General features: G+C 43.3%; 3 protein-coding genes across 8 annotated transcripts; 1 reads left to right on the top strand and 2 right to left on the bottom strand.

Moving 5' to 3' along the window:
* Positions 1–3,825: 3,825 nt before the first annotated feature.
* On the bottom strand, positions 3,826–50,129 carry C5H8orf88 (chromosome 5 C8orf88 homolog). Of its 6 annotated transcripts, none has more exons than XM_056522351.1 (7): positions 50,042–50,109; positions 37,532–37,624; positions 35,832–35,902; positions 32,930–33,017; positions 27,906–28,012; positions 6,765–6,901; positions 3,826–3,931 (listed from the first exon to the last, which is right to left on the bottom strand). In XM_056522351.1, exons 1-6 carry the CDS (start codon positions 50,097–50,099, stop codon positions 6,776–6,778), a joined length of 543 nt encoding a protein of 180 aa, XP_056378326.1. In that variant the 5' UTR covers positions 50,100–50,109; the 3' UTR covers positions 3,826–3,931; positions 6,765–6,775. The 6 variants fall into 6 exon arrangements, 5 of the variants coding, with proteins under 5 accessions (XP_056378326.1, XP_056378325.1, XP_056378329.1 ...); XR_008844303.1 differs by lacking the exon at positions 3,826–3,931 and adding an exon at positions 22,825–23,043 and having other exon boundaries at positions 6,676–6,901; positions 50,042–50,129; XM_056522350.1 differs by lacking the exon at positions 3,826–3,931 and having other exon boundaries at positions 6,676–6,901; positions 50,042–50,105.
* Positions 50,130–56,342: 6,213 nt separating this feature from the next.
* On the bottom strand, positions 56,343–111,530 carry PIP4P2 (phosphatidylinositol-4,5-bisphosphate 4-phosphatase 2). The gene is made up of 7 exons (XM_056522349.1): positions 111,386–111,530; positions 79,424–79,572; positions 76,494–76,600; positions 76,249–76,372; positions 63,626–63,678; positions 59,717–59,807; positions 56,343–58,757 (listed from the first exon to the last, which is right to left on the bottom strand). Exons 1-7 carry the CDS (start codon positions 111,486–111,488, stop codon positions 58,614–58,616), a joined length of 771 nt encoding a protein of 256 aa, XP_056378324.1. The 5' UTR covers positions 111,489–111,530; the 3' UTR covers positions 56,343–58,613.
* Positions 111,531–121,139: 9,609 nt separating this feature from the next.
* OTUD6B (OTU deubiquitinase 6B) lies at positions 121,140–138,206 on the top strand. Its single transcript, XM_056522348.1, has 7 exons — positions 121,140–121,298; positions 123,444–123,598; positions 128,441–128,533; positions 129,347–129,659; positions 132,771–132,832; positions 135,551–135,657; positions 137,772–138,206. Exons 1-7 carry the CDS (start codon positions 121,223–121,225, stop codon positions 137,845–137,847), a joined length of 882 nt encoding a protein of 293 aa, XP_056378323.1. The 5' UTR covers positions 121,140–121,222; the 3' UTR covers positions 137,848–138,206.
* The last annotated feature ends 5,973 nt before the right edge of the window (positions 138,207–144,179 follow it).

Raw genomic sequence — 144,179 nt, 5'->3', positions numbered from 1 at the left:
CAGGAGTTGCTTTAAATGGTAGCCATCATGACCTCTGTTGGCAGGATATGATTAAAGTGTTTGCGTCATCTTGTCACCCGAGACAGACAGGAACAGATGGCGCTTTTCTTGCAGTTTCATGCAAAGCCTACGAGAATTCCGAAAATTAAACCACTCATTACGTCCCTGAGCAAGTCTTGGGCTGCAAGATTGCATGGGAGCTTTAAACATATCCTGCCACAGGAGATCATGAGAGGTACCATTTACGCTTATGCAGGTTTATTGTAGTTTAAAAGGGGTACTCCAGCGCAAAACATCTTATCCCCTAACAAAAGGATAGGGCATAAGAAGTTAGATCGTGGGGATCCCGCCGCTGGGAACTCCGCTCCGTGCCAGATGGCTGGCGACTACAGCTGCCATGCCCCCGCCATTCAGGTCTATAGGAGGAGCCATCACGTCCTCTCCCATAGACACAAATGGAGGGGGCATGGCGTGACGTCAGGAATACTGGAGCTCCACGCTGCTGCAGGCCCGGAGAACGCGGGGGTCCCCAGCAGCGGGACCCCACAAACTAACATCTTATCCCCTATCCCTTTGATAGGGGATAAGATGTTTTGCGCCGGAGTAACTCTTTAAGAAATTTTTTTTAAATATAGTCAATTATGTAAAAACTGGATTTAAATTCAAACATGTAGAAAAACTTGAACATTATCGACTATTTAGAAAAAAAACTAAAACCAGATTTGTTAATAAAATTTCTCATCACTTTCAATAAGCATCAAAATAACAAGTGACCTGGAGATAGAAGGACACGGAAGTAAATATCTTTACTAAGAAAGTCTCTGAAGTCCAATTGTTTTCAATCAAAGCAAAATGTTTTCCAGGTATTGTGTTCAGTTTTCTGATGAAAGCGTGCCAGTGCAGTGAAACCGAAGAATGGAAACAGAGTCTATTAAGGCACAGGCGTTTTACTTCCTTCAGTTTGCTGGACTGATGGAACAAAGACGAATGGTCACAGGCCAAACATAGCAGCCAGATTGCTTTTCCCTCTTAAAAACAAAAGGAAGCGATCGGATTGGTTGCTTTGGGCAACTGGCCAACTTATCCTCTTCACAGGTCTTACTTAAACCCCCTCGGTCCTCTGCTGACCTGTGAGTCTCATATACCTAGAGAGGTGTATGTCATTTGGGTGGCACACAAGGAACGCCAGGTAGTCAGTACTATGGTGAAAAAGCACAACGCCATGACAAACGTGGATTAAGTTCTCTCTGTACATAATGTTTTACCATGAGGACTTTTCTAAAAAAAATGCATTTTTCTGGTAAATTTAGAATCCTTTGGGGGGCTGATCACATAACTTTTTATGGTTTGTCAATCTGCTCCCCCATTCCAAATGTATGGGGTGTTTTAGAATATCCAGTGGTGAAAAACTTATCTCCTATCCTAAGGATAGGGGATAAGTTTCAGATTGCGGGGGGTCCGACCGCTGGGGCCCCCCGCGATCTCCTGTACGGGGCCCCAACAGCCAGCGGGAAGGGGGCCTGTTGACCACCGCACGAAGCAGCGGCTGACACGCCCCCTGATTACAACTCTATGGCAGAACCGGAGCGCTGCCTTCGGCAATCTCAGACTCTGCCATTGAGTTATATTGAGGGGGCGTGTGTCGGCCGCCGCTTCGTGCGGTGGTCAATACGTGCTATCTGGCCAGCGAGCCGGTCGGACCCTCCGCGATTTGAAACTTATCCCCTGTGCTTAGGATAGGGGATAAGTTTTTCACCACTGGACTACCCCTTTAATTGTTAGATGGGCATGTATCTAATAATGCCATGGGACTAGACGGTATCTGAATATCATACAGGCCTGTAAAACGCGCTCCCATCACTTCCTTCTAACGTAGTCATCAGGATCACTGCAAGAGACTAACCTCGCGAGGAACTGACGGGAGCGCATACTAGAGAGCTGTAAGTTATTCACGCTCCTGGCCCAGATAAGCCCACCCATACCTCATAAATCAGATAGATATACACCCATATGACAGATTCAGGAATCCCTCAGGTGAACTAAAACACCCCATAATTCCGATGTAATGAAGAAAACTGTTCCCCTGTAGCGGAATGTGACCCTCTGTACAGGGACACAGTTTTCTGCTTTACAGCCGCTCACTCACACTCCATTCCGACAGAGACAAAGTTTCTCCGCACATCTCCCAGCCTTTCTGCCACTCGCCTGTGCCGAGACTACAACCCCCAGCATGTTCTCACTGTAAGGCAGTGTTTTCCAAACAGGGTGCCCCCAGTTGTTGCAAAACTACAACTCCCAGCATGCCCGGACAGCCAAAGGCTGTCCGGGCATGCTGGGAGTTGTAGTTTTGCAACAGCTGGAGGCCCCCTGGTTGGGAAACACTGCTGTAAGGGTATACTGTGGGAGTTGCAGTCTTGCAACAGGTAGCGGGAGATGGTAGATGTGCGCTGCGGACAGGTGAAGGATATGCAGGCGAGTGACAGAAAGGCTGTGGAACTCTCTGGCTGAGCTCCGCAGGGTGTCTAACTGTGTCCCCTTCCACCTGAGAGAGGGGAGTGGGGATGGAATGGGACGGAAAGGGATGAAAAGCAGAAAACTGTTTCCCTGTGCGAAGGGTCACATTCTGCTACAGAGACACAGTTTTCTTTATTACACCGGAATCAGCGGGAAGGGGGTGGGGCGTATGGAAAAACCATAGAAAGGTACGTGATCAGCCCCTAAGCTATCTATACATACCCGAAAAATGCTTTTGTAGAAATGACCACGGGTCCTTATTAGTCCCCCTATGAGAAAACCAGATCAATTATTGCAATATTAAATCCTACTGACAACTATCCGGGTGTTCAGAACCATTTATTTTCTGCTGTAGTGAGAGAAAGTGATAATTTTCACACAACATAACAGTTACTTTCAATAAGGTATAACTTTACTATACAGAGAGAAAAAAAAAAAAAGTGCTAACACCCAATAGCCATGATGTGGAGGAACATGCTGGATACAATATATCAGGAAAGTAAAATGGACATCTCATGAGCCAGCACTCCATAGACTTGTACCTAATGGTGTGTTTCCCAACCAAGGTGCCTCCAGCCATTGCAAAACTACAACTCTCAGCAGGCCCGGACAGCCTACGGCTGTCCGGGCATGCTGGGAGTTGTAGTTTTGCAACAGCTGGAGGCACCCTGGTTAAGAAACACTGACCTAATGCATCAGAGATTATTCCTCACTAATACAAGCCCATGAGAGACCAGGTCACCACCTTCTGCAAAATCAGCACACGCTGCTGCTGAAATCCTCTGTACTGCTGTTAAAGGGGTTATCCAGGAAAAAACTTTTTTTTATATATCAACTGGTTCCAGAAAGTTAAACAGATTTGTAAATTACTTCTATTAAAAAATCTTAATCCTTTCAGTACTTATGAGCTTCTGAAATTAAGGTTATTCTTTTCTGTCTAAGTGCTCTCTGATGACACCTGTCTCGGGAAACGCCCAGTTTAGAAGCAAATCCCCATAGTAAACCTCTTCTAAACTGGGCGGATTCCCGAGACACGTGTCATAAAGTTTATTCCTGGATAACCCCTTTAAATTATTTAGGGACAGATCACTGCCGTTCAAAACTATATGGACCCTCCTCGCACCAGAATACATTTATACAATGCATTCAGAAATTTTCAGACCCTTCTACTTTATGTTGCGGCCTTGCTCCAAAATTTTATAATATATATATATATATATATATATATATATATATATATATATATATATATATATATATATATATATAATTTTGGGAAATGTATTAAAAAGAAAAAGAAAACTTACATTTTTGCTAGATACAAGTATTCAGACCCTTTGCTCTGACATTTAGCTCCTCCCATTTCTCTTCATCTCTGAGATGTTTCTACACGTTGAGTCGTCTGTGGTAAATTCAGCTGATTGGACATGATTTGAAAAAAAAGTGCATAATTAGAGCAAACCAAGCCATGAGGTAGAAAGAACTGCCTGTAGAGCTCAGAGACAGGATTATGTGAAGGCACAGATCTGGAGAAGGGTACAAAAAAAATATCTGCTGCACTGAAAGTTCCCAAAAGCAGAAGGGTCTCCAAAGTTCTTAAGTGGAAGAAGAGTGAAACAACCAGGGGTCTCCCGAGAGCTGGAGTCCGTACCCAAGTAAAGGGGAGAGAAGGTGCTAGTGAAGTAGTGAAGGGAGATGGCCATGAACCCAGTGGTCATGCTGGCTGAGCTCTGAAGATCCTTTCTGCAGATGTGCACCTAGATTTTCTCCGGTCCATTGAAACCAAGGTTGAATATTTTATTTATTTATCTTTATTTTAAAATTCTAAGCATTATGTCTGGAGAAAACCAGGCACTGCTCATCACCTGCCCAATAACATCCCTACAGTGAAGCATGGTGGGGGCAGCATCATGCTGTGGGGGTGTTTTCAGTGGCTGGAACAGTGAGACTGGTTAGGGTTAAATGGGTACTTTTTTAAATCAACTGGTGCCAGAAAGTTAAAAAGATTTGTAAATTACTTCTATTAAAAATTCTTAATCTTTACAGTACTTAGTGGCTGTATACTACAGAGGAAGTTCTTTTTTTTTTTGGGGGGGGGGGGGGGGATTTCTTTTCTGTCTGTCCACAGTGCTCTCTGCTGACACCCCTGTCCATGTCAGGAACTGTCCAGAGCAGGAGAGGTTTGCTATGGGGATTTGCTATGGGGATTTTCTTCTTCTATGGACAGTTCCTGACATTGACAGAGGTGTCAGCAGAGAGCACTGTGGTCGTGACAGAAAAGATACCAAAAGAAAAGGATTTCCTCTGTAGCATACAGCCGCTAATAAGTATTGGGAGGATTAAGAATTTTTAATAGAAGTAATTTACTAAATTTGTTTAACTTTCTGTTTTTCACCGGAGTACCCCTTTAAAGGAAAGCTGAAGATTCACCTTCCAACAATACAATGACCCTAAGCACACAGCCTAGACAACACAAGACCAGCTTATGCACAAATCTGAATGCCCTAGAGTTGCTCAGCCAGAGCCCTGACCTTAACCCATTCATACGTCTCTGGAGAGACCTGAAAATGGATTCCACAGACAGTCCCCATCCAACCTGACAGGGCTTAAAGGGGTACTCCGCCCCTAGACATCTTATCCCCTATCCAAAGGATAGGGGATAAGATGTCAGATCGCCGGGGTCCCGCTGCTGGGGACCCTGGGGATCGCTGCTGCGGCACCCTGCTATCATTACTGCGCAGAGCGAGATCGCTCTGCACGTAATGACGGGCAATACAGGGGCCGGAGCATCATTACGCCACAACTCCGCCCCTCATGACGTCACGGCCCGCCCCCATCAATACAAGTCTATCGGAGGGGGCGTGGTGGTCGTCACGCCCCCTGCCATAGACTTGCATTAAGGGGATGGCCCGTGATGTCATGAGGGGCGGAGCCATGACGTCACGCTGCTCCCGCCCCTGTATCGCCCGTCATTACGCAGAGCGAACTCGCTCTGTGCTGTAATGATAGCGGGGTGCCGCAGCGGCGATCCTTGGGGTCCCCAGCAGCGGGACCACGGCGATCTAACATCTTATCCCCTATCCTTAGGGGATAAGATGTCTAGGGGCGGAGTACCCCTTTAAGAGGAGCTGCTGAGAAGAATGGCAGAAAATCCCCAAATCCAGATGTGCAAACCTTGTGGCCTCATCCACAAAAAGACTGGAGGCGCTTCAACTGAGTAATGAGTAAAGGGTCTGAATACTTCCGCCAATGCAAAATATTAGTTTTTCCTCTTTAATACATTTCCAAAAATGTCTAAAATGTTTTTACATTCCTATTATGGGGTATGAAGTGCAGGATGATGGGGGACAATTTGATTCGTTTTGGTTTTTTTTCTTCTAATTTTAGCACAAGGCCGCAAAAAAAACTAAACCTGAAAAAGGTGAAAGGATCTGAAGACTTTCCAAATTCATTGTATGTTATGGGGCAATAAAAGATGCTGACCTGTCTCTTCAGTTACAGAAGGGGTCTCTTGTATTCAGGGGTCTCTCCAACCACTGAACACAGTTACAGAGTCACTTACTTATTACTTAGGTTGGGTTCACACTACGTTTTGGCTAGACCAATGTTTCCCAACCGAGGCGCCTCCAGCTGTGGCCAAACTACAACGCCCAGCATGCCCGGACAGCCTTTGGCTGTCCGGGCATGCTGGGAGTTGTAGTTTGGCCACAGCTGGAGGCACCCCGGTTGGGAAACACTGGGCTAGACGGTCCCCAGTAGAGCCAAAACGTAGTGTGAACCCAGCCTTACAGAGGATTCCTAGCATGCCATAAAAGTTGTGGTGATTTTTTTTTTCTGCAATATGAGAACAGGTTATTGTACTGTGTAGAAAAAGCACAACAAATCTGTCCCATCTCAATCCCTATAGCGGTTTACTTAAAAAGAGACTTCAAAGCAGCAAAGTGAGAAAACTAACGGAAAATGTTCACAATATAAAATATCTACATAACTAGTTAAATCGCAAGTGCAAGACTGTATAACACAAAAGTAGACATACAAAAGAACGCATTCAGTATATTCAGCAAACATAGATAAAAGAGAACTGCAACAAAGGGACAAACTATCATACAGACATGCATCTTAAATATTAACTGAAAGACTATACAAAGAAACAACATTACGTCTTAAATGCACAGAGCTAGAAACGTTTCTCCAGCGCTGCAATAGTAGCAGAATATCTTTTTTTTATTAGGAGAATAATACACAATAACCTTGCTGCTTATTAGCCAAAAATGAGTGCGTCATCCTGTGACAGATGGTAGGTGCGATGATCTAGTCTTGCAGAGAGATGTGTGTTCTGCATGTCCGCTGGTGAAAAGGGGTCAATGGCACAGTACAGGTTGGAGATCTAGAAAATAATTAAGAAAAAAAAAAAAAAAAGACATTATAGAGTAAGGAACCACCTATAACACACCAATGACTACACAAACTGCAAGATATTTTTATTTTACAGTAAAAAAATAAAATAAAAAAATGCAGCCTTTAAAGGGGTACTCCGGCCCTAAGACATCTTATCCCCTATCCAAAGGATAGGGGATAAGATGTCTGATCGAGGTAATCCCACGGCTGGGAGTCGACCCCCGCAATCTCTCATGCGGGACCACCGCGATCAGACATCTTATCCCCTATCCTTTGGATAGGGGATAAGATGTCTTAGGGCCGGAGTACCCCTTTAACTTTAGGCACAAACAAATACAAAATAAATCCTGTTTGTCCAGCGCTAAGTTCACATAATCTTCCCTCTCTGCACAGGTGGCTTACTACCAGCCACCCAACAAAACAGTCACCAAAATGTGTCTCCAGCTCTCAAACTCTTATTAAAGCAGTTTTTTCTCAAGCGCGGTCCTCAAGTACCCCCCAAACAGATCATGTCTTCTGGATTTCCTTAGTCTTTGACAGGTGATATAATTATGGTCAGTGAATCAGGCATCACCACAGTCATATTTACCTGTGAAAGACTAAGGAAATCCTGATAACATGACCTGTTGGGGGGTTCTTGAGGACCGCGCTTGAGAAACACTGTATTAAAGGGCCCTCACAGCCTCTTCATACAGACTTGGGTACACCTTTTGTAAGCCCAGTATTAATCTGTCACAGCAACTTGAAAATCAGGACTAACCCAAGAATGGGTCTGAAAGGCCCAACTACATACCTTCCATTTAACCAATAAAAATTCCAGCCTGACAACAGGAATTGGCAAAGTCCTTAGCAAGTTAAGTCTCTCATAGGATTGTAACAATTTTATGGATTTCCTACATCCTACGCAGACCGGCAAACATTTTCTCATACTCATCCGTATCATTAGTTTGAACTGTGCAATTGAGTAAAATGACTGAGATGTGAGGGACTATGGTACAAGACTTTTTTTTTTTTTACTTACCAAATACTGGCACAATCCCTTATAATCCCTTGGGGAGGACATACCGTATTTTTCGCCGTATAAGACGCACTTTTTCTTCCCCAAAACTGGGGGGGGAGTTGGTGCGTCTTATAAGGCGAATGCACACCTATCGCGGCGGTCCCTGCGGCCATCAACGGCCGGGACCTGCGGCTAATACAGGACATCACCGATCGCGGTGATGCCCTGTATTAACCCTTCAGACGCAGCGATCAAAGCTGACCGCCGCGTCTGCAGCGAAAACAACACTAACCCGGCTGTTCAGTCGGGCTGTTCGGGATCCCCGCGGTGAAATCGCGGCGTCCCGAACAGCTTACAGGACACCGGAAGGGACCTTACCTGCCTCCTCGGTGTCTGCTCCGTGCCGGGATCCCCTGCATGGCCGGCGCTCTCCTTCGTCGTCGCGCACGCCGCCCCCTTCATCCAATAGGAGCGGCGTGCATTGCAATGTCATGGTGGCGACAGAGAGCGAGGATACTGGGCAGCACAGACGTTCCGGAGCGACGGTGACACCCCGGGGATGCCGCAACAGCGATGGAGGGAGACATCCAGGGCAGCGGTGACGAGCGGTGAGCGGTCCGGAGCGGCGGGGACACGTGAGTACTACCTCCTATACCAGTGGTCTTAAACCTGCGGACCTCCAAATGTTGCAAAACTACAACTCCCAGCATGATCGGACAGCCAACGGCAGTCCGGGCATGCTGGGAGTTGAAGTTTTGCAACATCTGAAGGTCCGCAGGTTGAAGATCACTGTCCTATACTTTACATTGTATTTGGTTCAGAATCTTTATTTTCTAGATTTTAATCCTATAAAATTAGGTGCGTCTTATATGCCGGAGCGTCTTATGACGAAAAATACGGTAGATAAGATTAATGTGTAAATAATTCTCGGGTCCAGGAAGTGCATTCATTACATGCATTCATTTCTTTTAATTCACGGTATAGGATTAACTCCTCTAGCATTAAAGCAAACTAAACTTTACTTCATGGGAACATAAATAAAGAAAACAACAAACGGATTCCAATGGCTGCTTCCCGGTTACCATTGAGCAAGTAGCTCCCCCATACCTCCAGCTAGCAGGAATGTCTCAGACATGTGCCTACTATGTATTACCTGCATCTAGGAAATAAAGGGAGCAACTGGACAGACACCCAAAGAGCTTAAGAGGGAAAATGACAGCAGCGTCATCCACACTAACCTGCAAGTACAGGCCAATAGCTGGCCACCCAGCTGGTCCCTGGATGCCCAAAAGGACATAGCCCCTTAATGATCTGAGATTACGCAGTTATACTGCGGCCTAGCCGTGCTGGAGATCTCAGTGTGTGGGATCTCACAGCATGTAGGGGCCACGTTGCTTATGGGCAGAGTGAAAGTATAGAGGGTGTTATCCAGGGACCAACCAGGCAGCCCTAACATTGGGGCTAGCAATCTTAATTATTCCCATGCCCAAGTGCATTCAGCGTGGCAGTATATTCCTTAGACAACTATTTATAACCTCACTAATAGCATACAAAGACGTGGGTGTGTATTTTTGTGCGTGGTTCTCATATTTCATAATTTGTATATCATTTACATGGCCATCGATCCTGTGACTGCCATTGCAATTTGTCCTGCAAAAATAAAAAATTTGAGACTTTTTTTTGGGTGGATGGATTTAAAAAAAAAAAAAAAAAAAAAAACACCTTTAGAATGCAGCATTCCAAAATGGGATACTACACTGCTCAAAAAAAAATAAGGGGAACACTAAGATAACACATCCTAGATCTGAATGAACTAATCGTATGAAATACTTTCGTCTTTACATAGTTGAATGTGATGAAAACAAAATCACACAAAAATTATCAATGGAAATCAAATGTATCAACCCATGGAGGTCTGGATATGGAGTCACACTCAAAATCAAAGTGGAAAACCACACTACAGGCTGATCCAACCTTGATGTAATGTCCTTAAACAAGTCAAAATGAGGCTCAGTAGTGTGTGTGGCCTCCACGTGCCCGTATGACCTCCCTACAACGCCTGGGTATGCTCCTGATGAGGTGGCGGATGGTCTCCTGTGGGATGTCCTCCCAGACCTGGACTAAAGCATCCGCCAACTCCTGGACAGTCTGTGTTGCAATGTGGAGTTGGTGGATGGAGCGAGACATGATGTCCCAGATGTGCTCAATCGGATTCAGGTCTGGGGAACGGACGGGCCAGTCCATAGCATCAATGCCTCCCTCTTGCAGGAACTGCTGACACTCCAGCCACATGAGGTTTAGCGTTGTCTTGCATTAGGAGGAACCCGGGGCCAACTGCACCAGCATATGGTCTCACAAGGGGTCTGAGGATCTCATCTCGGTACCTAATGGCAGTCAGGCTATTTCTGGCAAGCATATGGAGGGCTGTGCGGCCCCCCAAAGAAATGCAACCCCACACCATTACTGACCCACCGCCAAACCAGTCATGCTGGAGGATGTTGCAGGCAGCAGAACGTTCTCCACAGCGTCTCCAGACTGTGCTGAGTGTGAACCTGCTTTCATCTGTGAAAAGCACAGGGCGTCCGTGGCGAATCTGCCAATCTTTGTGTTCTCTGGCCAAAAGTCCTGCATGGTGTTGGGCTGTAAGCACAACCCCCACGGGCCCTCATACCATCCTCATGCAGTCTGTTTCTGACCGTTTGAGTGGACACACACCTGCTGGAGGTCATTTTGCAGGGATCTGGTAGTGCTCCTCTTTGCACAAAGGCAGAGGTAGTGGTCCTGCTGCTGGGTTGTTCCCCTCCTACGGCCTCCTCCATGTCTCCTGATGTACTGGCCTGTCTCCTGGTAGCGCCTCCATGCTCTGGACACTATGCTGACAGACGCAGCAAACCTTCTTGCCACAGCTCGCATTGATGTGCCATCCTGGTTGAGCTGCACTACCTGAGCCACTTGTGTGGATTGTAGTCTCATGCTACCACTAGAGTGAAAGCACCACCAGCATTCAAAAGTGATCAAAACATCAGCCAGGAAGCATAGGAACTGAGAAGTGGTCTGTGCTCTCCACCTGCAAAACCACTCCTTTATTAGGGGTATCTTGCTAATTGCCTATAATTTCCACCTGTTGTCTGTTCCATTTGCACAACAGCATGTGAAATTGATTGTCAATTAGTGTTGCTTCCTGAGTGGACAGTGTGATATCACAGAAGTGTCATTGACTTGGAGTTACATTGTGTTGTTTAAGTGTTCCCTTTATTTTTTTGAGCAGCATATTTTTTTGGTCGCAAAGACCAAATATACCCCCAGGTCATGAAGGGGTTAACTACATTCATGCAGTAAAATAAAGAAAAAAAAAATTATATATATTACGGTATATACCAAACTGCCCCAATTAAAAAATGTACAAAAAACATTAAAGTTTTGGCTGATCAACACAGAGGCAAAAGTGGAGAAATTTAGCTGGTCATTAAGGCCCTTATAGGGCTGGTCACAAGGGGTTACATAAAGTGAACCACAGAAGAAGCAGCGCAAAATACTATCAAGGGGCTTCATAATAATGAAGCCCCAGGACTGATGGCTACATTGGTAAATCCTATAGGAAAATTGTTTCAACTTTCGCCCTCTTTACTAAAATACGTAAATGGGCACTGTCCGATACAAAAACTTTTGATATGTTGTAAAGCATGTATAACCAATAGGTTTTGCAATTGCTTTAATTAGAAAATTTTCATTAATTCATACTGAAAAAGCCAGACAAACAACTGCCCCCCCCCCCTCGCCCCGGCCTGCTTGGACACGTACGAGTCCTGCTGTGTCCATGCCTCATGGACACACTTCCTTGATCGACAGCTCTGAGCGCAGGGCTCAGAGCTAGAGGAAAGATCCTCCCACTGTCAGCTTGTGTCCCGCTACTGTCAGTGAGGACAAGCTGGGAGTTGTAGTTTTACGAATGCTAAAGGAGATGTGAGCAGACAGCATACTGAGGGAGGGGGCGGGGACCTGCACAGTGAGGCCACGCCCCCTCCCTTTGAGAGGAATTCAGACTAGGGAGCTAAAATAAAAATTTTATAATAAAATAAATAAAGGTGCTAGACACATAAAAATTTGATGTACATGGTCAGGATTAGGTACTGAGTGATATATATAAAAAAAAATTTTGTTTGTTGGATCTGACCGTACGCTTTAAGATTCTAGGTGGGGAGGGTATGCCCCCTAGGCTAACATGGCTTACATCATATTACTGTCATAAACTGGTAGTAAAGATCCTTCACCCCCTAGTTCACATAGACCCATATCACATACTAATATAGATATTAAAGGGGTACTCCGCTGCTCAGCGTTTGGAACAAACTGTTCTGAACGCTGTAGCCGTCAGCTCGTAATGTCATAGCCCCACCCCCTCATGACATCACTCCCCCTCCCATAGACTTGGAATGGGGGGGGGGGGGCGTGACGTCATGAGGGGGCAGGGCTATCATGTCAATAGCTCCCAGCACTGGCTCCTGCATTTGGAACAGTTTGTTCCAAATGCTGAGCAGCGGAGTACCCCTTTAAAATCCTGTCCAAGCTGATGGCTGGATCCTATTTCCCCTGCATGTCATGTTTTATCCCAGGCTGCTCAGGGGTACACAATAGAGATGAGCGAACAGTAAATTCGATTAGTCACGAACTTCTCGGCTCGGCAGTTGATGACTTATCCTGCATAAATTAGTTCATCTTTCAGGTGCTCCGGTGGGCTGGAAAAGGTGGATACAGTCCTAGGAAAGAGTCTCCTAGGACTGTATCCACCTTTTCCAACCCACGGGAGCACCTGGAAGCTGAACTAATTTATGCAGGATAAGTCATCAACTGCCGAGCCGAGAAGTTCGTGACGAATCGAAGTTCGCTCATCTCTAGTACACATCATAAAAGTTCTGATGGTTCTGGACATGGTGGAAAGTCTGCGTTGTCAACCATAGACCCCAAAAAAGGCATCCAATAATGTATGGTAGGGGAGTTTGGTTATACAAGGTATTAGATGTTATGTTTTACACCATTTATGCACAAAAGGCAGAGAAGGGGCTCATATCTCACCTGATATATACCTCAAACATCTAAACCCTAAAAGACACATATGGCCCAGATTTATCATTCTGCCTGAAACCAAAACTGTCTGATTTTGACTTATATTTTTGGGCAGACTAATAAATCTGGACCTATAACACTGTTACTAAAATACCTGATCTCTCACATAACTTTACATTGTATTTAAAAGGGCACTCATTAAAACAAATTTTTGCTATTGCACTCCTTATAGTAAATAAAAAAATCTTTATAATATACTTGGTTTAAAAAAATAAATAAAATAAAAAAATAAATTAAGTTTTCTGTGTGTTATTTGTGTTTTAAAAAAGCTGCCACTAGGTGTCTCCCTACTTGTTCAGAGCACATCCCCCCCCCCCAATCTTTTGCACAGACGTTGGACTCCTGCTGGCCTGGCAGAAGTCCAAAATCGGGAAATGCTGAGGGGGGTGCAGCATTATCCAATCATAGCTCATCTCACACTAAACTGCACACTGGCAGTTGGTTGCAGAGTGAGGGAGGAAGTTCTCCCCTGTATGGCTTCAGATGATGTCGCGCCTGCTGGGGAACGCCCCTTCCCAGTCTGTGAATCTGACTGAGACTGAGCAGAAAATAAAGAGAAATATCAAGGTAGAAAACTAAAAAATAATAAAAATAAAGGCAGGGGGTGTGTTATCATGATGGGGGCAGTGAACTGGGAGGATTATAACATTTATCAAGTTAATGAGGGGTACTCATTCTTTACAGTTATTACATTAAGTCCAAGAATTCACATTTTGAAGGGTTTCTCTTAAAGAGTACCCCTCATTAACTTGATAAATGTTATAATCCTCTCAGTTCACTGCCCCCATCATGATAAACCACCCCCTGCCTTTATTTTTATTATTTTTTTTTAGTTTTCTACCTTGATATTGCCCTGTATTTTCTGCTCAGTCAGATTCACAGACTGGGAAGGGGCGTTCCCCAGCAGGCGTGACATCATCTGAAGCCATACAGGGGAGTACTCTATAACCAACTGCCAGTGTGCAGTTTAGTGTGAGATGAGCTATGATTGGAGGGCCGCAGTTTGGACACCACTGCCTTAGGTAGATCTACTCACCTATGACATAACATACCTGGGAATGATCGGAGTGGCCCTTCAGCTCTAAACTGCCTACCTCAGTTATAAAGTTATACAAGAATAGCAGCGTTGGCACAACACCCCTTAAAGGAAAACTGTCAGCTTGCTCCCCCCGCACTAACCAGCCGTACTGGCTGGTAGTGCGTGGGACGCTGATCAGTTTGATGCTTACCGGGCCCGGATCCGTCGTTCAGCCGTAATCTTCTATTTTCGGTATATGCTAATTAGCTGCTAACTTGCATCGGCCAGGCTAACTGGCACTCTGATATTAGTGCCGCTGGCCGCAGCGCCACCCAGCTCATCAATATTCCTCTCCTGCACTACCAGCCAATACTGCTGGTTAGTGCGGGGGGAGATGTCCGTAAAAATGATGAGTAAACTAATGCAGACAGAAGAAACCATGTATGGAAAGTTAATGGAACTTTATAACTGTGCATATTCACATGCAGAAGGATGAATGTTGTTCCTAGGACAATAATGTTTTAGGAACAACATTCATCCTTCTGCACAGTAAAAATAAACTACCTGTACATATAAAAGGGGTAATCCTGCCTTTAAATTTTATAATATATATATGTGTGTGTATGTATATATATATATATATATATATATATATATATATATATATATATATATATATATGAATTTAGGTGCACTACTGTGGTAGATATATACAATGACATTGGCTATCCCTCAACACTGATGTTAAAATTGAGACATTCGCCAGTGTATCCTTATATGAAGGACACACCAGAGCCCGCACACCAACGCCAAGGTTCGACCCGCACCAATTACGGCAGCATTCGGTTGACACAACTTCCTCCCAGGTATCTGGGAGGAAGTTGTGAGTCAACCGAATGCTGCCGTAATTGCCCACTGGCCCCTGTTTTGCTTATCAAGCACAGGTAGGATTAGCGTTAGGTCTCGCACCAATTTGAGAAACCTTGGCGTTGGTGTGCGGGCTCTGGTGTGTCCTTCATATAAGGATACACTGGCGAATGTCTCAATTTTAACATCAGTGTTGAGGGATAGCCAATGTCATTGTATACATCTACCACAGTAGTGCACCCATATTCCTGTATTGTATTCTAATTGTTACACATCCACACCGTTTATCTGGTGTAGGATTCTATTGTGGCACTTGTAGTCCGCTGCAGGCATCCTCCATTATATGCATTTTTATGCTGGGGATCGCCCTTAGCAACGGACTACAAGGGCAGGATCTGCTCCCCCAGTATAAATGCAAAACTGCATTTGGGGTTGAGCACCTCCAGCCATTTGAGACCACGTTTTTTGTTGTTTGTATATATATATATATATATATATATATATACATATATATATATATATATATATATATATACATATACACACACATACACGTCTGAACAGAGGTATAGGATGGCACCACTAGTAACAGGTAAATCGAGGGTTAAACCAGGAACAGGATTGCAGTGCAGCAATGAAGACCATAAAATGCTGAGTCTGCGGAAGTGCTAGGATATAAGCCAAAGGACAGGTATGTCAGACATATAGCAAAAAAGAACCAAAGAAAAATCCACACTCACCGCTAGGTTAGCGACTCGAAGCTCCTACATGGAGAGTCAAGTGGACAGAGGTTGCAGGGTAGTGTGGGCGCTCAGAGGCAATTACCATGCTAACCTGCAACCTCGGTCCACCAGTGTCTCCATGTAGGAGCTTCGAGTCGCTAAACTGGCGGTGAGTGCAGATATTTCTTTGGTTCTTTTTTGATATATAATATATATGTGTATGTATATGCTGGGGCGGGGGGGGGGGGGTGGGGGGGTGAATAACAGAAAAAATATACTTGCCATCTCAGTCAATCACTGAGTGGGATGGGACACAGCAGCAAGTTTGTTTCTTCCCCCATCCTCCAATTAAAGTTCTATTGAAATTTTTTGCACAAAATGTAATATAAACGTGTTCAGCCAGTCCTGCCCTATGATTATGAGGTCTAAGCTGCAGGCATAATGTTAATGTGACATTTTCTTTAAAACATCGGTCTTCAGTTTGGAAGTCTAGTCTTATTTCTGCATCATGTATATTCTTAGGAGAAGCCATCACATAATGATCGGCAGATCCCAGGGACCCCCATAAAGTCTGAGAATGAATTCTGATTCTGCCGTGCGGCCCCTTTAAAGTCATTCATAGCAGAGTGAAGTAACAGACAACCCTTATGTGCAGTCATTGCAGTTCCCTTCCCAGACAGACATGTTGCAGTCCTATATACAGAAGGTGCATGGGGCCCTGAAATGCTAAACACCCAGAGGTTCGACCCGCACCAACTATAAAATGACGACATGTCCTTGTAATATACCATTATTTTATGAGATGGGAATACCCTTTTAAGGCTGAACACACACTTTTTGTATTAATAAAAAAAAAAAAAAAAGAAGTTGAAAAGAACGCTGCAGCCAGAAGTGATGTGGACATCAATAGGGAAATATGAAGACCTATATCCACATGGCTTTTAGAGGCAGCTTTTCAAAAATCACAGTATGTTCTGGGTATGGAGTTGGGGCCTTGTAGAGAAGCATTTTCTCCCAATGACTTGCATAGGTGGAAAAACAACATCTGTGCATATATGTTACTGCAGCAGTGTATACCAGACTGGAAACAAATAAAATAAAATGCTGAAGAGAGAAGGATACTGAAGGTCTAGGCCAGGACTCGGAGCAGATCCATAACTCTGGAAAGGTTTTCATTTTATTTCTCTGTGTAGTTCTCACTCCTGGTTTTGGCCACTTATGGTCAGTATTTTGCATTAGGAAATGCTCGCTCAGGCAACCACAGGCAGAGCCGGGTCACCACAACAGATGAGGACTGGCAGAGCGGGCACATCCTGCACGTCAAAACAAAAGCAGGAATCTCTGCTTGTCTGGATGGCAGTACTGGGGTAATTTGGGAAGGGAAGTGTACTTTTTTTTTTCTTTTCTTTTTTTTTAAAGTGAGCCTAAGACCATAACTAAAACTTTGTGTGGGTCCAGTTTAACCCTTTAACCCCTTAAGGACCTGAAGTTTTTCAGTTTTTGCACTTTTTTCCCTCCTTACCTTTAAAAAAATCATAATTCTTTAAATTTTGCACCTAAAAATAGATATGATGGCTTATTTTTTGCGCCACCAATTCTACTTTGTAATGACATCAGTCATTTTACCCAAAAATCTACGGCGAAATGAATAAATAAAAAATAATTGTGCGACAAAATTGAAGAAAAAATTCCATTTTTTTATTTTGGGGGCTTCTGTTTCTACGCAGACGCCATGAATAAGTTTACGCACCAAACTTATTCATGGCGTCTTGGGAGGAAGATACCATCGTTCCCTGTCTCGGTGCAAACCTGGTGCTCTGGAAAAAGTAGATTGATATTATTTTGATTTGGGAAGGGAATTTGATTGATTTGGAACACTTTATAAATGAGTTAAATACTAATAATCACAATAATCACTTCACATCCACTATCAGTAAAGATATTATCAATTTTCTGGAAATTGAGATTAGAGCAGATTGGGATAAATTAATTATAAAATACATACCAAAAACCAATGGCAAAAAATAGCTATATACGTTTTGATAGCTGCCATTTGCCCCGATGGCTCATTAATGTGCCAAGGGGCCAATATCGCAGACTCAAAAGAAACTGCACTTCAAATGATACATTTTTGGAGGAAGCAGCACAATTAACCAATCAGTTTAGAGACAAAAATTATCCAGACCTGCTCTTACAACAATCTCTAGATCATATCAAACAGGTTGATAGGGCCACCTTTTTTGTTCGGAAAGAAAAATATATCACTACTAATGTATGTAACTTAAATGGGCACTGTCAGATACAAAAACTTTTGGTATGTTGTAAAGCATGTTTAACTAACAGGTTTAGCAATTGCTTTCATTAGAAAATTTTCAGTATTTCATACTGAAAAAGCCAAACAACTGCCCCCCCCCTGCTTGGACACATACTAGTCCTTCTGTGTCCATGCGTCATCACCCACATCATGGACACACTTCCTTGATTGACAGCTGTGAGCGCAGGGCTCAGAACTGGAGGAAAAATCCTCCCACTGTCATCCTCCCACATGCTGGGAGTTGTAGTTTTGCTAATTCTAGGGGAGATGTGAGCAGACAGCATACTGAGGGAGGGGGCGGAGACCTGCACAGTGAGGACACGCCCCCTTCCTTTGAGAGGAATTCAGACTAGTGAGCTAAATTAAAAGTGTAATATAAAAATAAATAAAGGTGCTAGACACATAAGAATTAGATGTACATGGTCAGGATTAGGTACTGAGCGATATATTAAAAAAAATTTGGTTGGATCTGACGGGTACGCTTTAACAGTAAAATAGTCTTACCCTACAACAATGAACATAGGAAGGTAGAAAAGTTAAGGCATTAGCACGACAAGACCGAGATAGAGAGTGGATGTTGCCAGTCCATCCACCGATAGTATATACTAGAGACCCCAATTTAGGGATCACCGTAGCTCTATTAATCAAACCCCCATTATCTTTTAGACAACACAATTCTTGGTTAAACACGAAGGGATTTATCAGATGCGCCACATGTTCAAACTGTGCCAAAACTAAGGGCCCTAGAAAAGTCACGGAAGTATCTTCACAAGCCAATTCTTTTAAGTGGAATATAGAAGACCAGATAACCTGCAACACTAAGGGAGCAGTATATTGAATGTGGGTGCAGAAAACAATACATTGGACACACAAAGAGACCTTTAAAAATCCACATTGCTAAACACATAAATAACATAAAAAATGGAAATCTAAAACATCCCTTTCTGCTCACTTTGTAACAACACATAATCGTGATCCGAGTACGTTTTCATTTTTGGCCTTCAACATATTAGGCAAGATTGGAGAGGAGGTAGATATATGATAAAAAATGTCCCAAGCTGAAAGAAAAAATAATCTATGAATTTGCCACATTGTAACTGGGAGGACTATATTCCAATTTTGAACTGTTTGGATTTTTGTAGGAGATGGATTTGGCTCTAACAGGTGTCCTTTTATTCAATAGGACACACGCTACAGCCGACTCCATCCCTTATCAAGGACATCTTTATTAAGGACATCTTCACTTTTGCTGTACTGTATGTTGCATCATTATTGTGTTATTTATGTCATTTTTTTATTATTATTTTCTTTTTTTTTTTATTATATTTATTTTTATTATTTTTATTTTCATTTCATTTTTATTCTCATTATTTTTATCTTTATTATATTATTTAATTTATATATTTTTAGCATCATTTTTGCCTTCATTCTATATTATATTTTTTTTTTACACTTTTCATATTCATTTCACTACAATATTTCTTCATTCTTATTTTACTATTTTTTTTTTATATCATATATATATATATATATATATATATATATATATATATATATATATACACACACATATATATATATTTGTATTTCCTCATTATTACTATCTTATTACTATCTAATCCATGTTGTATTATATGTCTCTCATTTTCAAAATTATTATATCTCACTGTCCTTGAGGTGTGGGTTCTTCTCTTTATTTCATGTGAAGTTATTTCCAATCTGACCACAGTGCTCTCTGCTGACACCTCTGTACATGTCAGGAACTGTCCAGAGCAGGATAGGTTTGCTATGGGGATTTGCTCCTGCTCTGGACAGTTCCTGACATGGACAGAGGTGTCAGCAGAGAGCACTATGTCCAGACTGAAAAGAAATTCAAAAAGAAAAGAACTACTTCTGGAGCATAGAGCAGCTGATAAGTACTGGAAGGATTAAGATTTTTAAATAGAAGTAATTTACAAATCTGATTAACTTTCTGGTACCAGTTGGTTTAACCCCTTAACGACGCGGTGACCCCACGTCATATCGGGTCGGTCCTGGCGGCTAACGATAGCCGGGACCTGTGGTTAATACTGGACATCACCAATCGCGGTGATACCCGGTATTAACCCTTCAGACGCGGCGATCAAAGTTGATCAGCGCGTCTAAAACGAAAGTAAACTGTTCCCGGCAGCTCAGTCGGGCTGATTGGGACCACAGTGGTGTCCCGTTCAGTTGTTAGGACACGAGGAGTGTCCCTACCTGCCTGCTCATTGTCCGATTGTCGATTCACTGCTCTGTGCCTGAGATCCAGGCCGGAGCAGTGGAGCGCCGATAACACAGATCAATGCTATGCTATGGCATAGCATAGGATCAGTATCTGCAATCAATGTATTGCATGTTATAGTCCCCTATGGGAGCTATAACATTGCAAAAAATATATTAAAAAGTGTAAAAAAAATTGTTAATAAATGTGATTTAACCCCTTCCTTAAGTAAAAAAAAAAAAACTATGTAAATAAAAATAAACAAACATATGTGGTATCGCCGAGTGTGTAAATGTCCGAACTATAAAAATATATAATTCATTAAACCACAAGGTCAATGGCGTATGCGCAAAAAAATTCCAAAGTCCAAATACCATATTTTTGGTCACTTTTTATACCATAAAAGGTCAGATCAAAACAAAAATTGTACCGATAAAAACTTGAGATCACGGTGCTAAACATGAGTCCTCAAACATCCCTGTACGCTGAAAAATAAAAAGTTATAGGGGTCAGAAGAGAACATTTTTAAACGTATCAATTTTCGTGCATGTAGTTATGATTTTTTTTGCCAAAAGTAAAACAAAATCGAACCTATATAAGTAGGGTGTCATTTTAATCATACTGACCTACAGAATAACGATAAGGTGTCATTTTTCTCGAAATATGCACTGCGTAGAAACAGAAGACCCCAAAATTGACAAAATGGCTTTTTTTCTTCAATTTTGTCCCACAAATATTTTTTTTTCGGTTTCGCCATAGAAGTTTGGGTAAAATGACTGATGTCATTATAAAGTAGAATTGGTGGCGCAAATGGTTCACCATATAGGTCTGTAGGTGCAAAATTGAAAAGGTTGATTTTTGAAAGGTAAAAGGAGGAAAAACAAAAGTGCAAAACCGGTCCTTAACCCCTTAAGGACGCAGGACGTAAATGTACGTCCTGGTGCGGTGGTACTTAACGCACCAGGACGTACATTTACGTCCTAAGCATAACCGCGGGCATCGGAGCGATGCCCGTGTCATGCGCGGCTGATCCCGGCTGCTGATCGCAGCCAGGGACCCGCCGGTAATGGCCGACGCCCGCGATCTCGCGGGCGTCCGCCATTAACCCCTCAGGTGCCGGGATCAATACAGATCCCGGCATCTGCGGCAGTGCGCGATTTTAATGAATGATCGGATCGCCCGCAGCGCTGCTGCGGGGATCCGATCATTCATAACGCCGCACGGAGGTCCCCTCTCCTTCCTCCGTGCGGCTCCCGGCGTCTCCTGCTCTGGTCTGTGATCGAGCAGACCAGAGCAGGAGATGACCGATAATACTGATCTGTTCTATGTCCTATACATAGAACAGATCAGTATTAGCAATCATGGTATTGCTATGAATAGTCCCCTATGGGGACTATTCAAGTGTAAAAAAATTTTTTAAAAAATGTAAAATTAAAAGTAAAAAAAAAGTGAAAAATCCCCTCCCCCAATAAAAAAGTAAAACGTCCGTTTTTTCCAATTTTACCCCCAAAAAGCGTAAATTTTTTTTTTATACACATATTTGGTATCGCCGCGTGCGTAAATGTCAGAACTATTAAAATAAAATGTTAATGATCCCGTACGGTTAACGGCGTGAACGAAAAAAAAAAAAAAGTCCAAAATTCCTACTTTTTTTATACATTTTATTTTTAAAAAAAATTATAAAAAATGTATTAAAAGTTTTTTATATGCAAATGTGGTATCAAAAAAAAGTACAGATCATGGCGCAAAAAATGAGCCCCCATACCGCCACTTATACGGAAAAATAAAAAAGTTAGAGGTCATCAAAATAAAGGGATTATAAACGTACTAATTTGGTTAAAAAGTTTGTGATTTTTTTTAAGCGCAACAATAATATAAAAGTACGTAATAATGGGTATCCTTTTAATCGTATTGACCCTCAGAATAAAGAACACACGTCATTTTTACCATAAATTGTACGGCGTGAAAACGAAACCTTCCAAAATTAGCAAAATTGCGTTTTTAGTTTTAATTTCCCCACAAAAATAGTGTTTTTTGGTTGCGCCATACATTTTATGATATAATGAGTGATGTCATTACAAAGGACAACTGGTCGCGCAAAAAACAAGCCCTCATACTAGTCTGTGGATGAAAATATAAAAGAGTTATGATTTTTAGAAGGCGAGGAGGAAAAAATGAAAACGTAAACCAAACCAAAATGGGCTGAGTCCTTAAGGGGTTAAAAAAAAATTTTCCACCGGGTTACCCCTTTAAGCCGTATTCACATGAAGCTGTCAAACTGGAAATTTGTCAACATCTGTGCAAAGGAAAAATTGCCCAGTTGCCCATAGCAACCAATCAGATTGTTTCTTTCATTTTGCAGTGGTCTTGTTAAAAATGAAAGAAGCGATCTGATTGGTTTCTATGGGCAACTAGGCAACTTTTCCTCTGGACAGGTTTTGATAAGACTTCCCCCCCCCCCTTGTTTTTGTGGCAGGTTTTGCAAATTGCAATATGACTGCAAAGCACAAAACAGCACTACTGGGAAATAAGTCATTGAGTGTTCAATAAGAGGATACGGATTAGGGCTATGGAGCAGAATACTATAATGTAATGCAATAATTAGATGAATAAATAGTTATTTACTGAAGAGGAGGAAACATCTTTTTCAATGTACAGAAACAAGAACATAGTCAATCCTATTGATGGGACTGGAGGCAAGTAATGGGAACACAAATGATTACAAGCGCCATCTTGTGGACAGCTGCCTCACTTCCAGTCTATGTCAGATTCTAGTTTCCATTTATGGCACTTTAGCACCATCTGCTGTCTATCTTGGTGAACTTCATACACATGCCAGAATTCCTGTTGCATGTAAACAAAAAAAAAAAAAAGTAATTAAGCTTTGTACTATACTATTTGTATCAATACATCAGCTTTACAAGAGCTTTGCTTGCTGTCAAAGAATAAAAATATTTGTAATTTATGAACGAAGCAGGTCAGCCATACAATTAAAGGGAACCTGTCATGACATTTTACCCCCTGGAACCATTGGTAACAGATCCTAGAGCGGTGTTTCCCAACCAGGGTGCCTCTAGCTAATGCAAAACTACAACTCCCAGCATGCCCAGACAGCCTTCGGCTGTCCAGGCATGCTGGGAGTTGTAGTTTTGCAACAGCTGGAGGCACCCTGGTTGGGAAACCCTGTCCTAGAGCAATGCATTAGCACTCTTACTAGGTTTCTTTGCCCATTAATGATGCCAGCAATCTTCATAAAACTGTTTTAAAAACGTCCCGTGCTGTATGCTAATTCCTTCAAGTAATCCCCTGGGCGTTGCGGAGTTTAGAAGCAGTAAGTGAACCCATGGCTGTAATCACGACTGTCCTACCCTAGTCACGCTACATAGGAATGACTGAATTCACTTGTGCAATACTCACTATACCCCCTGATGAATACCTTATCCCCTTAACGACGCAGGACGTATATTTACGTCCTGCGCCGGCTCCCGCGATATGAAGCGGGATTGTGCCGCGATCCTGCATCATATCGCGTCGGTCCCGGCGCTCATCAACGGTCAGGACCCGTGGCTAATACCACACATCGCCGATCGCGGCGATGTGCGGTATTAACCCTTTAGAAGCGGCGGTCAAAGCTGACCGCCGCTTCTAAAGTGAAACTGAAAGTGACCCGGCTGCTCAGTCGGGCTGTTCGGGACCGCCGCGGTGAAATCGCGGCGTCCCGAACAGCTGACCGGACACCGGGAGGGCCCTTACCTGCCTCCTCGGTGTCCGATCGACGAATGACTGCGCCGTGCCTGAGATCCAGAGAGGAGCAGTCAAGCGCCGATAATGCTGATCACAGGCGTGTTAATACACGCCTGTGATCAGGATGAGAGATCAGTGTGTGCAGTGTTATAGGTCCCTATGGGACCTATAACACTGCAAAAAATTTAAAAAAAAAAGTGTTAATAAAGGTCATTTAACCCCTTCCCTAATAAAAGTTTGAATCACCCCCCCCCCTTTTCCCATAAAAAAAATAAAACTGTGTAAAAAAAATAAACAAACATATGTGGTATCGCCGCGTGCGTAAATGTCCGAACTATAAAAATATATCATTAATTAAACCGCACGGTCAATGGCGTATGCGCAAAAAAATTCCAAAGTCCAAAAAAGCGTATTTTGGTCACTTTTTATACCATTAAAAAAATTAATAAAAAGTGATCAAAAAGTCCGATCAAAACAAAAATCATACCGACAAAAACTTCAGATCACGGCGCAAAAAATGAGTCCTCATACCGCCCTGTACGTGGAAAAATAAAAAAGTTATAGGGGTCAGAAATGACATTTTTAAACGTATACATTTTTCTGCATGTAGTTATGATTTTTTCCAGAAGTACGACAATATCCAACCTATATAAGTAGGGTATCATTTTAACCGTATGGACCTACAGAATAATGATAAGGTGTCATTTTTACCGAAATATGCACTGCGTAGAAACGGAAGCCCCCAAAATTTACAAAATGGCGGGTTTTTTTTCGATTTTGTCGCACAATGATTTTTTTTTCCGTTTCGCCGTGCATTTTTGGGTAAAATGACTAATGTCACTGCAAAGTAGAATTGGTGACGCAAAAAATAAGCCATAATATGGATTTTTAGGTGGAAAATTGAAAGGGTTATGATTTTTAAAAGGTAAGGAGGAAAAAACGAAAGTGCAAAAACTGAAAAACCCTGAGTCCTTAAGGGGTTTAAGGGGTCTAGTTTTTAAAATTGGGTCCTGTTGAGAGGTTTTCCTACATTTTGCCACCTCTCAGCCATTTCTAACATTGCTTAGCACATAAAAACAGATGTACTTTTGATCCCGCGGGGGATAAGATCAGCCAAGATGGCGGACCGAGGCCCCCTCACCTGCCTCTGTCCCTCCCCCGGCGTCTTCTGACATTAAGAAGCAGCAGAGAAGAAGATGGCCGATAATACTGAACAGTATTAGCAATAAAATGATTGCAGTAAATAGTCCCCTATGGGGACATAAAAAGTGGGGGGAAAAAGTGATTTGTGAAAAAGCCTCTCCTTCAATAAAAAATGTACATTGTCCCTTATCCCATTTTACCCCCAAAAAGCATTAAAAAAAAATAAAAAAATATAACATATTTGGTATCTCTGCATGCGTTAAAGGGAACCAATCATCAGATTTTACCCTATATAACGCTTGGCAACGCTTTACCCTATATAACGTCTGTTCAGTGAGCGGAACAATGACGCGGCCCATCAATCAAGTGGAGGGGGCGTCGCTCCCGGCCGAAGAACGGGAGTAGCTGAGAAGAGCTCCCCACCCAGGTGACTACTTACGGCGGCGGCGGTGACTAGTTTATAACTTCATATCTTCACCATCCCTGGGGGCAGGAGCGTCCCCCGGGGATGGTGAGGACAACAATTTTACCCTATATAACGCTTTGCCAAGCATTATATAAGGTAAAATCTGATGATTGGTTCCCTTTAATGTCCAAACTATCAAAATATAATGTAAAATGATTCCGTACGGTGAACAGCGTAAACGTTAAAAAGAAAAAAATTTTAAATAAATAAAAAAAAGTCCAAAATTGTGTGTGTTTTGGGCACATCAAATTCACAAAAAAATTTATTATAAAATGTGATCAAATACTCAGATATACGCAAAAGTGGTACAAAAAATAAAAATAAAGATCACAGCGCAAAAAAATTATCCCTCATACAGCCTCCAATATGGGAAAATGAGAAAGTTGTAGGTGGTCAAAATAGGGTGATTTTAAACATACTTATTTTGTGAAAAAAGTCTGAGTTTTTTAAAAAGCAGTACAATAATAGAAAAGTATGTAATCATGGGTGTCATTTTAATCATATTGACCCAGAGAGAGAATAAAGAAAACATGTAATTTTTACCGTAAAGTGTACAGCGCAAAAGTGAAACCCTCCAAAATGTGCAACATTTCCTCACACTAATAATAATTTTTTTGTGTTTTCCATACATGTTATTAGGTATGTCCCGATATCGATACTAGTCATTTCCATGGTATCAGGGACTCGTTCAATGTCCCTGATGCCAAATCCGATACCTGCTGCCGCTCCACTGCCCCGTTCTCCCGTCCGCATCATGGCGTTCCATGGAGGAGCATGTGACACACACGTCAGTCCACCTCCTCCACTGCGCCCAGCATAACGCTATGGGGGAAGCAGAGCGACGTGTATGTCACATGCTCCATAGAATGCCATGATGCGGACGGGAGGATGGGGCAGCGGAGTGGCAGCACCTGACAGAGGACAGCCGCAGGTGAGCTGTCTACAAGTGTGGGGGCTGCGGTCTACAGGATGCCTGCTAATAATGTCTAAAGGGGGGTGCTGTCTAAAGAGAGCACTGCTAATGTCTATAGGGGGGCCCTGCCTACAAAGGGGCGCTGTCTACAAGGGGGGTTTCTGCTAATGTCTGCAAGGTGATACTACCTACTATTAAAGGCAATCTTACAGCAGAGTCACCTGCACTAACTTGAATTTATAGGTAGGTGACCCGGTTTCTATCGCTGCTCTCCATGTGAACATCAGTCTCGCCACCAATGCAAATTCCCTGTTCTGCTCAATGGAGAAGAGAGAAATCTTGTCTCATATTACAGCAGCCGCCTCCATTGTACACAACAAGGAACCCACATATCAGCATGGTAAGCAGCGCCAGAAAACGGGTCACCCTGGGGTCAGATTCCCTTTAAAAGTACTCGTAATTGGTATCGGCGAGTAATAGAATTAAAGTATCGGTACTCGGTCTTAAAAAAAATGGTATCGGTACATCCCTACATGTTATGGTAAAATGATTGATGTCATTACAGAGTCCAATTTGTCCAAAGTCCAAAAAAACAGCCCTCACCTGGGTCTGTAGAAGGAAATATAAAAGTTTAGATTTTTAGAAGGCGAGGAGGAAAAAACAAAACTGCAAAAATAAAATGGGCTGTGTCCTTAAGGGGTTAAAAAGAAGGGTTACTCACATTTTTTGGTGAAGGGAATTCTGGCCATTTATATTTCTATTGCCCATTTTTGCGCAATGGAGGCAGGGAGCTGCCTCCCTAAGCAGCTCCCCTGCCTCATCAATATTCCCCACCCTGCCCGCTCCCTTGCTGAATATGCTAATATCTTCACTCTCATGTCACTAGGATGTGAGAACTCTGCTCTCTGAGCAGAGCACCGGTGCCACGGGCTTGCAATACTGGGAAGGCAGGCCTGCGCTATGCTAAGAGACGTGAGAAGATATGGAGAAGGCAGGCGATTTTAGCGAGCTGGCTCCCCGCCTCCATTGTACAAAGCTATGCAATAACTACCGAAGTATAAACCACCAGAACTCAGGAAATACTTCACCAAAAAATTGAAGTAACCTGTCTTTGAAAATTTGAAAAGCCATTCACCTGCACTATAAGCCAGTATATTGGGTTTGTTGCAGGTGAAAAGGCTGTTAGTTTCTTTTTTTATTCTATCTGTCACCCTTTTTATGCTGTCCAAACTGCGGGCAGCATTAAACAGGTTAGGAAGTTGGCTCCACTAGAAATTATTCCAAAATGCTTGACCATTTAGGAGAAATCATAGTTTAAAAAAGCCCCCAGGACCTGGGTGACTATTAATTGGGAGAGGGGAGGAGGGGGGGGAAGCATACTAACAGGCTACAGGTTACATTAAATAGAGTGTCACTACAGTAACTAGTCCTAAAGCTTACCGGATCCTGAAGTATGATTGGAAGATCTGGCAAATACTTTGGCTTCTTTCTGCTCACAGACACGTTAGATAGCTGCAACAGGAAGTCTCTGGTGTACGTAATTCTATCTGCACACAAAAGGAGAAGGGTGTGTAATACAAATACAGTACAGTACACTGAATTTGGTTGTGAATAAAGGACAAGGAACGCAGAACCATGAAAGCTACTATACCCATTCACATTTTAGGCCTCATGCCCATCAGTGTTTATATCACATGGATTCTGAAATCTCTTGTGTAATGCAGAAAACTGCAGCAGGCTCCATCAGATACCTTCTACAGGAGAATTTGATCTGAGATATAAAACCAAGTCTGTGAGAAGACATGGTATTTTACACTATGGGGGAGATTTATCAACACCTGTTCAGAGGAAAATTTGCTAAGTTGCCCTTAGCAACCAATCAGAGGCCTTTTCAAAAATGAAAGAAGCGATCTGATTGGTTGCTATGGACAACTCAGCAACTTTTCCTCTGAACAGGTTTTGATAAATGTCCCCCTATATACGGACAGGATTTTACTAGTGTATGCATCCATAAAGAAGCCCCCCTAGCCAAACAAGGCCGGGTAGATTGAGTTTCTCTTTAAAAAAAAAAAAAAGCTAATTTTGAAGATAAAATTTTAAAAAGGGTTTATTTATTTCTAATGTTTATGACACATCCAAAGAATATGAAATAAAGGTCTCATCAGTGAGGGTGTCATTTATTGCGAGAACAAGGGTCCAGACTCCCTTCCTACCAGGCGGTGACCGAATGGAAATGTGGGAATACACTCGTCCTCAGCTCTTTCTGTAGGGGCCCTACTAGACAGTTTAATCATGCACTGTAAGCCAGTGCCGATTATACAGATCTGTAAGCCAGTGGCGATTTTATAGATCTGCAAGTCAGTGGCGATTATACAGATCTGTAAGCCAGTGGCGATTATATAGATCTGTAAGCCAGTGGCGATTTTATAGATCTGCAAGTCAGTGGCGATTATACAGATCTGTAAGCCAGTGGCGATTATACAGATCTGTTAGCCAGTGCCGATTATACAGATCTGTAAGCCAGTGCCGATTTTATAGATCTGTAAGCCAGTGCCGATTTTATAGATCTGTAAGCCAGTGCCGATTATACAGATCTGTAAGCCAGTGCCGATTTTATAGCTCTGTAAGCCAGTGGCGATTATATAGATCTGTAAGTCAGTGGCGATTATATAGCTCTGTAAGCCAGTGGCGATTATATAGATCTGTAAGCCAGTGGCGATTATATAGATCTGTAAGCCAGTGCCGATTATACAGATCTGTAAGCCAGTGGCGATTTTATAGATCTGCAAGTCAGTGGCGATTATATAGATCTGTAAGCCAGTGGCGATTATACAGATCTGTAAGCCAGTGCCGATTTTATAGATCTGTAAGCCAGTGCCGATTTTATAGATCTGTAAGCCAGTGCCGATTATACAGATCTGTAAGCCAGTGCCGATTATACAGATCTGTAAGCCAGTGCCGATTTTATAGATCTGTAAGCCAGTGCCGATTTTATAGATCTGTAAGCCAGTGCCGATTATACAGATCTGTAAGCCAGTGCCGATTATACAGATCTGTAAGCCAGTGCCGATTTTATAGATCTGTAAGCCAGTGCCGATTTTATAGATCTGTAAGCCAGTGCCGATTATACAGATCTGTAAGCCAGTGGCGATTTTATAGATCTGCAAGTCAGTGGCGATTATACAGATCTGTAAGCCAGTGGCGATTATATAGATCTGTAAGTCAGTGGCGATTATACAGATCTGTAAGCCAGTGGCGATTACATAGATCTGTAAGCCAGTGGCGATTATACAGATCTGTAAGCCAGTGCCGATTTTATAGATCTGTAAGCCAGTGCCGATTTTAGAGATCTGTAAGCCAGTGCCGATTTTAGAGATCTGTAAGCCAGTGCCGATTATACAGATCTGTAAGCCAGTGCCGATTATACAGATCTGTAAGCCAGTGCTGATTTTATAGATCTGTAAGCCAGTGCCGATTTTATAGATCTGTAAGCCAGTGCCGATTTTATAGATCTGTAAGCCAGTGCCGATTATACAGATCTGTAAGCCAGTGCCGATTTTATAGCTCTGTAAGCCAGTGGCGATTATATAGATCTGTAAGTCAGTGGCGATTATATAGCTCTGTAAGCCAGTGGCGATTATACAGATCTGTAAGCCAGTGGCGATTTTATAGATCTGTAAGCCAGTGCCGATTTTATAGATCTGTAAGCCAGTGCCGATTTTATAGATCTGTAAGCCAGTGCCGATTTTATAGATCTGTAAGCCAGTGCCGATTTTATAGATCTGTAAGCCAGTGCCGATTATACGGATCTGTAAGCCAGTGCCGATTTTATAGATCTGTAAGCCAGTGCCGATTTTATAGATCTGTAAGCCAGTGCCGATTTAATAGATCTGTAAGCCAGTGCCGATTTTATAGATCTGTAAGCCAGTGCCGATTATACGGATCTGTAAGCCAGTGCCGATTTTATAGATCTGTAAGCCAGTGCCGATTTTATAGATCTGTAAGCCAGTGCCGATTTTATAGATCTGTAAGCCAGTGCCGATTTTATAGATCTGTAAGCCAGTGCCGATTTTATAGATCTGTAAGCCAGTGCCGATTATACGGATCTGTAAGCCAGTGCCGATTTTATAGATCTGTAAGCCAGTGCCGATTTTATAGATCTGTAAGCCAGTGCCGATTTAATAGATCTGTAAGCCAGTGCCGATTATACAGATCTGTAAGCCAGTGCCGATTTTATAGATCTGTAAGCCAGTGCCGATTTTATAGATCTGTAAGCCAGTGCCGATTATACAGATCTGTAAGCCAGTGCCGATTTTATAGCTCTGTAAGCCAGTGGCGATTATATAGATCTGTAAGCCAGTGGCGATTATATAGATCTGTAAGTCAGTGGCGATTATATAGCTCTGTAAGCCAGTGCCGATTATACAGATCTGTAAGCCAGTGCCGATTTTATAGCTCTGTAAGCCAGTGCCGATTTTATAGCTCTGTAAGTCAGTGCCGATTTTATAGCTCTGTAAGCCAGTGCCGATTTTATAGATCTGTAAGCCAGTGCCGATTTTATAGATCTGTAAGCCAGTGCCGATTATACGGATCTGTAAGCCAGTGCCGATTTTATAGCTCTGTAAGCCAGTGCCGATTTTATAGCTCTGTAAGTCAGTGGCGATTATATAGATCTGTAAGCCAGTGGCGATTATACAGATCTGTAAGCCAGTGCCGATTATACAGATCTGTAAGCCAGTGGCGATTTTATAGTTCTGTAAGCCAGTGGCGATTTTATAGCTCTGTAAGCCAGTGGCGATTTTATAGCTCTGTAAGCCAGTGGCGATTATATAGATCTGTAAGCCAGTGGCGATTATACAGATCTGTAAGCCAGTGGCGATTATATAGATCTGTAAGCCAGTGGCGATTATACAGATCTGTAAGCCAGTGCCGTTTTTATAGATCTGTAAGCCAGTGCCGATTTTATAGATCTGTAACCCAGTGCCGATTTTATAGATCTGTAAGCCAGTGCCGATTTTATAGATCTGTAAGCCAGTGCCGATTTTATAGATCTGTGCTCTTTTACAGAGCTTGTACAAGTCTCGCACGTGGGGCGGAAAAGGCCGCACAAAGGATCTCTGGATCATTTGTGCCGCCCTTTGTTGCAATCTGCTGTCCATCCCTTATAACACAGGGAGATGTGTGGCCAGCTACCGAATATGTTTTGATGGGAAAAAACAACACCCTGTGTAATTGAGCCTTTATGATCAGACAGGTTATTCTTTTGTTTTAATAGACTTCTAACATTTCAAAGTAAGATAAATCTTAGTGCTAAGACCCCCAGTGATTGCAAAGAGGGGTGCTCAGCTAAGCGCCGCACCTTCTCCCGCTTGGCAGAGCGCCGTGCCTCCTCCTGCTCAGCTTAGTGGAAGTTGTGGTAAATTCCTAAAGCTGCCCAGTTACCGTGAAGAAAGATAAAATCGGTAGCTGTGGCAAGTAAATCTCCAGGGTGTCTGTGTGTTCTGGTTCAACAGAGCGCTCCAATCCCTTTGTTTTAGCGATTAATTAGGGGGGGCTAATTACCCAGTCCCTACTGATCAATACTTGTGACACGTTACTATGAAAGGTTTAGGAGTTTATCAAGCACACTTCGGTGATTCCAACCTGCTGCATGAACGGTGTCCCCTGACTCTCATTGCACTATGTGAGGCGGCTGTATCATCCCACGGACTGAATGGAGAGGCGGACGTAAATCTGCATCTTTCTTTCCAGCTAAAGGGGTCATTTGGCATTTAACTTTTTAAATAATTCCACCTAGCCTCCAGCACAGTGTTTCCTAACCAGCGTGCCTCCAGCTGTTTCAAAACTACAACTCCCAGCATGCCCGGAGAGCCTTCGGCTGTCCGGGCATGCTGGGAGTTGTAGTTTTGCAACAGCTGGAGGCACCCTGGTTGGGAAACACTGTCCTAGAGCAATGCATTAGCACTCTTACCATGTTTCTATGTCCATTACTGATGCCAGCAATCTTCGCTGCCATCGGCTTCCGGGGCCCCATTCAGTAGGTCGCAGGGGGCCCCAGCGGTCGGACCCCCCCCCCACAAACTGAAACGTATACCCTATCCTTAGGATAGGGGATAAGTTTTTCAGGACTGGACTACTCCTTTAACACATCACACTGCCCATCGCTGGCCTCAGTGCTTTTAGAGAGCTACTAAAACCTCTGCATAAAAGATTCATGTCTCTATAAATAAAGTTACACGCTGCCCATGGAGCTGCCAGGGGCAGAGGGGGGGGGGGGATATTCATGGCTATGCAACTTATAATGAGGTTTCCAAAGACTCCTTTACCCAGTGTGTGAGTATTGTGGAGGTCGCCATTTCAGAGCTTCATATTAAAAACCAATAATAACTCTAATGCAATAGAGAAACAGTGGAGTTTACACATAAGGAGGAGGATATTTCCAAAGACACAGATTTTTCATTTACCTTTTTTATTGTTCCATTGTGGTTCTTCTAGTGGTTTTTCAATTACTGGATCCTTGAAAACATGATGAAGGTTCTCAATGGAGCACCACTGAATTAGAAAAGAAGCTGGTGAGAGACATCACACGTGACCAGAAGAGCTGATGAACATATATGAACATAAACCATTATCATGGGGGAAATACCAACCATTTTATGAATATGACCGTAATGAGTTTTTAATGTATCAATGTACAACTTGATGATCACCGAATTTCAAAGACCCTTGGAAGTCTTACCAGGAAATTAGGCAGAATTCTCATGGACTCTGATGCATAAAAGTTTGTGCGCGCTTTGCTGAATAAACATCTTAACATGGAGACATACTAAGGATTTTAGGGATCGACCGATTATCGGCCGATATTCACGATATTTGACATTATCGTTAATTACCTTGCCGATAATGTCCAATGTCCTGCATCTGGCGTTTTTTCATTTGTGTGGAAATTGCAGCAGTGATGGGAAAAAAATTAAACGAAATGTATATATTTTATAACAACATTTTTATTATTTTTTAATAAAGTGTGTGTGTGTTTCAAATTTTTTTCTCTATTTTTTACATTTTTAGGTAGTACTCCTACTCCCAGCATGGAACAGACTGTTCCATGCTGGGAGTAGTAGTACCTGTAGTAATAGACATATCGCCCCGAGTCTCAGTCCTGACACCCGATGCGATCGTCCATTATATAGAAGAGATGCCGCTGTATACAGCGCTCGCATCTCTGCTCTGAACTCCGGCAAGTGATGTAAATAGAACATCACTCATTCATATTTTCCACCCAGAGCTGTGATTGGCCGGATGGTTGCAGCCAATCACAGCTCTGAGGGAAATATGAATCAGTGAGTGGCCGAGTACAGAGCACAGATGTGAGCGATGTATACAGTCGCTCCATCTCTGCTATAGACAGGACGATCACAGCGGGTGTCAGTAGTGATACTCGCTGTGATGTGTCCTTAACTGCAAGCACTACTACTCCCAACATGGAGCACACTCTGCTCCATGCTCGGAGCTGTAGTATCTGCATTAATAGACAAATCGCAGCAAGTGTAACTTCTGACACTCGCTGTGATCTGTCTATTAATGCAGGTACTACAGCTCCCAACATGGAGCAGAGTGTAGGTAGTACCTGCATTTATGGAAAGATCACAGTGGGTATCACTACTGACACTCGCTGTGATCCTCCTGTATAATGTATGGATGCAGCGGCCGCTCTTCTATGGTGCCCTGCACTGCCGTATATACACACATATTCCTAGAGCTGTGATAGGCTGGAACCATCTGGCCAATCACAGCTCTCTGCAGGAAATATGATTAGGTGTATATTTAAGTCAGTGCAGGGGACCATAGAAGAGCGGCCACATCTATACATTGTACAGGAGGATCGCAACGGGCGATCTGTCAATTAGTACAGGTACTACTACTCCCATCATGGAACAGTGTGTTCTATGCTGGGAGTAGTAGTACTACCTAAAAAATTTTAAAAATAAAGAAAATAGAGTGAAAAACACACACACTTTTTATTATTGTCAGCTACATTTTTAGGTCCCCACCCGCCCACATAAATTGATCCCTGTTTAAAAAAAATGTAAAAATTTTGTAATAAAAAAAGATAAATCTCGTTAGATACAATTTTTTCCTTCACTACTGTATCTTTTTTTTTTATGGTACTCTACGAAATTTTATTAAAAAAGGTATCTCCATCACTTTTTTGGATCGCTAAAGTCCAAAAAAGAATAAAAACCGCCGGCAAAAACACCAAAGTTAAAACCCACATGTCGTTCATTGGCGCTTTTTCACTCCCATAGACTTTTATGGGAGAAAAACGCCACGATTTTGACTTAAAAAAAAAAAAAAAAAAAAACACCAGTGGCTCAACATGCTGCGATTACCAACGATTTCAAAAACGCAAGAAAAGCGTGAAAAAACGCCAAAAGGATTTAAAAAAACGCCAAAGTGAAAAAACGCCAAGTGGAATAAGAATTTTGCGATTTCTCACCGATTTACAGCTAACATCTGGCCGCAGCGTTTTTTGGCCCAAAAAACGCAATGCGGCAGAATTGGCGTACCCCCCCAAAAAAATAAATAAATAAAAAAAAAACACAAGTGGAATCCTAGCCTTACTGTACTCCTGTCTGTGATAAGAAGGGCACTGCTGGGAAATGTTCTGTACAGAACAGGATGTCAGAGCTCAGTTTTAGGCCTAGTGGTAAGAATGAAAACTGCAATATTTCAGGATTATGTTAAAATATAAAATAATAAAAATCACAAAAAATAAAAAAGGTGAGTATATACACTTAAACAATAGGTAATTTCCTGATGACATTATATCTGTACATTTATGGCATTACCAATGACCGATAGATACGAGTCCCACTTCAGTGACCTTCACTTATCTCGAGAACTGTATGCAGCCCCCCCGGAGGAGGAAAAGCATCAGTGCTTGACTGGTAACAAATACACTCCTTCTGTATTATAGACTATCTGCAGTGATCCACAATACTACATTTTTGGCTATTGGATTTTTTGGGCTTTTCTCTTCTCCACTGAAGACAATGGGGAAATTCCACAATGGAAGTGACCTGCTCCACATTTTAAGAGCCCTGCAGTTCAATTTCCATGTAAAAGAAATTCTGAAGCATATGGGCAAGATCTGTAAAATCTCACGGTCATGCTCGGTACTGTAACCCGCTATGGATTTTACTGTACAACAATTCCACCAGATGTAAATAAGACCATAAGACAAAGTTAATATAAATGGTAGCAGTTATTTTTGGAGGTATTCTTTTTAGTAGTTAATTTAGTGTTATTTTTTTTTTACTTATGTCCCTAATAAACGGAGCTCTCATAGATAACAAATCCTCTTACCATATTACAGTGATCTTTAAAGTTGTCTCTACAATCGGTGAATGTAGCCTGAAAGTTTATGAATACGGCTCCTGCAAAGAAAACACAAAATGTAGCTTAGAATATAATAGATCTATACAAACCTGGAGACACAGAGCTCCCCATCACCATAGCACTGCAGGGATCTGTGGGTGGGTAGATTCTGGTGAACAATACCCCCACCTGCCCTTCCCATAGGGGGGACTATACTCCCATCACTACTCCCTGACTATACTCCCATCACTACTCCCTGACTATACTCCCATCAGTACTCCCTGACTATACTCCCATCAGTACTCCCTGACTATACTCCCATCACTACTCCCTGACTATACTCCCATCACTACTCCCTGACTATACTCCCATCACTACTCCCTGACTATACTCCCATCACTACTCCCTGACTATACTCCCATCACTACTCCCTGACCATACTCCCATCACTACTCCCTGACCATACTCCCATCACTACTCCCTGACCATACTCCCATCACTACTCCCTGACTATACTCCCATCACTACTCCCTGACTATACTCCCATCACTACTCCCTGACTATACTCCCATCACTACTCCCTGACTATACTCCCATCACTACTCCCTGACTATACTCCCATCACTACTCCCTGACTATACTCCCATCACTACTCCCTGACTATACTCCCATCACTACTCCCTGACTATACTCCCATCACTACTCCCTGACTATACTCCCATCACTACTCCCTGACTATACTCCCATCACTACTCCCTGACTATACTCCCATCACTACTCCCTGACTATACTCCCATCAGTACTCCCTGACTATACTCCCATCAGTACTCCCTGACTATACTCCCATCAGTACTCCCTGACTATACTCCCATCAGTACTCCCTGACTATACTCCCATCAGTACTCCCTGACTATACTCCCATCAGTACTCCCTGACTATACTCCCATCAGTACTCCCTGACTATACTCCCATCAGTACTCCCTGACTATACTCCCATCAGTACTCCCTGACTATACTCCCATCAGTACTCCCTGACTATATTCCCATCAGTACTCCCTGACTATACTCCCATCAGTACTCCCTGACTATACTCCCATCAGTACTCCCTGACTATACTCCCATCAGTACTCCCTGACTATACTCCCATCAGTACTCCCTGACTATACTCCCATCACTACTCCCTGACTATACTCCCATCACTACTCCCTGACTATACTCCCATCACTACTCCCTGACTATACTCCCATCACTACTCCCTGACTATACTCCCATCACTACTCCCTGACTATACTCCCATCACTACTCCCTGACTATACTCCCATCACTACTCCCTGACTATACTCCCATCACTACTCCCTGACTATACTCCCATCACTACTCCCTGACTATACTCCCATCACTACTCCCTGACTATACTCCCATCACTACTCCCTGACTATACTCCCATCAGTACTCCCTGACTATACTCCCATCACTACTCCCTGACTATACTCCCATCACTACTCCCTGACTATACTCCCATCACTACTCCCTGACTATACTCCCATCACTACTCCCTGACTATACTCCCATCAGTACTCCCATATGTTGTCTGAAGTTATAGGCCCTTACACAACCACCATGACTGTGTATTGTCCTTTAGACGTGCAGAATAGTACTATAAAGTGACCCCTTGAGTATGTACTCACCGGAGCCAGGTAGAATGCGACGAATAGGCCTTGCCGGCTGCAGCTGTTTGCGGATCAGTCGTCGGGCATCCATTTCAAGCAGCAAATCACAACCTAATGGAACCATATGACAGTCACTTGAGGGGTTAACTAATGTCACACACACGCAATGGCATTTTTCATGCAATTTATTGAGCAAAAAAAGAACAAAAGGAGCAGAAGTCCCCAGACATATTGGCCCTTATTTACTAAGAGTGTTGTGTAGGTTTCTTTGTGGGTTTTAATTCCCTACAATTTATTTTCCACAGTATTTACTAAGGTTTCCCTACATTTTCCTTTTTTTTTTTTTTTTTTTTTTTTTTTTCCTTACACATGTTCTGATCTGTCTGGTTTTCCTCAGCTCAAATCCACCACATTTTATGTGGAAACCTTAGTAAATATAGTGTTTTTTTTGTGAAAATGTCGGGAACACGCCCCTTTTCGGTGACCACGCCCCCTTTCCCCGCCGGTCACACCCCTTTTTTCAGGTTTTCTTAGCAAAATGGAGAGTTAGTCGAGGTTTTTTCAATTCTGGCGCAATGCGCCAGAATCGAGAGCACAAGCCGACAAGGCATGTCGGGTTTGCAATAGTAAATGAGGGCCATACTCTTTTAGGTTTCTCTTTTGTCCGGCAAAACGAATGCAAATTGCTATTTTTGATACCATAGCACAGTGTTTCCCAACCAGGGTGCCTCCAGCTGTTGCAAAACTACAACTCCCAGCATACCCGGACAGCCGACGGCTGTCCGGGCATGCTGGGAGTTGTAGTTTTGCAACAGCTGGAGGCACCCTGGTTGGGAAACACTGGCATAGCAAGTGGAAGGGGATTTTAAAAGGTTTGTCTCTTATCTGTCATGTAAAAAAAAAAAAAAACAGCAGCAACCGCAAAACACTATTGACATGTCACAGAGACATGTGAAAAGTTTTGATTGGTGGGGACCTATCACTAGAACAGGCAGGTAAAAGCATGTGGTATGACTCTTCACTCCCTGCCTCGCAGACATCTCCAGTAGAGATGAGGGAACTTACAGTAAATTTGATTCGTCACGAACTTCTCGGCTCGGCAGTTGCTGACTTTTCCTGCATAAATTAGTTCAGCTTTCAGGTGCTCCGGTGGGCTGGAAAAGGTAGATACAGTCCTAGGAAAGAGTCTCCTAGGACCGTATCCACCTTTTCCAGCCCACGGGAGCACCTGAAAGCTGAACTAATTTATGCAGGAAAAGTCATCAACTGCCGAGCCGAGAAGTTCGTGACGAATCGAATTTACTGTAAGTTCGCTCATCTCTAATCTCCAGCAATCACTGTGAGACGGGAAATGACTACTGTACATGTCTCCCCCGCTTGTTATAGTAATCGAGGGAATCTCAACACTGAGACCCCGACTAATCAAAACTTTTCACATTTCTGGTACATGTCAAAAGTTTTTACGTTTTTATGAATGACAGGCAGACATTAATGGACTATTCCCACGTACAGTATCCTGCGCATATTTGATGTGCAGGATCTGAATCTGTGTTCAGTCATTTAGTTTAAAATGAAATCTGCAGCTTAAAATCCTGCACATAGTATATCTCACACATCGCAGGAGTGTGTCTGCTCGTAGCTGCGGATTGCCGTTCCGAGCATGCGCATCTGAGGCACACTGTAGGGGTCCATCAATGGCGGATCTGCAGCGTAAATATGTTGTGGATCCGCCCGTGTGAACGAGTTTTGAGGGTGTGTTCAGACGGATGGATTTGCTTGTAAACTCGCAGTGTTTCCTGCTGACCATTGACTTCCATGGGTAGCAAAATCTGCTGCAGCAATTCTGCAGCAAAAAAAATAAGGATATGTGAACAGACTTGGATCCGCCGCTGAAGGACCGCTGTATGCTGCCTTTACATGTGCCTGCTCGGAGCGGCAATACGCCGCTACAAGCATACACCGTATACTCGCACACATCGCGGCCACTCCCCCTTCTCTATGAGCTAAACCAAAAGCTGCCGCGACGTGCGAGTATACTGCGACTGCCGCTCCGAGCAGGCATGTAAAGGCTCCATACAGCGGTCCTTCAGCAACGGTTCTGCAACGTGAAATACGCTGGGGATCCGCTCGTGAGAACGTACCGTAAGGCTGTTTTGTCTACGGCCGGAGAAAGTTTGTGTTGCAATAAGAACAAGCTACCCCTTAGGTTGGGTTCATACATGCAGTTTTTCATGCAGGTTTTTTAGCCAAATAAAAAGACTTAAAGGGGTATTCCAGGCAAAACCTTTTTTTTATATATATCAACTGGCTCCGGAAAGTTAAACAGATTTGTAAATTACTTCTATTAAAACATCTTAATCCTTCCAATAGTTATTAGCTTCTGAAGTTTTCTGTCTAACTGCTCAATGATGATGTCACGTCCCGGGAGCTGTGCATGATGGGAGAATATCCCCATAGGAACTGCACAGCTCCCGGGACGTGAGTCATCACTGAGCAGTTAGACAGAAAACAACAACTCAACTTCAGAAGCTAATAACTATTGGAAGGATTAAGATTTTTTAATAGAAGTAATTTACAAATCTGTTTAACTTTCCGGAGCCAGTTGATATATAAAAAAAAAGTTTGGGCCTGGAATACCCCTTTAAGGAAACACATTTGTTTTTTTTTTATCAATTCCTGGCTTTATAGCTAAAAATAAAAAATAATAAATGAAATGGTGAATCAACTACTTCACAATTTTTTTTTCTTTTAAACCAAGTTTTATGTTTTTGTTTTTTTTTCTAATAAAAGTACTTCTCAATTCCCTGCAGCCTCCACTCCAGCGAAGCCCAGTGCAAGCTGCTTCCTCTGAAACATGGAACCTGCAGGAAATGCAGCAGGCAGAACCCTTTACAACAACACAACCCCAGAATGCCTCTAAAACAGTGCCAGGCCTACATTAAAGGGGTATTCCAGGAAACAACTTCTTTTTTATATATTAACTGGCTCCAGAAAGTTAAACAGATTTGTAAATTACTTCTATTAAAAAATCTTAATCCTTTCAGTACTTATGAGCTTCAGAAGTTAAGGTTGTTCTTTTCTGTCTCTCTGATGACACGTGTCTCGGGAACCGCCCAGTTTAGAAGTAAATCCCCATAGCAAACCTCTTCTAAACTGGGTGGTTCCGGAGACACGCGTCATCAGAGAGCACTTAGACAGAAAAGAACAACCTTAACTTCAGAAGCTCATAAGTACTGAAAGGATTACGATTTTTTAATAGAAGTAATTTACAAATCTGTTTAACTTTCTAGAGCCAGTTGATATATATAAAAAAAGTTTTTTCCTGGATAACCCCTTTAATATTAGCCCTAGTACCAGCCACACAGCACAGTCACTGCCCTAACATAAGACATAGTTAGGCGACATATCCGCTTTAAAGGGTAAACACGAGCGGGTTTCACTGTTGGCACTGGAGATCAGAGGCCTTTGGAGGATAATTCAGCAGAAAAACAACCATGGCTGCCCAGACTGACAGTGTAGTGTGCTCGCTCAGCCATAAGCACATGGAAACATAACAACACCGGCATAAAAGCACAAAAAACTGAAACAAAGCCGTAATAAATATTCTGTTAAATAAGAAAACTAGATCCAAAATAAAATTACAATAAAAAAAATTAAAAACTTCAATAATCCCCTTGTGTACAGTAATTTTATCATGTGACACAATGTGATGACATGCTGGGTTTTCTAGTCCCCAAACAGCACAATACCGCTCGTCTATCAAATGCTGGATGACAGTGTAAAGAAATCAACTAGAATTTAAATAATAAAACAAACAACAGTAAAAATCCTATAAAAAATCCTTAAAAAAATAAAATAAAAATAAAAAGCAGGAAAGCAGTTACCTGTGAACATGCAGCCCCATCCAAAACACTATAGTGAGTCAGCCTTAAACTGGACGCCCTCCGTGATCTGAACCATTTATCCGGGAATAAAGTCTGGAAATACAGAGAACTTACCACGATGAGCCACCCTCTGCTGACTCGCCCGTTCTCCCCACCTATGGGTGGTCCCCTCCCCCCGCAAACTCTGCTCACATGAAAGGCTCTTGAATAACAAGAGCTGATCCCATACCCAAGACTCTCCTCTGATGTTCATCAATACATAGAGATGCTGTAGGAAGGCTGGAAGCAAACAAACAGCGCCCCCTCCTGCTTCCATACTGTAGTGCCAAATTTATACATAGGTGTTACGGTATTCCTATCTTCTAGAGTAGTGGTCTCCAAATTGTGGGCCTCCAGCTGCTGAAAAACTACAGCTCAGCATGCCCAGACAGCCAACGGCTGGAGGGCCACGCTTTGGAGACCACTGTTGTAGAGTAATGGCACAAGGGTATTCAGCACTTTGCGCAGGGGGATGACCTTTAGGAATGTAATAATGCTAAACAACGGAAAACCCCTTAAATGGGCACTGTCAAAATTAAAAACTTTTTATATGTTTATTTTATATTCTAATATACAGTGGTCCCTCAACATACAATGGTAATCCGTTCCAAATGAACCAACGTTAGTTGAAACCATCGTATGTTCAGGGATCCGTGCAATGGAAAGTATAGGAGGTTATACTCACCTGTCCCTGCCGCTCCGGACCGTCACCGCTGCCCTGGATGTCACCGTCCATCGCTGTCGCCGCGTCCCCGGGGTGTCCCCTCCGCTCCGGACATCTCTGCTTCCCTGGGATCCTCGCTCTCTGTCGCCGCCATCACATCGCTACGCACACCGCTCCTATTGGATGACGGGGCGGCGTGCGCGCCGACGTGATGACGACGAAGGAGAGCTCCGGCAATGCAGGGGATCCTGAAGAGGACACTGCGGAGCAACAGGGACAGGTGAGTGATCGTCAGCGGACTACACGGGGCACCGTAAACGGCTATCCGGTGGCAGCTGAAGCAGGTAGCGCTGCCGGATAGCCTTTTATGCGATGGCTGCGACATACAAAAGCATTGTATGTTGATGCTGCCTTCAACATGCGATGGCCTCTGATCGTGTGTCGGGGCCATTGTAGGTCGGGGGTCAATGTATTTGTATAAAAAATGTTCTATACATTTTTTTTTATATAGAAATCAAGACTCATAAAAAAATTATAAAATAAGACCACTAGAGGTCCCCATACCATCCAGAACATAATCCTGCCCTTCTGCAGAATCATTTTTGACCCAGCTAAAGCACAGTCTGGGACAAAGTCCAGTAAGTGAGGGCGGTACTAGCACCCCTCTGTGCTCACTCCTGTCCTATCAGACTGCAGCATGAAAACAGAGAGGAGGGGGTTACAGAGCAGCCAGCAGTATTTGGATGAAGAGACCCAGCACAGCATGGCAGACTCAGGGAGGAAGTGAATGCATGGCGAGCGAGGGCGGGCTGATTGCTTGCCTCAAACACAACCCTTCCTGGATGTAATAATGAGTGAGCAGCAGAACGGAGGGATTGGTGAGCCAAATACTGAAGCTAGACACATAAAAAAATAAAAAAAAAACACGTATGTAAAACATCTGTATAATCTAGTGAGTAACATAGCATAATTATTTTTCTGTGATATGACAAGTAAGCTTTAAAGCTGTACTCCTCTGGAAAACATGATTCTTTTTAAACTACCAGAAAGGAAACGGATTTGTAAATGACTTCTATTTAAAAAAAATCTTATTCCTTCCAGTACTTATCAGGTGCTGTACGCTCCACAGGAAGTTTTTTCTCTTTTTTAATTTATTTTCTGTCTGACCACAGTGCTCTCTGCTGACACCTCTGTCCATTTTAGAAATTGTCCGGAGCAGGAGTGGTTTGCTAATGGGATTTGCTCCTGCTCTTGACAGTTCCTGAAATGTGACAGAGGTGTCAGCAGAGAGCACTGTGGTCAGACAGAAATTAAATTAAAAAAGAAAAGAACTTACTGTGGAGCATACAGCAGCTGATAAGTCCTGGAAGGAATAAGATTTTTAAATAGAAGTAATTTACAAATCTGTTTAATTTTCTGGCACCAGTTGAGTAGATAAAAAAAAAAAAAAATTTCCAGTGGAGTACCCCTTTAACCCCTTAAGGACGCAGGACATAAATGTACGTCCTGGTGCGGTGGTACTGAACGCACCAGGACGTACATTTACATCCTGTGCATAACCGCGGGCATCGGAGCGATGCCCATGTCATGCACTGCTAATCGCAACCAGGGACCCGCTGGCAATGGCCGACGCCCGCGATCTCGCAGGCATCCGCCATTAACCCCTCAGATGCCGGGATCAGTACAGATCCCGGCATCTGCGCCAGTACGCGATTTCAATGAATGATCGGATCGCCCGCAGCACTGCTGCGGGGATACGATCATTCAGAACGCCGCACGGAGGTCCCCTCTCCTTCCTCCATCCGGCTCCCGGCGTCTCCTGCTCTGGTCTGTGATCGAGCAGACCAGAGCAGAAGATGACCGATAACACTGATCTGTTCTATGTCCTATACATAGAACAGATCAGTATTAGCAATCATGGTATTGCTATGAATAGTCCCCTATGGGGACTATTTAAGTGTAAAAAAAAAAATTCAAAAAAAGTAAAAAAAAAAAAGTGAAAAATCCCCTCCCCCAATAAAAAAGTAAATGTCAGTTTTTTCCTATTTTACCCCCAAAAAGCGTAAAAAATAAATTTAATAGACATATTTGGTATCGCCGCGTGCGTAAATGTCCGAACTATTAAAATAAAATGTTAATGATTCTGTACGGTGAACGTAAAAAGAATAAAAAATTCCAAAATTGCTACTTTAATACATTTTATTTAAAAAAAAATTATAAAAAATGTATTAAAAGTTTTTTATATGCAAATGTGGTATAAAAAAAAAGTACAGATCATGGCGCAAAAAATGAGCCCTCAAACCACCGCTTATACGGAAAAATAAAAAAGTTATAGGTCTTTAAATAAAGTGATTATAAACATACTAATTTGGTTAAAAAGTTTGTGATTTTTTTTAAGCGCAACAATAATATAAAAGTATATAATAATGGGTATCATTTTAATCGTATTGACCCTCAGAATAAAGAACACGTCATTTTTACCATAAATTGTACGGCGTGAAAATGAAACCTTCCAAAATTAGCAAAATTGCGTTTTTCGTTTTAATTTCCCCACAAAAATAGTGTTTTTTGGTTGCGCCATACATTTTATGATATAATGAGTTATGTAATTACGAAGGACAACTGGTTGCGCAAAAAACAAGCCCTCATACTAGTCTGTGGATGAAAATATAAAAGAGTTATGATTTTTAGAAGGCGAGGAGGAAAAAATGAAAACGTAAAAATTAAATTGCCTTAAGGCCAAAATGGGCTGAGTCCTTAAGGGGTTAAGAGCACAAGAATCGCAGCAGCCTCCCACTGCTGTAAAAACTTGCAGCAGATTACGTGAATGTACGCTTAGGCTACTTTTTCCAACATATATTTGAGGTTATTTTGACCTGGGAAACAAACAAAAAAAAAAAAAAAACTGCCCTGTCATTTTTCACACCTAAGCTGCAGTTTTCGTGTCTCCATGGAGTAGATTTGCGCAAAAATATATATATATATATATTTTTTTTTACACAGATTATAAATGCAACAAATCTATTTGCGCAATCCAAGCCCCCTCCAAATGCAAAAAATACTAAATTGATGAAAAGAGCACAAACTGATATATCTAGAACAGTGGTCTTCAAACTGTGGACTTCTGGCTGTTGCAAAACGTCAATGCCCAGCATGCCTGGACAGCCAACGGGCATGCTGGGCATTTTAGTCAGCCAACGGGCATGCTGGGCATTTTAGTCAGCCAACGGGCATGCTGGGCATTTTAGTCAGCCAACGGGCATGCTGGGCATTTTAGTCAGCCAACGGGCATGCTGGGCATTTTAGTCAGCCAACGGGCATGCTGGGCATTTTAGTCAGCCAACGGGCATGCTGGGCATTTTAGTCAGCCAACGGGCATGCTGGGCATTTTAGTCAGCCAACGGGCATGCTGGGCATTTTAGTCAGCCAACGGGCATGCTGGGCATTGTAGACAGCCAACGGGCATGCTGGGCATTGTAGTTTAGCAACAGCTGGAGGTCCACAGTTTGGAGACTACTGTAGAGCAATGTTTCCCAACCTGTGGCTCTCCAGCTGATGCAAAACTACAACTCCCAGCATGTCCAGACATGGTGGTTATACTGTGCACAAATCCTAAACGCTAGGGACTTGGTTTATACCCTGGTAATACAGGGAGACCAAGGGCGCTTTCACGTGATACGGATCTGACAGCTGTTTAGGTCAGGTTCAGGTCATCAGAAACACAGTCTTGCTGTGACTTATGGTGTTAAGGCTGCATTCACACCACGTTTTTGCAATACAGTTCCCGTATCAGGTTTTTGATAAAACTGTATCAAAACGTGTGTACATATTTTAAACCGTACGGTTTGAAAAGTGATGTCCGGTTGCATCCGTTTTTAAGAAAAAAATGTATAAGTTTTTAACTTTTCACTCCATTATGAATAAAGTTTTACTTGCTTAATTGAAATTCCATAAAAAAAAAACTGTGCAAAGTCAAAAACCGTACGGTGAAAACTGGATGGAACCGTACACACATACGGTTGGTTCTCTACTGTTCCCATTGACTCCCATGTAAAATAAATAAAATAAAATAAAAAGTATACGTTTCAATACGGTTTTTCACCCAGACCAAAAACTGTGGTAGGCTACGTTTTTGGGTATGGGGGGAAAAAAAAAGGACAAAACCGTGCAAGATGCAAAATGGATGCAACCAGATGACATATACTGTAGCGTACCCTGACGGGGTCCATTCACATCCATGGACCAAATGTAATCTAAGGGTGCGTTCACACGGGCGTATTTGTCAGCGAATCCGCAGCTGCAGATCCGCTGACAAAGGCCCCTAAAGTGCTGCCCTCTTTGTGCCTGCTAATAGCGTCAATCCGCCGCTACCAGCAGACACACTGCGATGTGCGAGTTACCCTGCAGTGTACTCGCACACATCGAGGCCGCTCTCTGTGTAGCTCAGGGAGCCGGGGGAGCGGCCGCGATGTGCGGATACACTGCGACTCGCACATCGCAGTTTGTCTGCTGGTAGCGGCGGACTTATGGTGCAATCACATGGTCGTCTGTCCCGTTTCCCCTCCCCCCCCCAGTTTAGGTTCTGTTGTTGCTGCTTGTAAATGGATTACAAACAGTTGTAAAATAATCCCATTGATGTCAACAGGATTTATTTATTTTTATTTTTTTTAAACAATCCTTCCACATCCGTCTGCACTCATTTCTGTTTTGTTTTTTTTACAGGAGAAAAGACGGTACATGCAGTACCGGAAGAAAAAATGGATACAGTAAATTTAACATTGAAGTCTATGGAAACGGATGAGCCTTTAATGTCATCCGTTTTTACTTATGAGCTCAGAACAAAAAAAAATGGTTTTTTCCGGTTTATTAACTGAACAATAAGGATCCAAACAGACAACATCCGTTTGCATCCGTTATTGTCCGTTTTTTTTTTAAAGTCAGTTTTTATTTTTGACGGGAGAAGAACGGGACGGGTCTAGACGGCAGTGTGAACGCAGCGCCTAAGTTTGGCCAGTTTCCAATTGTATATATAGCTACCGATCGTACACGATTGCTGTTAGAGCTGGGCGGTATGACCAAAAATGTACAGTATATTACAGTATTTTTCTAAATGATGGCGGTTTCACGGTATTTAACGGTATAGTGTCAGGTGGTCGGGGGTCCTCACCATGGTACCTGGGGTCTCTGTCAGGCCGCCAGGTAACTTTACTCCATGTTTCCGCAGTTCTGCTTGAGTTTCCCGTGCCCGCCCGGAAATCACCTGCCCGCCGCGAGTTGTAGTCCCCTCCCAGCTCCTGACAATCAGTTCAGTGTGGCTCGGACTACACTTCCCAGAGACGCTGCGCGGCCGGACGTTTCTCTACGCCATCACGCATTGGAGTTGGTTGCTATGGAAACGGTACTGCGATATGTGAAAAATTCCTATCGTAAGACAAAAACACACCGGTATTCAGTATGAACCGGTATACCGCCCAGCTCTAATTGCTGTCACTCCATTCATTTTCTATGGGCCGAGCGCAGACAGTTGTATGGAGCATTCTGCAGGCAGGACCACCATGGAGCAGGAGGGCACACACTTGACCGCCACTTCAAGAAACAACCAACCGAATACAGCGCCCTCCAATGCCGTACCCTGTTTGACGACCGACTAAGGAAGAGTTAAATTTTGCGCCACTGGTGAGTGCCGTAAGCCCGCAACCATTTCTTTCTATTGCCAATAATCAATAATTACTATAATTAAATAATAATAAATAAAATATCTATGACATTGAAGAATAAAATAGTATTGACATCAATATCGATATGTTATTCCAAATATAATTAAAAAAAATATAAAGAAATAAAACACAAGCCAGGTTCAGATCTGATAATGGTTTTAGACTTGTGGTCTATGTCGGTAAACTGGCCAAATGGTATGCCAACATATACCACAGCGTACCCCATCTGGCCAACAAGTATCGTATATACTCGAGTATAAGCCGAGTTTTTCAGCACGATTTTTCGTGCTGAAAACGCCCCCACTTGGCTTATACTCGAGTGAACTCTCCGCCTGTCAATCCCTTCATCAGTGGTCTTCAACCTGCGGACTTCCAGATGTTGCAAAACTACAACTCCCAGCATGCCCGGACAGCCATCGGCTGTCCGGGCATGCTGGGAGTTGTAGTTTTGAAACATCTGGAGGTCCACAGGTTGAAGACCACTGCGGCCTTCGTCATCATCCAGACCCCCCTTCAGTTTTCTACTCAGCTCCCCTCGGTGGGAAGGAAGGGTGAGCTGGTTCGGGCCATCTATGCTACAGGGACCGTCCGGTGGGGAGGATTTGTCGTTCCGGGCTGTCCATCTTCACCGGGAGGCCCTCTTCTCTGCTCCGGGCCGGCCCCGCACTAGTGACGTTGCCTTGACGACGACGCACAGGGACGTCCGTCCCTACGCATGAACGTCCCTGTACATCGTCGTCAAGGCAACGTCACTAGTCCGGGGCCGGCCCGGAGCGGAGAAGGAGCTGTCCAGGCATGCTGGGAGTTGTAGTTTTGCAACATCTGGAGGACCACAGGTTGAAGACCACTGGGATTGACAGGCGGTTTTGAAGGGGGGGCAGGGGTGGGGGGGGGTGGCGGGAGATGATGACAGGCGGTGATGAAGGGGGGGGGGGATGATGACAGGGTGAGGATGACAGGCGGTGATGATGAAGAGGGGGATGATGACGGGGTCTGGGTGATGTATTTCCCACCCTAGGCTTATAGTCGAGTCAATAACTTTTCCTGGGTTTTTGGGGTGAAATTAGGGGGGGTCGGCTTATACTCGAGTATATACGGTAATCTAATAGTGACCGTCTGGCCCATTTCCAGGAAGCAGTCACACTCACACAAGCCAAATATAGTTTTTATTATAGTGTTTCAAACCAGGGTGCCTCCAGCTGTTTCAAAACTACAACTCCCAGCATGCCCGGACAGCCGTTGGCTGTCCGGGCATGCTGGAAGTTGTAGTTTTGAAACATCTGGAGGCACCTGGTTGGCAAACGCGGCCATATTAGATTACATTTGGTCTATACAAATGAATGGGCCCGGTCAGGGTACGCTATGGTATAGGTCAGCACACCATTCATAGTTTTCGGATGTCAACTCAGCCTAATGGTACAAACCAAGTCCAGGATTTTCGCACAATACAACTAAGTAACCCGGCGTCTCTGGACATGCTGGGAGTTGTAGTTGCATCAGCTAAAGTGCCACAAGTTGGGGAACATATCTCTACGTCAGTGGTCTCCAAACTGTGGACCTCCAAATGTTGCAAAACTACAACTCCCAGCATGCCTAGACAGTCATTGGCTCTACTTTGCTGTAATTCCTGACACAACCGGTGACTAGGCGTGGCGCTGTTTCACTGAAGAACCGCAGCACCTCTGCTCTCTACGTTTCAAGGAAAAACGTCAACGTATTGACAAAGGCAACAACGGGTAAGAGAGAGAGGTTGAACCTTTATCTAGCTGTATATCGCGATATCCTCACTATATGAACTATATATAAGAGGGCACAGTCTCCTGTATACATACCGAATAGCCCGTTACTTTCAACAGATCCCTTCACGCTGCTGTATCAATCCGCGATGCAGCTCTCCTCCGCGCAGCCCATCCCCGTGTGACAGGAAAAGTAGTGCGCGTATCCTGTACTGTATCCTATCTGCGACTTTACCTCGGAACAACTTTATAGTGTGAAAGGGGCCTTACACAAAGCGGCCATTGTGTCACTGCAGTCCTGAGCAGAGAAGCTTTCTGTACAGACTTGTTGGTTGATAAGTGTCTGCGAACAGACACGATCAAACACCCGGGCTATATCGCGATAAATAGGGTTGTATACAAAAATACCTAGTGCATTATATATTCTATAGATTATCATGGATGCACATTTAGTAAGTCTATATTCGGATACACAGTAACAAATTTACCTCCTTTGTGTGTCCTGGCCTCACGATGTCGCGACATATATTCCATAGCACCACACATGGCTCCTGCACGGGCGATCGTCCTGAGTCAGAAGATAGGACACACCTGCCAATCATGTGGTAGTGGGGGGTGTGACCCCTACCTGCCAATCATGGGGGAGAGGGTGACTATTACCTGCCAATCATGGGGGAGAGGGTGACTATTACCTGCCAATCATGGGGAGAGTGTGACTATTACCTGCCAATCATGGGGGAGAGGGTGTGACTATTACCTGCCAATCATGGGGGAGAGGGTGACTATTACCTGCCAATCATGGGGAGGGTGTGACTATTACCTGCCAATCATGGGGAGGGTGTGACTATTACCTGCCAATCATGGGGAGGGTGTGACTATTACCTGCCAATCATGGAGGAGAGGGTGACTATTACCTGCCAATCATGGGGGAGGGTGTGACTATTACCTGCCAATCATGGGGGAGGGTGTGACTATTACCTGCCAATCATGGGAAGGGTGACTATTACCTGCCAATCATGGGGGAGGGTGTGACTATTACCTGGCAATTATGGGGAGGGTGTGACTATTTACCTGCCAATCATGGGAAGGGTGTGACTATTTACCTGCCAATCATGGGGAGGGTGTGACTATTTACCTGCCAATCATGGGGAGGGTGTGACTATTTACCTGCCAATCATGGGGAGGGTGTGACTATTACCTGCCAATCATGGGAAGGGTGTGACCATTTACCTGCCAATCATGGGGGAGAGGGTGTGACTATTTACCTGCCAATCATGGGAAGGGTGTGACTATTTACCTGCCAATCACGGGGAGGGTTTGACTATTTACCTGCCAATCATGGGGAGGGTGGAACTATGCCAATCATGGAGAAAGGGACTCCTACCTGCCAATCACTGAGAGGGTGTAACCCTTACTTGTCCACCCATCATGTGCAGGGTGTGACTCCTACTTGTCAGTCATGGGGTAGGTGCAAGTCTAGGCCTGATAGGTGTCAGTTCATCAGACCCACAGTTGTAATACGCCCCTGTGAACCCGTTCTTAGGGTATGTTCACACGGCAGAATGTCCTTGCAGAATTCCACATTAATATTCCGCATGGACATTCCGCAGTAGCAGAGTCCCATAGATATCAATAGGATTCTGCGGCTCTGTTCACACAGCAGATATTGCTCCCACGGAAATCCTGATTCCCGCGTCTGCAAAAACATTGAACCTGTTCAATGTTTTTGTGAATTCTGCGTGGAAATGCATTGCAGTCTATGAGACGACACATTTCTGAGCAGTCCTAGGGCCGGCATGTTCTGCCGATGCACCGCTGTCTGTAGAATGTCCACACCGAATCTGAAGCCCATTAGGTCTCGGTGAACCTTATTTTTCCCATTAGTGTTTTTAGCCAACGGTGCTCTTGGTTATTTTTAAAAGGGAATCTGTCCACAGCATCACCCACTGACCTGCTGGTACTGTCTGTTAGAGCGGGTGACGCTGATCAAAATGGAGTTTACCTTCTCCTCCTAGGTGCCACCATCCTCAATATGTATATTAGGCTCTTGGTGCACTCCTTACATTGTATGCAGAGAGCTGTCCACTTCTAGCTCCGGCAAACAGCTGATCAGTCCTGTGGCAGATGATGGCACCCCACTGATTACAATCAGATATTGATGCTCTATCCCGAGTATAAGCCTTCAATGAAAAAAAAGTTGTGTGTGCCATAGCACAGGGTGACCTCTTATGGAGGGCACCTGTAGTTAACGTCTACCATTGTGTTTTCAGTCTAAGGGCTGGTTCACATCACGTTTTCTCCCATATGGGAGCGCATATGGCAGGGGAGAGCTAAAACCTTGCGCTCCCGTATGCCTTCGTATGCGCTCCCATATGTAATTCCTTTCAATGAGCCGGCTGGAGTGAAATGTTTGGTCTGGTCAGCTCATTTTTGCGCCGTATGCGCTTTTTTCCCAAACCTAATACTGTGGTCAACCACGGTTTTAGGTCCGGTTGTAAAAGCGCTTACTGCGCAAAAATGAGCCGACCGAACGTTTCACTACAGCCGACTCATTGAAATGAATGACATACGGGAGCGCGAGGTTTTAGCTCTCCCCTGCCGTATGCGCTCCCGTATGGGAGAAAATGTGATGTGAACCCAGCCTTAAAAAGGCGTGGGTCTTAAAGGACATCTGCAGCCTAAATACACTTATCCCCCCACAGGGGGATAAGTGTTTGATCGCGGGGGGTCCAAACGCTGGGACCCCCGCGATCTCCTGCACGGGGCCCCGGCTCTGCCGCAGCTCTCCCGTACCGGCCACAGCTTTATGCGACACGCCTCCTCCATGTAGTTCTATGGGAGAGGCGGGGAGGCAGCCTTCGTACCTCCCCACCTCTCACATAGAGCTGTATGGGGAGGGGGCGTACTGTCGACCTCAATGAGGATCGACGCTACGCGCATTAGCCGCAGCACAGCGTGGCAATGCCAGGCCCCGTTCGGGAGATCGTGGGGGGTCCCAGCGATCAAACACTTATCCCCTGTCCTGTGGATAGGGGATGTGTATTTAGGCTGCAGAGGTCCTTTAAAGGGGCCATGACATGTACCAACGCATTTCAAACAAACTCCTCTAGACGAGCTTTCTCTGCCTGATTACACTGTGCTGGGGTAGTCTTTCACTAAATACCCATCCCATGCAGTGGAGAATACTTTAAAACATGCCACAGAGGTGTCCACAAGAGTATGTGGTCAAGAGGCACATCATCGCCAGATTCCATCTACTCTCTTATCCTGACCCTTATTGTCAAATTTGGACAAGGCCTAAGGCTGGTAAACCCTTTTAAGGCCTCCTTCACACACACTTATTTTTCGTGTTTTTTCTTTTGTAATGATATTTTTAATAAACCAGCCACGACCAACAAACCCCAATGACGTACAAAGGCTTCAGTTTCTTGTCCTTAACTATAGCCAGGTGATTTTTTTAGGGGATAAGATGTCTGATTGTGGGGGTCCCGCCGCTGTAGACCCTTGCGATCTCCCTGCCGCACCTGGCATTTGTTTAGAGAGTTTGGTGCAGGAGCCGGAGGCTCGTGACATCACACCCACGCCCCCTCCCACCGACTTGCATTGAGGGGGTATGGCCGTGACAGTGACGTTACGAGCCTCCACCCCGCATCGCCATTCATCCGGCACGGAGCAAAGTTGCTCCGTGCACTGGATGTCTCAGATGCCGCAGCAGAGATCGCGGTAGGCCCCAGCAGTAGGACCCCACGATCAAACATCTTATCCCCTATCCTTTGGATAAGGCATAAGATGCCTAGGGGCGGAGTACCCCTTTAACCAGGAAAGGCACATAAAAAATAAAAGAACATTCACCTTCATTTGTATAATAATCTTTATTAGTATTATTTAAAAGATACAAGAGATTCCTAAAGAAGCTAATAGTAATATACATCATACAAACAGGTAACAGAACAGAAATACAGGTTATTGTGCTCTGGCATCTGGAGAAAAAAAAAATTGCCACATTGCCCGATTTCTTAATCCTGCTAACAAGGTTACATTTTGGCTAAAATTCCCGAAATTACATTTGGTAAATAAATTCGCTATAGGATCTTTGCTGAAGCTCTATGGCTTTTGAACAACGCGGCTCCACCTAGATGCATTGTACAATATATGTTCAGCTATTTATGACATTGCAGATGGATTTTCTAGTGTTCAAGAAGTCACAGGCGTTAATACTGGACAAGGTTTGATTCTTTCGGCCGATATATATTTTGAAGCCTATACATTGCCTACGTACAATTGAGACAACCTGGCGGTGCAACCACACAAGTTAGCCACTTCCCCTGCATCCAGTCAGCACAGACGTAGGATCCCACCTCATCAGCAAAGATGCTATGTGCCACCATGTAAGGGTGGGTTCACACTGCGTTTTGAAGATACGGGAACCCGGCCCGTATCTCATTCATTTCAATGAGCCGACCGGAGTCATATAGGGGGAGATTTATCAAAACCTGTCCAGAGGAAAAGTTACTGAGTTGCCCGTAGCAACCAATCAGATCGCCTCTTTCATTTTGCAGAGGTTAAAAATGAAAGAAGCGATCTGATTGGTTGCTATGGACAACTCAGCAACTTTTCCTCTGGACAGGTTTTGATAAGTCTCCCCTATAGTGACTCCGGTCGGCTCATTTTTGCCCAGTTTCCGGTTTTGTGACTGGATCTAAAATCGTGTCATACCACGGTTTTAGGTCTGTCAGAAAACCGGATACGAGGCAAGAATGAGCCAAATCGGAGTCACTATATGACTCCAGTCGGCTCATTGAAATGATGGAGATACAGGCCGGGTCCGGCTGGGATACGGGAGCGGCCGGTTTTCACTACCCCCAGATCCGGTTCCCATAGCTTCAAAATGTAGTGTGTGCCCAGCCTAAGGAGATAAGTCATGTCCGCCAACTCGAGTTAGGAAATCATACAAACTGGAATTAGAATATCCTATACATTGAAAACAATGGCTTTCACATTTGTGGAAAAATAATAATAATAATAATAATTAAAATCCTTGAGTAAAAGTGGTACCACTTTAGGAGATTCCAACTAAATTTTGGTTATAATGGAATCCGCTTAGGGTTTGTACTACTTTAATTTATCCTGCTGGAGATCGGCGCATGGAAAGCGAAAATAATTTGTCCTTCATGCATTTCCAAGGGAAAGAAACAATATGGGGGAGATTTATCAAAACATGTCCAGAGGAAACGTTGCTGAGTTGCCCATAGCAACCAATCAGATCGCTTCTTTCATTTTCAAAAAGGCCTCTGAGAAATGAAAGAAGCAATCTGATTGGTTGCTATGGGCAACTCAGCAACTTTTCCTCTGCACAGATTTTGATAAAATCTCCCCCCTCCCCCAATATGTGTTTTACCTGAAACAGTAATATCCAGAAAAGTACGCTTACTAATACGCGTCCCGCAATGGATACTAGAGAGAAAACGGCTGATGGGTAAGTGGCGATTACTTTGTCAGCATGCATATGGTTAACCTTTGGTTCCAGAACATACGGCTGCGTAATGGTGGAAGATGAAAGAGCGCCAAAAAGGTGCAGAGGTCCTAGTCCTGACCATGTAGAACGGAAACCATAACAACCAAACCAAAAGTGACTATCCTGCCAAAGGAGCATTACATCATCCAGCCGTCTACTAAATGTCATGACCCCGTATACATGTGTGCCTCCAGCTGTTGCAAAACTACAACTCCCAGTATGCCCGGACAGCCGTTGGCTGTCCGGGCATGCTGGGAGTTGTAGTTTTGCAACAGCTGGAGGCACTGATTGGGAAAGACGACCGTATACTGAGCATTACTCTCATCATTACAGTGTTCCCCATACTGCGGCTCTCCAGCTGTTGCAAAACGACAACTCCTATCATTCCAGAGAGCCACAGGTGGGGGAAGACTGTTCTAAAATGTAGCTTTTATTTTCACCAAGCATCAAGGAATAAAAACTAGACAAAGTTTTGGCCTTTATAAAACTTAAAGTTCTGAAACGTTGCCGAGTGTTACTTCTCCTATCTGGCATCTTGGAGATATTGGGGTCCTGTCCAGAGGAAAAGTTGCTGAGTTGCCCATAGCAACCAATCAGATCGCTTCTTTCATTTTTGACAATGAAATGAAAGCAGCGATCTGATTGGTTGCTATGGGCAACTCAGCAACTTTCTCTCTGGACAGGTTTTGAACAAACTCCTCCATATATAAGTTGCCTATTTTTCCACAATATAAAATTCATCATTTATACAATTTTTATAATTTTTTATATATTTTTTAAGTTCAGATGTGTTAAAAAATACTGCAACTTAATGTTTAAGTCTTCTAAACCATGATGCCAGGCTTTCATATAAGCGTTGGGGCTCCATTTGCAGAATCTGTTTAATGACGGAACATAAACATAGAAAAATAAATAAATACGGCAGGTCGATGTAAAACAATGGACACCTAATGGAAACCAGACAGACCCCATTTAAAGTTAAAGGAGTAGTCCAGTGATGAACCCAGTGGTGAACAACAAGTTTGAGATCGCGGGGGGTCCGACCGCTGGGGCCCTCTGCGATCTCCTGTACGGAGCCCCGACAGCCCGCGGGAAGGGGGCGTGTTGACCTCCGCACGAAGCGGCGGCCGACACGCCCCCTCAATACAACTCTATGGCAGAGCCGAAGCGCTGCCTTCGGCAATCTCCGGCTCTGCCATAGAGATGTATTGAGGGGGCGTGTCGACCGCCACTTCGTGCGGAGGTCGACACCCGCTATCTGGCCGGAGAGCCTGGCCCCCGTACAGAGAGATCGCAGGGGGCCCCAGCGGTCGGACCCCCGCGATCTCAAACTTATCCCCTATCCTTAGGATAGGGGATACGTTTTTCACCACTGGACTACCCCTTTAATGGGACCCATTGGCTTCTGTTGTACAACTGACTGTCCAGCTCCGTTGTTTGTGTCTGACAGAACACCCAAACGGAGCTCAGACGGAGGTGTGAAATACTTTTGTTAAGCTTAGTTCACGTGGTCGTAGTGCTCTAACCCTGAACGGGTTGTTATTGTTTTGTTTTTTCACCGAACGGGCTTTAAACGTGTCAAAGCACAATTGATATCGGCGGGTCCTGATGGATCCCTTTGCCTTACATGCAGTTTTTTTTCTCTACTCATTTACTGTCCTTCCGACGGACTGAGCGATGAAGCTCTCTTTATAGTGTGTGTGAACAAGGCCCTAAGACACGTTAAAGCAATAACATATAGGGTTATTGCTTTGTCATATAGCTGTGACTATACTCTTAAAAGCTATCCAGAATTGTTGTATACTATATTCTCCCAATTTTATTGCATCCTTTGCTTAAAGGATCAACAAAATGCAGTTGCGACAGTCCTCATTGTGGGAAAACCCTAAAGAATTAGCAGTATTACATGTTGCTGTGCAATGAGAATAATAAATCTAAAATATAGCCAGAGCAGGGACAACCTGATCATTTATGTAGTCAGGTAATGCCCCAACGATCAGCGTATAAGGGGACCTCATAGCCACCTACGTAAAATCTGCATTATTTATATTTATACGGTGTTAGTTCTGTGAATCTCCAACTTTCTAGCCTTTTTGTCCAATAGAAATATTTTTTCCAAAAAGGAGAACCATGCCCGTCCTTAGGTTGTGTGTGGTATTACAACCTGGCTCCATTCGCTTCAATAGAACAGAGCTGCAATACCAAAAACAACTTGAGGACAGGTGTGGTGCCGTTTTGTGAAGAGATTGGCTCTGTTTTTCTAATTATTCCTTTAAGGGAATCTGTCAGCAGTTTTGCTGACAGTTCTGCATACAGGACTGACAGATTGCCTTAAAATGAGTGGTGCCTGAACCCACCACTAGGGGGAGCTCACAGCAGTTTCTATAACTGGTGCATTTCTTGATGCAAAGAATAGAAGGAGTATAAGTAAGGGATGGTAAGGGGTTAATGACAATTCACACTTGAGTCAAATTTGCACCCTCCGTTACAACAGCCGTGTCCTGAAATTAGTAAACCCTAATGCACTTTTCATTAAAAACTAAAAACACACTACTTCTATACAGTAAGGCCTCATTCGAACACTCATACTTTATACAGATAATCTACAGTATGTTCACTGCTAATAGAGACCACATGATCACTGAGCTATCCAGGACCCATCCCTGCGCCAGTCTGTAAAAGTAAGGGGGAAGCTGGTGCATGGACCGCCACAGCCACAGCTGCAATATGACCAATCTGGAGCCTGAACTAGAGACTTGAAGCCGCAGTGTAAACATTTATAAATATGGTATTATTCTGGTATAGCTGCACAATACCCATGGCACAGATGAATAAAAAAAGAGAAAACAACTAGTTAAAACATAGCACGCTGGAAGCATTAAACAGTACAATGGACAGATGCTGGAACATGTAAACAGCTGAGATACTCAGAGCTTCGAAATCTAGCAGCGCAAACAAAACTAAGTTGCATATTATGTAGTGCAATGGTATTCAGCTCATGTACAACTGCCTCCGGTCAAAAAAAGCATCCCTCCCCATAATGAACATGGATAGTAAGCCTTCACATTGGCCTAGGCTGCCCGCAGGCTGGTTGATATACAGGTCTCGGTATGCTCAGACCTTCAACAGCCAGCATACACCAGCCTGCAATTCAACAGCAAAAGGGATTCCAACATTGAGGTTTTGATAGAATGTCCACCCCCTAGCTCAACTGTCTCAGAAACCACGCACTCATGCCACCATCTCACATCCGCACCTTGAGAAATTTTCAGGCACCCAAACCTGGAAATATAACCTGTGGTGGACTGTAGCTTAGTAAATGCATAAGTGCAAGTGGGTACTGTGCCTATTCTAATAGTATGGGGGTAGATGACATGACAAATAGCCCCACACACTAGGGTGGACATTCCCTTTCATGGGTTCAAGGCTGAAGAGTCCTTCATTGTACAGTTTGGAGGTAAATCCAGCCATTTAGTGGTTAAAAGTAAGAGAATTTCCAGAATCTTTAGCTGTAAATAACATGATATGTTGGACTGTAGACAATTCTATGCAAAGGTGTGTTCTGGATAGCTAACTTTAATGGCTCCCCAGTAGCAAGCCCGAACAAGACAGACTAAGCCTAAGAGGTAAGCGACTGCCCAGGAGACATATGTTGCGTGGAACCGTCTGGCGAAATCTTGTGTGCCAACCTGAGGAAAAGCAGAAAGAATATAGTTAGTTACTTTGATTGGTTTGTACTGTACATGTTTTTAAAGAGAAGCCATCAGCTGTATATACTGCTCAGAGCTGCAGACATAAGCAGAAAGCTGATAGAGAGATAAAACATATGATACTGGTGTCTTAACTGATGTCCGTGTGCAAAGTTATAAAATCAGATTTCTGTCCAAGCACAAGTGTCATAGAGGCTGCACTGAGCTGCAGAATGCACGCCTTCTCACTCCCCAAACCCTCCCTGCCCTGCATTATTGATGCACATTAGAAACTAAATCCTGTGCATCAATAAATAAGTACAGGGGGGGGGGGGGGCCTTGGAGTAGAAGGAGACTAAGGCACTTGAGCTTGGAAGGAAAACATGATTTTATAACTTTGCTAACAGTCATCAGCTAAAAGAGTCAAGTATAATTTGTTTCATCTGTTATCTGCCCATGTGTTCAGCTCTGAGCATGATGTAGACCTGACAGGTTTCCTTAAAAATATACTGAAACCTGATGAATTAGAGCTAGTATAATAGTACAGAGCTGCAATCTCAATTCTGCTAGTTGTTGTTGGAAACAGTCGACAAAGCTTAGGCTGAATTCACACTCTATTTCCAGTTTACATTTGACATATGCACTATGACCTCTATTGATTCATACAGCAAACATATCCATAAGCTTTTTAGTTGTCTTTTATGGTTTTATAAATAAATTTGTATGATATCATGATTATAGTAATATGCAGTTATGTAATCCGTCCCCATTGCTGTACTTTTAGGGTTTCTGTGTTTGATGAATTGACTAACAATTGAATTGAATTAGGATATTTGGAGTAGTGGCAGTTTTGGTCATTCCAGAGTTATACTATATTGGTTCCATTGTCACTTTCCAACAACTTTCCTACATAACATTTATTCAGACAGCAGTTTAGATACATAATAAACTTGACTTACAGTTAGGCCAACGCCTATAAAAATGCATATCATTCCCATTGTTATGTACGCGCAGCAGCGTCTGCGTGGTAGTGCACTCCCTACAGAAGATCTACAATTAAAAAATAAAATAAAAATACATAATATAGATAAATCTATTACGTTATTTTATATAATACTGCACATTCTGCTTGTCAAGCTTACACAATTTCTCTTACAGAAAAAGTAGGATACATCTTCTAAGCATATATGTATATTAGGTGTATTGTCAGAGTATTAAATGGGTACTGTCAGATACAAAAGCTTTTGATATGTTGTAAAGCATGTATAACTAATAGGTTTTGTATTTGCTTTCATTAGAAAATTTTCAGTATTTCATACCGAAATAGCCAATCAAACAACTGCCCCCCCTGCCTGCTTGGACACATACCAGTCCTGCTGTGTCCATGCGTCATCACCTATGTCATGGACACACTTCCTTGATTGACAGCTGTGATTGCAGGGCTCAGAGCTGGAGGAAAAATCAGCTTGTGTTCCGCTACTGTCAGTGAGGACAAGCTGGGAGTTGTAGTTTTGCCAACGCTAGGGGAGATTTGAGCAGACAGCATACTGAGGGAGGGGGCGGAGACCTGCACAGTGAGGCCACGCCCTCTCCCTTTGAGAGGAATTCAGACTAGAGCTAAATTAAAAGTATAATAAAAAAATAAATAAAGCCGCTAGACACATAATTAGATGTCCATGGTCAGGATTAGGTACTGAGTGATATATTAAAAAAAATTTGTTGGATCTGACAGGTACGCTTTAAGAGTTAATTCATTGTCTTTTTTTTTTTTTTTTTTTTTTTTTAAAGCACCAACATATTCTGCAGCGCTGTACAGGGGCTGTCAATATTCATGTCCCCAACAGAGCTCCCAATTTACTTATATCTTTTATCTTAGATATATAATAACACTTGGGATCTGACCCAGAGGAATATCTGCATGGGGATTATCAATATGAGACATGTCAAGGAGAAGGTAGAAGTCTTGTATCCCATGTGAGGAGTGGGGGGAAGGGGCAGATCATTTTTCTCAGATAAGATATATTACTAAGCTTCTTAAATGCACTATACTATTGACTTCTGCAAAAAGTTGGTTGAAAGGAGTGGCCATTTAAGACATGTGAAAGCGATCTTTTATAAAATGGCTCACCTCTTTAATTTACAATTTAGGCTATGTACACATCAGCATTAGGAACATCCGTTCTGTTAGATCTGTTACTGTCATCTAACTGACCTGACGTTCCGTTATTTGAAGTGATTTCTTGGAATGGTCTGCGGGTCCACAACTTTCAGGCATTTAGGCATTGGACACAGTTTATTGACCCACTGTCTGGTCTGGATGGTACCCACCCTGTATGCTTTCATTTCCTTCTATAGGTGTACACATTATTGAACCTGTAACAAAACCTATCACATAACCACAGAGACGAAAATGTTGCAAAAATAGTGTACAATCTTTATTGAAGTGCATAAATACATAAAAACACAATTAAAATGGAACAGAGACAGACAGAAAATGCCGGCGTCTCATGCAGTACATAAGGTGAGTATTCTAGTGCAGGGACTATCTAGAGTTATTCCACAAAGGTATATGGGTAAGAAGAGCAGCTATATATACATATTAGCACAATGCCCATAATAGGTACCTGAGGACTACCCGAATATGCTGCACATAATACAACAATAGGGGTCCCAAACATACAAATGCGATGTATGTATGTAAATGTATCTTTGGGACCCCTATTGTTGTATTATGTGCAGCATATTCGGGTAGTCCTCAGGTACCTATTATGGGCATTGTGCTAATATGTATATATATATAGCTGCTCTTCTTACCCATATACCTTTGTGGAATAACTCTAGATCGTCCCTGCACTAGAATACTCACCTTATGTACTGCATGAGACGCCTGCATTTTCTGTCTGTCTCTGTTCCATTTTAATTGTGTTTTTATGTATTTATGCACTTCAATAAAGATTGTACACTATTTTTGGAATGATCTGCATGTTTGTATTAAACTGCGTGCGCATGTTATCGCGGTCACCCCCCCTGCTCCATAAGCTAGGCCGAGAGTGGCCGCGATGTCTGAGAGTAAACTGCAAATGCATGCACAGTTTACTGCAGACTTGCAGATCTCTGTACAACATGCAGGACACAACGACACAGCAGGGAGCTCACTCTTGGGAGGATCGTAAAATACCCTGCGGATGCAGGTTTTTTTTTCTGAGCATGCTCAGTTGCAATAACGGATTGTAATGGTTGGATAAACTAACGGGCACAGATGGAGGTTACTTTTGTCACCATAGACTTCCACATTTGACGGAAAAAAAATTTGTGCATGCCCAGTATTTTTTATAGTCAAAATAATAGACATCACTAAACGGAAACTTAAAACACTGATGTTAAAGGGGTATTTCAGGCAAAACCTTTTTTTATATATATCAACTGGCTCCGGAAAGTTGAACACATTTGTAAATTACTTCTATTAAAAAATCTTAATCCTTCCAATAGTTATTAGCTTCTGAAGTTTTCTGTCTAACTGCTCAATGATGATGTCACGTCCCGGGAGCTGTGCATCATGGGAGAATATCCCCATAGGAACTGCACAGCTTCCGGGACGTGGGTCATCAGAGAGCAGTTAGACAGAAAACAACTCAACTTCAGAAGCTAATAATTATTGGAAGGATTAAGATTTTTTAATAGAAGTAATTTACAAATCTGTTTAACTTCCCGGAGCCAGTTGATATATAAAAAAAAAGTTTTGGCTTGGAATACCCCTTTAACCCAGCCTTAAAAGTCAGGTGCAACTTTACTTTTTTACTATGCTTAGGCTTGTTCACACAGCCATTGTGCACTGGTAAACGGAGCTCCATTGCACAGTCCATCAGAAGGACAGGAGTTCAGATGAGAAAAACATGCTGCATGTCCTATTTTTGTTTTTCTTTGCTGAACTTCTGTAAAATACCGATTCCCGACTGACCCCATTCAAGTTAATTGGATCTGTTAGGACCTGGAGGTGTCACTTGTGCTCCGACCCGTTCTGGGTCCCTTCGGGGAAAAAAAAAAAAAAGAACGGTCCAGAGCACAACTGCAGTGTCAACTTAGTCTTAAAGGTTTGAACCTCATCTTCATAAGAAGTTAAAGGGGTACTCTGCCCCTAGACATCTTATCCCCTATCCAAAAGGATCTCCCTGCTGCACCCAGCATTCGTTTAGAGCATCGGATGCAGCGGTGGAGGCTCGTAACGTCACGGCAATGCGCCAATCGTGACGTCATGGCCATGCCCCCTCAATGCAAGTCTATGGTAGGGGGTGTGACAGCTGTCACGCCTCCTTCCATAGACTTGCATTGAGGGGGTGTGGCAGTGACTTCACAACAGGGCGTGGCTGTGACATCACCAGCCTCCGCCCCGCATCGCCACTCATCTGGCACCGAGCGAACTTCGCCTCCTGCACCGGATGTCTGGGGTGCCATAGCCAAGATTGCAGGGGTCCCCAGCAGTGGGACCCCTGCGATCAGACATCTTATCCCCGATCCTTTGGATAAAGCACCAAAGCCCCTTTAACCAAAGCACCTAAAATGTATGAAAGCCACATGTATAAAAAGGTATAAATTCTGGTGCTGATTATAGATAAGTAACAGTTTAGGTTCATTCTTTTACTCTACAATTGTATTTTCTGCATCAGTTCAGATTATAAGAATTTTCTAAATTTCCATGCACATTTGTAAGAAGATTACAAAAAATAAAAAATAAATCATAATAAAAGGGTCATAAGACTATTTGCTAAGTTGAATGATGAAATTGTTCACATGACTGCTTTGTGACCACATGAATAGTAAAATGTATTCGGAAGAATCCATGTGTCTGTAATCTGCCTCTTAATACTTACATTTTCTTGCAGTGTGGGCATTTTGCCAAAGTGTTGAACCTCAGCTCCATCCACTGTAATAGAGAAGAGACACAACATTTATTTGCCTTTATCTCAACGTCACAAGGAGATCACAGGGACAAATAATTATTTACGTCCCACGGTCGAGTGAGCAAGAAAAAAAATGAGACATGACTGCTGGTGCCCCTCAGATAGGGGGCTTCATGAGAGGGAATTTCCCATGCTTTAGCGAAAGTGGGTCAATGACTGGTTGACAAAACACAGATGGGATAGGATTTATAAGTGCCAACATCTTCTATACAACCCAGTCCACTGCAACACTGAAAGGCCCTTCTCCATTTATGACCTTAGTTTTTGTAGAATTTTCATCTGAAAGCATCTTGGACGAAACCTTGTGATGCTAAGGAAGTCTCGAATCATACTCTAGACACACACTTTAAAGTGAACATGAAAGTAATCACCCCAAAGGGGGTTGTCTTGTTAAGAAAACCCATATTATATATATATATATATATATATATATATATATATATATATATATATATATATATATATATACACACACATATATACACACACACACATACAGTGGGGCAAAAAAGTATTTAGTCAGCCACCAATTGTGCAAGTTCTCCCACTTAAAAAGATGAGAGAGGCCTGTACTATTCATCATAGGTCTACCTCAACTATGAGAAACATAATGAGAAAACAAATCCATAAAATCACAAGAATTTATTTGCAAATTATGGTGGAAACTAAGTATTTGGTCACCTACAAACAAGCAAGATTTCTGGCTCTCACAGACCTGTAACAACTTCTTTAAGAGTCTCCTCTGTCCTTCACTTGTTACCTGTATTAATGGCACCTGTTTGAACTCCACTATGGCCAAGACCAAAGAGCTGTCGAAGGACACCAGAAACAAAATTGTAGACCTGCACCATGCTGGGAAGACTGAATCTGCAATAGGCAAGCAGCTTGGTGTGAAGAACTCAACTGTGGGAGCAATTATTAGAAAATGGAAGACATACAAGACCACTGATTCTCCCTCAATCTGGGGCTCCACGCAAGATCTCATCCCGTGGTGTCAAAAAGATCACAAGAACGGTGAGCAAAAATCTCAGAACCACATGGGGGGACCTAGTGAATGACCTGCAGAGAGCTGGTAACAAGGGCTACAATCAGTATCACACTATGCCGCTAGGGACTCAAATCATGCAGCGCCAGACGTGTCCCCCTGCTTAAGCCAGTACATGTCTGGACGTTTGCTAGAGAGCATTTGGATGATCCAGAAGAGGAATGGGAGAATGTCATATGGTCAGATGAAACCAAAGTAGAACTTTTTGGTAAAGACTCAACTCGACGTGTTTTCAGGAGAAAGAATGCTGAGTTGCATCCAAAGAACACCATACCTACTGTGAGGCATGGGGGTGGAAACATCATGCTTTGGGGCTGTTCTTCAGTAAAGGGACCAGGACGACTGATCCGTGTAAAAGGACAGAATGAATCGGGCCCTGTATTGTGAGATTTTGAGTGAAAACCTCCTTTCATCAGCAAGGGCATTGAAGATGAAACGTGGCTTTGTCTTTTAGCATGACAATGATCCCAAACGCACCTCCCGGGCAACAAGGGATTGGTTTCGTAAGAAGCATTTCAAGGTCCTGAAGTGGCCTAGCCAGTCTCCAGATCTCAACCCCATAGAAAACCTTTGGAAGGAGTTGAAAGTCCGTGTTGCCCAGCGGCAGCCCCAAAACATCACTGCTCTAGAGGAGATCTGCATGGAAGAAAGGGCAAAGATGCTATACCTATGATGAAAATTACAGGCCTCTCATCTTTTTAAGTGGGAGAACTTGCACAATTGGTGGCTGACTAAATACTTTTTTGTCCCACTGTATATAACACCACTCAGCTACATGACAGCAGCAGCCCCATAAACATTAAATGGCGTGGAAGTGATCGATGCATCATCTTTGTTGTGGCAGCCATATTGGTTATCTACTTTAATTTAGAGTCTCAAAACAAATCATTAAAAGGGGTTCTCCACTGGAAAAAAAATGTCTTAAATCAACTGATGACAGAAAGTTAAAAAGATTTGTAAATTACTTCTAGAAAAAAATCTTAATCCTTCTAGTACTTCTAAGCTTCTGTATGCTCCACAGGAAGTTCTTTACTTTTTACATTTCTTTTCTGCCTGACCACAGTGCTCTCTGCTGACATCATGACCAGAGTGCTCTCTGGTGACACCTCTGTCCATTTCAGGAACTGTCCAGAGCAGGAGAGGTTTGCTATGGGGATTTGCACTTACTCTGGACAGTTCCTAAAATGGACAGAGGTGTCAGCAGACAGCACTGTGGTCAGACAGAAAGGAGATTCAAAAAGAAAAGAACTTCCTGTGGAGCATACAGAAGCTTAGATGTACTAGAAGGATTACGATTTTTTAATAGAAGTAATTTACAAATCTGTTTAACTTTTTGGCACCAGTTGATTTAAAAAAAAAAAAAAGATTTCCAGCGGAGTACCCCTTTAAGCGACAGCCAATGGCTGCACTTCCTGTTTTCACTTTTTTTAAATGGCCGCCACAACAAAACTGCCAATGTATCTACAGAAAACCTACCTAATTAGACAAATTAGTCTATGTACAGTGTCCTACTGCATGTTCTTCATGGACATTGGGGGGCATTTACCAACACTCTATGGACTAATACTTGGTGGAACAGCACATGGGCGGGGAGATTTATCAAAACCTGTCTAGAGGAAAAGTTGCCCATAGCAACCAATCAGCTCGCTTCTTTCATTTTTAACAAGGCCTCTGCAAAATGAAAGAAGCAATCTGATTGGTTGCTATGGGCAACTGGACATCTTTTCCCCTGCACAGGTTTTGTTAAATCTCCCCCATTATGTGTACTACCGACACACGTTGTTGTGGACAAAAAAAAAAATCCAACTGATACTTTTTTTTTGTTCACATCTCAAAAAGTGGGCATTCCCACGAGTTCTAGTTTTGGACAGATATACTGGGCCTCATTTACTAATGCTTTTCCAAGTAGATTTTGTAGGGGTTTTTTTTGTCCCATGTGTCGTGCGCCAGAATTTCTGACAAAAAAAAATCCAAAAAACCTTACCAACTCTCCACTTTACTCAGAAAAAGGTGCGTGTCTTTAAAACATTTTTTTAAAGAAACCTACAAATTCGCTAATGTTCCCACATAAAATGTTATGGATTTGACCTCTGGAAAACTCGACAGTTTACATAATGTGTAAAAAGAACAATATGTAGGGAAAATCGTCAAATACAAGATACAATTGTAAATACCATCCAAAAAATACCTGTCGGAAACAAAATCTCACAAAGACAACTACACTTCGCTTAGTAAATGAGGCTCATTGTGCGGACAGAAATTGTAAGGTATTTTTTGGTGCACAATATACTAAAAGACAATTAGTGTTAAGATGAGTTGTGGATAAAGTTTTGTGCACAAGGGACAAATGTTTGAACAAAAAAGGGGCAAATTTTGGTACACAACATGACAGGAAAAAATTACCAAGAAGGATGCATCGACATAATAAATTTGTCTAAGATGACATCTTGTGTGTCTGTAACACTACTAGCTGCGAGTCCAACAGGGTTGGGAAATTCACCCCATTGTGTTGGTTGTTGAAGAAACTATGAAGTATTACACCTTACTGCATGTTATGTTGTTACTGTGTTATATTGTTTCCTATGCCTATGCATTTTGTTGGTGAATGTTTTGCTGGCTGTGAGGAACCCACTGCACTAAACTGTCTTTACATGTATAGGGGTGAATCTGGATGGTAGGAAAAAGTCTGTCTGGCACAATCTCCTCCCCTTAGAGGCAGGAAATCTAGTTGGTTATGGTTAGAGTTAAAAACACTTAGGCTGCATTCACATCACGATTTTTATAACTTAAAATTGTATGAAATCGTATATAAAGTCGGATCCATTGACCTCCATTAAAAAATCGGATCCATTACACACATCTGATTTGATCTGCCTCCGATTTCACTCGATTTTTGTTCGGGTCTGAAATCGGGGTTGACCACGATTTCAGACCTGAACAAAAATCGTGTGAAATCGGATGCGGATCAAATCGGATGTGTGTAATGGATCCCATTTTTTTAATGGAGGTCAATGGATCCGACTTTATATACGATTTCATACGATTTTAAGTTCTAAAAATCGTGTACTCAGGTCAGATGGAAAAATTGGAGAAATCGTGATGTGAATGCAGCCTTAGAAAAAATAAATAAATAAATAGACAAAAGAGACAGTGAGGAGAATGTCTACCTGTGCCCACTGCTGCACTACGACCCTTACAGCAAGGTGAACAGATTTTTAAATAAATAAAATCTGTCAACATTTTTAAATCAGCAATTTGTTGTGCATTTATGGAGTAATTGTATGAAACATACCATATTCAAATCACATTATGTCCATGAGATTAAAAAATAAAAAATAAAAATAAATAAAAATAAACACTTCAATTTTGGATAATATGAATTTTCAGATAATAAGATTTGCATATTTTGTATTTTTTTTCTTACTGAAGAATTGTGGTTCAACAATAACAATATGAATTGCCATGTTCTGAGCCCCTATCACTTTGTTATTTTTCACCTATGGAGCTGTGTGGAGGCCCCTGGGGACATTACCAATCAAAATCCACTACTGTGCAGCCCCCTCAACACTGATCCAGTCTATGGAACATGGGTACAACCTGCAGAAGTCCTCCAGCCATACTAACCGTGAACTGTGAGACCAACTGTGGCATCACAAGGTCCAGCCAGCCTGCAGGATCTGTCCCCTACACCAGTATTTCTCAAGCGCGGTCCTCAAGTTCCCCCCAACAGGTCATGTTTTCTGGATTTCCTTAGTCTTTCACAAGAGATATACAGTGGGGCAAAAAAGTATTTAGCCAGCCACCAATTGTGCAAGTTCTCCCACTTAAAAAGATGAGAGAGGCCTGTAATTTTCATCATAGGTATACCTCAACTATGAGAGGCATAATGAGAAAAAAATCCATAAAATCCCATTGTCTGATTTTTAAGGAATTTATTTGCAAATTATGGTGGAAAATAAGTATTTGGTCAATAACAAAAGTTCATCTCAATACTTTGTTATATACCCTTTGTTGGCAATGACAGAGGTCAAACATTTTCTGTAAGTCTTCACAAGGTTTTCACACACTGTTGCTGGTATTTTGGCCTATTCCTCCATGCAGATCTCCTCTAGAGCAGTGATGTTTTGGGGCTGTTGCTGGGTAACACGGACTTTCAACTCCCTCTAAAGGTTTTCAATGGGGTTGAGATCTGGAGACTGGCTAGACTACTCCAGGACCTTGAAATGCTTCTTACGAAGCCACTCCTTCATTGCCCGGGCGGAGTGTTTGGGATCATTGCAATGCTTAACCCCTTAAAGGGGTATTCCAGGCAAAAACTTTTTTATATATATCAACTGGCTCCAGAAAGTTAAACAGATTTGTAAATTACTTCTATTAAAAAATCTTAATCCTTACAATAGTTATTAGCTTCTGAAGTTTTCTGTCTAACTGCTCTATGATGATGTTACGTCCCGGGAGCTGTGCATGATGGGAAAATTTCCCCATAGGAACTGCACAGCTCCCGGGACGTGAATCATCATTGAGCAGTTAGACATAAAACAACAACTCAACTTCAGAAGCTAATAACTATTGGAAGAATGGAAGTAATTTACAAATCTGTTTAACTTTCCGGAGCCAGTTGATATATGTAAAAAACTTTTTGCCTGGAATACCCCTTTAAGGACTGAGCCCTTTTTCACCTTAAGGACTGAGCCCTTTTTTGCAATTCTGACCACAGTCACTTTAAGCATTAATAACTCTGGGATGCTTTTACCGATTGTTTGGATTCCGAGATTGTTTTTTCGTGACATATTCTACTTTAACACAGTGGTAAATTTTCATTGTTACTTGCATCCTTTCTAGGTGAAAAATCCCCAAATTTCATGAAAATTTTGAAAATTTGGCATTTCTCTAACTTTGAAACTCTCTGCTTGTAAAGAAAATGAATATTCCAAATAAATTATATACTGATACACAAATACAATATGTCTACTTTATGTTTGCATCATAAAGTTGACATGTTTTTACTTTTGGAAGACATCAGAGGGCTTCAAAGTTCAGCAGCAATTTTCCAATTTTCCACAAAATTTTCAAAGTCTGAATTTTTCAGGGACCAGTTCAGTTTCAAAGTGAATTTCAGGGGTCTTCATATTAGAAATACCCCACAAATTACCCCATTATAAAAACTGCACCCCTCCAAGTATTCAAAATCACATTCAGAAAGTGTGTTAAGGTAAAGGAGAAAATTCAAAATCTATTTTTTTACACTTTTATGTTCTTGTAGACCCAGTTTTTAAAATTTTACAAGGGGTAAATGGGGAAAAAGCCCCCCAAAATCTGTAACCCAATTTCTCTTGAGTAAGGAAATACCTCATACGTGTATGTCAAGTGTTCGGCGGGCGCAGTAGAGGGCTCAGAAGGGAAGGAGCAACAATGGCATTTTGGAGAGTGAATTTTGCTGAAATGGTTTTTGGGGAGCATGTCACATTTAGGAAGCCCCCATGGTGCCAGAACAGCAAAAAAAAAACACATGGCATACTATTTTGGAAATTACACCCCTCAAGGAACATAACAAGGGGTACAGCGAGCCTTAACACCCCCCACAGGTGCTTGACAAATATCCACTAAAGTTGGACGTGAAAATGAAAAATTAGATTTGTTTCACTGAAATGCTAGTTTTACCCCAAATTTTTCATTTTCACAAGGGGTTGTAGGAGAAAAAGCCTCCCAAAATTTGTAACCTCATATGTGGATGTAAAGTGTTCTGCAGGCGAACTACAATGCTCAGAAGAAGAGGAGCACCATTATGGCGAGATAATTTGTTTGGAATGGAAGTCAGGGGCCATGTGAGTTTACAAAGCCCCCCGTGGTGTCAGAACAGTGGACCCCCACCACACGTGACCCTATTTTGGAAACTACACCCCTCACAGAATTTAATAAGGGGTGCAGTGAACATTTATACCCCACTGGCATTTGACAGATCTTTGGAACAGTGGGCTGTGCAAATGAAAACATTTTTCATTTTCACGGACCACTGTTCCAAAAATCTGTCAGACACCTGTGAGGTGTGAATGCTCCTTATACCCCTTATTACAATACGTGAGGGGTGTAGTTTCCAAAATGGGGTCACATCTGGGTACTTATTGTTTTGCGTTTATGTCAGAACTGCTGTAAAATCAGCCACCCCTGTGCAAATCACCGATTTAGACCTCAAATGTACATGGCATGCTCTCACTTCTGAGCCATGTTGTGCGCCCGCAGAGCACTTAACGCCCACATATGAGGTATTTCCCTACTCAGGAGAAATTGCATCACAAATTTTGGGGGTCTTTTTTTCCTTTTACCGCTTGTGAAAATTAAAAGTATGGGGCAACACCAGCATGTTAGTGTAAAAAAAAAAATTTTTTTACACTAACTTGCTGGTGTAGACCCCAACTTTACCTTTTCAAAAGGGGTAAAAGGAGAAAAAGCCCCCAAAAATTTGTAACACAATTTCTCCCGAGTACGGAGATACCCCATATGTGGCCCTAAACTCTTTCCTTGACATACGACAGGGCTCTGAAGTGAGAGAGTGCCATGCGCATTTGAGGACTAAATAGGGTATTTGAATCAGCCACAAAAATACCCCACGGTAGTGATTCCCAAACAGGGTGTTTCCAGCTGTTGCAAAACTCCCAGCATGCCTTGACAGTCAGTGGCTGTCGGCAATACTGTGAGTTGTTGTTTTTTGTTTTTCAACAGCTGGAGGCTTCGTTTTGGAAACAGTGCCGTACAATACGTATTATTATTTTTATTGGGGGGGGGGGACTAGGGGTATGTGTATATGTAGTGTTTTACCCTTTATTATGTGTTCGTGTAGGGTTTTTAGCATACATTCACACGGGCGCAGGTTAATTTGCCGCATCTCAAACTTGCAGCAGAACTCGCTGTAAACCCGCCCGTATGAATGTACCCTGTACATTCACATGGGGGGGGGGGGGGGGGGGGGCAAACCTCCAGCTGTTGCAAAACTACAACTCCCAGCATGCACTGACATACCATACATGCTGGGATTTGTAGTTATGCAACAGATGGAGGCACATTGTGTTTTGCAACCAGTATGCCTCCAGCTGTTGCAAAACTAGAACTCCCAGCATGTACAGTCTCTCAGTGCATGCTTGGAGTTGTATTTTTGCAACAGCTGGAGGCACACTGGTTGCAAAACACTGAGTTAGCTAACCAAATCAGTTTCACAACCAATGTGTGTCCAGCTGTTGCAAAACTGCAACAATCAGCATGCATTGACAGCCGAAGGGCATGCTGGGAGTTGTAGTTTTGCAACAGTTGGAGGCACATTGCTACAACTCCCAGAATGCCCTTTGGTAGTCTCTGCATGCTGGGAGTTGTAGTTTTGCAACAGCTGGCTGCACACTTTTTCATAGAAAAAAAGTGCATCCAGCTGTTGCAAAACTACAACCCCCAGCATTCACAGACTACCAAAGGGCACGCTGGTAGTTGTATTTGGGACTCCAGCTGTTGCAAAACTACAACTCCCAGCATGCCCTTTGCCAGTGCATGCTGCGATTTGTTGCTAAGCAACAGCAGGAAGTGACCAGACCTCACCTCCTGCTGTATCCTTCTGCTGGGACCGCCACCGTTGCTGCCACCGATCCTGCTGCTCCTGTCGCCGCCACCGATCCCAAGGGGACCCCCGCCGATGCCGATCACCACCGCCCAACAGGGTCGTGATTGATCGGTCGTTCCGACCGATCAATCACTTGATCATGAGGCGGCACTTGTGCCACCTCACTCCTGCTGGGTAAGGGTGAATGGGGCTGTCTCGGACAGCCCCATTCACCCTTTTTTCCGGGTCACCAGAGACCCAATTGACCCGGAAAAGCCGCAAATCGTTGGTCTGAATTGACCGACGATTTGCGCCCCCCCCCCCCAGGGGTTTGCACAGGGTGCCTGCTGATAGATATCAGCAGTCACCATGGTACGGTCCCCGCCCAGTGAGCGTCGGGGACCGAATGCCCACGGGCGTATCCATACGCCCTCAGTCCTTAAGGAATTTAAAATGGGGGCGTATGCATACGCCCGCCGTCCTTAAGGGGTTAAAGACCCAGCCACGTTTAATCTGCAATGCCCTTGCTGATGGAAGGAGGTTTTCACTCAAAATCCCACTATACATGGCCCCATTCACTCTTTCCTTTACATGGATCAGTCATCCTGGTCCCTAAGCAGAAAAAATATCCCCAAAGCATGATGTTTCCACCCCCATGCTTCACAGTACGTATGGTTTTCTTTGGATGCAACTCAGCATTCTTTCTCCTCCAAACACGAAGAGTTGAGATTTTACCAAAAAGTTCTACTTTAGTTTTATCTGACCATATTACATTCTCCCAATCCTCTTCTGGATCCAATTGCTCTCTAGCAAACTTCAGACGGGCACGGACATGTACTGGCTTAAGCAGGGGGACACGTCTGGCACTGCATGATTTGAGTCCCTGGCGGTATAGTATTATTTTGGTCCCAGCTCTCTGTAGGTAATTCACTAGTTCCCCCCAGTGTGGTTCTGGGATTTTTGCTCACCCTTCTTGTGATAATTTTAACACCACTGGGTGAGATATTGCGTGGAGCCCCAGATCGAGGGAGAATATCAGTGGTCTTGTATGTCTTCCATTTTCTAATAATTGCTCCCACAGTGGATTTCTTCACACCAAGCTGCTTGCCTATTGCAGATTCAGTCTTCCCAGCATGGTGCAGGTCTACAATTTTGTTTCTGGTGTCCTTTCGACAGCTCTTTGGTCTTGGTCATAGTGGAGTTTGGAGTGTCACTGTTTGAGGTTGTGCACAGGTGTCTTTTATACTGATAACAAGTTCAAACATGTGCCATTAATACAGGTAAGGAGTGGAGGACAGAGGAGACTGTTAACCCCTTAAGGATGCAGGGTTTTTCGGTTTTTGCACTTTCGGTTTTTCCTCCTCCCCTTTTAAAAATCATAACCCTTTCAATTTTGCACCTAAAAATCCATATGTTTGCTTATTTTTTGTGCCACCAATTCTATTTTGCAGTGACATCAGTCATTTTACCCAAAAATATACAGCGAAACGGGAAAAAAATCATTGTGCGACGAAATTTAAGAAAAAACGCCATTTTGTAACTTTTGGGGGCTTCCGTTTCTATGCAGTACATTTTTCAATAAAAATGACACCTGATCTTTATTCTGTAGGTCCATACGATTAAAATGATACCCTACTTATATAGGTTTGATTTTGTCGTATTTCTGGAAAAAATCATAACTACATGCACGGAAATTTATACGTTTAAAAGTGTCATTTTCTGACCCCTATAACTTTTTTATTTTTCAGTGTATGGCACGGTGTGAGGGCTCATTTTTTGCGCCGTGATCTGACGTTTTTTAGCAGTACCATTTTTGTATTGATCAGACTTTTTGATCGCTTTTTATTCATTTTTTCATGATATAAAAAGCGACCAAAAATATGTTATTTTGGACTTTGGAACTTTTTTGCACGTACGCCATTGACCATGCGGTTTAATTAATGATATATTTTTATAGTTCGGACATTTACGCACACGGCGATACCACATATGTTTATATTTATTTTTATTTACATGATTTTTTTTTAATGGGAAAAGGGGGGTGATTTGAACTTTTATTAAGGAAAGGGTTAAATCACATTTATTAACTTTTTTTTCACACTTTTTTTGCAGTGTTATAGCTCCCATAGGGGGTTATAACATTGCATACACTGATTGCCAGCACTGTTCACTGCAAAGCCATAGCTTTGCAGTGATCAGTGTTATCGGCGGTCGATTGCTCAAGCCTGAATCTCAGTGCATCTCAAGTCTGCATCTCAATCAATTGCCTAAGGGACACGCCTGAGGAAGGTAAGAGGACCTCCGCTCGTGTCCAAACTGATCGGGACATTGCATTTTCACTGCGGTGGTCCCGATCAGCCCCACTGAGCAGCCGGGCAGCTTTCACTTTAATTTTAGACGCGGCGTTCAACTTTGAGGGTTAATAGCGCGCGGCACCGCGAACGCTGCTGCACGCTATTAGTCCCGGCTTCAGATACATGCCGAGACCGAACCGATATGATGGGGTGGTCGCCGGGGGACCCTGCGTTATATCGCAGGAGGCGGCCAAGGACGTAAATATCCTTGGTCGTTAAGGGGTTAAAGAAGTTACAGGTCTGTGAGAGTCAGAAATCTTGCTTGTTTGTAGGTGACCAAATACTTATTTTCCACCATCATTTGCTAATAAATTCTTAAAAAATCAGACAATGTGATTTTATGGATTTTTTTCTCATTATGTCTCTCATAGTTGAGGTATACATATGATGAAAATTACATGCCTCTCATCTTTTTAGGTGGGAGAACTTGCACAATTGGTGGCTGACTAAATACTTTTTTGCTCCACTGTTATTATAGTCAGTGAATCGGGCATCACCACAGTCATATTCACCCGTGGAAGACTAAGGAAATCCTGAAAACATGACCTGTTGGGGGTACTTGAGGACCACACTTGACAAACACTGCCCTACACTGCGTTTCCTCAGAGCTGAGCACTTTATATAACTCTACAGCGCCAACTGATTTACTAATATATGACCAATTGTACATTTAGGGTGGAAATCCTTTAAAAGGGGTAGTCTTCCTTTGAGACATCTTATCCCCTATCCAAAGGACCCTCAGTGATCTCCGTGCAGCACCCTGCATTCTAAACCGTATGTTGAGAGAGCTGGGTTCCCACGGTGGGGGTTGTGATGTCACGCCACGCCCCCTCCATTCATGTTTATGGAGGTGGCGTGTAGTGTTGAGCGGCATAGGCCATATTCGAATTCGCGAATATTCGCGAATATATGGACGAATATTCGTCATATATTCGCGAATATTCGCATATTCGTAATATTCTCGTTTTATTTTCGCGTATTCAAAAATTCGCGTATGCGAAAATTACCGTGCCGGAAATTCGCATATGCAAATTTTCGCATATGCGAAAATTCGCACACCAGTCTCACACAGTAGTATTAGAGCTTTCTTTACACCACTAAAGCTGGAAGCAGAGAGGGGTGATCACTGTGACGTGTACTGTGAAAAAAATAAAAAATAAAAAACCCGAATATTCGTAATTACGAATATATAGCGCTATATTCGCGAATATTCGCGAATTCGCGAATATGCGATATTCGCGAATAAAATTCGCATTGCGAATATTCGCGAGCAACACTAGTGGCGTGGTGTGACATCTTAAGGGGGCGTGATGTGACGCGGGAACCCAGCGTTGTAAACATACTGTTTAGAATGCCAGGTGCTGCACAGAGATTGGAGGGTCCAGGGGCAGGACCCCCGCGATCAGGCATCGTATCCCCTATCCTTTGGATAGGTGATAAGATGTCTAGGGGTGGAGAACTCCTTTAAGTAACCTAACTTACTAAAATACAGGTGCAGCCTTAGAACCCTCTATCATACTTTGTGGGTACATTTTCTACCTTGGTGACTTACCAGAAAGGTATTTCCACAGTGACCACACACCACTCTGGTCCCCTCTGGCTGCACTGGTAGAGCGGGCTGGGCAGGCTCCTCTTCAGGGATCAACATCACTGGACCCAGATTAATAATACGTCTGCTATAGAGAGAAATCCACATTACTCCCAGCGAATGATAAGACATGTCACCTCCTTAGGTTATGTGAACTTAGTCATACCTTTCTTTATCAATATACTTTGAAAGGCTGAAGTTTTACGTACCAGTTAGGTCGGGGGCATCCTATTCGCCGTGAGGTATCCTTGCAGATGAGGAGACAATTACAGGGACACCTGACATATTTCTTCCCTGAGGGAGGGGTTTTGATTGGCTTTAAATAAAACACAAGAGAACATAACACCGTGACAGTATATGTAAAGTAGTAAGTAATGTCACATTATACAGCAGACTGTCAGTAACAAATACAGACTAAGCGGATCTATACTAGAATAAAAGTCATTGGATACAATGAAACTCTGAATATATTGAGGTTAATGTCAATTTAAACATAACACCTAATATGGTAATATATATATATATATATATATATATATATATATATATATATATATATAGCAACAGGAGAATACAGCAGCACACTGCCAGCACAAAGATACAGATAAAATATGAGTATATAGATGAAACATGAGTATATAGATAAAATAGGAAAAGCTATACAGCTCTAGTGCAACAATTGAAGATATTAAATTATGAAATTATGAAACAGTGAGGTACTTAGCTTGCAAATTTGGCGGCCAAATAGCTTGGACCGTCCCACCACGGTAAGGTGACCTCATTTTGGGATGGACCCTACACTATGAATATGCCTCTGTGCGAACAGTACAGCAGGCATTGCAAGATCTGAAACATCCAAGGCACCTTATATACTCCTGATAGAGGTGGGTGGGGTGCAAGAGCCAACATGGAGGTAGCCCCTCCCCCGTATGTGTAATACAACCAAAGAATAAGTTGGCCAGCACATAGTGTAGGGTCCGTCCCAAAATGAGGTCACCTTACCGTGGTGGGACGGTCCAAGCTATTTGGCTGCCATATTTGCAAGCTAAGTACCTCATTGTTTCATAATTTCATATTTTCATTTGTTGCACTACAGCTGTATAGCTTTTCATATTTTATCTATATACTCATGTTTCATCTATATACTCATGTTTTATCTGTATCTTTGTGCTGGCAGTGTGCTGCTGTATTCTCCTGTTGCTGTATGTTTAGCCCAGCAGCCTGCACCTGTAAGCCAGGTCCAAATTATAGTTTGGAATCAATAGTGCTGGCCAACTTATTCTTTGGTTATATATATCTATATCTCCTAACATCACAAAATCATTATACATCCAAGCACAATTCCATCTTCCGGCAGGAGGCATAGCAGATATTTCTAAGTTAGTAAACTGCAGCTTATCATGATACAACAACTCCTAGCAGCTCTAACAGACACTGATTTTCCTTACAACTTCTCTATCCTCCAAAACCACACAATCCCTGGAAAACACTGAGAACATTTCCTTGCTGCTACTACTACCACGAGGTACCGTGCTGCTGCTGCTGCTCTTGCTACCTGTACTGCGCCTGAGCAAATAGGTGGTGCCCAAAGAGATGCTACTGCCACTTGGAGGTTATTGTTATGTTTTGGGGTCATTTGGTCTCCAAGTAGTCATGTGGCAAAGAAACGGCCAGTCAACTTTCACTCTCTTGATATAAGAACAAAAAGAAAGACTGGAGGGGCGCCTCGTGTATTATCGTTTAGGCTACTGGATGAAATAAGACATGAGGCGTATACAACCCTTAGGTAGTGGCTGCTCACCTTGGAGCAAGTAAGGACTTGCGTATCAACCCACGTGTGGGGTTACAGTAATGCTAAAACTGCTGCTGAGCCTGAGGTCACAGGAGAAGGAGAACTGATGAAGTGTACAATAATGTACAACTTTCACTCTCAACACTTAATGCGAATTTATGTTTAAAAAAAAAAAATAAATAAATAAAAAGGTAGAAACACTATATGTCTGGTGAAACTCAGAAAATACAGGCAACTTGGCTCTGGAGAACTCCATGCACAAGATGCTTAAAAGGGAAGAAATCATCAGATTTTACCGCATAGAACGCTTGGCAAAGCATTATTTGGGGTAAAATCTTTATCCTTACCATTCTTGGGGGACGCTCCTGCCCCCAGGGATGGTGAGGATATGAACTTATAAACTAGTCACCGCCGATCCCAGTAAGTAGTCCCCTGGGCAGGGAGCTCCTCTCACCTAGTCCCGTTCTTCGTCCGGCAGCGCCCCAAGGCTTGATTGATGGGCAACATCATTGCTCTGCTCATTGGACAGACGGAGCAGAGCGATGACGCGGCCAGTCAATCAAGCCGAGGGGGCGTCACTGCCAGCCGAAGAACGGGAGTAGGTGAGAGGAGCTCCCTTCCCAGGGGACTACTTACCGGGATCGGCGGTGACTAGTTTACAAGTTCATATCCTCACCATCCCTGCAGGCAGGAGCGTCCCCCAGGGATGGTGAGGATAAAGATGTTACCCTATATAACGCATTGCCAAGCATTATATAGGGTAAAATCTGATTATTGGTTCCCTTTAAGACAGTGCTGGAAAATACTGGTGGCCACACAAAGTATTGGCACTTTGGGCCCAATTTGGACATTTCCACTTGTACTCCCTTTTGTTGCCAAGATTTAGACATTAATGGCTGTGTTTTGAGTTATTTTGAGGGGACACAACATTAAACACTTATACAGGCTGCACACTCACTATTTTACATTGTAGCAGATTGTTATTTCTTCACTGTTGTCACATAAAAAAATAGAATAAAATATTTACAAACATTTGAAAGGGGGTGGGGGACGAACGCGAGATACTGTATGTAGCAATATGCTGTTTTCATTGCGGCTGGGCTTTTTATTAAAGAAACAGTTCTTAAAAATATTCCTATAATATATACTGTGGAAAATCGAAATGTAGTGCATGAATCTCATTCACTACGATGTAATGTATGGTTAATACTTTGTTACATAGTAAGTAAATAAAATACTGCAGTAAAACCATGGCAAAATTCAACGTGGAAACCCAGCCTTACATTTACTACAAGAGAAAACCTCCCAGGCCTCCCCCTATATGACCCCATATAGACTTTGTCTTACCGTAGCCTCATTGCAGACTGTGCACTTCACAACATGCTGATGAAGCTTCCCGTCCAGATTAATAAGGGACTGGCACACACGGCAGTTTATTACAGGAACGCCACTGGCATCTGGGCTGACGATCGCTGTATATGGAGGTGGTAATTCAGCTGAAGAGAAACAGGAGCATCAACATTTGGTGAAAACACAATCAGGAATCAACAAACAGTGACAATATATTATAATACAGACACAAGCCCCGAATCCCAATTAGTACATGTACAAATACATGTAATACCATAAATTACCATATTTTTCGCCGTATAAGATGCACTTTTTCTTCCCCAAAACTGGGGGGAAAAATTCGGTACGTCTTATACGGCGAATACACCCCTATCGCGGCGGTGCCTGCGGCCATCAACGGCCGCGACCCGCGACTAATACAGGATATCACCGATCGCGGTGATGCCATGTATTAACCCTTCAGACGCGGTGATCAAAGCTGACCACCGCGTCTGAAGCGAAAGTGACACTAACCCGGCTGTTCAGTCGGGCTGTTCGGGACCGCCGCGAATTCACCGCGGCGGTCCCGAACAGCCCGACTGAATAGCCGAGTTAGTGCTTACAGGACACCGGGAGGGACCTTACCTGCCTCCTCGGTGTCTTCTCCATTCAGGGATCCCCTGTATAGCCGGCACTCTCCGTCCTCGTCGTCGCGTACGTGCGTTGGCATGCGTAACGACGTGATGGCGGCGACGGAGAGCGAGGATACCCGGCCGGCAGCAGAGACGTTCCGGAGCGACGGGGACACGGCGACAGCGATGGAGCGACATCCAGGGCAGCAGTGACGGGTCCGGAGCAGCGGGGACACGTGAGTATTACCTCCTATGCAGTGGTCTTCAATCTGCGGACCTCCAGATGTTGCAAAACTACAACTCCCAGCATGCTGAAGACCACTATTGGGTTCAAAATCTTAATTTTTTTAGATTTTGCACCTATAAATTGGGTGCGTCTTATACGCCGGTGCGTCCTATAGGACGAAAAATACGGTATACACCCGATCTGGTCTGTACTGGACCGCCTACTTAGACCTGGAAACAGTCAGCATGCACAAAAAGCAGAAGATTCTGTATGTGTTACCAAACAGCACTGTGTACCAAGTTAGGCCTCATTCACACTTCATGTTTTCAATATATATTTCCAAATACACACAAAGAAACACTATAGCTATAAGTTTCATTACAAATCTACAACTAAATCTTCACGTTTCATTTCGCTGCAGATTTTACATCAGATATATAAAGTTTTTTGGCAACAATCTGCAACAAAGTTTTCTGTATCAGTACTGTAGATTTTACAGTCTGCAACAGATATAGGGCCCACACACACTACGGGAAATTCAGCAAGGAATTTCTTCATTGAATTCTATAAGCCAATCCGCCCAAAGTCAGGATTATGCGCGCAATTTGCCTGGGTAAAAAGAATGTTTTTTTTTCGGTGGAATCTGTATCCACAACGGAAGCTCCGCTCAGCGGGATTTAAGGGATTCTGCTGCAAGCAGATTTAGAGCATACCTGTCAGATTTCCCGCCCCCCAATTTTTTAATATTTTTTTTATGTGTCTACGACTAATATTCCTCTCAGAGTTATTTACCGTATTTTTCGCCCTATAGGACGCACCGGCGTATAAGATGCACCCTATTTTTAGGTGCAAAATCTAAAAAATTTAAGATTTTGAACCCAATAGTGGTCTTCAACCTGCGGACCTCCAGATGTTGCAAAACTACAACTCCCAGCATGCCCGGACATGGGAGTTGTAGTTTTGTAACATCTGGAGGTCCGCAGATTGAAGACCACTGCATAGGAGGTAATACTCACGTGTCCCTGCCGCTCCGGACCCGTCACCGCTGCCCTGGATGTCGCTCCATCGCTGTCGCCGTGTCCCCGTCGCTCCGGAACGTCTCTGCTGCCGGCCTGCTGCTGAACGTCTCTGCTGCCGGCCGGGTATCCTCGCTCTCCGTCGCCATCATCACGTCATTACGCACGCCGACGCACGCGACGACGTGATGACGAGGAAGGAGAGCGCTGGCCATACAGGGGATCCCTGAACGGAGAAGACACCGAAGAGGCAGGTAAGGTCCCCCCCGGTGTCCTGTAAGCACTAACCCGGCTATTCAGTCAGGCTGTTCAGGACCGGTGAAATCGCGGCGGTCCCGAACAGCCCGACTGAGCAGCCGGGTTAGTGTTGCTTTCCCTTCAGACGCGGCGGTCAGCTTTGATCGCCGCGTCTGAAGGGTTAATACAGGGCATCACCGCGATCGGTGATGTCCTGTATTAGCCGCGGGTCCCGGCCATTGATGGCTGCAGGGACCGCCGCGATAGGGGTGTATTCATTGCCATCATTGCTCAGTGAGGTTTTTGTCCATGCAGAGGCATGGGGCGTGTCCCTCTCTTCTCACTGTGATGACTTCTCCTCACTCACAGAGCGCCGGGAGCAAGCACAGCAGCTCTGGACCTGCCTGCACCCCTGTCAATCACTCTTGGTGTCCATGACGTGTCGATGACCACTGGACACTTCTGGACTGGTAAGTGTCCCAGGAGGCAGGGAGACCCCTAGTGACCACTTTTTTTTTTAACTGGCTTTTTCAGTATAAAATACTGTATTTATCGGCGTATAACACGCACTTTTTAGGCTAAAATTTTTAGCCTAAAGTCTGTGTGCGTGTTATACACCGATACACCCCCAGGAAAGGCAGGGGGAGAGAGGCCGTTGCTGCCCGCTTCTCTCCCCCTGCCTTTCCTGGGGTCTAGAGCGCTGCTGTCGGCCTTTCTCTCCCCCTGGTTACCAGCGCCGCTGCCCGTTCTGTCCCCCTGACTATCGGTGCCGGCACCCCATTGCCAGCGCCGATAGCCAGGGGGAGAGAAGCGGAGCCGACAGCCAGGGGGAGAGAAGGGGCAGCGGCATCCATTGCCGGCGCCGCTGCCCCGTTGCCTCCCCCCATCCCCGGTGGCATAATTACCTGAGTCGGGTCCGCGCTGCTCCAGGCCTCCGGCGTGCGTCCCCAGCGTCGTTGCTATGCGCTGAACGGCGCGGCGCATGACGTCAGTGCGCCGCGCCGTGCATAGCAACGACGCAGGGGACGCACGCCGGAGGCCTGGAGCAGCGCGGACCCGACTCAGGTAATTATGCCACCGGGGATGGGGAGAGGCAACGGGGCAGCGGCGCCGGCAATGGATGCCGCTGCCCCTTCTCTCCCCCTGGCTGTCGGCGCTGGCAATGGGGCGCCGGCACCGATAGTCAGGGGGACAGAACGGGCAGCGGCGCTGGTAACCAGGGGGAGAGAAAGGCCGACAGCAGCGCTCTAGACCCCAGGAAAGGCAGGGGGAGAGAAGCGGGCAGCGACGGCCTCTCTCCCCCTGCCTTTCCTGGGGATGTATCGGGGTATACACGCGCACACACGCACCCTCATTTTACCATGGATATTTGGGTAAAAAACTTTTTTTACCCAAATATCCTTGGTAAAATGAAGGTGCGTGTTATAGGCCGGTGCGTGGTATACCCCGATAAATACGGTACTGAAAATTTTCTAATGAAAGCAATTGCAAAACATATTGTTTTTTCATGCTTTATAACATATCAAAAAGTTATTGTATCTGACAGTGCCCATTTAATTACAAACAGAAAATCTATACTAAGCATGGGCCCTTAATTTTCCAAGCAGAAAATGTCCACAAGATCTGATTGAATGATTTGCTTGACCTATATGTTCTGGACCTACTCCAGGTTTTAGCTAACAAATACTGACCCAAGGAGGTCAGCTTCAGATCTGCTTCAGAGGCTTTATTTAAGGCTGGAAAACTGAGCCACTCAGTCCTCTGCATGATGGACACCAATGGAGTCCGATGGTCCCCATTGACAAAGGGTTTCAATGATCAAGGCCCGAAACAGAGTCTCTGACGCAGATGTGAATCCAGCCTAAGGACTGTTTGTACCTCCAATAAAAAAATAAAAATAAACTAAACACTTGTTATAGAAACATAGCAAAAGTTTGTGTGTTCAGTCTTCAGACCCTGACCAATCATGAGAACCATTCTGGAGACTTCTGCGCTTAGGGTATGTTCACACTGAGGAATTGGGGCGGAAATCACGCTGAAGATTTCCACCCCAAAATACATTTTTTTTTCGCTCAGAATTAGCAGCGATTTCGCATGGAAATGCAGGTTGGAGAGTGGGCGTATATGTATTTTTTTAATTCATAAATACTCCTTTTTTTATGCGGAAATTCCGCGCAAATTCCACGTGAAAATGCTTCTGACTGAAAAAAAAAAAAAAATAACATTGATCTCTATGGGAGAACGACGCTGATTCCGCCTGAAAGAAAGAACATGTTCTTTCTTCAAGCGGAACATACTTCCTCATCAGAATTCTGCTTGAGAAATTCTGTACAGCTCTATGGGGATTTTCACTGCTGAATGAATTGGAGAGGAAAAAGCGAGCAGAATTACTCGTGGAAATTCCTCTCCAATTCCTCAGTGTGAACATACCCTTAGAGTGTTCTCTCTTGGCTCTGTGTCATGTCACCTGGATGGACTTGCAGTACAAGTCAATGGGGCCATCCAGGTCTCATAGACACAGAGTAGGGAGAGGAGCACGCTGCTGCGTACCTCTCTCCCGACTCCTTCAAGTTATTGTCTAAACACTCAGACCCCGACCAATAAAAACTTTGAACATGTCCCTTTTTTTTTTTAATAGGTACACTTAAAAAAATTGTCTTTTCTTATAAATGCCTTTTTTTTTTAATCTTTCTGCTTTTCTTTGTGGTCCTAGGTTCTAAGGGTTCAAAATCTCTGTTTGCCATCACCGAATAAAAAACATTTCTAGTCTTCGCAAATTAATATTGTGGGCAAGTAACTCTATTACTTAAATAAGGAATAATTTTGTCAGTTTTGAGTGGAACTACAATGTTCTGGCAGCAGGCTAAACTTTAAAAACTCCTAATACCATTAATTTTAGCAAGGGGCTTCACAGTTGCTGGTAGTTTTAAAATGTTACTGTCATTGGAAAAAAAAAAATGTCAGAAGTTTTAATCGCATGAGGTCTCACTCTTAAGACCCGCTACGATCCCTAGTTATAAGCTGTGGAAGTTCACGGCAACACACTCTACTCCCTGGCTGGAGAGCAAATCCGACCTATGTCCTATACGGAGAAAAGGTCAGATTTGACTGACAGTGGAGGAGTAAGCTGTGCGCTTCTGCTAACTTGCCCAGCGATCAAAACTTGACATTTATGGTAATGTCTCAAGTTTTTTCTAATGATGTATCACTTTAATTGTGCATCCTGCAGCCTCAATAACATTGTACTTACACTTTACGGTTAACTGCAGGTTCCAGTAGAAATGTTCATCTGGAATGACCATCAAATTTGGCAGCAAGAATATTAACAAAAACAAAGGACTGACTCCTTAATATGTCAATAGGGTCCGTTGGTGGTACGGGAATGACTCAAACTACAAAACTGGCAGAGTGTTGTGGCATCTGTTGTGAACATACCAACCAGTGTGAATTAGTGCCTCTTCATGCATGATGATAGGTTTGAAAGAAGATCGTAAGTGGTGATACTCTTTAAACACACTAGGGGGTGAGACCGGTAATATATTGCCGATCCCCATGGACGGCAATGTATTTTTCCGAAAGAATGAACATGTTCATAACAGATTTGGCTGGTGCTAGAACCGCGCTGACATTGTCAGTCCCTATAGACAGCAATATATTCTGCAAGGTATTCCACCAAAAGAATGAACATGTTCATTCTTTGGTGCAGTCGGAAATCCAGAAATTCTGCAGGTGCAACAGAATTCCATTGAAAACAATGGGAGGCTGCTGCAATTTATGAGCGCAATTCCTGAGTAAAATTCTGTTGGAAAATCCATAGCGTTAACATACTCTTAGAGCTTGTTCACACAAGCAGATTTATTTGCGGGTGTCCCGCTGCGTGTTTTAAAGAGGGTGGGCTCTTCGTGGTTGCCCACAGCAGATTTTCAGCTGCGGAAAATCCGCCGCAGATCATATTGACTTCAATGGGGCTTGTGGCGGATTTTCCGTATCGGAAATTACGCAGCCAAAAAATCTGCTGCGGACAGCCACGATGAGCCTGTCCCCTTTCAAACACGCAGCGGGAAATCCACAAATAAATCCGCTCATGTGATCGAGCCCTTAGGCACAAGACACTGCAATAACACTACTACTGCTGCAGAGTCTAGTTCACACTAGGGATCGACCGATATCGTTTTTTTTAGGGCCGATACCGATAATCTGAGGAGGTTAGGGCCGATAGCCGATAACTTATACCAATATTCCGGTATAAGTTATCGGCTATTTATCCCCCCGCGACACCACTGCAGATCATTGATTTAAAGCGGGCGCTTTAAATCAATGCACTGCAGTGGCTTTTGCGGTGCCATAGGCCGCCGCCGCCGCCGCCGCCACCACCCGCTTCTCTCCCCCTACCTGTCAGGGTGGTCCGGGCCATCCATCCTTCCTGTAGTGTCCGGCGTCATTTCGGGTGGAGGGTGAACCGGACCGGGCTGTCCTTCTCCGGGGCTGCTCTTCTCCACTCCGGGCAGGCTCCGGCCTAGTAACGCAGCATAGACGCCGCTGCGCAGTGACGCCCGTGCACAGCGACGCACCTGACGTCACGGCGTAGCGGCGTCTATGCTGCTTACTAGGCCGGAGCCTGCCCGGAGTGGAGAAGATGACCCCCGGAGGAGAAGGAAAGCCCGGACCGGTTCACTCTCCACCCAGAATGCCGCCGGACACTACAGGAAAGATGGATGGCCCAAACCACCCCCATTACGGGTAAGTTAAAAAATTTTTTTTATTGAATCGGAGGGTGGGGGAGGGGCCCGACCGGTATAGCGGTATGGGCAAAAATCCATACCGTGGGAGAGAAAAAAACGGTATCCGGTTCATACCGATATACCGCCCAGCACTACGGTGGGGGGTGCGACGCGGTGCGGTGGGTCGGGGGGGGGGGGGGGGGGGGGGCGTTCGCGGTGCATTATCGGTTTATCGGCAAGGTAATTGCCGATACCGATAATGCCCAAAATCGTGATTATCGTCCAATAATATCGGCCATACCGATAATCGGTCGATCCCTAGTTCACACAGCCACACATAGCAGTTGATTTATTAGTAAATGTCATAACTTTGCCCTGCAGGGAGACATGGCTTTACTTTCATAAGGGAATCCCTTTTACTGCATTTGTGGCCCATTTGTTTGATGCATTAAGTACAAGTCCCCAATCTTGAAAGAAATAATCCACCGCTCCATTGTGTCCGTTCCATCTTTGTGAACATAAATCACATGGCTGGATGTCTATTAAACTGACAAGAATTCACATGACATTATCATCAGCGGGGGTGGAAGGCAGACAATAGGGACTCAGGCAATTGTCTGCTAAAATTATCGCAGAATTTAGTGACATAACAGGGGACGGCTATGAGAAGGGAGAAGAATGCGCTGACTGCAGTGTATGGGGAGTGGGATAAAAAATACAGATACTCATTCCTCTTATTATACTATAGGTATATACAAGGTGTACCCGTATTTTTCGGCATATAAAATGCTCCGGTATATAAGACGCACCTAATTTTATAGGATAAAAATCTAGAAAATAAAGATTCTGAACCAAATACAATGTAAAGTATAGGACGGTGATCTTCTATCTGCGGACCTTCAGATGTTGCAAAACTACAACTCCCAGCATGCACGGACAGCCAACGGCTGTCCGGGCATGCTGGGAGTTGTAGTTTTGCAACATCTGGAGGTCCGCAGGTAGAAGATCACTGGTATAGGAGGTAGCACTCACGTGTCCCCGCCGCTCCAGACCTGTCACCGCTGCCCTGGATTTCGCCCTCCATCGCTGTCGCCGCATCCCCGGGGTGTCCCCGTCACTCCAGAACATCTCTGCTGCCCGGTATCCTCGCTCTCCGTCACCGTCATGACATCTCTACGCACGCCGATCCTATTGGATGACGTGACGGCGTGCGCGAAAGCGTGATGACGACGAAGGAGAGCGCCGGCCATGAGGGGATCCCGGCCATCTCTCTTCAAATACATTTAGTAAATCCTTGAATTCTTCATATAATATGAAGGCCAAAATACTGTCTGTTGAAATCTTTCCTTTGTTATGTTAAGGTATGAATAAAGTTGAGAACTGTTCTTTAACCCCCCCCCCCCCCTTCCTTGTCAGGTGTCAGGTGCTTGTGTCCCTAAACAGTATGATACTGTCAGTGGCAGAATGTGTAGGGACAAGAAGTGCAGTGATGTAGTAGGAGAGTCCATACAGTGATTAAAAAGCCTCAAGTGGAATTTTCACGCTGTATAGTTTGTCTTGTAACATTAAAAAGAGTAGCTCCCACCATGCCTATTGCCCATCTATCCCTAACCCCCTCCCTGCCTTTAAATTTTTTTTTACTATCTGAGAAATGGCTTTTTGTCTGCCTGAACCCCCGCTCTCCCCCCCCCCCCCCGTTGAAAACAATAGCTTTGTTATAGCCGCAGCGCTACCCCGAACCCCGCAAAAGCCATACCTGAGTGCAGAGCAGCAGCAGCGGTGCATATATGCTGGGAGGAGGGGCTGGCGTGTGAGGCCAGGGAGCCAATGCTCACTCCCGCCTGTCTGATTGACAGGCGGGGAGCGAGCGCAGGCTGAATGAATTAGGACCAATTGCCCGGCCGGCATCGGTCCGAATTCAAACGTGACGTCACGCTAGCATGCAGCCGGCCACTAGGAGGGAGACCCCTAGTGGCCGTTTTTCAAAATTAAAATAAACTATTTCAATGAAAAAAATTAATAAATGGATTTATATTAGAGATATGTTATAGTACATAAGTACTAAAACATATAAAAAAAAAAAAAAAAAAGTTGGGTGACAGTGCTTTTTTAAATAATTGGGAATTTGGGGGGGAAAAAAAATCCCCAAAGTCAGTTTGTCACAGCTCTCTATCCTGTCATTGCCTCTTCAACAGGAATAATCAGTGTCTGGTGTCAGTAGCTGAAGAGACTTTTAATTTGTTTTAATCTTTGGTGAATCCTCTTAATTTCTAAAAACCATTAAGCGCTAATGACTAGAAGCACGACAGTGGCCAAACAGAGCCCTGAACGAACATGGCCCCAAGCAGCCATCTGCCACGCAAGTCTGACTGCTCTTTAGATGATTCAGACAGATTGCGATATCTTTCTATGACTATGCTGTTTTTCCAGTATTCGCCGTCCCATTATTTAAACGGCTGATTGTGACTTTGCCAAAAGTCAGCCCCCCACCGATCTTTATTGATGGCCTCTACCGAGGAAAGGGTATTAAAGGGGTACTCCGCTGCTCAGTGTTAGGAACAAACTGTTCCGAACGCTGGAGCCGGCAGCTTGTGACATCATAGAGCCGCCCCTTCATGACGTCCAACCCTGCCCCCTCAATGCAAGTCTATGGGAGGGGGCGTGACGGCCGTCACGCCCCCTCCTATAGACTTGCATTGAGGGGGCGGGGTGTGACATCATGAGGGGGCGGGGCAATGACGTCACAAGCTGCCGGCGCCAGCATTCAGAACAGTTTGTTCCTAACACTGAGCAGCAGAGTACCCCTTTAAATGTTAAAAACCCAGATAGCCCATTTAATTCAGCAAAGACTGTTTCTGATGTCTCTTCAGTATAGTGATCACAAGGATCTTATCAGAAACCTTTGTTGCCTGTTGTGATCCTCTGGTTGGTCCTTATCACTCTGTCTAGGCACAAAAGATCATACATGTAATTCAAATCAAACTACAATAGAACACTGGGCCCGGCATCAGCTTAAAAGGGTACTCCACTGGGAAAAAAAACATTCTTTAAATCAACTGGTGCCAGAAAGTTAAACAGATTTGTAAATTACTTCTATTTAAAAATCTTAATCCTTCCAGGACTAATCAGCTGCTGTATGTTCCAGAGGAAGTTCTTTTATTTTTGAATTTCCTTTCTATCCGACCACAGTGCTCTCTGCTGACACCTCTGTCCATTCTAGGAACTGTCCAGAGTAGAGGCAAATCCCCATAGCAAACCTATCCTGCTCTGGAGAGTTCCTAAAATGGACAGAGGTGTCAGCAGAGAGCACTGTGGTCAGACAGAAAGGAAATTCCTGTTGCACGGTATGTGCTTCCTCAGGCCCCTTACGAAGTACATACCGTGCAACACAGACCGTCGCCCGCTGTCTTAATACCACTACCCGCACTGTCTACGTCTCGACAGTAAAGGATCCTATTGATGTCGTCTGAACGGTGAGTGCTCGTTTCTTTATATCTTCTTGTGTATCGATATACGTAATTGTTATCTTTCCCCTTCTGTATATATTTCTCATATATATTCATACTGTGTCTCAAATCTTATACTTACTGGGTTACACAATGGCCCTCATTTACTAAGAGTCGAGTGTAGGTTTCTTTGTGGGTTTTAATTCCCTACAATTTATTTTCCATAGTATTTACTAAGGTTTCCCTACATTTTCCACTTGTCCTACATTTTGCTTTTTTTACACATGCTCTGATCTGTCTGGTTTTCCTCAGCTCAAATCAACCACATTTTCTGTGGAATCCTTAGTAAATATGTTTTGTGTTTGTGAAAATGTCGGGAACACGCCCCTATTCAGAGACCACGCCCATTTCCCAGTGGCCACCCCCCCTTTTTCGGATTTTCTTAGCAAAATGGAGAGTTAGTCGGGTTTTCTCAATTCTGGTGCAAATTCTGGCGCAAAATCTGACGCAGACCGAATATCTGGCGCACAACTCGACAAAATGTAGTGTTTGCAATAGTAAATGAGGGTTAATATGTATATTTTCTAGTACTTGGGTACAGCTATTATGTTATTTGTGTGTACTCAACTGGTTTGAAAACTTATAAACTCTTCTGAGTCAGACTCAGATGTGGACCCATGCCTGAAGAGCCATTTGTAGTCTGATTGTTGCTGCTAGAGATGAGCAAACTTACAGTAAATTCGATTCGTCACGAACTTCTCGGCTCGGCAGTTGATGACTTTTCCTGCATAAATTAGTTCAGCTTTCAGGTGCTCCCGTGGGCTGGAGAAGGTGGATACAGTCCTAGGAGACTCTTTCCTAGGACTGTATCCACCTTTTCCAGCCCACCAGAGCTCCTGAAAGCTGAACTCATTTACGCAGGATAAGTCATCAACTGCCGAGCCGAGAAGTTCGTGACGAATCGAATTTACTGCAAGTTCGCTTATCTCTAGTTGCTGCTCCTTTTAAATGTATTTTATTGTAATTTTTTAATAAAGTTTGTGATAACTGATTTTTTTTTTCCTGGTGTAATTGTATAGGTTGATATATTTGTGATTTTTTTTCACACTGGATGTTTAATGCTCAGTTTGTGGTCAGGCCCATGCTTTTTGGTTTATATGTTTCAATAAGAGGGCAAGGTGGAAAGCTGTGCCATCTCTGCTGTATCCTGGTGAATGCTAGAGATCAGTGTCCTCAAGAACCTGCTGAGGAAGGAAAATTGTCAAATGAAGAAAAAATAAAAAAAATAAAAATAAAAACCCTGCTGGTCATCCAGGAATTTATAAAGTATGGACAAAATATGTGCAAGAAAATTGCTTCATGAAGATGTTAAAAACAGACGTCATTTAAAGAGGACCTGGCACTACTGTAGTCCATTACAGTAAATCAGGTGACCTTTGTGCAAAGTTGACAATGTTTTTATGCACATATAAGCCAAAAATACAGTGACCCCCCCGACCTATGATGGCCCCGACATACGAGGATTTCAACATACGATGGTCTCTCAGAGGCCATCGCATGTTGAAGGCAGAATCAACATACGATGCTTTTGTATGTCGGGGCCATCGCATAAACGGCTATCCGGCAGCACAGACTGCTTCAGCTGCCACCGGATAGCCATTTACGGTGCCCCGTGTGGTCCGCTGACGGTCACTTACCTGTCCTCGGGGCTCCGGCGTGTCCTCTTCGGGATCCCCTGCATCGTTGGCACTCTCCATCGTCGTCATCAAGTCGCTGCGCACGCCGTACCGTCATCCAATAGGAGCTGCGAGCGTAGCGACGTGATGGCGGCGACGGAGAGTGAGGATGCCGGGGAAGCAGAGGCCTTGCCAGAGCGTCGGGGACACCCCGGGGACGCGGCGACAGCGATGGAAGGCGACATCCAGGGCAGCGGTGACGAGCGGTGACGGTCCGGAGTGGCGGGGACACGCGAGTGCTACCTCCAATACCAGTGGTCTTCAACCTGCGGACCTCCAGATGTTGCAAAACTACAACTCCCAGCATGCCCAGACAGCCGTTGGCTGTCCGGGCATGCTGGGGGTTGTAGTTTTGCAACATCTGGAGGTCCGCAGGTTGAAGACCACTGTCCTATACTTTACATTGCACGGATCCCTCAACATACGATGGTTTCAACAAACGATGGTCCATTTGGAACGAATTACCATCGTATGTTGAGGGATCACTGTAAAGCCAAAGTCTTAGCAACTATACGGCAATTGTTCAGTGCACAATACACTAATAATAATCACCTATCAAGAATAGCACCGAACATGGACGAATATAAAATAGAAAATCTTTATTTAACATACATAATTATATAAAACATGATTAAAAAGGATCAACAACAGTCAGAAAAATGTGCAGAGATCAGATGTGTACTATTCTCTTAGAAACGCCAAAGAATCTGTCATGGTATAGTCATAATAAATATAATACAATATTGAAAAAAAAAAGGTATAAAATACCATATAATGCCACAAGGTGCAAAAATGTAAAACAACAAGAGAAAAGGAGTGTAACAAGACAAAAGTCATTGACGTGGTGCGAGACTCCCTGATGAAGTGAGTAACGAAACGGCGTAGGAGTAGTGCGCGACCAGATCCAGTGAGTATAACAGCATGACTGCGATGTAACGGCTCGTTCTTTGGTATATGCTTTTGGGGGACATTGTGATGAGATGGTGTTAGTGGCTGTATTAGCGACTTTACCAAAGTGCACCTTTTGTCCCCTCATTCCCAGCTCTCGCACCACGTGACATTTGTCTTGTTACACTCCTTTTCTATTGTTGTTTACACTTTTTCGCCTCAGTTTACTGTGCACCTTGTGGCATTATTTGGTATTTTTTTTACCTTTTTTGAATATTGTATTATATTTATTCTTACTATACCATGACAGATTCTTTGGCATTTCTAAGAGAATAGTACACATCTTGGGGGAGGTTTATCAAAATCTGTCCTGTGGAAAAGTTGCCCAGTTGCCCATAGCAACCAATCAGATAGCTTCTTTCATTTTTAAAAGGGCCTTTGCAAAATGAAAGAAGCGATGTGATTGGTTGCTATGGGCAACTGGGCAACTTTTCCACAGGACAGATTTTGATAAATCTCCCCCCTTATCTCTGCACATTTTCTGACTGTTGTATGTTTTATGTAATCATGTATGGGAAATAAAGGTTTTCTATTTTATATTCATCCACATTCAGTCCTATTCTTGATAGGTGATTAATGTTTTTTATGAGAAACAAGCATAAAACCAATAATAAATTCCTTTTTGTGTACCAATTTGTGAGTGTTCAGAGCATCTTCACTGTCCATGCAGGGTAAATCAATGCTTCCCTCTCATCTCAGCAGCAGCGTTTAGTGTAAAGTTATGTTCACACGTCAGGAAAGTCCGCATGGAAAGTCTCCCTATGGGCACCAGCATAGTATTGCGGCGCTAGGACCACACAGGAATGCGCCATCTCATAGGCGGCAATGCATTCCGTGCAGAGTTCACAGAGAATGGACAGATTAATTCTTTCTGTGGACACAGAAATTGGAATCCCATTGACTACAATGCTGCGGAATCTCAAGCGAAATTCTGCAAGTGTGAACATGGCTTAACACTTTTCTTGCTTTGCCCTGATGATCTCTATAGTAGATCTATGTATTGTATAAATCATACCCCAGTACAGCTCCAGTCTGTTTAGTAGTTAGGGTAACTGTTTCCTTGCTGCCTTGCTGATTCTTTAATGCCTGCTCCCATAACAACTTGCAAAACCCAGTGCATTAGTAATCCCTTTTCCCCCACATGTTATCTATAGAGGTGTACTGTGTAAATCATCCCCAAGCATAGCGAGAGCCTGTTCACTGCACTTTTACCATCACTATTTCATGGCATAGCAGAAAAGATTATGTGATCTGTTGTGCTGTCATTAGCCAGAGAAGTAAGGGAAAGGAAGTCCCTGTGTGTACTGCTGGTAAACAGTCCAGCTCTGGTCCCATCCCCTAAAATGAAGATATTAAAGGGGTATTCCGGGCAATAACATCTTTGGATAGGGGATAAGATGTCTGATTGTGGGGGGCCCGCTGCTGGAACCCCCCCATGATCTCCCTGCAGCCCCCACATTCTATGTGGGGCTGCGTCTCCAGTTTCGGAAACCTCCGGGTTTTCCGGGACTGGGGGCGTGATGTCACGCCATGCCCCCTCCATTCATGTCTATGGGAGGGGGCGTGATGGCCATCACGCCCCCTCCCATAGACATGAATGTAGGTGGCATGGCGTGACATCATGACCCCAGTCCCGGAAAACCCGGAGGTTTCCGAAACTGGAGACGCAGCCCCACATAGAATGCGGGTGCTGCAGGGAGATCGCGGGGGGTCCCAGCAGCGAGCAACCCAACGATCAGACATCTTATCCCCTATCCTTTGGATAGGGGACAAGATGTTTTTGCCCGAAATACCCCTTTCAGAAAGATCTGTGCACTACGGAGGGGATACTCAGGGGCTCAACGACATGAAGTGCGAACAGTAATATAACCTACTCTGCACTCTTTGAGGTTAATCTAATAAACTCATGCAGATTTTATTTATTTTAATACGATAGACCGGCCTCAAGCCATAACCTGGACTGAATTCAAAATGAGGAAAACAAGACTTTCCTTTATAGATCTCCTTTTTTTTTTTAAGATTCCTTCTGGGTTTTAGTTATTTAATTTAAAAAATAAATAAAAAAATAAACAAACAAGAAAAAGAAAAAACACTGTAAAACTAGAGAAGACTGAGATTTTTCTGTAATCCAGGACACATTAACCTGTCTGTCCATCTCTATATCATTCCTAGTCTGACACAGGCAGCGAGGCAGAAAAGTAGCCCACAGCTGGGCGCCAGTGACTGTCAGAGATGGTTTAACTTTATTAACCACACATGTGAGAACAGGAGTCTGCACATCGTGTAACATCGCTCTTCAGTCTCTATCCCTCCTCGGGGGAGCGGAGACTAACATTTGGACATTCTTTACCTAAATATTCTTTTGCAAAATCGGTTATAGCTTGAAAAAACTTGTGAGCACAGAAAGTTGTGCAAATTAGGGAAGCAAAAATGTCAATAAAAAGTCCCGATAAATGTCCCTAATGCAATTCTAAAACCAATGAGCGGTATACCAGCATGTTATTCCAGAGTAGCCCCATATTTCACTATGTTTATTTAGGAATAAGGTGCTGCTGCTGAACTAGGCCAAATAGTAATTTTACATCTCAGTTGCACAAAACAAACTTTTGTTTTACCAAATGCAACAGTTTATTTAAAAATATATAATAATAATAATAAAAATAAAAATAATAAAAAAAAAAATGTCAAAAAAGTAGTGGTGGCTTGAGATATATATATATATATATATATATATAGCATTCAGCATAAACACCATTCTCTGTAATGCGATTATGTCGTAGAACTGCCACAACTGCATAGATAGATGGGTCCCATTACATAATGTCTTAGGGATCCAGGAAACACAAATATATAACATAAATGCAATAGAAGTATAGAAATAATGGAGCACTCACCCGGTCTTAGGAAGCTTCTTTATTCCAGTACAGCATGGTAGCTTTGAGAGTGGACGGAAGCAGAGGGGAGTGGGTTGGGCAACGGTCCATATCGCGCAATTAGCGCTTCGTCAGGCCCCTTTGTCAGCATGGTAGTGTTCCAACACATGCGGGAGTGCGGAAGGAAGCAGAGGGGAGGGGGGTGGGGCGACGGTCTGTATCGCGCAATCAGCGCCTGACGAAACGCTAATTGCACGATTCGGACCGTCAACCAACCAACTCCCCCCTCCCCTCTGCTTCCGTCCGCTCTCCCGCATGTGTTGGAACGCTACCATGCTGTAATGCAATAAAAAAGCTTGCTGTTCCTTAAGACCGGGTGAGTGCTCCCTTCTTTCTATACTTCTATTGGATATACTTTGGACTTAAATTGGCACTTTCAGATACAAAAACTTTTGATATGTTGTAAAGCATGCAAAAACAATAGGTTTTACAATTGCTTTCATTAGACAAATTTCAGTATTTCATACTGAAAAAGCCAGTCAAACAACTGGCCCCCCCCCACCCACCCCTCCGGCCTGCTTGGACACATACTAGTCCTTCTGTGTCCATGCGTCATCACCTACATCATGGACACACTTCCATGATTGACAGCTGTGAGTTCAGGGCTCAGAGCTGGAGGAAAAATCCTCCCACTGTCATCTTGTGTCCCGCTACTGTCAGTGAGGACAAGCTGGGAGTTGTAGTTTTGCTAATGCTAGGGAAGATGTGAGCAGACAGCATACTGAGGGAGGGGGCGGAGACCTGTACAGTGAGGCCACGCCCCCTCACTTTGACAGGCATTCAGACTAGTGAGCTAAATTAAAAGTGTAATAAAAAAAATAAATAAAGGTGCTAGACACATAAAAATGTGTACATGGTCAGGATTAGGTACTGAGTGATATATTAAAAAAAAAAGTTTTTTTTGTTGGATCTGATGGTTTCGCTTTAATATGTGAGCACTGGAATGGTCCTTATACCAGAGCGCAGCAGCAGATGAATTAGTGGAGTAGCGGTGCTGGGTATTATCTGTTGTGGATTGGGTACAAATATATAACACAGCCATGTAGGAGAAGCCATAGTAAGAATTATTACTGGCCGGACATTAAGAATGTAACCGCATAAAGCTATCTGCTCTTGTACCTCCAGTCGGACATAGAGTACGATATGCAGGATGAATACATCTGTTGTGTTATTCCTTACCGCTCGACCCTGAGAGAGAGCTTATCCACCATGTGACACCTCCCAAGGGAGAAAACATGAGCATTATCCGCAAGGCTCATTAAATAATTTCTGATCTGTACATTCATAGCGAAATGAAGCTGCCTTCAATGTAATAGACAACCCTGTATAGTCAGCTGGTTCTGCATGCGTGACCCCCGAGCCCAGAGACGCTCCGCCATAATATCAAGTCTGCCACGATGAGGAATCGGTGACAGAAACGCAGCCAGACATTGATTGATATACAATTACTTACAGTCTTTGCTTTGCAATTTTCACAGCGATCAACAAGGCGCGTAGCCAAAAAGTAACACTGTTCTATAGCTATGGCGGTTAAATTGACCTAATATTGATGTACTTTGTAAATCTAGGGACTGCAGTCATCGGTGTAGGACCCGGGTATTATTCTCCAGCCTTCCTGGAGGATCATCAGAAGGATCCAGTTAACAGAATATTACAGATGGGTCCACCAATAAAGCTGAATTTGTGACTTCAACTACATCTGCTACAGAAAAAAAAATGCCCCTCGTTCTTGTGACATAACGGAGAACAACTATAGCTGGGGCCCTATAGAAGGGGCCATGGGTACTCCATATTTGTGTAGAGCTGTGATTGTGCAAGGGGAATGACATCTTATATTAAATTTATTGATTCTGAATAAATATTTCATTCCTTAAATAATTTTTTTTTTTAATCATTTAAAAAAAAGATTTTGCTGTTCTATAGTTAATATGGTAGTTCCCGCGTTCTTTTCAATTCCCTGCTTCGCGGCCGGGGGGGGGGGGGGGGAGAGAAGCTTTTTTCTAGTGCACATATTCTTATTGTCTGGTCTGCACAATAGTAGAAATTACTCTGCTGCCCAGGTACCCAAGGATCAGGGAGGTAAGACTGAGCTACTGAGCATGTGTGACCTGTGTGAGGATCTGGGACTGAGCATGTGTGACCACCAGTACAAAGAGGATCTGGGAGGTGGGATTGAGCTACTGAGCATGTGTGACCACCAGTACTAGACACATTAAGGGAATAATCCGAGATTGGATCGTAAACAACAGGGGGCACTATAACAAGTATGTTGAGAAGTTGTTCTGCTTCATGTGGTGTAACAAAGAAACGAAAGATACCGCGTGTGATGAACTCGCACTCAGATAAGGCTATGTTCACACGCCAGAAATTCTGCAGTGTGAACATAGCCTAACAGTGTCAGCAGTTTGGAACATGAATTGCAGCTAAAATATTCCCTTTTAAAGGAGATGTGCAGTGAAATAAACATATCCCTTATCCGCAGGACCCCCCGCAATCTCCCATACGGGCGTCGGTGAACACGCCCCCCCACCACCTACAGCTATATGGGAGAGGCGGGGATGCACGTGTGGTGGCCCAGTATGGGAGAAGTTACCCCATACCCTTGCTGCCCTGTCAGCCTCCTTCAGTGTCCCCAGGGCCCCTTGCACCTGTTTCCCCCGTGTACATATGTTCTGCAATGTGTTGTATGTTTAAGTTATGTCATGTGATTGTTACCCAGAAGGCACCAGTGATCAGGTGATCCAAAGAGTGACCTATGGGCTCCCTGCTAGTCTCTCCCATATAAGTCCTGGCTGGAGCTAGCTCGCTATTGGAGCTCTGCTCTTCTGCTAAGCTGAGGTCCAGTGCAGTCGCCTAGTGTGTGTGTCCAGGGTGTTGGAGACCTCAAAGTCCAGTCCTGCAGCCACCATCAAGTCAAGTAAAGTCACTGCTTTATGAGTCAAGTCAGTCCCTGTCATCTGTCAAGTCAGCGTGGTCTGCATTCAATTGTCCAGTTCTACTGCAAGTCCCAGCAAGCCCTTAAGGTCTCTGCAACACAGGTCACCTCCTTGGGCCCTGGCTGAACTATATAGACTTAACCAACTGTCTATCCTCAGTAAAGCTACCGTTGTCTGTAACTTAGCATCAGAGTCTTTATTGCCCCCTGTGCCTAGCCCAGGATCCAGCGGTATATCTTCGGGTGGTCTTAGGCTAAACCACGCCCTGGCATCACGAATACAAGGGGTTGATGTCATCTGCCCCTAAGGTAACAACATCTGCCCTCATCACACCCCGCTACCACACACAAACGCTGCATCCCCGCCTCTCCCATAGAAATACATGGAGGGGGACTGTTGGCCGCGGCGGGGTCCGATAAGCTGTGGATAGGGGATACGTTTATTTGACTGCAGATTTCCTTTAAGGGGTTGCCGCATAATGAAATTTTACATATACCTGTCTGTGCTTCTAAAATTTATAAAAAATATTTTATTTTCCTGTTCAAAGTGTCACAGTGGTGTTTGAATAGCTGAAAGCTGAAATCCCTCCTTCTTCCCCCTCCCATCCTTATCCTTGCTTGGGGCTTGGCTTCTAGCTGACTGTCAATCAAGCAGGCAGTGTGATGGAAGGGGGAGCATGGAGGCATTCAAGCCCTTACCACTTCAGACAGATATATGAATGGGACCACGTGTCTCCTTGTCCTAACAGCTATCTCACAGTGTCAGCTGATTGGAACGTGAATGGCTGCAGACAGATTCCCTTTAAGCGCATGATAACATTGTGTAGACTGACTGTCCTCTCTCCTCTCTATATATCAGTCTGCAATTTACTGTGTCACCTTCACTGTACCTGCATTTATTTCATGTGCCCTGGAACCGAGGGTGTAATATAAATAAATAACTTCATATGACTTCATTGTACAGTATAAATAGGTTATAAAGTAAAGACACATAGGGGGAGATTTATCAAAACCTGTGAAGAGGAAGAGTGGTGCAGTTGCCCATAGCAACCAGATTGCTTCTTTCCTTTTAAACCCCTTTCCCTCTTGGGCAATCTTTTATTTTTGCACTTTAGTTTTTTTCTCCTCACCTTCTAAAATTCATAACACTTTCAATTTTCCACCTACAGACCCATATGAGGGCTTGTTTTTTGCGCCACCAATTTTACTTTGTAATACCATTAATCATTTGACCACAAAATCTACGGAGAAACCAGAAAAAAATATTTGTGGGGCAAAATTGAAAGAAAGAAAAAAAAAAATCGCCATTTTGTAAATTTTGGGGGCTTCCGTTTCTACACAGTGCACTTTTCAGTAGGTCCATATGGTTACAAGGACACCTAATTTATATAGGTTTTATTTTATTTTACCACTTTTAAAAAATTATAACTACATGCACCAAAATTAGCATGTTTAAAGCGCAACTGTCACAAATTTGTACCCCCATAAATCAATCACAGGGTAACAAAGTTCTTTAGAATTACTCTCCAGGTATACATTTTACTGCTGTCTAGCAGCTTTTATCAGGCTAAAAAATGCTTTATAAGACAGCCAGCAATAGTCGGATATCTCCTATATGTCATCACTAGGACCGCTGTGTGATTGGTCCCAGCACATAGGCCCCTTTATTATCCTTATCTGTGGCCGCGAACATACAAATGTTGGCGAAAAAACAAGTGCCCGTTCCCCTATTAGGTTACAGTGCCAACACAGGGGGTTAGTTTGCATAGAAAGCGTCAGAGCATTACGCTGCGCACTGGGGCGGGAGCGAGCGCTTGCTATGAAAACTAGTCGCCCGCAGCGCCGCTGATGTAATCACAGCATACTAGGGCCATCAGGAGACAGTTTTCTTCACATTACCGGCGCAGTGGGCAGCTAGTTTTCATAGCAAGCGCTCACTCCCGGCCGCAGTGCGCAGCGTAATGCTCTGCCGCTTGCTATGCACACTAACCCCCTGTGACGGCACTGTAACCTTATAGGAGAATAGGAGAACGGTCACTTGTTTTACTTATACATTTGTATGTTCACCGCCACAGATAAGGATAATAAAAGGGCCTATGTGCTGGGACCAATCACACAGCGGCCCTAGTGATGACATACAGGAGACAGGCATGGCGGCCGCAGGCCATTTATATTTTGATGGCACCTTTTGATCGCTTTTTTTTTCCTAGTATATGAAGTGACCAAAAATACGCATTTCTTGACTAAGGAATTTTATTTACAATTGAACCTTTGACCGTGCGGTTTAATTAACATTATATTTTAATAGTTCTGACATTTACACACGTTTAGATTTTATTTGATTTTTTCCAATTTTTTTTGAAAAATGGGAAAGGGGGAGGGGGAGGGGATGATATAAACTTTAATTAGGGAAGGGGTTGATGCATATTTACTCCCCCCCCCCCCCCCACACACACACACACACACACTTTTTAATCCCCATAGGGGACTATAACATGCAATCTTTAGATTGTATACACTGATCAATGCTTCTCCATAGGAAAGCATTGATCAGTTGTTACCGGCTCTCCATTGCTTCAGCCTGGCAAAGCTGGCTGGAAGCCTGGAGCACCGATCAGACGGCCGGGAGGAAGGTAAGACACTAAGACATTCCCCCCCCCCCCTTCCCCGTCCTCTCAGCTAATCGGGAAGCCATGGCAGTCCCGATCAGCCCATTAAGCTAGCCGGGAACGGAGAAAACCGCTTTTAGACGCCGCAATCAACTTTCATTGTGGCGTCTAAAGGGTTAATGCCGGACATTAGCCCGATCGGCGATGTGCAGCATCAGCCGTGGTCCCGGTTTCCGATAGCAACCGGGACCCACCATGTATGATGCGCGCTCACCTGCTGAGCACGCATCATACAGCGGGAGCCTGCAATGGACGTAAATGAAAGTCTATTTGCAGGAAGGGGTTAAAGAGTCCTGTGAAGAAGTGATCTGATTGGTTGCTATGGGCAACTGCACCACTCTTCCTCTACACAGGTTTTGATAAATCTCGCCCATAAGTCATTGTATGGTATGGTACATTATATATAGTATTTTGATCAATATTTGGTCCTTAAAGGGGTACTCCACTGGAAAACATTTTAATATATATATATATTTTTTTTAAATCAACTGGTGCCGGAAAGTTATACAGATTTGCAAATTACTTTTTTGTCTATTTTCTTTTCTGTCTGACCACAGTGCTATCTGCTGACATCTCTGTCCATTTTAGGAACTGACAAAAGCAGGATAGGTTTGCTATGGGGATTTGAATCTACTCTGGTCAGCAGAGAACACTGTGGTCAGACAAAGGAAATTCAGAAAGAAAAGAACTTCCTGTGGATCATACAGCAGCTGATAAGTACTGGAAGGATTAAGATTTTTTAAATATAAGTGATTTACAAATCGGTACAACTTTTTGGCACCAGTGGATTAAAAAATAAATAAATAAATAATATTCCAGTGAAGTATCCCTTTAATGGCTGGAGATCCTGAGGGAGGCCTGTGCCGACAGTAGTCAGCTCTAGGACCGTGTTGACTACACTGTCATATCTATAGACAGCATGTTCATGTTCATTCTTTCAGTGGATCCGCTCAGAAATGCACTTTAGGCTCTACCTCCGACCTACCAAAGACTGTGTTCACGCTGCGCATTTCTGCTGCATTTTTTAACATGAATTTTCTGTCATGATTTAGAACTTCAGTGTCTCTCAATGATTTCACCATTGAAAAAAAGAAAGAAAAAAAAAGGCAACAAAAAAATGCACAGTGTGAACACAGCCTGCCAAAAGGCTTATTCAGGAAACGCTAACAAATATCCAAGGAAAGTGCCAACTAGATACAGCGGATCCCTCTATTCTCAGGCGTGTTTGTTCATGTGACATGATTTATGGTGCTCCCTCCCCCCCATTTAGGGCTCTGGGGGGGGGGGGCAGTACTGACTGCTGTGGTTCCCTGCTGGGACATGGTGCTGTACAACAGGCCGTTGCATAGGATGACAACATCAAGCATATATTTATATACAGCAGATTTGTTCCAGAGATTTCTGAACCTGAAAATCATAACCACGTGTGAATGGAGTTGTCTCGGAAACAAGCACATGGCCAAATTCACTCAGGTTGGATCTGCTGAAAATTCAACCCTGAGGGTCTATCTACACGGAAGAATTTCCACTTGCGGAATTCCGCTAAAATTAAAGAGGTAGTCCAGTGGTGAAAAACGTATCCCCTATCCTAAGGATAGGGGATAAGTTTGAGATCGCGGGGGGGGTCCGACCGCTGGGGCGCCCTGCGATCTCTCTGTACGGGGGCCAGGCTCTCCGACCAGATAGCGGGTGTCGACCACCGCATGAAGCGGCGGCCGACACGCCCCCTCAATACATCTCTATGGCAGAGCCGGAGATTGCCGAAGGCAGCGCTCCGGCTCTGCCATAGAGTTGTATTGAGGGGGCGTGTCGGCCGCCGCTTCGTGCGGAGGTCGACACGCCCCCTTCCCGCAGGCTGTCGGGGCCCCGTACAGGAGATCGTGCGGGGGCCCCAGCGGTCGAACCCCCCGCGATCTGCAACTTATCCCCTATCCTTAGGAAAGGGGATACGTTGTTCACCACTGGACTACTCCTTTAAAGGCTAGTGTATACTTTATACCAGTGGTCTTCAACCTGCGGACCTCCAGATGTTGCAAAACTACAACTCCCAGCAGGCCCGGACAGCCGTTGGCTGTCCGGGCCTGCTGGGAGTTGTAGTTTTGCAACATCTGGAGGTCCGCAGGTTGAAGACCACTTATGTATAGGATGTATACTGTGTCAGAGAGCAGCGGGTGCCATTTATTACAAAGGCCCGAATGAAGCCTAATGACTCATATATGACCGAAATCCTTATGGTTTCCCTGAATAGTCAGGGTCTATTCACATGGCAGAAATTCCTCTTGCGGAATTCCGCCTCAATAAAGCCCATAGACTTCTATAGGATTCCGCACTCCCATTCACATTTCTGAATTTCTGCTTGCGGAATTCCACTAAAATTAAAGCCCATAGGGGGAGATTTATTAAAACCTGTGCAGAGGTAAAGTTGCCCAGTTGCCCATAGCAACCAGATGGCTTCTTTCATTTTGCCGAGGCCTTGTTAAAAATATAAGGCAAGCAGAAATTCAGAAGTGTGAATGGGAGTGCGGAATCCCATAGAAGTCTATGGGCTTAATCGAGGCGGAATTCCGCAAGAGGAAATTCTGCCGTGTGAATAGACCCTAACTATTCAGGGAAACTGTACAGATTTCGGGCATATATGAGTCATTAGGCTTCATTCGGGCCTTTGTAATAAATGGCACCCGTTGTTCTCTGACACGGTATACATTGTATACAGTATACACCAGCCTTATTTGCAGCAAAACCTGTAACAAATCCTTGCTCTGCATCAGGAGGAAGCACTACAGGTTACATTTCTGCACAGAAAATTTCTGCAGCATGCGGATGAGACTTTATTCACACGGCAGAATGTCTGCATGAAAATTCTGCATGAATTTAAAGGGGTACTCCGGTGGAAAACTTTTTTTTTCTTTTAATCAACTGGTGCCAGAAAGTTAAACATATTTGTAAATTACTTCTATTAAAAAAACCTTAATCCTTCCAGTACTTATTAGCTGCTGAATACTACAAAAGGAAATGCTTTTCTTTTTGGAACACAGAGCTCTCTGCTGACATCACGACCACAGTGCTCTCTGCTGACATCTCTGTCCATTATAAGAACTGTCCAGAGTAGGAGAAAATCCCCATAGAAAACATTCTGCTCTGGACAGTTCCTAAAATGGACAGAGATGTCAGCAGAGAGCACTGTGGTCATGATGTCAGCAGAGAGCACTGTGTTCCAAAAAGAAAAGAATTTCCTCTGTAGTATTCAGCAGCTAATAAGTACTGGAAGTTCTGGCACCAGTTGATTTAAAAAAAAAAAAAAAAAAAAAAAGTTTTCCACCGGATCACCCGCTATTTGTTCTTGCAGGTTTTCTGCTGCATATCTGAAAGTGGGTGGGCTCTTCTCGGCTGTCCATAGCAAATTTTCCACGGTGGAATTTACGCTGCAGAAAATCCGCCGCAGTCCCTACTGACTTCAAAGGGGCTTGCGGCGGATTTTCCGCAGCGTAAATTCCTCAGTGGAAAATCTGCTGCAGACAGCCAAGGAGAGCCCGCCCCCTTTCAAATACGCAGCAGAAAACCCGCAAAAACAAATAGCGTGTGAACGCACCCTTAAAGTCAAAACACTTCAGTGGGATTCCGCTGTCCCATTCACACAGCAGAATTTCTGCTGCAGAATCTCCGCTGCAGGAATGCCATTGAAGTGAATGGGCAATTCATTTTGGCGGCATTTACTGCAGATTTTCCATGCAGAATTTTTGCCGTGTGAACATAGCCTTAATCTTTGACTAAACCTTCCAATGTAAATCTTCCTAGGAGAATGACTGTTACTTGAGCAAACCCTTAAAAGGGGTTATCCAGGAAAAAACTTTTTTATATATATCAACTGGCTTCAGAAAGTTAAACAGATTTGTAAATTACTTTACAATTAATTACTATTAAAAAATCTTAATCCTTTCAGTACTTATTAGCTTCTGAAGTTGAGGTTGTTCTTTTCTGTCTAAGTGCTCTCTGATGACACGTGTCTCGGGGACCGCCCAGTTTAGAAGCAAATTCCCATAGCAAACCTCTTCTAAATTGGGCGGTTCCTGAGACAGGTGTCATCATAGAGAACTTGTTAAGGTTGTTCTTTTCTGTCTAAGTGCTCTATGATGAAACGTGTCTCAGGAACCGCCCAGTTTAGAAGAGGTTTGCTATGGGGATTTGCTTCTAAACTGGGCGGTCCCCGAGACAGGTGTCATCAGAGAGCACTTAGACATAAAAGAACAACCTCAACTTCAGAAGCTAATAAGTACTGAAAGGATTAAGATCTTTTTAATAGAAGTAATTTATAAATCTGTTTAACTTTCTGGAGCCTGTTGATATAAACAAAAAAAAAAGTTTTTTCCTGGAATACCCCTTCAACTTTTCTTCATACGTTTCTTGAGGATCCGATCAACATCTCCATCTGCGGTACAGAGTTTTTGTATACAGCAAAGCCGCATACATGGGTCCTTAGGGCGGATTTATATACTATAAATAATGCATGGCAGCTAAATATATCCATGTCTGAATAATAATAATGTTGTCTTCATTTGAGATGGCACATACCAGCCATCACAGTGCCCTCCTTAGAATCCACTGACAGGGCACAAAGAGAGCCAGCCCCGAATGTTACTCTTTATGTAAGGACTATAAAGAACGTCTTATTCTGTACGCCACAACATGGAGCAGGAAACCTTATACTTGTATGAAATCAATGCTCTTTCCTATATACTCATGCTTGCCTTGGATTATATTACAAGGAAGCAGCCCTGTGTGTAAAGCTGATCACAATGCAGTATAAAATAGAATATACAATTTAACCCCTTGGTGACGGAGTCCATTTTGACCCTAAGGACGGGAGCATTTTTTGCACATCTGACAAATTATAAGCATTAATAACTCTGAGATACTTTTACTTATGAATTTGATTCTGAGATTGTTTTTTCGTGACATATTCTACTTTATGTTAGTGGTAAATATGAGTCAGGATAGGAGGTCGGACAGGATAGGAGGAGGACAAAATATGAGGAGGGGATATGAGGAGGGGATTTGGAGTCGGAATATGAGGAGGGGATATAGGGTCAGGATTTAAAGGGGTACTCCGGCACTTAGACATCTTATCCTCTATCCAAAGGATAGAGGATAAGATGCCTTATCGCGGGGTCCCCCTCCCATAGGCTTGCATTGAGGGGCGGAGCATGACGTCACACGCCACCTGCCCCGTGGTCGCCGGTAATCAGACCTGGAGCGAACATGCTCTGGGGACTGATTTTAACTGGGGTGCTGGGTCCAAGATCGCGGGGGTCCCCAGCGGCGGCACCCCCGTGATCAGGCATCTTATCCCCTATCCTTTGGATAGGGGATAAGATGTCTAAGCTCCGGAGTAACCTTTAAAGATGGGATATGAGGACAAAAATTTCCTCTTTGCTTTGTTGCTTTTCCTCCCCCAAAGGAAGAAAGGTAGGAAAACCTGGGCAGCGCTGGGTACTCAGCTAGTAAGTCATATAACAGATGTATAACCATATGCTGGTGTAAAACAGGATTGAGGCCGATCTCACACAAACCTAATGTAGGCGAACCGTTGGGCCTGTGTTAGGAAGCAATTGACTGACATGGTGCTTTATGCTGACAGTTTGGGTCCTTAGATCAGTTCGAGGATGCAAAAACTTGCCTATTTATATTTGGGTGAAAATGGCCTAAGAATCTTTATAGGAGTTTAGCAGAGACACCCGACAAGTTCGCCGCGGTCCAGGCTGAACAATCTCAGAGCAATTACATTGTCAGGGTTAAAAGCACAGAACGTCCAGTTCAATCACTTCCTGCAATTTCACGATGTCTTTGTTTCTGGAACACGGAGTAGATTATCCGGACACATCACATCAAACACTTCAGAGTCATCCCACTAGAGAGAACGCGCAGACTCACAGGAGACGTGAAGGTGTTAGCCACATTAGCCAAGCCTTAAAGGGGTACTCCCGTGGAAAACTTTTTTTGTTTTAATCAACTGGTGCCAGAAAGTTAAAACAGATTTTTAAATTATTTCTATTAAAAAAATCTTGATCCTTCCAGTACTTTTTAGGGGCTATATACTACAGAGGAAATGCTTATCTTTTTAGATTTCTCCGATGTCATGACCACAGTGCTCTCTGCTGACCTCTGCTGTCCATTTTAGAAACTGTCCAGAGCAGCATATGATTTTCTCCTGCTCTTGACAGTTGGCCTTGGTGTTTTTTCCTTTGACCTTTTTATCATAAGTCATGTGATTCTTTCATTAAAGGGATATTCCAGCTATAGACATCTTGTCCCCGATTCAAAGGATAGGGGATAAGATGTCTGATCGTGGGGGGCCCACCGCTGGGACCCCCTGCGATCTCTGTGCAGCGCCCGTCATTCTGTGCCAGGCTGCTGCTCTAGTCGCGAAAACCTATGAGTTTCAGGGACTGGAGATATGATGTCATGCCACACCGCTTATGTCGTCACACCACACCCCTCCATTCATGTCTATGGGAGGGGGCATGATGGCTGTCACACCCCCTCTATAGACATGAATTGAGGGGGCGTGGCATCACGAGGGTGCATAGTGCGACGTCATGTCTCCAGTCCCAGAAACTACTAAAGAATTGGGGGGAAAACATGCCAGAAAAGCTACCAATTTGAAATGACCACATTGCATTTTTTTTTGTGTGTGTGTTTTTCCCATCCATAGAAGTCTATGGGAGGAAAAACACCAAAGTTTCTTGGAAGAACGCCATACCCTCAGCATGCTGGGATTTTGGAAAACAAGTCCTGAGCCTAAAAATACCACAAAAGGGTGAAATAAAAATGCAATGATTCCCAGCTGGCTGCAGCATTTTCGATGCTAAAAAATGTCACACTTGCTGTATTGGACTGTAAATATATCTACACCCCCCCATACTGTTCACTTCAATGGATCCACAGGTAATCTTCAAATCTGATACAATCGCAGATTTTTCGCAAACCCATTAAAGTGAATGTTTACAAAACTCGCAGCGGATTTTCCACAGCGAGTAACTTGCTGCGTTTTTCTTGCCCAAGTTTCTCAAATAGAAATCCTTAAAGGGGTACTCCGGTGGAAGACTTTTTTTTTATTTTTTTTAAATCAACGGGTGCCAGAAAGTTACACAGATTTGTAAATTACTTCTATTCAAAAATCTTTACCATTCCAGTAGTTTTTAGCAGCTGTATGCCGCAGAGGAAATTATTTTCTTTTTGAATTTCTTTTTTGTCTTGTCCACATTGCTCTCTGCTGACAGCAGGAGAATATCCCCATTGCAAACAGTCCCTGACATGGACAGAGGTGACAGCAGAGAGCACTACAGACAAGACAAAAAAGAAATTCAAAAAGAAAATAATTTCCTCTGTAGCATACAACTGCTAAAAAGTACTGGAAGGGTAAAGATTTTTTTTTTTAAATAGAAGTCATTTACAAATCTGTTTAACTTTCTGGCACCAGTTAATTTAAAAAAAAAAAAAATGTTTTCCACCGGAGTACTTCTAAGTCACAAGATGAAAGAATCACATGACTTTTCACTATAAAAATGTCTGGTGTCCCGGTACAGGACATGTCCTGTCCCTTTTGTCTGGAGTCCCCTCATCCAGAGTCCCTCCATGATAATGGTCTCTCCTGAAGGGCTAACCCCTAGTCGCCTCTTATTGTAATAATTTAATGCATATACTTATATATGTAATTAATCTAGGATACCTATGTATAGGACCTTAGAGGTCACGTGCCTTTAATTTATGTTGGGCTATGGTTTAAAGGACCTTTGGGTCATGTGATATACCCAGAGTTCCAGAGGTCAGGACTGACAGGTTTGGCTATCCAATGAGCTTTGTCCCTCCCCCTTAATATATAAGGGGCTGCTGCCACTAAATTCTCTCTCTTCCTGCCGGATTATCAGAGAAAGCACATCTCATAGCTCATCATCAATTCAAGCTAGGCCTGAAGCCTTAGCTTCCGCAGCCACTAAACCGTGAGTCATTTGGTAGTCAGCTCAAAACTACCCAAATCCTGTGTGACTACTGCAACTCAATTATCCTCAAAACCAGTAGCACAGTGGCTAGCAATCAAAGCTCTTTGATATCTAAGAAGTCTCGGCAAACCTGTGAGGAACCTGAACTACGGTCCTCTATACAAAGACTGTTCTGTTTCCTGCAGTTGCCTAAAATATGCAGTAAAGTTTATTCCGGTTTTAATCATTATCTGCTGTGGACATTCAATCATTTCTCCCTAACATTTCTGGGACGTTTGGCAGTAGGAATGTTGCCCTAAGGAAACCGCATTGTGGCGTCACGACAACATAGGGTTAATACCAACATACCCTACACTATTACCTGCACCACCCAGTCACCACAAATGTCTAGACTAAAACCTACTATTTTTGAAAGACGCCACAAAAACTGCATCTTGGGAATGCAAAATAATAACAGGGCAGTTTTTTCTGGCATTTTTTTCCGGTCAAAGTAACGCCAGGCAAAATACAAGTAAAATAGCCTATTAGTGGTGTGTGGAGCTTCAAAGGCCATTAGCACTCCACTGGGCATTCTGTCGACAAGCCAAACCAGAACCCCCCCACTCTGTATGGATAAGGGGCAACAACCCAGAAGCAGCGCTGTCTGCAGATGGGTACTGTTTCCTTCTAAAGAGATCTCTGGCTTGGCATTAAAGGAAAACTGTAGTGGTATATAACTAGATAAGTTATAGATCACGGGGGGTCCGACTGCTGGGACCCCCGCGATCTCCTGTACGGGGCTGACACGCCCCCTCCATGTATCTCTATGGGATATATGGGGGCGTGTCGGCTGCCACGTCATGCTGGGGACAGACACACACACACACCCCCACTTCCGGGGCCCCGTACAGGAGATCGCGGGGGTTCCAGCAGTCGGACCCCCCGCAATCAATAACTTCATTATATACCACTACAGTTTTCCTTTAAATCCCAATCAGTTTCTAAAATGCTACCTGAAAAGGTGGTGTGGTAGAGCTGCTATGCAAAATCCATCTCATAATAATAATAATAATAATAATAATAATAATAATTAGAGATGGATTTTGCATAGCAGCTCTACCACACCACCTTTTCAGGTAGCATTTTAGAAACTGATTGGGATTTAAAGGAAAACTCTAGTGGTATATAACGAAGTTATAGATTGCGGGGGGTCCGACTACTGGGACCCCCTGCGATCTCCTGTACGGAGCTGACACGCCCCCTCCATGTATCTCTATGGGACATATGGGGGCGTGTCGGCTGCTGCGACATGCTGAGGACGGACACGCTCCCTTCCTTCGCACTGCCGGGACCCCGTACAGGAGATCGCGGGGGTCCCAGCAGTCAGACCCCCCGCAATCTATAACTTCATTATATACCACTATAGTTTTCCTCTAAATCCCAAATCAGTTTCTAAAATGCTACCTGAAAAGGTGGTGTGGTAGAGCTGCTTTGCAAAATCAGTCTCATATATAATGTATATTATAATGTACACACACATATTGATCTGTGTGAGACTAGATCAGTGTTTCCAAACCAGGGTGCCTCCAGCTGTTGCAAAACTACAACTCCCAGCATACCCGGACAGCCTTTGGCTGTCCGGGCATGCTGGGAGTTGTAGTTTTGCAACAGCTGGAGGCACCCTGGTTTGGAAACACTGGACTAGATGGAAATGTGTACATCAAGAAGCTCTACCCTTGCTTCCCTGTAATAAAACAATGAGGAGAGACGACCCTGTGTATAAGATCTCCCATCCATAGGGACTATACATGACAGAAGTTACAACCCACGTGCTCCTTTGTTTCAGCCATATTTCCATAACCCTATATCAAATCTTGTCAATCACAGTCTACAATCCCATTTCAATATTCTATGTAAATATACGCAGTTTCGTCTTACAACTTTAGGTTACATTTTCAGCAACTTCTAAATAAAAAAAATGATCCCATCACCGACGCAAAACGACATATTAAAAAGGAGGAAAAAAAATACATCCTATATCCGAAAACCTAAGACAAGTAAAGATTGGCTTATTACCACCTTAAGTCCAGGTAAATCTTGTTAGAGGGATTAACCCCTGGCAGATTTAGTTACCACTCAGCCATACAACTGGTAATACACGTGTAACAAGAGACAAATACATCCTCAACAACAATTAAAGGGCATCTCCACCAAACACTGGGTTCTGTGTCCCCCCCCCTAGCAGTATGGGCAGGCAGCGGTGCGTGGGATATAGTGTCATGTCATGGTGTCACGGGTCGGTATTGTATATACTTATATCCCAACCAAACAAAGCACTGGAGCTGCAATAGCCCAAACCTCTGCAGTGTGAATGTGGAGCTATAGGATTGAGCCAGTCCACACGGCAGGGTAGTACCACCTCCCTCCTGGGAGTTTGGAGGGCACATGGAAACAGACAGACTGCTTATACTATATAGGCATTGCTGGCATGAAGCCTGTTCTTACCCCGCAGGTTGCTCTCCTGGCTGTAAGGAGGTGCGTTAGGGGTGACATTGCCAGAATGTGGAGAGATGAGGGGAGAACGTTCATCAATCCCATCAGCAGCCATGACTGCAGCAGCTGCAGCTCCAGCCGAGGGGAGGGAAGGAGGCTGCTTCTCATGATGTGCATGTCACAGGGCTGGGAATCACAAGGAGAAGGGGGGGGAGGAGACGGCCGGAAAGACACCCTCCCACCTTCATTCACACAAGACGTTTAGGGCACAGGCGCCTTCACACAGCACGCTTTTCTTCTGTTATAAAACAAGCATGGGAAAAAATAGCTTAAGGCTGCATTCACACCACGTTTTTGCAATACGGTTCCCGTATCAGGTTTTTGATGAAAAACGGATTCCTCAAAACCTGACTAAACTGTATCAAAACGTGTGTACAAATTTTTCTGTATGGATCCCATTGACTCCCATGTTTAAAAAAACGTATACAGTTTAGTACAGTTTTTCACCCGGACCAAAAAACGTGGTAGACTACAGTACGTACGAGTAAAAAACTGGACAAAACCGTATGAGATGCAAAATGGACTAAGGCTGCATTCACACCACGTTTTTGCAATACAGTTCCCGTATCAGGTTTTTGATGAAAAACGGATTCCTCAAAACCTGACTAAACTGTATCAAAACGTGTGTACAAATTTTTATCTGTATATGGTTGAAAACCGTATACGGTTTGAAAAATGATGTCCGGTTGCATCCGTTTTTTAAGAAAAAAATATATAGTATACGTTTTGAACTTTTCACTCCATTTTGAATAAAGTTTCACTTGTTTGATTGAAATTCCAAGAAAAATAACTGTGGAAAGTCAAAAACCGTATGGTGAAAACTGGATGGAACCGTACGCACATACAGTTCTGTATGGATCCCATTGACTCCCATGTTTAAAAAAAACGTATACGGTTTAATACAGTTTTTCACCCGGACCAAAAAACGTGGTAGACTACAGTTTTGGGTACGAGTAAAAAACTGGACAAAACCGTAAGAGATGCAAAATGGACTAAGGCTGCATTCACACCACGTTTTTGCAATACAGTTCCCGTATCAGGTTTTTAATGAAAAACGAATTCCTCAAAACCTGACTAAACTGTATCAAAACGTGTGTACAAATTTTTATCTGTATATGGTTGAAAAATGATGTCCGGTTGCATCCGTTTTTTAAGAAGAAAAAAACGTATACGTTTTGAACTTTTCACTCCATTTTGAATAAAGTTTCACTTGTTTGATTGAAAGTCAAAAACCGTATGGTGAAAACTGGATGGAACCGTACGCACATACAGTTCTGTATGGATCCCATTGACTCCCATGTTTATAGAGATGCAAAATGGACTAAGGCTGCATTCATACCACGTTTTTGCAATACAATTCCTCCCGTATCAGGTTTTTGATGAAAAACGGATTCCTCAAAACCTGACTAAACTGTATCAAAACGTGTGTACAAATTTTTATCTGTATATGGTTGAAAACCGTATACGGTTTGAAAAATGATGTCCGGTTGCATCCGTTTTTTAAGAAAGAAAAAAACGTATACGTTTTGAACTTTTCACTCCATTTTGAATAAAGTTTCACTTGTTTGATTGAAATTCCAAGAAAAAAAAACTGTGGAAAGTCAAAAACCGTATGGTGAAAACTGGATGGAACCGTACGCACATACAGTTCTGTATGGATCCCATTGACTCCCATGTTTAAAAAAACGTATACAGTTTAGTACAGTTTTTCACCCGGACCAAAAAACGTGGTAGACTACAGTTTTGGGTACGAGTAAAAAACTGGACAAAACCGTATGAGATGCAAAATGGACTAAGGCTGCATTCACACCACGTTTTTGCAATACAGTTCCCGTATCAGGTTTTTGATGAAAAACGGATTCCTCAAAACCTGACTAAACTGTATCAAAACGTGTGTACAAATTTGTATCTGTATTTGACTGAAAACCGTATACGGTTTGAAAAATGATGTCCGGTTGCATCCATTTTTTAAGAAAAAAAAAACTTACGTTTTGAACTTTTCACTCCATTATGATTAAAGTTTCACTTGTTTCATTGAAATTCCAAGAAAAAAAACTGTGGAAAGTCAAAAACTGTATGGTGAAAACTGGATGGAACAGTATGCACATACAGTTTTGTACAGTTACCATTGATTCCCATGTTTTAAAAAAAAGTATACGGTTTAGTCTACAGTTTTTCACCTGGACCAAAAACCGTGGTAGGCCACGGTTTTCTGTCCGGAAAAAAAAAGTAAAAAACCGTATGGTTTGAAAAATGGAGACAACCTTATACAATATGGTGCATACGGTTTTGAATGGGAAGTCTATGGGCACGGTTTTCTGTACGGTTGCATACGTTTTTTTTTTTTTAATGAAGCCGTATGCCGAAACCGTATAGCAAAATCGTGGTGTGAACCCACCCTAAACTATATCAAAACGTATGTACAAATTACGCAAAAAAAATGCCCCCTCCTCCATGATGCTGTTATTGTGATTTTTTTATTTTAAAAATAGTGGGGGAGGTTTATCAAAACCTGTGGAGAGGCAAAGTTGCCCGGTTGCCCATAGTAACCAATCAGATCACTTCTTTCATTTTTCACAGGCCTTGTAAAGAATGAAAGAAGCGATCTGATTGGTTGCTATGGGCAACTTTGCCTCTCCACAGGTTTTGATGAATCTCCCCCCGTGTGTATTAGTATAAGGGTTATTTATTTGGCATTTCATACTCTGCGATATTCTCATTAAAAGTCACATGGGGGGGAGATTTATCAAAACCTGTGCAGAGGAAAAGTTGCTGAGTTGCCTATAGCAACCAATCAGATCGCTTCTTTCATTTTTTAAAAGGCCTCTGTAAAATGAAAGAAGCGATCTGATTGGTTGCTATGGGCAACTCAGTAACTTTTTCTCTGGACAGGTTTTGATAAATCTTCCTCATGATTCTTTCTATTAAAGAATAAAGGGGGACAATAACGCCAACATACATGCTCACAAGGCTTTTTTTCCCACCTATACATACATATGGGAGGAAAAACAACACTACTTAAAAAATATATATATATTCTTTTTTTTTTTTCTTCAAGTCCTATAGGAACCAAGAAAGCATCCGTACCATATCCACTGCAGATTTGATGCTGTTGAATCAATTCAAATACATTGTTGAAGGGAGCATTAACCCCTTAAGGGTTTTTCCGTTTTTGCACTTTCGTTTTTTTCCTCCTCACCTTTTAAAAATCGTAAAGCTTTCAGTTTTCCACCTACAGACCCAAATGAGGGCTTGTTTTATGCGCTACCAATTTTACTTTGTAATGACATCAGACATTTGACCAAAAAATATAAGGCAAAACTAAAAAAAAAAATTATTTGTGGGACATAATGGGAAAAAATGCGATTTTGTAACTTTTGGGGGCTTCTGTTTCTACGCAGAGCACATTCTGGTAAAAATTACACCTTATATTTATCGTAGCTCCATATGATTAAAATGATACACAACTTATATAGGTTTTACGCATACGGGCCGGTGTGAGGGCTCATTTTTTGCACTGTGATCTGAAGTTTTTATTGGTACCATTTTGTTTTGATGGGACATTTTGATCTCTTTATAAAAAATTTTAGGGTATACAAAGTGACCAAAAATACGCAATTTTGGACTTTACATAAAAAAAAAATTTTTTATGGGAAAAATGGGAAAAGGGGGGTGATTCAAACTTTTATTAAATCACATTTATTAACTTTTTTTTTACTTTTTTTTACACATTTATAGCCCCCATAGAGGACTATAACATGCAATCTTCTGATTGCATAGACTGATCAATGCTTTGCCATCTAAACCTATGCAGTGTGTTATGGGCACTCTGCTGCTCCAGCCTAGATCTCAGGCATGGAGCAATAGATTGCCAATCGGATGCCGAGGAGGAAGGTAGGGACCCTCCTCGCTTCCTCTCAGCTGATCAGGACATCACGGTTTTACTGAGTTCCACTGAGCTGCCGGGAAGCTCTTTTTTTTTCTTTTTTTTTTCATTTTTGACTTTTCTTTCATTTTTGCAACTTTGATCGCCACGTCTAAAGGGTTAATACCGGACATCACACTGCAATCGGTGATGTCTGGTATTAGCCATGGGTCCCGGCCGTTGATAACTGCCAGGACCGACTCGCTATGATGCAGGGTCAGCTCGTGACCCTTCGTCATAGCGGGGGAGCAGGCACAGGGCGTACAGGTACGCCCTGCGTCCTTAACAGGTTAAATCTGCAGAATCAAATCTGCAGCATCAAATCACACTACGGAATCACATGCAGAAATTCCGCTTGCAAATTCTACTGCATTATAGTCAATGAGATTTCCATTGACCTGTTCACGCAGAATTTCCAAAGCAGAATTCTTGCGAAAGAATGAACTATTGGAAATATTGAATTTGTGATGTAAACATTTGTAACAGTTTTCACAACACTGTAAAATTGCAACATAAGGCTAAGACAGTGTTTTTCAAACAATGTGCCTCCAGCTGTTGCAGAAATACAACTCCAAACATGCCCAGACAGCCAATGGCAGACAATAATTAGGGCATCTTTAGCATGCAGATGAGAGCAATGGTATACAGTATGTGACTAACACTACAGCATGTGACTAACACTGTCATGGAGCATCCGCATCTGGCAAACTGTTATGAAGGCATCTATGGTTTACACTGTTAAGGTAGTATCTGTAGTTGGTACTTTCTTATGGGGGCATCAAGAAGCATGGGAGATGCTTCATTTTATGTTAGTTGTATATTATATGTTGGAAACCAACATTGGCCACACCAGATAAATTTGATAAAAATTTAGTATACTTTGATGGACTTGGATGTAGTGGAAACAATGGGATGAGGACTGAATCAGCATGTCAATAAGCTTTGCATCCAAGTGAAGAAAATGGAGGTGAGCTAGCAGTTCCTGTTTTCCGTTTGTCATAAAACCACTAAACCAGCCCCTGAAGTACGCAATGGACTGCGCAGTTGTGATCATCCTGTCTGCCCACTAAAGTGTGGTTCTCAAGGAAGTTTGGATGGACAGCTGTTAGCGCACAACAAACAACAAACACAAGAAGTCATCAAAGGACGAGAACTGATTCCAACGCAACTACACAACCTCCAGGACGGCAATTAACAACATTGTTTGCAGACTGTCAAGAAAGTGTTCTGATTGGCTATGGAGGTGTCTTGGAATAGGAAATGTATGGGTATGTGTGTGTGTATGACTGATATATAAGATACTACTTCCTACCCCCTTCCCATTTTCCTTGTATCACTATCCTTTGATTTGTTAGGATTCCCCTTTGTATATATGTATACATTGTAAAAAATCCCCCCCCCCCCAAAAAAAAAAAAACTTTTTCAAGATTTAGTTGTTTGCAATCAATTATTAAGGCACCACAAAACAATTTGTACATGAAGGGTAGGGTCACACGTAGAGCATTCGCAGCATATTTCACGCTGTGGATGCGTTGACACCAGTCACTAGAGCAAGCTCCCTGCTATGGCCGCTAGCCGCAGCAGGGAGCTCGCTCTAGTGATTGGCATATGACTGGAAATACCCTGCGGATGGGCTACGTGTGACCCTACCCTAAAACACATTCAGCAGCATTGTAAAGGGCTTGTCATCACAATCTACATGACAGGTTCACCTATTAGTATATTTTTGGAGTTTGGGACATAGAAAGAATGAAAAATATAATTTTTAAAATGGACCTTTAAATATTTCATCTTTGAGTGAAAGGAAAACAATAAATTAGACTAGAAAGTCTAAGAATGTGGCAGATTTACCACAGTGGTTCAGGCTGTTTACTAATCTGGTGCATCTTTGCACCGTCTAGTCTACGTTTGCACCATGTATTACTTGGCTTGCTTTTACACCAAAGATGTACGCCAAAATTACAGAAATTTTTTGGCACACTGGGGGGAAATTTATTAAAACAGGTTGTTGTCAGCTGGTTTATTTAGCATGCTTTCTGATTGGAATTTTGTCTGTCTCGTGCCAAAGTTATAATTTTGGTGCACAGCATGTGGTAACTGGCTATTATAACTTTTTGGAGTCAGCACAGGCAGTGTTCTAAATGTGGTTGGAGATGGCGTGGGTTTGCAACAATTAGAGGCAAATTGCATCAGCAAAATGCAACTTTTTGAAAAGTAACCACTGCTAAATTTCTGACCAAACAATCACACTTCTATATGAAAAGTTGCACACATTTGATGCAGAAACTGGCTGTGCCAAACCATTGCAACAAAAATAGACAAAAAAATACCCCCAAACATAATGATAAATTCCCCCACACCTACTTTCCTGTAAACCATGCCCCTTGTCAAGTGGGGCACCATTGTGTCTAAAACACATTGCAACTGTGATGCAAGAAAGTTTGATGGAGCAAATTGCACCAGTTTTTGGGTGCAGCCAGTTATATCTTCCCCAATATATCTCACTCTTGTTTCAGTGTTTTTCTCTATGGTCTACTTAGAACTAAAACTCAACTCACTGCTATAATTCTAAAATGATGTGTAGCTAGAGCGCATTACTATGTTAAACCAAATATACAAAGAAATGAATGCAGTAACACACCAGTAATCAATACATTTTATGCTAAACGTATTTTTAAGAATTGTTGGTGTTTTGTTTGCTAATTTTCCAAATTACTATCTATATTTCAAAATAATTATTCAGTGTTTAAACTTCCTGTTCGGTCTCCTGTCTCCTCCTTATCATCACAGACAGGAGCACTGTGAAAGGTGTATAGATAAGACATCTATTAACAATAGAAGATGATTAGAGAAAGTCTTCTGGATAGGTCAAAGAGCACGCCCAGACAGCACTTCCATTCTAGTGAATAGGGTCAGTCTATTGTGTCTATGCCTATAGGGCTTGCTGTAATGTATATCACTAAATGATGGTAAAAACAGCTGGAGGCAACCTTAATGAAGAAAGGCTCTAAAGAGCTACAATTATTAGCCATACAGGTTTTCCAGGACATTACTCTTGGTGACCTATAAGTATCTAATAGGTCATGGTCCGACTCCCAGACTTTAATACAACTTAGCTGCAATACCAGCCCCAGTCACTGACAAATGTACAGCGCTGTTCTTGTAAAAAGAAAAAAAAAATGATTGTGAGGGTTCTGTGTAATTTTATGTTATAAATGTGGTGCGCCACAGGGGTGCAATGGGAGATGTATGGGGCAGATGTTGTAGCCCAGGGGCAGATGGTGTTAACCCCTAAATTTCCGTGACGCCAGGGCGTGGTTTTACCGAGAGCCACCAAAACAGTAGCACCGCTAGTCCTAGTAAGGCAAAGCAAATAAGAGTCCAAGGCCAGGTCAGGGTTAACAGTAGCTTTACTGAGGTAGACAGATGGTACAGTCTCTACAGCTAGGCCAGGATCCCAGAGAGGTGATCAGTAACACAAGGGACCTTGCAGCTTGCTGGGACTTGCAGTGACATTGACAGACTTTAGGACAGCCACGCTGACTATAACAGACTTGACTGAAGATAGTGACAGCAGACAGATGACTTGTCTTACTGACATGAGGCTGCTGGTTATGCTTGAGGCCTCCAGATGTGCTGGACACTTGCTCTGAGACATCTGGACTAGACTTGACCTCAGCAGAAAGTAAGAGCAAAAGATGCAGATTGCAGTTCCTCCCTTCCTTATAAAGGGGGGCTGTGCAAGGAGCCCATAGGCTAGCTGCGGGTCATCTGGTCACCTGGTGGTAACAAAACATGTGACTTTAACATGTGACAACCATTATCATATGATCAATAACCATGTGACCATATCAAAGTTCTTTACATTTAATGTACAGCTAATTACATTAGGGGGTACATTGCAGGTGAGCCCTGGGGATGTGTAGGGACTCAAGCTGATAGGACTGTGGGATGCATATCTCGTACCGGGACATCACATAAATGTCTTCCACTATTTTCTTCCGCTGGAGATGAAGAATTGTAATTTGGCTTGGAAAGCTCAGGTTAGCGAGTCGTTCCTGCTTACTTATCAATACCAATTACCAGCTCCACAATGCTTTTCCCTTCTCTTTCCAGAGACATTACCAATTGGATTGGACACAAACTCTACCGAAGGCACAAAACTTACCATAAAATCAGAATATTTTTCGTTGAGGCTTGGTCATGCATTGTGGAGAGAATAACCTATGGCTATTTCACGTTACACAAACACATTGTCAAGTCCTTCAGTAATCCTGCATAGATGTTTCTTGGAAGACGCTCAAGCAAGGATTGGTTAGAGGGTGGACAGCTGTCCTTTGAGTGGCTCTCATAATTCCTAATACTGTAGACAACAAGTGGTCACGTAAACCTGAAATATACAAGATAAGAGAACTTATTTTCAAAGTCAGTCTTTATTGGTAGCAAATCTAGTGACACAGACAGGTAGGTTAGTATTCAAAAAACACAGAGAAATACCATATTAGATCAAATAATGCCAACGTTTTGGCTCTCCCGGGCCTTGCCCACAGCTGTTGTGAATAGTGGCTGATAGAGAAGATATAAAAAGGCCTCCTGTCTCATTGGTATCTGAATGAATGACATCTATCTTTCTGCAGTATGGTATATAGGTTTGAAGGAAAAGATTAGGTACTCCAGGGAAAAAAATCATCCCCATCCACAGAATAGTAGATCCTTTCTGATCACCCGGGGTTCCACCAATGGGGTCCCCCACCACGTCCTGTACGAGAGCTGGCTACTCCTAGGGGCACTCCGGCTCAGCCAGTGATTTGATGAGAGGGCCATCACTGAAGCCCATCTCTAAGGGTGGGGGATGGAAGGAGTCGAGGACGAGTATGTAGCCGGCCCCTGTACAAGAGTTCACGGGGGACCTCAACAGTCTGACCCCCCCACAATCAGTAACGTATCCCCTATCCTGTGGGTAAAAGGGGATACTTAATTCCCCGGAGTACTCCCTTTAAGTATTCTGGGTTTAGGAGTCCAGTGGGCGGGCCTACTCTGTGACTGCCAGTTATTCTGGTATGCAAACTAATACAGGAAAGCTTGACTCCTAAACCGAGAAAAAACAGGGATTTAGATCAATAATTTAGGTGTTATACTGAATCCTTTTCTACAAAACTATGATAAAGATTTATGAAGTGATCTAAAAGAAAATTATCTCTGTTTCCCAGTGTTTTCCAAACAGTGTGCCTCCAGTTGCTGCAAAACTACAACTCCCAGCCTGCCTGGACAGCCAATGGCTGTCCGGGCATGCTAGGAGTTGTAGTTTTGCTGCAGCTGGAGGCACACTGGTTAGGAAACACTTCTGTTGCCCATAGCAATCAATTACAGAGCAAAGTATGAAATGAAAGCTGAGCTCTGATTAGTTGCTATTGGCAACAGAGACCCCTTCATAAATGTGCCCCTATATATCAATCTTAGTCATGCTGCTTGCAGATCATACTGTAGTTCACGTGACTTATTCCTAATTCTATGATCCCTTATAATAATCTGATTGTTCCGTTTTACAGAGTACTATAAGAAATGAATATTCTCATAAAGATAAATAAACCATGATTTTTGCCCTCGTCCAAAATGGCAGCCCGCGACTCCCTGACAACTGGTCGAAGACTGATGACGTACCGAACGCGCTTACCTAGAGCGATCCGGGGTCATGTGTACAGAGTGAGCCAATCATGCGAGTGCCGAGTTGAAACGTCATCAGTAGTAGACCTATGGTGCCGCACGCTGATTGGCTGCGTCGCAGAGAGCAGCAGACGGTGACGTCATGGCTATGAGAAGCGTCAGTGTGGTGATGTGTGGAAGGTGACGGTGAGCCGGGCAGGATGGAGGATGAGGATGGCGGCTCGGAGGAGGCAGTGCTGCTCAGGAGGCACCGCAAGGAGAAGAAGGAGCTGCAGGGTGAGAGCGCACTCCTGTATTACTGTAAATCCGCATCAAATACGCACGTGTGAACGCACCCATTGGCTGTCCGGGCATGCTGGGAGTTGTAGTTTTGCAACAGCTGGAGGTGCAGGGGTCAAGTCAGAGTTGCTCCAGAATGTCTGATTTAATAGGCACTTTTCTTTTTCTGACAATTTCAGGAGAGCTGACAGATCCTCTTCAGTGTCCATGTTCACACATAGAAGATACGGCAGATTTTCCCAAGTAGCTTTAAGGGAACATTCACACTTTTTTTTTTTCTGCCGCATGTTTTCTGCTGCACCCGCCCATTGACTTCATAGCAAAATCTGGTTAGGCAAATCTGCAGCAGAAAAGACGCACATGTGAACATACCCTAACGAGGAAGTCAAAATCTGCAGTAAATCTGCAGACATACCGTACTTAAAGCGTCACTGTCATCTGAATGAGCGGACATAGCGGGAGATTTATCAAAACCTGTCCAGAGGAAAAAGTTACTGAGTTGCCCATAGCAACCAATCAGATCGCTTCTTTAACTTTACACAGGACTTTTCCAAACTTAAAGAAGCGATCTGATTGGTTGCTATGGGCAACTCAGTAACTTTTTCCTCTGGACAGGTTTTGATAAATCTCCCCCACAGTCCGGACATGTCAAATGTTTAGATCACATTGGGTTTCACTGCCTGACCGACTGCTCCATCCACCTGTCACTACATAGACTTGTGTCAGTGCTTCCCAACCAGGGGTGCCTCCAGCTGTTGCAAACCAACAACTCCCAGCATGCCCGGACAGCCAAAGGCTGTCCGGGCATACTGGGAGTTGTAGTTTTGCAACAGCTGGAGACACCCCTGGTTGGGAAGCACTAACCTACACTATATACTACTATATAGTCCAACATGCTGGAAGTTGTAGTTTTGTAACAGCTGGAGGCCCCCCTGTTGGGAAACACTGACCTATACTATACACTACTATATAGTCCAACTTGCTGGAAGTTGTAGTTTTGCAACAGCTGGAGGCCCCCTGTTGGGAAACACTGACCTATACTATATACTACTATATAGTCCAACATGCTGGGAGTTGTAGTTTTGCAACAGCTGAAGGCACCCTGGTTGGGAAACACTGACCTATACTATATACTACTATATAGTCCAACATGCTGGGAGTTGTAGTTTTGCAACAGCTGGAGGCACCCTGGTTGGGAAACACTGACCTATACTATATACTACTATATAGTCCAACATGCTGGGAGTTGTAGTTTTGCAACAGCTGGAGGCACCCCTGGTTGGGAAGCACTAACCTATACTATATACTACTATATAGTCCAACATGCTGGGAGTTGTAGTTTTGCAACAGCTGGAGGCACCCCTGGTTGGGAAACACTGACCTATACTATATACTACTATATAGTCCAACATGCTGGGAGTTGTAGTTTTGTAACAGCTGGAGGCCCCCCTGTTGGGAAACACTGACCTAAACTATATACTACTATATAGTCCAACATGCTGGGAGTTGTAGTTTTGCAACAGCTGAAGGCACCCTGGTTGGGAAGCACTAACCTATACTATATAGTCCAACATGCTGGGAGTTGTAGTTTTGCAACAGCTGAAGGCACCCTGGTTGGGAAACACTGACTTATGCAGTGAAGGAGCTGGGTGTGACTACTGGGGAGTGAGGTGCGTGCTTCTGGGCACTTCACCAGCCTGTAAATCACGATCGTTGTGGGTATCAGGACTGAAACCCAGAGTGATCTAAACTTTTGACATGTCTGGACAACACAACAAAAGTTTTTTAAAATGAAAGTGAACTGGAGACAGCGAGGAGAGCTCATCTGTACAAAAATGTCTGTGTTGTTGTGAATTCTGGACGGCAACCAGTTTGGCAGATTTCACATCTGCTGCGGGATTGGGCATCCAGCTTTTGTAGACCCCTGAACAGTTATTCTGGCAGCGTTACTGGAGAGGTTGATGACATAGAAGCTATATTTCCCTCACTTTGCTTACAATCTAATGTTGTGACCTCAGACCCCTGCAGGCTGATATCATAGAGAGGCCATAAGCCTATAAGAATAAGACTGTATCCTACTGAATATTCAGTATTACTCCTGTCTGTACAGTCACATATCTCACTCTCTGTTTATCCTTTCAGCCAAGATTCAAAGCATGAAAAACAATGTGCCGAAGAATGACAAGAAAAGAAGAAAACAGCTGACAGATGACGTAGCCAAGATGGAAGCTGAGCTGGAGGAACGGCACAAACAGGAGCTTGCGGATCTGTCTCAGAAGCAGCCAGCGGAAACAGAAGTGAGCTGCCCATGTGCAGATTCATAGAATTTTACCCATAGGCAATACTGACATGTAATAACGAAATACAGAGGTGTCCACCCTTACCTTTCTGAGAATTTAAATAGGGATTCCAATTTTTCATTAACCTCTTCAGGACATAGGGCGTATGGATAGCCCTGCATCCCGAGTCCTTAAGGACGCAGGGCATATCCATACGCCCGTGGGAATTCCGGCCCCCACCACTAGCCGGTTGGGGACCGAAGCCGCATGCCTGTTGAAATCGTTCAGCAGGCATCCCGGCATATCGCCCAGGGGGGTCATTATGCCCCCCATGTCGGCGATCGCCGCAGATCGCTGGACAATTCAGTGATTCCGGGTCAATCGGGTCTCCAGTGACCCGGTGACCCGGAATTACTGGCTGTTCGGGGCCGTCTCTGACGGCCCCGAACAGCCAGAGCCTGCAGGGGTGAGGTGGCACTGGTGCCACCTCACGATCGCCCTGATTCGTCGGCCGGATTACTGGCCGACCAATCAGGGCGCCTGCTGCGGGTGTCACTCCCGCACCCGCTCCGCCCCTCTTCCGAGGACGTGAGCGGGTGCGGGACGTGCACCCCGGGTGCTGGGGACCCCGATCCCCGGCGTCAATGTTGGGATCGGGGCCCCAGGAGCAGCGGCGGCGGCGGGACTGACCTGCAGCGTCTGGATCGTTGGAGGTGAGTGACAGCCTCCTGCTGTTGCTTAGCAACAGCTCCCAGCATGCAAAATGGGCATGCTGGGAGCTGTAGTTATGCAACAGCAGGAGGCAGACAACCACAACTCCCAGCATTCCCTTATGGTTTTGCAACAGCTGGAGGCACATGTTTTCTATGGAAAAGTGTACCTTCAGCTGTTGTATAACTACAACTCCCAGCTTGCACAAACAGCTAAAGTGCATGCTGGGAGTTGTAGTGGTGCATCTGCTGGTTGCATAACTACAACTCCCAGCATGCCCGTTGGCTGTCGGTGACTGCTGAGAGTTGTAGTTTTGCAACAGCTGAAGGCACACTGGTTGTGAAACTCAGAGTTTTTTTTTACCTAACTCAGTGTTTCACGACCGGTGTGCCTCCAGCTGTTGCAAACTACAACTCAGCAGTCACCGTACACCATGCACCGTACATGCTGGGAGTTGTAGTTTTGCAACAGCTGGAGGCACACTGGTTGTGAAACACTGAGTTGGGTCACAAACTCAGTGATACATAACCAGTGTACCTACAGTTGTTGCAAAACTACAACTCTCAGCAGTCACCGACAGCCAAGGGGCATGCTGGGAGTTGTAGTTTTGCAACAGCTGGATGTCCCCCCCCAATGTGAACGTACAGGGTACACTCACATGGGCGGAGGATTACAGTAAGTATCTGGCTGCAAGTTTGAGCTGCTGCAACTCAAACTGCCAGCGAGAAACTACTGTGAACCCCCGCCTGTGCGACTGTACCCTAAAAACACTACACTACACTAACACAAAATAAAATAAAAAGTAAAAAACACTACATATACACATACCCCTACACAGCCCCCCTCCCCTCCCCAATAAAAATGAAAAACGTCTGGTACGCCACTGTTTCCAGAACGGAGCCTCCAGCTGTTGCAAAACAACTCCCAGTATTGTCGGACAGCCGTTGACTGTCCAGGCATGCTGGGAGTTTTGCAACAGCTGGAGGCACCCTGTTTGGGAATCACTGGCGTAGAATTCCCCTATGTCCACCCCTATGCAAGTCCCTAATTTAGGCCTCAAATGGGCATGGCGCTCTCACTTTGGAGCCCTGTCGTATTTCAAGGCAACAGTTTAGGGTCACATATGGGGTATCGCCGTACTCGGGAGAAATTGTGTTACAAATTTTGGGGGGTATTTTCTGCTTTTACCCTTTTTAAAAATGTAACATTTTTGGGAAAACAAGCATTTTAGGTAAAAAAAATTTTTTTTTTTTTACATATGCAAAAGTCGTGAAACACCTGTGGGGTATAAAGGTTCACTTAACCCCTTGTTACGTTCCCCGAGGGGTCTAGTTTCCAAAATGGTATGCCATGTGGTTTTTTTTTTTTTGCTGTCCTGGCACCATAGGGGCTTCCTAAATGCGGCATGCCCCCAGAGAAAAATTTGCTTTCAAAAACCAAATGTGACTCCTTCTCTTCCGAGACCTGTAGTGCGTCAGCAGAGCACTTTTCACCCCCATATGGGGTGTTTTCTGAATCAGGAGAAATTGGGCTTCAAATTTTTAGGGGTATTTTCTGCTATTACCCTTTTTAAAAATTAAAAATTTTTGGGAAAACAAGCATTTTAGGTAAAAAATAATTTTTTTTGACATTTGCAAAAGTCGTAAAACACCTGTGGGGTATTAAGGTTCACTTTATCCCATGTTACATTCCCCGAGGGGTCTAGTTTCCAAAATGGTATGCCATGTGTTTTTTTTTTTTTTTTGCTGTTCTGGCACCATAAGGGCTTCCTGAATGCAACATGCCCCCCAAAAACCATTTCAGAAAAACGTACTCTCCAAAATCCCCTTGTCGCTTCTGAGCCCTCTACTGCGCCCGCCGAACACTTTACATAGACATATGAGGTATGTGCTTACTCGAGAGAAATTGGGCTACAAGTAAAAATTTTGTCCTTTTACCCCTTGTAAAAATAAAAAAATTGGGTCTACAAGAACATGCGAGTGTAAAAAATGAAGATTGTGAATTTTCTCCTTCACTTTGCTGCTATTCGTGTGAAACACCTAAAGGGTTAAAACACTTACTGAATGTCATTTTGAATACTTTGGGGGGTGTAGTTTTTATAATGGGGTCATTTATGGGGTATTTCTAATATGAAGACCCTTCAAATCCACTTCAAACCTGAACTGGTCCCTGAAAAATAGTGAGTTTGAAAATTTTGTGAAAAATCGGAAAATTGCTGCTGACCGTTGAAGCCCTCTGGTGTCTTCCAAAAGTAAAAACTCATAAATTTTATGATGCAAACATAAAATAGACATATTGTATATGTGAATAAAATAAAAAAAATATTTGGAATATCCATTTTCCTTACAAGCAGAGAGCTTCAAAGTTAGAAAAATGCAAACTTTTCAAATTTTTCATCAAATTTACGGATTTTTCACCAAGAAAGGATGCAAGTATCGACAAAAATTTACCACTATGTTAAAGTAGAATATGTCACGAAAAAACAATCTCGGAATCAGAATGATAACTAAAAGCATTCCAGAGTTATTAATGTTTAAAGTGACAGTGGTCAGATGTGCAAAAAACGCCCCGGTCCTTAAGGCCAAAATGGGCTCCGTCCTGAAGGGGTTAAACATACAATATTGTACTATATTATTGCAATATATATTAGTATACAGAGTGCAATACACAACACAACCACTTGGTGGCAGCACATATGGCAAACACATCTCCTGGCAGAGTATAATAAAATCTTGTGACACTCAACACTTAAAGGAGTAGTCCAGTCCTGAAAAACTTGTCCCCTATCTTTAGGATAGGGGATAAGTTTCAGATAGCGGGGGGTCTGACACAGGGACCCCCCAATCTCCCGTACGGGGCCCTGGCAGCCTGTGGGAGAGGGCGTGTTGACCACCTCACAAAGCTGCTGCTGACACGCCCTCTCAATACAACTTTATGGCAGAGCCGGAGCGCTGCCTTTGGCAATCTCCGGCTCTGCCATAGTGCTGTATTGAGGGGGTGCTTCGTGCGGTGGTAGACACTCTATCGGGCCGGAGAGCCGGGGCCCCATACAAGAGATCGCGGGGGTCCGAACAGTCGGATAGGGGATACATTTTTCAGGACTGGACAACTCCTTTTAATATGCTAAATGGGCACTGTTGCCAACTTTATTTTTTGATATGTTGTAGTACTGGGTTTCAGAACAGGGGGGTGGGGTGGGGTGTGTGACGGAGGGAACAGTGTAGGGCCATATGGCACTAACTTATAGTTCATCTACACAGGGTGCCTCCAGCTGTTTCACTACTACAACTCCCAGCATGCCCTGACAGCTAATAGATGTCAGGGCAAGCTGGGAGTTGTAGTGTTGAAACAGCTGGAGGCACCCTGTGTAGATGAACTAAGGGTGGAAGTGTTGGCCCCAGCAGGCATCAGTGACATCATGCCTGCTGGGGAAGTCTGCCTGGTAGTGAGCACACTACCAGGCAGACAGAAAGGCATTTTGAATATAGTAAAAAAAAATTAAAGCAGGGAGGGGGTTAGGGATAGATGGGCAATAGGCAGGGACAGAAAAACAAAATATATAGGATGGTGGGAGCTACACTTTAAGTAAATAGGGAAAATTATGAAAGCACATGATCTGAATTGTTTCCACTGTTTCCAGGATATTCCATTGACAACAAATCTTTAATATAGCCCATCAATGAAGTATCATAACAGAGCACCTCTATAATCAGCAGAATAAAGGGGAAGTGGCACTTACTGGGGCCCCATAGCTTCTATACTGTAGTACCTAGCCCAGTGACATCCATAAGTGTGGGCCTGCCTTGTACAGTAGTGAAGCCCATTAAAGAGTATTGGGCTGAGCTTAGTTCTTACTTATCTCACAATATCTTTTTCTATGCTAATCATGGAGGTGGAAATCAGTCTGATAGCAGAAACTCTTATTATTAGTTGTTACTGCAAGGACAAGCCAAGGATGAGCACATATTACAGCAAAAATGTGGTATGAATAGGGGCTTAGTAATACATTGGTCTTTAATGTGACGCTCGCCAGCTGTTTGTGATAGATGCTGCTAGTTCACTTGTTCGCTTGTTTCCCAGCATCCTGAGATCTTCAGCTAGTTATTTCCGGCAGTAATAACAAGATATGTAAACTCTTTATTGTCTCAGGTGAAGAGCATTTCTAATGGAGTCACCAATTTAGATCTTGGACTTGAAGCTCCTGTTCAGCAGGCACGTGTGTCTAAAGCCCAGAAGAGACGAGTAAGTATATGTTGAGTATATATGATCGTGTATATATTACTTACTACACTTTTCTTTTGGTCTGAATATTTTTCTGTGCTCTTTGCAGAGCTGAAGTTGAATACAAATATTACACTCATAGGGTTGCTCCTAAAGGAATGACCTCTAAGGATCATGAAGTGATTGGTTCTCCTAAGCAATATGTCAATTCTTGGATAACCCCTTTTAATTGTGGTATTGTTTATTCAGTCCTACTGCTTAAATAGGCACTGTCAGATACAAAAACTTTTGATGTGTTGTAAAGCATGTATAACCAATAGGTTTTGTAATTGCTTTCATTAGAAAATTTTCAGTATTTCATACTGAAAAAGCCAAACAAACAACTGCCCCCCCCCCCTGCCTTCTTGGACACATACTAGTCCTGCTGTGTCTATGCGTCATCACCTATGTCATGGACACACTTCCTTGATTGACAGCTGTGAGTGCAGGGCTCAGAGCTGGAGGAAAGATCCTCCCACTGTCATCTTGTGTCCCGCTACTGTCAGTGAGGACAAGCTGGGAGTTGTAGTTTTTGCTAATGCTAGAGGAGATGTGAGCAGACAGCATACTGAGGGAGGGGGCCGACATGTACAAAGTCAGAATTTGGTACTGACTGACTGATATATTTAAAAAAAAAATAATAATTTTTGTTGGATTTGACAGGTTCGCTTTAAGTGATTAAGATGTGTCCCAGAAGTTTTGTAGGAGTGTTTGATATCTGCAGTATATAAGTATAATAGTATTGTTACAGCTTTATCACATTATTATATATTTATTTATTTCAATCCATTATAGGAGAAAAAAGCTGCCCTGGAAAAGGAAAGAGATGAACGCATAGCAGAGGCTGAAATCGAGAACCTGAGTGGCGCTCGACACCTGGAAAGTCAGAATCTTGCCCATATTTTGTCTCAGAGACAGCTGCAGATTAAGCAGATCCCATCAGATGGCCATTGTATGTACAGAGCTATTGAACACCAGCTGAAGGAACGGGACAATAACCTCACACTGACCGCTCTCAGGCGCCAAACTGCAGACTACATGCAGAGTCACACCGATGACTTCCTCCCATTTCTAACCAACTCTGCCACAGGGGAAATGTACACTCAAGGTGAGATCGATAAAATACTGCTTTGGGGTGGGGGACAAGGTATACATATAAAACAACATGTAAAGAGAGGTCTGCTATTGAAAACCTGACAATTCTAAGGCTCGGTTCACATTGCAGTCATGGCTTCTGTTACAACAGAGACAATCACTGAGGTCCAGGACTCATCAAATGACTGACTACAGCTGTGCCTGACAGACCCCACTAACTTAAAATTGGGACTTTTGATTTTTATTGTGTTGTCTGTTGTTTTGTCAGGAAGAAAAGCTGACTAGGTTTCCCCCTTTGAATTATCAAGTAAGACCACTCAACCACCCTTTTCTGGTTAACTTCTATTAGGCTGTATCTGCCCATGTAAGGATGAGATATTACAGGACAGGTCCTCTCTCCTATATAAGGACGGTATATTACAGGGCAGGTCCTCTCCCCTATATAAGGACGGTATATTACAGGACAGGTCCTCTCCCCTATATAAGGACAGTATATTACAGGACAGGTCCTCTCTCCTATATAAGGACAGTATATTACAGGACAGGTCCTCTAATATATTTAGTTTTTCACTTTTTTGTATACAATAGGAAAAGGGGGGACTAATTCTTAATTGGGGGAGGGTTTTACATTTTAATAAGACTTTATTAATTATTATTTAAATATTTTTTTTACTTTACATTTATATAGCATTTGATAGATTTGTCTGTACACTCTTATACACATGGGGCTATACAGTGGGGATCAAGTTTGGGCACCCCAGGTAAAAATTTGTATTAATGTGCATAAAGAAGCCAAGGAAAGATGGAAAAATCTCCAAAAGGCATCAAATTACAGATTAGACATTCTTATAATATGCCAACAAAAGTTAGATTTTATTTCCATCATATACACTTTCAATATAACAGAAAACAAAAAAATAGCATCTGCAAAAGTTTAGGCACCCTGCAGAATTTATAGCACGCACTGCCCCCTTTGCAAAGCTGAGATCTGCCAGTTTCATAGATTGTTCTCAATCATCATCATCTGGGAAGACCAGGTGATGTCAATCTCAAAGGTTTTAAATGCCCAGACTCATCTGACCTTGCCCCAACAATCAGCACCATGGGTTCTTCTAAGCAGTTGTCTAGAAATCTGAAACTGAAAATAGTTGACGCTCACAAAGCTGGAGAAGGCTATAAGAAGATAGCAAAATGTTTTCAGATGTCAATATCCTCTGTTTGGAATGCAATTAAGAAATGGCAGTCATCAGGAACAGTGGAAGTTAAAGCAAGATTTGGAAGACCAAGAAAAATATCTGACAGAACAGCTCGCAGGATTGTGAGAAAAACAATTCAAAACCCAAGTTTGATTGCACAATCCCTCCAGAAAGATCTGACAGACACTGGAGTTGTGGTACACTATTCCACTATAAAGAGATACTTGTACAAATATGGTCTTCATGGAAGAGTCATCAGAAGAAAACCTCTTCTCCGTTTGGACTTTGCAAATGAACATATAGACAAGCCTGATGCATTTTGGAAACAAGTTCTGTGGACTGATGAGGTTAAAATTGAACTTTTTGGCAAAGGTACGTTTGGAGAAGAAGGGGAACAGAATTTAATGAAAAGAACCTCTGTCCAACTGTTAAGCATGGGGGTGGATCAATCATGCTTTGGGGTTGTATTGCAGCCAGTGGCTCAGGGAACATCTCAGCAGTAGAAGGAAAAATGGATTCAATAAAATTTCAGAAAATTTTGGATGCTAACTTGATGTCATCTGTGAAAAAGCTGAATTTAAAGAGAGGATGGCTTCTACAAATGGATAATGATCCTAAACACACCTCAAAATCCACGGGGGATTACATCAAGAGGCGTAAACTGAAGGTTTTGCCATGGCCTTCACAATCTCCTGACCTCAACATAATTGAAAATCTATGGATAGACCTGAAAAGAGCAGTGCGTGACAGACAGACCAGAAATCTCAAAGAACTGGAAGACTTTTGTAAGGAAGAATGGGAAAAGATACCTCAAACAAGATTAGAAAGACTCTTGGCTGGCTACAAAAAGCGTTTACAAGCTGTGATACTTGCCAAAGGGGGCAGTACAAGATATTAACTCTGCAGGGTGCCCAAACTTTTGCAGACGCCATTTTTTTGTTTTCTATTATTTTGAAAGTGTAAATGATGGAAATAAAATCTAACTTTTGTTGACATATTATAAGAATGTCTAATCTGTAATTTGATGCCTTTTGGAGATTTTTCCATCTTTCCTTGGCTTCTTTATGCACATTAATACAAATTGTTACCTGGGGTGCCCAAACTTTTGATCCCCACTGTATATGCAGATTGCAGAGCATTGCACCCTAGTGTCTGTAGGACAGACTGTGTAGTACTACAGACATTAGGGTGCAATGTTCTGCACATAGCCCCATTTGTGTAGCAGTGTGCAAAGGCCTGGGTCTCTGGCAGCATAAGCAGGGCGCATTATACCGCGGGGCAGGTGATTTTACAACGGTTCTATGCGTGAGGTCCTCCCAGGGCAGGCTGAGGCTCCAGAAAACAGCAGAGGCACGAAGTATCATGCCAACAGGTGGCGAGGGTAGGAGAAGTCTACAGTGCCTGTTTGGTGAGCTCAGAGGGTGGAACTGGGGGGCCAGGTAATGTTATTTTACAGAGGGTGCGGCATTCGCAGGACCCACAGGCATAGCACCTGACCACCCACAGCAGCCTCATGACCACCGGCGCCTCCAAATTCCCTTTGCAATGATTTGGACGATTCATTACAGAAAAAGTCCTTATAATAGTGCAGTTACTTTGGCCTGGGGTGAAGCTCAGCATGGTATAGTACCTTGCATAAGCATCCTTCCAATCCCCCCCCTCCCTATCTCTTCACAACAGCCCCATGGTCTGTGTAACTAAAAATGATTGTATTACTTCACTAGTAATAGTATTTTACTAAGTATATATCTGTTTTAGTGTATTTCTTCTACCAGTAGGAACGGACCAGTTGCTTGTGAGCTGAGCCAATGATGGAGTATGCGTGAATTAAGTAAAATGTGCTTCTCTATTAGGAGGAAACCATAATTCATTGTGTTGGTTCCAATGTTTAATGGATTATTATTACAATATCTTCATGTGTTACACAGATGATTTTGAGAAGTATTGCACTGAAGTGGCCAACACACCAGCTTGGGGAGGTCAGTTAGAGGTAAGTGATGTGGACGGCCTTAGATGAACAGATATCTATAAGGTGTGGATCTGCATCAGAGCCATAGTATGGAGCATAAGGATTGCATCTATTATAATTGCATCCCATAGATCAATGTTTCCCAACCAGAATGCCTCCAGCTGTTGCAAAACTACAACTCCCAGCATGCCCGGACAGCCAACGGCTGTCCGGGCATGCTGAGAGTTGTAGTTTTGCAACAGCTGGAGCCACCCTGGTTGGGAAACCCTGCCCTAGATGCTTCTGTATTTTGAGCACGCTCCATCAGGAAAACAAGATGAAAAGTGCATGCTGGTAAAGTGTGTATTTCATATGCCCATATGCGTAGCCCTTTAGAATAAAGGGGTTGTCCTGTAACTTTTGTTTAGTAATATGACCTCCCGGCTTGTGTGGACCATCTGTGGCCTCAGACTCTGCTTTCCCTGGAGCTGCAGATTGTAGCATCTGCAGCAAGGGGAAGTGACAGTGCGGCTCACCAATCGCTGACTGAGGTGGGACGTCTCTATGGCCAGCGGCGCTGTGACCTCTCATCTGCAGCATCAGGAAGCAGACTGTCAGCAGAGACCGGCTACAGATGGGGTGCAGGAAGGTGAGTTAAAGGTTTTATTAGGAAGGCTGGGCATATTACTTAAAAAAATTTTTTTATCAGACAACCGATTCACCTGGCTTCATATTATGTACCTAAGTAATGTCTCCCTACCCCCTTGCGGCTCATTTATTTCTTTTTATACCTCTGTGCCGCTGGATCGCGTCTCTGGTAATAGTCTGGCTAAGGTAGACTCTATTAGCAGAGCACCAATGTCGCTGATATGCCCCTAGACATTTTATCCCCTATCCAAAGGATAGGGGATAAAATGTCTCGCCGCTGGGGACCCCCGCAATATCCCTGCTGCACCCGGCGTTCGTTTAAAGCATCAGGGTGCAGTGCCGGAGCACCTGAGGCTTGTGGCATCACGGCCGCACCCCGCTCGTGACGTCACGGGCGCGCCACCTCCCATAGAATTGCATTGAGGTGGCGTAGTCGTGACGTCATGAATGGGATGTGACCGTGATGTCACAAGCCCATGCCCCGCAACGGCAGTCATCCGGCATGGAGCGAAGATGGCTCCGTGCACCGGATGTCTGGGGTGCTGCAGCCGAGATCGCGGGGGTCCCCAGGGGCGGGATCCCATGATCAGACATCTCATTCCCTATCCTTTGGAGAGGGGATGAGATGTCTAGGAGCGAAGTATCCCTTTAAAAAGTGTTAATAAATAAATAAATCAATAAAATAAAAATGTTTTTAAAAGACCCTCCACTAATAAAAATGTAAATTACCCCACTTCTTCCATTTTACACTAAAAAATAAACATATTTGATATCGCCAAGTGCCGAATTGTCTATACTATTATAATATAATGTTAATCCCTTAGGGACTCGGCTCATTTTGACCTTGAGGACATAGTAAATTTTAATTTTTGCGTTATTTTTTTTCCTCCTCGCCTTTTAAGAACCATAAGTCTCTTATTTTTCCATTTACAGAGCCATATGAGGGCTTGTTTTTTGCAGGGCTAATTGTACTTGGATTGACGCGTTTCATCTTACCATAAAATGTATGGTGCAATGAATTTTTTATTTTTGGTGGGTTATTGAAAAGAGAAATGCAATTTAGCAAATCTTGGATTACTTTTTTTACTGTGTGAACATTACGGTAAGACGTATATTCTTTGGGTCAATACTATTAAAATGATACCCATGTTTACATGATTTTCTATTATTGTACAGCTTTCTTTTTTTTATTTTTATTGCTGTATTCTGGCCCCTATAATTCCCCCCCCCCCCCCCCCCCCCCCCCATATGTGGCTGTAAAAATATTTTTAGTGACGAGATCTGTCATTTTTAGCCATGTCTTTTGTGCATATATGACTTTTTGATTACTTTTTATTACATTTTTTCTTGCATTTGATGTGACCAAAATCATAAATTTTGGACTTTAGTATTTTATGTTTACTCTCCATATGGGATCAAAAATATTCTCTATTAATAGATGGGAATTCCTGCACTTGATGATACCAAATTATTATTTTTTTTTTATGCTGTTGCATAGTATTACTAGTTAGTGTTATCGACTATCTGCTAATGCAGATCGGACCCATACGAAGCAGGGAAACAGACCGCCAACGGGCATTTAAACCGTTCAAGGGTGCCAGTCTGTTAGGGACACTGTCATTGCGGCACTTAGGGGTTAATGAGTGAGAGCGGTGGGATCCCTGCTCTGTCATTGACTGTAAGTGCACTGCTACTGATGGCGGTCAAGATCACTTCGTCTATAAAGTGAGTGCAACTCCTGCGCTTAATTCGTAGAACACCACTCAAGACATAAATATACGTCCTGGTGCATTAAATACCAAAATGTATATTTATGACTATTGTCCTTAAGGGGATAATGATCCTACAGCATAAATGTAAAAACATGGTGGTAATTGCAAAAAAAAGCATAAATGTAAAAACATCAAAGTAATAATGGTGCCAATAAAAACTACAGATCACTGTGAAAAAAATGAGCCCTCCAACAGCCCCTATATCGAAAGCCCCTATATTATAAGGCTCCGAATAGGACAACTTTATCCACAGTTAATCTGTTTGCTGTACAAAAGTATAAATTACATTTTCTAATGATAGACGTCCTTCAGCTTCTTCTGATTTTTGTCTGTGTTATAGCTTCGGGCGCTGTCCCACATACTGCAGACTCCTATAGAGGTCATCCAGGCAGACGCCTCGCCTATTATCATTGGTGAAGAATACACAAGCAGGCCGATAACTGTAGTGTGAGTATTTTAATAGCCATTGTGTGCAATGTTTATATAGTTAAAAGGAAGCGGTCACCTGCTTTTGGGATACCAAATCGCCAGCAGTTCTTTATGCAGGTAGGGTATAGCTTCCCAAAACTGCTTCTATCATGCCCACCCAGTCTAGAAATGTAATACAATTGCAGACTTTATTTGCATAGTAGAATGAGCAGACGGCACCAAGTGCTGCAAGTGACGACTTTATTCCGTGATACAGTAGCAGGAACACAGGCCGGTGTGAATAAGCGACACTTGTTTCACGCTAAGACGCACTTCCTCTCGGCTTACACAATACACATCATACTCCTGCCCTATAAATCCACTGCCTCTTGATGACTTCTAACATCAGCTGATTCCTCAGCGCTCACCTGACCGCTCCGGAACACCTGTGGGCAAGAGCAGAGGGGAGGAGAGGGAGAGAGCCAACACCTTGACTGTCTATCTCCCCTCCACCCCCACCCTGCCCCCTATGCGCCATCCCGGACAAGGCAGAGGCCAATCTGAACTGCATCTTAACTTCTAGCTAGCTGTAGCAAATAGGTATACTAAAGATGCTACACAGGTAACCTAGACATATACAAATAAAATTTACTATTAAAGGGGTACTCCGCTGCTCAGCGTTTGGAATAAACTGTTCCGAACGCTGGAGTCGGCATCGGGAGCTTGTGACGCCAAAGCCCCGCCCCCTCAATGCAATGCCCCCGGAGACTTGCATTGAGGGGGAGAGGCATGATGTCATGAGGGGGCGGGACTATAACGTCACAAGCTCCCGACTCCAGCGTTCGGAACAGTTTGTTCCAAACGCTGAGCAGCGGAGTACCCCTTTAACGTACAAATGCATAGCAATGTCAGTACTATAACATAATAAAACAAATGATACCATAACATCCTAATACATAATAATAAAATTGAAGGAGTTTACAAAAACACACTCGTATCATTTTTGGCGTTGAGGCCCAAGGGGCTTAAAGCATCCGTTTTGAGGATCCACCTTGCTTCTCGTTGAAGTAACACGTGTTCCGGAGCGGTCAGGTGAGCGCTGAGGAATCAGCTGATGTTAGACGTCATCAAGAGGTGTTAGCCGAGAGGAAGCGCGTCTTAGCGCGAAACAGTTGTCACCTATTCACACCAGCCTCTGTTCCTGCTGTTGTATCACGGAATAAAGTCGTCATTTGCAGCACTTGGTGAGCGCCATCTGCTCATTCTACGATGCAAATTTCGTTTATGGACTTTCTGCCATTGAAAGATTGAGCACCACCAAAGTGTTTTTTTAACCACTTCCAGACCATTTTTTTTTTACTTTGTTTCTTATTTCTCCTGTAACTGGTTCTGATATAAAAGCCCAATAAGGGGAAATACAGCCCCCAAACATTGTCTGCAGACTGATCTGGGTCTTCTAAGACCCAGCTGCCCCTGCAGATAGCTGATGTCGGCGATCACATGGTTACCTGGCGGGGAAGCAGTATTGCTCTCTGCTGACCTATATACACAGCGCCCATTAAGCACTGTGTTTACAGCGATCAGAAAGGCAGGGACAGTAATGCATCGTCCCTGCCTTCTCTTTGGTGGCGAGATTTCCATGCTGCGGCATCATGTGTAAGGCTGTGTTCACACCTCGTTTTTGCAATACAATTCCCGTATACGTTTTCAATTTGAAAACCGTACGGATCCATATTGAAAACCGTATTAATTGAGTCTTCATTGAAAACCGTATGCAAAACGATGCATCAGGTTGTGCCCGTTTTGTATCCTATACGGTTTTGTCTTGGCTTTTTTTTTTTTTTCATGCCACCCCCCCTCAATGCAAGTCTATGGGAGGGGGCGTCTATGCCACGCCCCCTCCCATAGACTTGCATTGAGGGGGTGTGGCATGACATCACAAGGGGCATGGCTGTGACATCACGACCTCCGCAGCCCGCACCCTGCGTTTGGAACAAAATGTTTCGGAAGCTGGGGCACTGGAGCACCCCTTTAAGACTAAAGGTGGACAGGTATTTGTGATTAATTCCTTGATATATTACTATAGCATTGTGCCTGTGTAACATAAAACAATGGAAACCTTCATGGTCACTTTTCTTTCCTTTCTCTTTCAGATATATGCGTCATGCTTATGGACTGGGAGAGCATTATAACTCTGTAGAACCACTAAGTGTTACTCCTGCAGAGTAGTCCTCTACGCCAAAGATGTATTGCTACTCGATGCCACAATAAGATATTTTTCCATAATAAAGAACCTATATGTCCTCTGTACAGAAGAGGCACCAGTTCTGTGACATCCAGAGCACCACTGAAGTATTAACAGAAGAAAATAATAATAATCATGTAATGGAGAGGTCAGTGGGGCAGATGGCACCTGGATGCATGGATTATGCAGACTGGCGCAGTGAACACACCGTTACCCCACAACAGTTCAGGATGAGCACATGAAAACAGTACACCAAGTTCTATAAAAATGTGTCTAAGACAGATGCATTTAAGGGTGCGTTCCCACCTGGCGTATACGCAGCATATTTCACGCTGCGCAAAATTTACTGCAGCAGCGGGAAATACGCTGCGTATTCCTTGCTCACTATACACACAGGGCTTTCTGGCGGCAGCCCTATGTGTGTAGTGAGTTTTGGAGGCGGGGCAGTGTGCCGGCGTGACTATGACGTGCGGCTCCGCCTCCAAAACTCACTGCACACATAGGGCTGCCGCCAGAAAGCCCTGTGTGTATAGTGAGCAAGGAATACGCAGCGTATTTCCCGCTGCTGCAGTAAATTTTGCGCAGCGTGAAATACGCTGCGTATACTCCAGGTGGGAACGCACCCTAATAGTGTTGGTCATCCTAAGAGAATAAATTATTATTTCTTCTAAGTATTTGTTGGCCTCCTGTTGTAGATCAAAAATATAAACCTCAGATGAATGTGAACAATGCTGTTCTACAGTTAAAGGGGTACTCTGTTGGAAGACTTTTTTTTTTTTGTTAATAAACTGGTGCCAGAAAGTTAAACAGATTTGTAAATTAGGCTGGGTTCACACTACGTTTTTCAACTAAGGTTCCCGCATACGTTTTCTATCAAAAACCGTATGGGGGAAAAAAAAACGGATGGAACAGTATGGGAAAAAGTAAACCGTATGGGTTTTTAAACAGTATACTGTTTTTAAAAGTGCATACTGTTCCGTCCGTTTTTGTAGAAAAAAAACCCATACGTTTTTGAAAATTTTGTCCATTTTTAATGGGAGGGGTCTTGGGTGGGGACTTTAGGATTCAAATGCGCATGTGCAAAGTAAAAACGTATACGTTTTTCCCGTATGGAACCGTATACATGTGCGTTTCCCATTGACGTCCATGTTAAAAAAACGTATGCGGTTGCAGTACGGTTTTTAAACCGGAGACAAAATCGTGGTCAACCACGGTTTTGACTCCGGTTTAAAAACCGTACTGCAACTGCATACGTTTTTTTTTAACATGGACGTCAATGGGAAACGCACATGTATACGGTTCCATACGGGAAAAACGTATACGTTTTTACTTTGCGCATGCGCATTTGAATCCTAAAGTCCCCACCCAAGACCCCTCCCATTAAAAATGGACAAAATTTTCAAAAACGTATGGGTTTTTTTTCTACAAAAACGGACGGAACAGTATGCACTTTTAAAAACAGTATACTGTTTAAAAACCCATACGGTTTACTTTTTCCCATACTGTTCCATCCGTTTTTTTCCCCATACGGTTTTTGATAGAAAACGTATGCGGGAACCTTAGTTGAAAAACGTAGTGTGAACCCAGCCTTACTTCTATTAAACAATCAGAGGAAATTCTTTTATTTTTGAATTTCTTATTTGTCTTGTCCACACTGCTCTCTGCTGACACCTGATGCCCATATCAGGAACTGTCCAGAGCAGGAGAAAATCCCCATAACAAACTTATGCTGCTCTGGTACAGTTCCTGACATGGACAGAGGTGTCAGCAGAGAGCACTGTGGACAAGACAAAAAAGAAAATCAAAAAGAATTTCCTCTGTAGCATATACAGCTGCTAAAAAGTGATGGACGGGTAAATATTTTTTAATAGAAGTAATTTACAAATCTGTTTAACTTTCTGACACCAGTTCACAAAAAAAAAAAAAAAAGTTTTCCACCGGAGTACCCCTTTAAGGCTGCGTTCACACGGCAGTCTAAACACGTTCCGTTCTTCTCCAATGAAAAATAAAAACAGACTTTAAAAAAATAAAATGGACAATAAAGGATGCAAATGGATGTTATCCGTTTGGATCCATTATTGTTCACTTAATAAACAAACAAAAAATTTTTTTTTTAATATATATATATATATATATATATATATATATATATATATATATATATATATATATATATATATATATATATAATTTATTTATTATATATATTTTTTTTGTTCTGAGCATGCACGGAATGAAAAACAGAGAAAAACTGATTGAAAAAACTGATGCAAACCGATAACATTAAAGGCTCATCCGTTTTCTGTAGACTTCAATGTTAAATTTACTGTATCCATTTTTTCTTTGTTTTTTTTTTTGACTGAAGAAAATACTGCATGTGCTGTTTGTGCTGCCATAAAAAAAAACTGAAATGAGTGCAGACGGGTACAAACGGATGTAAATGGATTATTAAAAAAAAAAAAAAAAAATCCCATTGACAAGAATGGAATTTTTTAAAAACTGTTTTTAATCAGTTTACAGCCTGCAAGAACGGAACCGAAACGGGGATAAAACGGGGACAGACAGCCATGTGAACGCACCCTAACAGACACAAATATGCAACATTATGTTAATAATGTAAAACGACAAGAGACTGCCGCTTATAACAGCGCCCATAGAAATTGCATAAAAAAAAAACTGGATCTGTCCAACTACATAAAGGGGAGATAACTAGCTTATCGGTGGGGCACGCTACTGGCAGCCCTACTGATCACGATAAGTGGACTATTGTCCCTAAGTTGAATAGGGTCTTGTAGGGAAAAAAAAACATAAAAACACAATATATAACTGGTTCCACAAAACATAGAAACATAGAATGTGTCGGCAGATAAGAACCATTTGGCCCAATAATCTGAATCCTATGAATAGCCCCTGTCCCTATCTTATATGAAGGATAGCCTTATTCCTATCCCTATCTTATATGAAGGAGCCTTATGCTTATCCCATCCATGTTTAAACTCCTTCACTGTATTTGCAGCGACCACTTCTGCAGGAAGGCTATTCCATGCATCCACTACTCTCTCAGTAAAGTAATACTTCCTCATATTACTGCACAAACCTTTGCCCCTTTAATTTAAAACTATGTCCTCTTGTGGTAGTTTTTCTTCTTTGCTCTCCTCCTTTACCGTGTTGATTCCTTTTATGTATTTAAAATGTTAAATGTTCAGGTCCTTTAACCTTTCCTGGTAAGTTTTATCCTGTAATCCATGTACTAGTTTAGTATCTTCTCTGAACTCTCTCTAGAATATCTATATCCCATATGGCCTCTAGAGAGAGTTCAGAGAAGATACTAAACTAGAACATGGATTGCAGGATAAAACTTACCAGAAAAGGTTAAAACTTCCCTCTGTCTGGCTTCATAAGGGAAAAACACTTAATGTTTTTTGACGTGCAAGAAAGAAAAAAACGCTTCCTCCTTTAAAGGGGTTATCCAAAAAATACAACTTATTACATATGCCCAGAACAGTCAGTACCCACCCTCTGGGAGCCCTACAGATCACAAGAGTGAGCTCCAAATGCTCCTGAATAGAGTGGTGGATGTAGCAGAGTATGGGACTGATAGATATCATATGTTGGGGCCATATCAAGTAGCAGCAACGTCTGAACCCAGGATCATTAATTTAATGATTCCAGGATATTATTAAAGGGGAACTCCGGTGGAAACAAATGTTTTCAAATCAACTGGTGCCAGAAAGTTAAACAGAGTTGTAAATTAAAAAATCTTAATCCTTCCAGTACTTATCATCTGCTGTATACTACAGAGAAATGTTTGACATTCTTTCCACAGTGCTCTCTGTTGACCCCTCTGTCCGTGTCCGGAACTGTCCAGATTAGAAGCATATCCCCATTGAAAACCTATCCTGCTCTGGACAGTTCCTGACACAGGTGTCAGCAGAGAGCACTGTGGTCGGACTGGAAAGAACCTCATAAATTTCGCTGTAGTTTACGCAGCTGATAAGTACTGGAAGGGTTGATATTTTTGAATAGAAGTCATTTACAAATCTGTTAAACTTTCTGGAGCCAGTTGATTTGAAAATATTTTTATTTCACCGGAGTTCCCCTTTAAATGGGCGCTGTCAGATACAAAAACTTTTGTATGTTGTAAAGCATGTATAGCCAATAGGTTTTGCAATTGATTTCATTAGAAAATGTTCAGTATTTAATACTGAAAAAGCCAATCAAACAACTGCGCCCCTGCCTGCTTGGACACATACTAGTCCTGCTGTGTCCATGCATCATCCCCTATGTCATGGACACACTTCCTTGATTGACAGCAGTGAGTGCAGGGCTCAGAGCTGGAGGAAAGATCCTCCCACTGTCATCTTGTGTCCCGCTATTGTCAGTGAGGACAAGCTGGGAGTTGTAGTTTTGCTAATGCTAGGGGAGATGTGAGCAGACAGCATACTGAGGGAGGGGGGGCGGAGACCTGAACAATGAGGCCACGCCCCCTTCCCTTTGAGAGGAATTCAAACTGGTGAGCTAAGTTAAAAGTGTAATAAAAAATAAATAAAGGTGCCAGACACATAAAAAATAGATGTACATGGTCAGGATTAGGTACTGAGTGATATATAAAAAAAAAATGTTTTAGTTGGATCTGATGGGTACGCTTTAAGTTTTTAGAGTTTCCCTTTTAAGGTGACCTTTACTTTTCGTTATTGTAATTTCTTTCTTGATAAACTCACTGGCCACTTTATTAGTCACACCTTGCTAGTGTTGATTTGGACCCCATTTTGCCTTCCTTCTTTGTGGCATATTTACCACAAGGTGCTGGACACATTTGGGTCCATATGGCATGATGATCACAAAGTTGCTACGAATTTGTCGGCTGCACATCGATAAAAAGAATCTCCCATTCCACCACATTCCAAATGTGCTCTTTTGCAGTGTTTTTCAACCAGTGTGCCATGGCAAAACCATTGGTGTGCTGCAGAACCAATGGCACTAACTTTCACACTGCTCTCTTTCCTCTTTTAAAATGTAGCTCTGATTCCCCGTTCTTTTACATCCATGTGCTGGTTGTACGGCTTCCCCGTCCATAAGATGACTTTTTATGGAGGAGCATGTGACGCTTACATCACTCTCCTCCACTGTGCCTGCATACGTTAGGTGCAGTGTACTGTCATGGAGAAGGCAGAGTAACGTATATAGTCGCATGCTCCTCTATAAGAAGCCATCTTACAGACAGGAGCAGTCCAGCTAGCACATGGGTGCGAGAAAATAAGGGAGCGAAGCCACATTTTTACAGAGAATTAGGCAGGAAAAAGGAGGCATGATGTGAATGTGTTGTCAGTCCGGGGCTAAATTCAGGGAGCAAACTACCTACATCTTAGAATAGATGAAGGTCCCAGAGGTGGGATCAGCAGCAATCATACATGTCCTGTTGTTATGCCAGAAATGTGGAGCTGGGAATTCCCCTTTAAAAGGGTACCTTTCATCAAAAAAAAAACTTTTGATATATTATAGTTTAATGTATGCAGAATAACTTTCCAATTGTACATTATTAAAAAAAATATGCTTCCATCTATTTAATTTTCCACTTTGAAAAAAAAAATGACCACTAGCGGTCTCCCTACCAGTCCATTTTTTATAGACTTCAGACTGTGCAGCCGGGACACAGACAAGCTCAGCTGGCAGCTCTGAATCTTCTCCTCTCTTTTTACAACTGCATGTGCAGAGAGAAAAAAGATCGGAGCTCAGTTCTCCTGATTGTTTGGGGTCTCTGCCCTGAGAACAATTGCAATCTCCCTACATATATGTCATGATTTTATGGAAATCTACAGCAAAACTACAACATGGAAGTATACAGGGAAGGCATTGTTTTACTAATCTGCCACAACCCACAGTCATGAAAGAGCCGTGTCTGATGGAAGGTGCGTGCCTGAATACACAGGACAGTCAGATCTGGATTTAATGGGCTGTCACTAATACGTTTGTCACGGTATAAGAAATAGTTGAGGAGAATAAAGGGGAGGGCACACCTATTAGTAGCTGTTCTTACGGTGATGAACAAGTCACAGTGTACGTAGGCGATCACAGTCCGGGGTCCAGCAGTATTACAATGACACCTGCGAGGTGCACGTAGTCGAAGTACCAATATATACAAAGCAAAGAACACAAATACATGCACTCACCGCTAGATATGTATCTATAAGTCCGGGATCAAGGGGAGACTTTGCATGATGTACGCGCAGACGTGTGAAACGGCCGGCGTTGCCTCTGAGCTCTTCCGTACATCCTGCAATGTCTCCCCGTGATTCCGGACTCCTGGGCTTATAGA

The sequence above is a fragment of the Hyla sarda genome, chromosome 5, assembly GCF_029499605.1.
Source record: "Hyla sarda isolate aHylSar1 chromosome 5, aHylSar1.hap1, whole genome shotgun sequence".
In the NCBI taxonomy this organism is placed as follows: domain Eukaryota; kingdom Metazoa; phylum Chordata; class Amphibia; order Anura; family Hylidae; genus Hyla; species Hyla sarda.
The sequence above is the reverse complement of the archived record's forward strand: the minus strand, read 5'-3'. Positions and strand labels throughout refer to the sequence as shown.

What these genes read in the sequence shown, in the direction of transcription:
- PIP4P2 (XM_056522349.1), bottom strand. Translation starts at nt 111,488, where the DNA reads ATGGCTGCTGATGGGATTGATGAACGTTCTCCCCTCATCTCTCCACAT. An exon ending in ACTGTGGAAATACCTTTCTG is followed by an intron (nt 63,679 to 76,248) that starts GTAAGTCACCAA and finishes TCTCTATTACAG; the next exon opens with TGGATGGAGCTGAGGTTCAA. An exon ending in TGCCCACACTGCAAGAAAAT is followed by an intron (nt 59,808 to 63,625) that starts GTAAGTATTAAG and finishes TTTTAATTGTAG; the next exon opens with ATCTTCTGTAGGGAGTGCAC.
- C5H8orf88 (XM_056522351.1), bottom strand. Translation starts at nt 50,099, where the DNA reads ATGTGTGGTGCTATGGAATATATGTCGCGACATCGTGAGGCCAGGACA. An exon ending in TTAAAGATCACTGTAATATG is followed by an intron (nt 33,018 to 35,831) that starts GTAAGAGGATTT and finishes TTTCTAATTCAG; the next exon opens with TGGTGCTCCATTGAGAACCT. An exon ending in CAATCATACTTCAGGATCCG is followed by an intron (nt 6,902 to 27,905) that starts GTAAGCTTTAGG and finishes ATTATTTTCTAG; the next exon opens with ATCTCCAACCTGTACTGTGC.
- OTUD6B (XM_056522348.1), top strand. Translation starts at nt 121,223, where the DNA reads ATGGAGGATGAGGATGGCGGCTCGGAGGAGGCAGTGCTGCTCAGGAGG. An exon ending in GGAGAAGAAGGAGCTGCAGG is followed by an intron (nt 121,299 to 123,443) that starts GTGAGAGCGCAC and finishes TTATCCTTTCAG; the next exon opens with CCAAGATTCAAAGCATGAAA. An exon ending in AGCAGGCCGATAACTGTAGT is followed by an intron (nt 135,658 to 137,771) that starts GTGAGTATTTTA and finishes TTTCTCTTTCAG; the next exon opens with ATATATGCGTCATGCTTATG.